General features: G+C 35.2%; 14 protein-coding genes and 1 long non-coding RNA gene across 28 annotated transcripts; 8 read left to right on the top strand and 7 right to left on the bottom strand.

The window, feature by feature from the left end:
- Positions 1 to 8,827: 8,827 nt before the first annotated feature.
- On the top strand, positions 8,828 to 16,098 carry LOC116112084 (cystathionine gamma-synthase 1, chloroplastic). Of its 2 annotated transcripts, XM_031398274.1 has the most exons (12): positions 8,828 to 9,400; positions 9,781 to 9,884; positions 9,997 to 10,070; positions 10,165 to 10,333; positions 10,592 to 10,651; positions 10,802 to 11,005; positions 11,109 to 11,195; positions 11,488 to 11,595; positions 11,804 to 11,899; positions 12,056 to 12,174; positions 12,472 to 12,596; positions 15,965 to 16,098. In XM_031398274.1, the coding sequence occupies exons 1-11, from the start codon at positions 8,911 to 8,913 to the stop codon at positions 12,593 to 12,595; spliced, it is 1,635 nt and encodes a 544-aa protein (XP_031254134.1). In that variant the 5' UTR covers positions 8,828 to 8,910; the 3' UTR covers position 12,596; positions 15,965 to 16,098. The 2 variants fall into 2 exon arrangements, with proteins under 2 accessions (XP_031254134.1, XP_031254133.1); XM_031398273.1 differs by lacking the exon at positions 15,965 to 16,098 and having other exon boundaries at positions 12,472 to 12,788.
- On the top strand, positions 13,437 to 18,697 carry LOC116112085 (SPX domain-containing protein 4). Of its 3 annotated transcripts, XR_004125178.1 has the most exons (5): positions 13,437 to 14,095; positions 15,965 to 16,124; positions 16,527 to 17,017; positions 18,288 to 18,469; positions 18,596 to 18,697. XR_004125178.1 is itself a non-coding variant. In XM_031398276.1 (4 exons), the coding sequence occupies exons 1-3, from the start codon at positions 13,775 to 13,777 to the stop codon at positions 17,003 to 17,005; spliced, it is 960 nt and encodes a 319-aa protein (XP_031254136.1). In that variant the 5' UTR covers positions 13,437 to 13,774; the 3' UTR covers positions 17,006 to 17,017; positions 18,288 to 18,488. The 3 variants fall into 3 exon arrangements, 2 of the variants coding, with proteins under 2 accessions (XP_031254136.1, XP_031254135.1); XM_031398276.1 differs by lacking the exon at positions 18,596 to 18,697 and having other exon boundaries at positions 18,288 to 18,488; XM_031398275.1 differs by lacking the exons at positions 18,288 to 18,469; positions 18,596 to 18,697 and having other exon boundaries at positions 13,438 to 14,095; positions 16,527 to 17,376.
- LOC116112087 (phosphate transporter PHO1 homolog 9-like) lies at positions 17,937 to 21,511 on the bottom strand. The gene is made up of 12 exons (XM_031398282.1): positions 20,939 to 21,511; positions 20,483 to 20,795; positions 20,342 to 20,390; positions 20,184 to 20,255; positions 19,970 to 20,099; positions 19,763 to 19,883; positions 19,424 to 19,682; positions 19,181 to 19,330; positions 18,944 to 19,093; positions 18,583 to 18,861; positions 18,295 to 18,434; positions 17,937 to 18,175 (listed from the first exon to the last, which is right to left on the bottom strand). The coding sequence occupies exons 1-12, from the start codon at positions 21,498 to 21,500 to the stop codon at positions 18,079 to 18,081; spliced, it is 2,322 nt and encodes a 773-aa protein (XP_031254142.1). The 5' UTR covers positions 21,501 to 21,511; the 3' UTR covers positions 17,937 to 18,078.
- LOC116112086 (transmembrane emp24 domain-containing protein p24delta9-like) lies at positions 19,582 to 26,765 on the top strand. Of its 5 annotated transcripts, none has more exons than XM_031398280.1 (7): positions 20,130 to 20,201; positions 20,592 to 20,822; positions 20,951 to 21,403; positions 23,728 to 23,881; positions 24,725 to 24,934; positions 25,649 to 25,725; positions 26,409 to 26,765. In XM_031398280.1, the coding sequence occupies exons 3-7, from the start codon at positions 21,369 to 21,371 to the stop codon at positions 26,551 to 26,553; spliced, it is 621 nt and encodes a 206-aa protein (XP_031254140.1). In that variant the 5' UTR covers positions 20,130 to 20,201; positions 20,592 to 20,822; positions 20,951 to 21,368; the 3' UTR covers positions 26,554 to 26,765. The 5 variants fall into 5 exon arrangements, with proteins under 5 accessions (XP_031254138.1, XP_031254137.1, XP_031254140.1 ...); XM_031398279.1 differs by lacking the exon at positions 20,130 to 20,201 and adding an exon at positions 20,233 to 20,419; XM_031398278.1 differs by lacking the exons at positions 20,592 to 20,822; positions 20,951 to 21,403 and adding an exon at positions 19,582 to 19,986 and having other exon boundaries at positions 20,096 to 20,201.
- Positions 26,766 to 27,545: 780 nt separating this feature from the next.
- LOC116112081 (uncharacterized protein At5g39570) lies at positions 27,546 to 29,767 on the bottom strand. Its single transcript, XM_031398270.1, has 2 exons — positions 28,629 to 29,767; positions 27,546 to 27,952 (listed from the first exon to the last, which is right to left on the bottom strand). The coding sequence occupies exons 1-2, from the start codon at positions 29,706 to 29,708 to the stop codon at positions 27,869 to 27,871; spliced, it is 1,164 nt and encodes a 387-aa protein (XP_031254130.1). The 5' UTR covers positions 29,709 to 29,767; the 3' UTR covers positions 27,546 to 27,868.
- A 1,340-nt stretch (positions 29,768 to 31,107) lies between these two features.
- LOC116112083 (pectinesterase 31) lies at positions 31,108 to 34,156 on the top strand. The gene is made up of 6 exons (XM_031398272.1): positions 31,108 to 31,713; positions 31,830 to 31,934; positions 32,313 to 32,390; positions 32,908 to 33,095; positions 33,357 to 33,530; positions 33,747 to 34,156. Exons 1-6 carry the CDS (start codon positions 31,471 to 31,473, stop codon positions 33,907 to 33,909), a joined length of 951 nt encoding a protein of 316 aa, XP_031254132.1. The 5' UTR covers positions 31,108 to 31,470; the 3' UTR covers positions 33,910 to 34,156.
- Positions 34,157 to 35,982: 1,826 nt separating this feature from the next.
- LOC116112082 (uncharacterized protein At5g39570-like) lies at positions 35,983 to 38,057 on the bottom strand. Its single transcript, XM_031398271.1, has 2 exons — positions 36,919 to 38,057; positions 35,983 to 36,242 (listed from the first exon to the last, which is right to left on the bottom strand). The coding sequence occupies exons 1-2, from the start codon at positions 37,996 to 37,998 to the stop codon at positions 36,159 to 36,161; spliced, it is 1,164 nt and encodes a 387-aa protein (XP_031254131.1). The 5' UTR covers positions 37,999 to 38,057; the 3' UTR covers positions 35,983 to 36,158.
- Positions 38,058 to 39,612: 1,555 nt separating this feature from the next.
- Positions 39,613 to 42,603, top strand: LOC116112159 (pectinesterase 31-like). The gene is made up of 6 exons (XM_031398336.1): positions 39,613 to 40,125; positions 40,242 to 40,346; positions 40,725 to 40,802; positions 41,320 to 41,507; positions 41,769 to 41,942; positions 42,200 to 42,603. Exons 1-6 carry the CDS (start codon positions 39,883 to 39,885, stop codon positions 42,360 to 42,362), a joined length of 951 nt encoding a protein of 316 aa, XP_031254196.1. The 5' UTR covers positions 39,613 to 39,882; the 3' UTR covers positions 42,363 to 42,603.
- Positions 42,604 to 43,727: 1,124 nt separating this feature from the next.
- On the top strand, positions 43,728 to 45,662 carry LOC116112207. Of its 2 annotated transcripts, none has more exons than XM_031398383.1 (5): positions 43,728 to 43,978; positions 44,069 to 44,155; positions 44,945 to 45,094; positions 45,180 to 45,377; positions 45,481 to 45,662. In XM_031398383.1, exons 1-5 carry the CDS (start codon positions 43,757 to 43,759, stop codon positions 45,625 to 45,627), a joined length of 804 nt encoding a protein of 267 aa, XP_031254243.1. In that variant the 5' UTR covers positions 43,728 to 43,756; the 3' UTR covers positions 45,628 to 45,662. The 2 variants fall into 2 exon arrangements, with proteins under 2 accessions (XP_031254243.1, XP_031254244.1); XM_031398384.1 differs by having other exon boundaries at positions 45,539 to 45,647.
- Positions 45,663 to 45,733: 71 nt separating this feature from the next.
- Positions 45,734 to 47,678, bottom strand: LOC116112206 (pentatricopeptide repeat-containing protein At5g15340, mitochondrial). The gene has a single exon (XM_031398382.1). It carries the CDS (start codon positions 47,609 to 47,611, stop codon positions 45,962 to 45,964), a length of 1,650 nt encoding a protein of 549 aa, XP_031254242.1. The 5' UTR covers positions 47,612 to 47,678; the 3' UTR covers positions 45,734 to 45,961.
- A 969-nt stretch (positions 47,679 to 48,647) lies between these two features.
- LOC116112075 (vesicle transport v-SNARE 13-like) lies at positions 48,648 to 51,289 on the bottom strand. 3 transcript variants are annotated; one of them, XM_031398265.1, is made up of 6 exons: positions 51,085 to 51,289; positions 50,872 to 50,987; positions 50,715 to 50,773; positions 50,136 to 50,324; positions 49,446 to 49,616; positions 48,648 to 49,056 (listed from the first exon to the last, which is right to left on the bottom strand). In XM_031398265.1, exons 2-6 carry the CDS (start codon positions 50,963 to 50,965, stop codon positions 48,907 to 48,909), a joined length of 663 nt encoding a protein of 220 aa, XP_031254125.1. In that variant the 5' UTR covers positions 50,966 to 50,987; positions 51,085 to 51,289; the 3' UTR covers positions 48,648 to 48,906. The 3 variants fall into 3 exon arrangements, with proteins under 3 accessions (XP_031254125.1, XP_031254123.1, XP_031254124.1); XM_031398263.1 differs by having other exon boundaries at positions 50,872 to 50,994; positions 51,085 to 51,288; XM_031398264.1 differs by having other exon boundaries at positions 50,872 to 50,968; positions 51,085 to 51,287.
- An 852-nt stretch (positions 51,290 to 52,141) lies between these two features.
- Positions 52,142 to 58,422, bottom strand: LOC116112061 (ARF guanine-nucleotide exchange factor GNOM-like). 3 transcript variants are annotated; one of them, XM_031398241.1, is made up of 3 exons: positions 58,260 to 58,422; positions 56,966 to 57,779; positions 52,142 to 56,316 (listed from the first exon to the last, which is right to left on the bottom strand). In XM_031398241.1, the coding sequence occupies exons 2-3, from the start codon at positions 57,698 to 57,700 to the stop codon at positions 52,678 to 52,680; spliced, it is 4,374 nt and encodes a 1,457-aa protein (XP_031254101.1). In that variant the 5' UTR covers positions 57,701 to 57,779; positions 58,260 to 58,422; the 3' UTR covers positions 52,142 to 52,677. The 3 variants fall into 3 exon arrangements, with proteins under 3 accessions (XP_031254101.1, XP_031254104.1, XP_031254103.1); XM_031398244.1 differs by having other exon boundaries at positions 56,966 to 57,757; XM_031398243.1 differs by having other exon boundaries at positions 56,966 to 57,749.
- Positions 58,423 to 59,674: 1,252 nt separating this feature from the next.
- Positions 59,675 to 66,711, top strand: LOC116112188 (CSC1-like protein HYP1). The gene is made up of 10 exons (XM_031398362.1): positions 59,675 to 60,049; positions 60,471 to 60,623; positions 61,390 to 61,453; positions 61,548 to 61,757; positions 61,890 to 62,078; positions 62,805 to 63,103; positions 63,491 to 63,767; positions 64,030 to 64,305; positions 64,870 to 65,103; positions 66,274 to 66,711. Exons 1-10 carry the CDS (start codon positions 59,766 to 59,768, stop codon positions 66,427 to 66,429), a joined length of 2,142 nt encoding a protein of 713 aa, XP_031254222.1. The 5' UTR covers positions 59,675 to 59,765; the 3' UTR covers positions 66,430 to 66,711.
- Positions 66,712 to 69,570: 2,859 nt separating this feature from the next.
- Positions 69,571 to 70,950, top strand: LOC116112211 (ethylene-responsive transcription factor ERN1-like). The gene has a single exon (XM_031398386.1). It carries the CDS (start codon positions 69,676 to 69,678, stop codon positions 70,837 to 70,839), a length of 1,164 nt encoding a protein of 387 aa, XP_031254246.1. The 5' UTR covers positions 69,571 to 69,675; the 3' UTR covers positions 70,840 to 70,950.
- Positions 70,951 to 76,445: 5,495 nt separating this feature from the next.
- Positions 76,446 to 79,372, bottom strand: LOC116112016. Of its 2 annotated transcripts, XR_004125159.1 has the most exons (3): positions 79,248 to 79,372; positions 78,996 to 79,170; positions 76,446 to 76,979 (listed from the first exon to the last, which is right to left on the bottom strand). It is a non-coding gene; the product is annotated as an uncharacterized LOC116112016 (long non-coding RNA). The 2 variants fall into 2 exon arrangements; XR_004125158.1 differs by having other exon boundaries at positions 78,996 to 79,372.
- Positions 79,373 to 104,445: the final 25,073 nt, after the last annotated feature.

Here is a 104,445-nt window from a genome sequence, read left to right as displayed (position 1 = left end):
TTCCTTTCTTTTAAACTCATGATGATTGTTTCTTTCATGTTTATTATGAACTAAATTTATTCTCTAGGACTAAGATGTAACTCAATCTCTAGATTATATATTGATTTATGCTTGTTAATTTTTATTAAAAGTTCTTCCTAAATTTTACTATTATTCCTAATGTTTTTTATTCTTAAGGGCCCTTGAATTAAATGAACTAAAGAACTAGTTTGAGATCGAGAGATGATACTTAGTTGGTCTACGGTAGTGAAACCATAGGTTGAGCGAACGCTAGAGATAGGTTACCGTGACTTGTAAGGTTTTGATAAATTCCATAGAGCATAATGATCTTCAATTGCTTAAATCTGATTAGAGATAATTCGGGTTAGTAATTAGAAGTTAATTCGATAATTGTTTGAGAGAAATTTATTGGAAATTTGGGGAGTTTGACCTATAGGAAGAGCTTAATAAAATTAGCATAAGTAATCGATACATATGAATAAGAGTTGGTGTGTAGTCTATGCCTTAGGTCTAGTCATCTTGTCTTAACCCAAATATTTATTTTAATTGTTCTCTGTTCAGTTCTTTTTTTAAATTCAATTGTTAATTTAGTTTAGATTTTCCTTGATACAATTTGGATTGATGAAATAATAATAAGATAGTTTAATTGGTAATTGATAATAGTAATTCTCTTGGGTTCGATATCCGTATTTTTATACTTTATTACTTGCACAATTTCGTACACTTGCGAAAATGTACAACAACAATAAAGAGTAAATGACCTTCTTCCACCTAAATAATGTTCTAATGACACTTTCTTACCCAAAAAAGTTTCAAAATACAACTTTAGTACTCAAACATTATGTTCTGTTAAAAATTTTCGTTAAATACAGTGATATTTTTCTTGTGAAGATGAAAATATTCTTCTCTCTTTTTGGGTCAATGTAGCTTTTCCCTTTCTCTTTTCCTTTCCCATTTTTTTTTTGGTTATGTTTTCTTCGCCGACATAACCCATTATGCCTAGCTGCCCCTCTCACCAGCTCTTTATCACCCAAAACCCATTTTGCTTACCTCTCCACCGAGCCGCCGCCTCAAAGACCTCCTCTCTCTTTAGCAATCACGCAACCTCGCAACTACACACAGCTGCAACACCCCACGACTGTGAGCAACCGCATCCAACTCCCCCGCCATCTGCCACCACCTCCATCTACCCCATCAACCCTCACCGATTGCCCACCGTTATCTTACACCCCCACCTCCCCCTGTTTGGAGAAGTTTTTGTTCGGCGGTTGAAAGTGGATTGTTTTGTTGATTTTGTGGAGTTTGACATATCCAACCCCTTCACAGTTTCTTTGCCAAGTCGCCCATTACGCGAGCCCCCACCTGCCCTAAGCATAATGCTTGGTCGTCAAAAAATAATGCTTGGTCGCTAGAATCAAGGGTATGAAGTTTGGTGGGTGATGCATAATGTTAATTGACTATCCTACCCTTATTTATAAGAAACTTTTGACCATCCTACCGTTCTTCATAACGAAATTTACCAACTGATCTATGTCGTGGGTAGTAAAGTTATATTTTGAAACTTTTTTTTATGGAAAAACGTCATTAGGCCCTTATTTCGGTGGGTTTACTCAATCAATGAATTGGTTTTTAATAATTTGATTAAAGGCTTCTTAGTGTACTGAATAATGCCTACATTTAGGTTAAGTAAATAAATGAAGTGATTATTTACATTAGTATCAAAGCTTAAAATAAATGCACAATCCTTAAACTAAACCTACAGAGCAAGTCTTGGTTAGTTTAGGGCTTCTTTCAAATTCTTGTAATGGATTGGGCACATGGCACTGGCCCATGGGCCGAATCCCGAAAGAAAGCCCACTACAGGTTATTTTCCCACAGCCCTCTGACTTTCTTTTTTTTACAATCTCAACCCCACTTAAGGAAGACAAATTCAAGTGAAATTCAGACTCAGTTGTATCCATCAGCTGATGCCGTCTGCCCCCACATTTGGTCAAACTAATTATAACACACTTGGACCACAATGAGCAACCAATTCCATTCAATTTCTTCGTCATATCAAATCAAATTAAAGTTCATTCAATTATTTTGTATCTCACTAACCATACAACTCTAACCTCCAACAATAGGGGTGTTCAAAAGACAGTTTCTCGGAAAATTTCTAAATCAAAACCAAACCAGTTTAGGAGAAAATCGATTTCCAGTTTTCGATTAACCGTTTTGAAAAAACGAGCTTTCTACTTAAATTTGATTAAACTTTTTTTTTAAATTTTTCTTGCATTAAATTGCAAACATTAACAATATATATCAAACTAAAAATTAATCATTCATCCGTATCCCTCCATATTCATCTATATCCCTCCATCTCGACTAACAATACAATAAAAATTAATACAAATAAATTTAATTAATACCCATTAAGATTATATATATATTAGTAAACGGTTTGCATTTTCATAATATATATATATATTAGTAAACCTGTTTGCATTTTCATCCACACTGAAACCAAACCTAAAATCTGGTTTTTTGAATTTTTGAACAACAACAAAACCGGTTTTCCGATTTGATTACCGGTTGGGTCGGTTTTTGCAATTTTTTTGAACACCTCTACCCAACAAAAATCAAATAACATCCTCTTTTTCAATATAAACAAGATCCATACTTTTTAAAAACACCAAAAATGTAAGTTTAAGAGTTCTGATTTTGCCAAAAAAAAAAAAGCTGGAGATGAATCAATGTGAGGGCAATACAGGCAGCATAAACATGTAAGTTTAAGCTGCAAAGCGCATTCCTATATTCATTTCTGCACATTAAGATTAGGCAACCGATCGATGGTTCAATGTTCACGGAGCCTCAGTACAGTGCAAATTTTTTCCGAGCTTGCTCGATCTGAAAAAGAGAAAGAAAAAGAAACCCATAAAGTGAAGGTGTTTCTGCAAGTGGGTTTGTGGCTAAAACCCTAAAAATCAAAGGCTATGGTGATTGGTGACCCAAAAGAGAGACGAAGAGTCAAGTTTTAAAAGGAATGTAAAATGAAGTGTAGGGTTTTGTTGATTTGATTTTATAGTATAAGTGGAGGCTATTTTAGGGCATTTTATTTAAGATTCGTGTAGACTGAAATTTGGTGTATAATTTATGTTGGGATTGTTAGATCAACCGTTGAATTTGAAGATTTAGATTGGACGGTCCTGATGGAATCTCTTAGAAGCATGATTAACGGTGGATGTGTTTAGTTGAATTTAGAATTTTATTACTTAAACATAACAAAGACTAGTAATATTAAATATAAAAATTGTAATATAGAATGAGAATCTATACAATATTAATAATGTATTATATGGTAAATAATTATGTTAAACAAATATTTTATTTTATTTTATTATATAATAATAATAAGAATAAGAATATTTTTTTAGTCAAGATGGTCTAATATAAATTTATTAAAACTATGGATTACACTATTAAATCTGGGTTAGAAAAAAATCATTTTAATCAAATATAAAGTTTTGCACATGGGTCTTTCAATATTCTCAATGTGATTTATCAATGTTTTGACACTTGTTCACAAGATAATCTTAATTAATAATAAAATAAGAGCAAACAACATCTTCCCACCCAAGGTTTAGCAAAACGAAAAGTTTCCACGCCTGATTTCATATATTCCAGATTACCACCCTTAAATTAATAACATTAATAACGGTTGGGTTTTGACACAGACATAGAGAGTGTTATTACTACAATGCCCTCTCATCATTATCTTCTTCATCTTCCCCTCATCCTTTCGTCTTCATGCCCTTCCATTCCAATTCCGGACACCAATCCACCTACTTTTGAAACATGAGAACCACCCCTAGTAACGGGCATAGGCCCAGATCAATATCTATTTTGATTTGAAACTCATAGAAAGAAAAAGAATATGGTGGGAAGAGAAGGAAAAGTGTTATTACAAGCTTTGAGAGTCCCGAAGTTGAGCTGTTTGAGTGGACGTGAATGGTTCTTCACTTTATTAAAGTTTTCTTTGTTAGGAGTCATCTCTTAATAATTTGTTGATGCTTGATTTTGACACTAACTAAACGCACGTGTAAAATACTGAGCTGGCCCAGAAGACACAAGTGAATGGGGGATTGAGAATGTAAATGGTGGAAAGACAATGTTTAAAGTGGTTCGGATGCTTATACAAGCAAATCTTACGTCCACTGATATTGTATTTATATTTGAAGGATCAGGTCGCGACTTAGTAAGCTGACTTTAGAGTGTTAAGAATACAAATGAGAGAGAGAGAGAGAGAGAGAGAGAGAGAGAGAGAATAAGTTATTACAGAGAGAAGATAGCTAATTAAGAGTAAAAATGAGTCAATCTCCAAACGAGAGAGAAGCTCTCTATTTATAGTGGGATACATTGAGGTAATGATTACTAAATCCATAAAAAGGGAGTCAGGTACCGTGTAAATCCTTTTTTGCGTCCCGTTATTCACCTATTCACGTGATTTCCCCGTTTCATGCAGGGATTGGACTCATGGACGACCTCCAGCCTCTCGCTAGTCTGGCGCGCACCCACTGCACTAGCAGGAGCATGCTGCTCATGCCAGCATGCGACGTGGCTGTGCCTGAATGACCGTAGGATCTGCCTATACTCTTGACATTTTGTGCTGACTGGGCCCTGCGTCAGCCCTACTTTTTCAAGCATAACATAATTGTTCACCAAGACGTAGCTGATCTGATTTAAGAAGATGATACTGATTGTGCTGAGGAGTTGGGATGTTGAGGTGGATTGATTGTACAAATTTCTCGGCCAATTTCCTTGTCGTTGGCCACCAATCCACTTGCCTTTAAAACACGCCTACTAACTGTTCGATTTTTTGCCCCTACCAACAAATCTCGGCACCTGATGAATGAAACTCCAACCCCTTGCATGATCGATCACGACTATTGTGCGACCTCACCACCCACACATTGCTGCAACTACCCAGCCCCCCATCTCCCCACCTCCATTCACCCCAATCTAGCCGTCATCACTCACCATCGGCACCCCACCATCCACTTGTGTGTGACTACCGTCTGTGATTTTTCTAGGTTTTGTCTTTTGATTTTGTCGATTGATTGTTTGGTTGTGTGAGGAAGTTTGATTGGTGGTTGAAGATAATGAATTTTGTCGATTTGGGTGACAAATCTGACAGAGATCCATAGAAAAGGACTGGCACCGGCAAAGGCGGTGAGTTGGGAGAGGGTGCATGAAATCTGGGATTTAGAATTACTATTTTACCCTTTAACCGTTACTTTAAACAAATTTCTATTAATTAAAGGGTGAAAATGGGAATATATGAAACCAGGGGTGGGCACTGTGATATCGCTAAACCTTGGGTGGGTAAATGTCGTTCAGAACGCTTTGCACATGGGTCTTTGAATATTCTCAATGTGATTTATCAATGTTTTGATACTTGTTCACAAGATAATCTTAATTAATAATAAAATAATATCATACTCTAATAACCAGGAGTAGGTAAATTTGATTCAATTTATAATTTGTGAAAAACACCACACAACAACTTGATATTCGATTTATTTATAAATTAATTAATTGTGTTGCCAAGTGAAGTCAATTTGATTACTACATGAGTTGAAAGTCATCTTTTATAGGAAAACTACTTTAACAATAATTTCAATACTCTATTTTTGGATTTAATTTTTATAAATAGATAGGGTTTCTGTGAAATAAAAAAAAAAAAAGTCCAAGAGTATTGGGCTGGGACGCCTCCGAACCTCCCCCAAGCGTTTGATGCTCAGGCTATTCACGAGGATCTTGATCAGTGGATGAAGCGAAAGGATGAAGAGTTCGCCAAATTCATGGTGGCTCGCAAGAAGACTTTTGATCGACTTGACTTTCATTTGATGAAAATAAAATAAAATATCAAAAATTCAAATGATTGAACCTAAAGGATCTCTTTTAGAATAAATGTACATATTTTTTATACAAACTGACATAATATAATATGATTGAATTATGAAAAACTAAGGATAAATTATATAAATTAATATAAACAATATATCCAAAATGTGCGACTCTCACATCAACTTGTAGGAAATAATTAGTATGATTAGTTAATGATATACACATTCTAAGCCATTAGAAATGGATTCCAAATCTACAAATAGATAATGGTTTTCAATGTAACACCAGGAAATGACAACTTGTCTATATGATGTCGTTTTGATGGGCTACAAATGTTTCCATATTGTGCTTCTTTCCTTATTTGAACAATAGGGTCCAATTAGGTTTTATTATTTATTGTAGTGGGTTTAGATTTTTGTTTGTTCTTGAATTTGCCTTTGATAATTTACAAAAGGATCTCTTGTCTTGTGGACCTAGAGCTCTAGGATTGGTCACCACATAAAATTATGCTACTTTTGTTTCCTATCAACTTGCCTTAAAAAAATATCATTCTGTGTCCATCATTAGTTTTGTTTCCTATAAACTATAAATATATCATATTCTAGAGCCAATAGTTTTGATGTTATTTGACATAAAATCTAAATCAATAATGTCAGGTCTACAACTCAATCTTACAACATCCGATATGATAATTTGATATTGGTTAACTCGCAAATAGGTAGGTAGAACCCATTTTGCGAGTTGATCAATGATGAGTTGTCACGTTGAGGGTTATGAGTGTGGGTTGTGGATTTAGAATTATTCAATTCAAATTTCTGTCTAGTTGAATTATCCACAACTGCAAAAATGTATTAGAGACCATTAACAATTATATCTATGCCTAATAATTTATATGGGTTTTGTTACGTACAGTACAACTATGTATCTATACATCAACACAAAGTTTATTAACTTGTAATGTCAATCTTGTAAATAAGAAATATGCAACTTGTAAAATGTAACCACCACTAAATAATCTGATAGTAAAACAGTAAAAAGAAGTTTAATAAGTTCTTGAGTTCAAGTCTCTAGGCATTAATAGGAACAACCATTGGTACTCTAGCTCAACTAACAGTTCTAGGGCCCTCTGACCCTTACCCTCGGTGATAAAAAAAAAAAAAAAAAAAAAAATTGTAAAATGTATTTGAACAATGATGTACAACAGGCAAGGCCATATATATATATACAATTAGATGCTGATCGATAATTGGAATTTGGAAGTACAAGTTGTATAAGAATGGTTAAAAGCATCTTATGATTACGAAGGAATAAATGTGTACTTGACCAATTTGCAAATCTAAATTAAGGTTGGTACCAATTGTATCATAGTAAAGTAGAAAGAGAGAGCATCCTTAAATTCCCAATGGAATATCATTCTCTCTCTCTTCCCTTTGTATTGATTGAATTAATTCTTACAATCCTAGATAGTAAATTCGTATATTATTCGTAAATTATTTCCGTATCTAAATTTTTGTTAAATTTTTACAAACATATTTTTCATTGTTTGCCGTATCATATCCATACCTTTTTTTTGTCATACCCGTATATTTAAAATGCTATATATATTTTAACCAAATGGCCCATAAAAAGTGCTAAAACTATAATTGATATTGTCATATTTTTCAAAACATATTATTGACAATGTGTCGTATTAAACCGGTATATACCTGTACCATATTTTTTTCGTATCCGAATTTTTACAAAAGTATTTTTCATCATTTACCGTTTCATACCCGTAAAATTCCTGTACCCTTTTTTTGTTATACCCAAACTTACTAACTAGGCTTAGAACATCTCTAAATGGCTTTTTATATGACTCAAACTCTTTATTATACAGAATTTGACCATAAAAACAAGAGTTCAATAAACTCTTTATTCTTTAAATATAAATTAAAGAGTAAGTTTGACATTTTACATCTAGAGAGTCAAATTTCACTCTCGCGCTCAACTTTATTTAATAAATTACAAGTTTTTATGTATTTTATTATTAATTTTTTCTCCAATTTATTAAGTCTAATTTAAAGAGTCTATTGGATTTGAATACAAATTTTGTTCTTTATATTTATAAATTAATAAAAATGCTATTTATTTATGTGAAATATGTTCTTTAAAATAAAGAGCACCATTTGAGATGCTCTTATTATTCATGCATCAAACTAATTATTTTTCTTTTTTTATAAATACCAATAAGATTTATAATTTTTGAAATATTTTTTAGGCTTTTTATATATTTTATATGATAATTTGTATTGTATTGGTTTTTAAAAAAAATAAAAACACAGTTTACCAATATATTACTCAATATTTCTATTCTTTATGTTATCATCAAATTATCAGCCTAAAACACTTACTTTGATTGGAGGGTTAAAGATGTTTATTTCCTTTCTTGAATTTTTAGGTTCAAATCTCGTGATCAGATAAATCATAATAGTTTATGGGTTTAAATCTCGAGACCACCTATCACAATAATATCATAGCTATTTTAATCACAATAATATTATGGTTTATCTAATCATTTAGGTTTATATGTTATTCAATAGAATTTAAGGATTAGTTGAGGTATGCATCAACTGGTCGGATACCCCACTTACCAACCAAAAAAAAAAAAAAAAAACACAACACTAATCTTAATCCAATCGCGCACTTTATTAGACTAATTAACCCCATTTTAATTAATTAAACTTAATCCCACGTTAATTAAACTAACTTCGATATCCTCCGTCGCACTACAATCTAATAAACTAAATCTACCCTCTTCTTTTCCGCCACGTCACCCACCAACTCACCGCGGAAATTTTAACCTAACCCCCAGTTAAAATTTAACTCCGCTCGCAGTTATTATTAAAAAAGCGCAAAACGACAACAAACCGCGGCTTTAAAACCAGGTGCACATCGTCGACTCGACTCGTATCACTCGCTTCTAATTCATTTTCGTTTTTTAAAACCCTTTCAGAAGACGACAGCTAACCACCCGCTGTAGAGATGGCCGTGTCGTCGTTCTCGTGTCCGAGAGTCTTCTCCTTCTCGTTTTCCTCTTCGTCATCGTTTGAATGCCGGTCCGATCCTGACTTCTCCGGTTCGGCGAGGTTCGAGAAGCCGAGGATCTCGGCCCGAGCCGTTGGTACGGCGTCGTTCAGCGGCGTGTCGTCTATGATCTTAAGGTTTCCTCCGAACTTCGTGCGCCAGCTCAGCAATAAGGCGAGGAGGAACTGTAGCAATATTGGTGTGGCGCAAATTGTGGCGGCTTCGTGGTCAAACAACGCGGCTTCAGGTTCTTCCACCTCGGCGGCGGCGGCCTCCGGATCGGCTGCCGCTGCTGCTATCCCCGTCCCTGCCGCGCCGGTTGAGACGACAACCGGCGGTGAAGTGGCGATGGTTGACGGTGTGAATAATGTACAGATGGAGGCTCTCGCCGATTTGAAAAACGAGGCCTCGTTTTTGAACTTCGATGGGAGCATCGCAATTCATGCTGGTGTGTTTTTATTTTAATTAATTTTATGTTTGCTGCTTTTTTTGAAAACATTTTCCTGTGCAAAAAACAATTTTTTTTATATTGTATTAATATCTTGATACAATAGAACAAATATTATAAAAAAAATATTTGTCTTTAGCAAACTATCCGTTTTAAAATGAGTTTTTATTATTATTCTTATTATGATTAAGGAGAAAAGTCTTCTACAAGATGAGATTACCATACTTATTACAACGAAGTGTGACAGGGTTTTAATGGATATGCATTTGGTCCCGCTTAAGATTGATTTTAGGTTGATTCGGGAATTAAATGAGTAGTTGGTATGGGGAGTTAAAAGAAATATTATTGAGTTTTTGTTTTTTGTTGTTATTAATTTCCAGGTGAAAGGTTAGGTCGCGGTATTGTGACTGATGCAATTACTACCCCGGTGGTGAATACATCTGCCTACTTCTTTAAGAAAACTGCTGAGCTTATTGATTTCAAGGTACATTTCTGCATTTCTTGATAAAATGTCCTAAATTTTTGTTGTTGCTCAAGTACTAAGCATGTTTCTTTATGAATGGTAATTCATTAATATTTCTATGTCATTGGGGCAGGAAAAACGCCGTGCAAGTTTTGAATATGGGAGGTATGGAAACCCAACAACCGTTGTTGCAGAGGAGAAGATTAGGTATGCCAAGTTATGTTTTCTTTTTCGAAAATAAATGTTTTAAGTTGTAAATTTTGAATGTTTTAACGTTATGGTGGTGTGTTTGGGGATCCAGTGCCCTGGAAGGGGCTGAATCAACTGTGATTATGGCATCTGGGATGTGCGCTAGTGTAGTTATGTTAATGGCATTGGTTCCAGAAGGTGGTCATCTTGTTACAACCACTGACTGCTACAGGAAGACTCGGATTTTCATTGAGACTGTTCTTCCCAAGATGGGGATCAAGGTATGGGATTCTTTTTATGCCATTATTGAATTCAGTCATGTTCTGTCTTAGAGGATTCAAAATCTTTTCCATTTCATTGATACTCTCTTGTTTCATTATGATGGTTATTCTAAATTAACAAATGTGTTATTTCTCTTAGTCTTTGTATTTAAGCAGTTATGGTGCACTTATTTATGTGACATATAGTGGAATGTAGTTCAGAGATTCAGGGTAATTTCAGAGATTCAACTTATGTTTTTTATTTCATCTGATATGCAGGCTACGGTAATCGATCCAGCAGATATGGCTGGGCTGGAATCAGCACTTAGTAACGACGATGTAAGTAGTGTGGAAACTGGTTTGAAAATGACTAGCAACAATCAGCTTTCTTTTTTTTTTTTTTTTGCTTTTTACTTTTCAATGCCTCCTTTCTGTTTTACTTTGAAAATGATTAGTGATCTAAGTTCAGTGTCTTTTTAATTCATGCAGGTTTCGCTTTTCTTCACCGAGTCTCCTACCAATCCATTCCTAAGATGTGTTGATGTCAAATTGGTTACAGAGCTTTGCCACAGGAAAGGAGCACTGGTGTGCATAGATGGCACATTTGCAACACCCCTCAATCAGAAGGCCCTGTCTCTTGGTGCTGATCTTGTCCTGCACTCTGCTACAAAATACCTTGGTGGCCACAATGATGTGAGTCAATTTGTATCTATCAACCATCTGGTGGAAAGAGTTCTTTGAACTAATCTGTCAATTTCATAAACCTGAATGCTGAAAATTAAATTCTCTCTTCCAGGTCCTTGCTGGTTGCATTAGTGGTTCAGAGAAGGTGGTTACTCAAATTCGTAATTTGCATCATGTTTTGGGTGGTGCACTCAACCCGGTGAGTGATCTTAATTAGTCGGACATGTAGGTCATAAGCATAGTCCAGAATTGGTTAAACTTATTCTTCATTCTAAGATTAATCATAATTTTTATTGAAACTTTTACGATGGTATGTGCCTTGAGCTAGGACACTTTGGTCCAAAACTAGATTTTTGATGGTGCTTTAAACATGCGTTTTTAAGAGCCAATAGTCGTTTGAGGATTTGTTCTTTACATTGAAACTTTCGTGCAGCTTGAGGTTGCAGAATACTAATTTGTACTGTACTTACATTGTCATTTTCCATTGACAGAATGCTGCGTATCTGATTATTCGAGGCATGAAGACACTACATCTTCGTGTACAGCAACAGAATTCAACTGCAATGAGGATGGCCGAGATTTTAGAGGCACATCCTAAGGTACGGCCTATCATCAAATTTCTACCATTTTATTTTGGAGGAAAATTTTGATGTGAGTGGGTACATCTTACTGCTGTAGCATTTTCTTGTTGTGAATGATAATATTGTAATTAAAACATTGAAATTATAGGAAATATGTTTGATAAATTGCATGTATATTTCCTTTATAACAATTGTATTTCAAGGGTTGATGTGGCATCATTTACAGGTGAAGCAAGTCTACTATCCAGGTTTAACAAGTCATCCTGAACATCACATTGCCAAAAAGCAAATGACTGGATTTGGTGGCGTTGTCAGTTTTGAGGTGAGTATTTCTGATGTTGTCACCGCACACACACCTGAAAAGAAAAAGGTTTCTGACACACCCGTGAGGTGGTCATGTCCCTTGGTTTATGTTTTGGTCATTTATGCACCTTCATTTAGCTTCTGTTTTGAAGTTTATTATTTGTAATTCATGTAGGTTGATGGAGACCTGAACACTACCATCAAATTCATCGATTCTCTGAAAATCCCATATATCGCTCCATCCTTTGGTGGCTGTGAGAGTATTGTGGATCAGCCGGCTATAATGTCTTATTGGTACGTCACTTCATCATATTGTTGGGTTTTAATTTTCTGTGGTTTGCTTTGCCAAAAAACATTGAACTCTTTAAGTTATTCGAAGATGGTACACCTCTGATGTCACTTCTGGTGGTCTACTCGGTGAAGCATTATTTCTCAATTATTTTCTTTTTAAATTTAAAATTATCCCCTAATTCAGTTGTGATTTTCCGGGTGGACCATTATGTACAAACAAAGAGTGTCTTGTCTGGAAGTGTCAAAAAGTTAGATAATACTAAATAATCAATCTCATTTCTCTTTGCATTTGGAAAATAGGGATCTTAGCCAACCAGAGAGACTTAAGTACGGGATTGCGGATAACTTGGTTCGATTTAGCTTCGGCGTTGAAGACTTTGAAGATTTGAAGGCTGATGTTCTGCAGGCCCTGGATTCCATTTAAGGCGTGTCACCTTTTCCCTTCTTGTTTTTTTTTTCCCCCGCTAACTTAATTTGCTTTTGCTTTCTTGATGTCAATTGCTCTTTCCGAGCACCAAACTTCTTATTGTTTTGATTAGTAATCGTTTATCGGGATGTTCTGCTTTAAGTTATGAGATCAGTTATTGAAATGAAGTAATCTAGTATGATTCTTCTTGTGTTGAAATTTGTCATTCTTCTAATGTTTGGCTCGTCTTCAATAACGGTATTTTACTTCAATCGACCATAACTTTTCAATGTAAATATGTTGAAAATTTTGACATTTTCAAAGCGAATATCAGCTGTGGCACTATTAAGCAGTAGAAATTAGCACTAAAATTAAGTATTGTGACGTGGTTTTTTATGTCAAATAACCTAAACGTTACAAAAAGAAGATGCCAATTCCATCCAACCCCATCCAAACCCAAAGGACAAAATCACCCTGAAATTGAGGAAATTAAATTAGACCTCATAGGTCTAAAATATACACATGATCTCCCATGTTTTTTATTTTTTGAAAGAAGGGTGTTCGGGTCACTTTGTATAACCTCGACTAGTCCTCTCCTTATAGGCCTTGTAGGTGATTACCATAGTATCTCACAACCATGCTCACTCGTTTAAATCTTGGGATTTAGAGGGATTTGAATATGAAAGTGTGTGTTTTAGCCGCACATTCTAATGTTCGTCCTATCACTTGAGTTTTGGTGATTCTCATATTGTTAATCATTGGAATAATCAAAATTATCACTTGAAGAGTTTCTAAAAAATTACAAATGATAAAGCCCGAAATTCCCTAATCCGTTCTATATTATTCACATATAAAAAAAAAAAAAAAACCATAAGCTTAAAAATTAAAAAATAAATCTCCAACAAGGAAGTAAGTATACAAGTTTTAAACTTATGGGGTCCACATGAAATTTTGAAAATAAAGGAAGCTATTAAAGATTTTCTTTTCTAGTTTTTGCCGTTTTGGGGAAAAGAAGAGCCTATCCAAATTTCAAAAATACCCCCCACCACCACCACTTGTAATAAAATATTCTTCAATATTCATGTTCCAACTTCCAATAAACTTCCAAAAGATTCCACATTCTCCATTATTGTTATTTTCCCTTTCCTTTCTCATCATCCCCTTATTCATTCTAATCATCTTCAACCCATCGTACGAATGAAATTTGGGAAGGAGTTCAGGACCCACTTGGAGGAGACTCTCCCGGAGTGGAGGGACAAGTTCCTTTGTTACAAGCCCCTCAAAAAACTTCTCAAAGACTTCCCTTCTTCTTCCGACTTTGCACAGGCACCACCACCGCCGGCCACCTCCACCACCACTTCAGTTGATCATCATCGTCATCATCATGATCATCACGATGATGTTCCTCCCTCCTTGCTTCATCTCCAACATGGGTTTGTTAGAATTCTCACTGAAGAGCTTGAAAAGTTCAATGATTTTTACGTTGATAAAGAGGAAGACTTCGTTATTCGCTTTCAGGTCCCTTTTCTTTCTTTGTTCATTCATATATGGTTTTTTGATTTCCTTTAGTAAAAAATGTCAACTTGGTAATTGTTCAATGAAATAGTGGTAGCAAATTATATTATAATCCGCCATTGTTTTGCTACAGTATTGTGCCCAGTATCATTAACGGGTCGATAATTTGTTACAAACAATACTTTTGGATTACTTTTATAATGTTTTAGTCACCATAAACAGTTTTGCCGCTAAAAATTCGCTATTCATAACAAAAGTTATTGACTTGATAATGTTACTGTACTGTTACCGTATTATGATTCAAATTTGTTAGGGTGTTGGGTTTGCTGTACTCCAAATATTGTGTTACTGATTACAAATAAAAAAAGTTGTGATATTTTTCAATTTTATGTTATTTGTTGTTAAAATGATGTTGTATAGGTACAAATTTATTGCTTTTTTGATGGTAGAGTTATTGAATCTGGTTGATCCGATAACATTTGGCACCATGGCATTCACTTGGCTGTGGTAACTTGTTTTGTTATTGGAGAGATTCTAATGGTTTTATAGGATAAAGGACATACTTTTATCAGAATTGAGAAGTTTTTTAGTGGAATGATTGTATTGTATCATGCATGTATAGTTGTGATTTATGGATTCCATGTGGACCACGTGAAATGTTTTAATCAGAGAATAAGATGGTAGGAAAGGTGAAAAAGGTACTGGGGTCTCGGTCCTTTGCTTTCTTTTAATTGAAATGTGGATGTTGTAAAGAGAATCTATCTCTTGATCAGGTTAACTAAATAGCGGATTCATGTTACATGTGACACTTTCTCATTTGTTCTATGAATAAAGATAAGAGATAAAATTCAAACCCAACAGAAAACAAGTGGGAATGTTGACGATTAGGAGATGAAAAGTGACTTGTTTTGTCTTCTTTTTGTTACTAAATTGGTTTGACATGGTAATGCAGTGGGATGCATGAACTCGAGAGTCAAAATTAAGCTGTTGGTTGTTGTTGAAAGCCTATGCAAACTTATAAGATTATTACAACTAAAGCGAGATTTTTTAAACAATGATATTTGGATTAATCAGTGAATCAGAAACAATGTAAAATGCGTGTGGCTGTAGTGACATTTTGAGGAATACATGGCAATGGGAGAAAATCTGGTTTTAGATATGAATGCGTCTAGACAAATCTGGAGTGGTTGTTATTTAAGTTGGATGTGCTACAATGGCAATTGAATGGTCTGTAAGTAATGACTGCAGTTGGCTATAGAGATAACTGTTCATGCAGGGTTTACTTTTGTTAAATTAGAACTTCTTAAACAGGATTTTAATGTTTATGATCAGGTTGCAAAAGCATCATGGCGTTCTTGTTCTTCTCGTCAATAGGATATTATCGAATCACCTCCATTGTGGGTTTTCTTGTTTCTTAGTTATCCTCGGATCAAGTCATCCTTATCTTGGTTTAATATCTGTTGGTCTGAGGTGAATCTATAGGTCTCAAAACCTGGTAGCTGTATTGCTATTTATTGTCTGCCAGGTCTCTTCCTACCTTGATAACAGTTGGCAGATTGAATGTTTTGAATAAATTGAGCAAGGATTCCCATTTTGGGAACTATCTTCTTGGCTGTATCCGCCTTAGTAAATACCTCAAGTGGGATTGAACATTTTATCTTGTTTTGTATGCTAATATAGATTGATCTCTTGAATCTGAATTGTCAAGCTAGGTTCCATAGATATTCTCGACTTCTCCAACATTTCTTTCATTCTTTTTTTTTGTCAATGAAGAGTCCTATGGATTTTGCATCTTCATTTTCTGAATGGCCAGACTCCACATACTTATGCTACCGTTGCTGCTTTATCATTTATTTCTTTGGTTAACAACAGGAGCTGAAGGAGAGAATTGAGCGAGTTAAGGAGAAAAGCAGTGGAGTTTTTTCTTCAGAAAGTGAATTTAGTGAAGAGATCATGGACATTCGCAAGGAGTTTGTCACTATTCATGGGGAGATGGTGCTCCTAAAAAATTATAGCTCCCTAAATTTTGCCGGTACATCGCTACCTCATTTATAATTTTATATATGCCTTGAGTTGTTACAAGATTTATTGATTTTCTGATTACGATGAGAAAAACTTTAAGTTTTTAAGTTTTGTAGAGTTATTCAATCAGTGGGTTTCTTCCCCTGCGTTTAACATAAATTGGCAAAGTGCTGACGGTTGCCGGTTTTCTGAAACTATTTTATATCAGTAATATTACATTTATAAACCCTTCTCACTAAGTTTCTCTCACAAACGCGACGTCTCAGTCCACAATTGGTCAGCTTGCAATGGATCCCGCCGACCAAATGCGAACTGGTCAATTGTGAGTTGTCACGTCAGCGTTTATGAGAGAAAGTTGTGAGAAGTGTTTGTCAACCTATTTTTATTCATTTTATATTATCTGGTTTAACAGGGCTAGTCAAAATTTTGAAGAAGTATGATAAAAGAACTGGGGGATTGTTACGTCTACCTTTTACACAACTCGCACTTCATCAGCCTTTCTTTACTACAGAATCTCTCACAAGGCTAGTCCACGAGTGTGAGGAGAATCTTGAGCTACTATTCCCATTGGAAGAGGAAGTCATCGAATCTACCCCCACTGCACCAGATGGATCCAAACCGCCACTGAATAACAGCGCAAATGTCTCAGCTGACACTTCAACTCTTGGGGACGAAACCTTGGATGTATATAGAAGTACTCTTGCTGCAATGAAAGCCATACGAGGCCTCCAAAAAGCCAGCTCGACCTCTAATCCATTGTCTTTCTCATCTCTGTTTAGGAGCCAAGAAGATGAAAATGGCGGTGCTGTAACAGCTGAAAATTCTGCTTCAAACTCTCCTACCATGAAAGATGGGGAGGATGATCAAGACGATGATACCCACTCTACGTGACAGAATTGCTCGGTTTGTTGTGCATCTTCACTTTTTTTTTTTTTTTTTTTAATATCTTGTAACAGGTTGAAACTGAATAATTATAGGCACTCAATTGTACTTAAGCTTGAAGTCAAACAAACGATGTTTAACTCATTTAGCGATTAATTTCGAAGTTTCTAGTTGGCAGATTAACTTATTGCCTTTGGATGATTTGCAGACTACAAATCATTTTGGATGAAGAAAAATTTTCATTCTTTTGTTAATGAAAAACTGTTACTGTATACATTAATTTTGAAGTCTGTTACCTTGGGTGATTCACTGAGTTCTTGCAAACTGGAAACTTCTCTTCTTTTTCCCAAAACCAATAAACTATAGATCATTCATTGCTAGGTCATTTTGCGGAGATAAAAAAGACTTAATTGTTTAAGTGGGGATGTTCATGATGATTTGGGTTGGGTCCATATATTTTCTGATTTCATTTTCCATTATAGCTCTTTCAAGTCCTTTCATTGGGTAATATGACGCTGCCAAACCATTTTCACTAACTTTCTCTTACAAACGCAACGTGATAGTTTACAATTGGTCAGCTCGCAATAAGTCTCGTCTGCCCAACAATGGGTCTTTCCTAACCAATTGCGAGCTATCACGTCGCATTTGTGAGAGAATGTTAGTGAGAAGGGTTTATCAGCCAATCTTTATTGGTTTTCATTTTCTTTCAACAAATGTATCTTGATGAGTGGAAGAAGCCATTGATGAGAATCTAGTCACACATCACTCTTCCACATTCTAATCATAGAGTCACCCAATGCACTTTCTGCCTAGAACTTCAACCTCTAAAATTATTCAAAGTAACAATTATTGACAGTAATATCATTGTTTGATTTTTGAAACTTGTTTTAAAGCATTTGCATCATGAGAATAGAGATTGAGGTTCCAATAAAAACTCCTTTCATTTGCTTTGTTGCAAGTCTATACAAGTAAGTCAATTCTCACTGACTTAAAAAGAATAAAATATAAAAGAATTCCACATATGTGCAGTTTAGTTTTTGCTTGATCTTCATCTCTCTTCTGAATCATGCCTGTTTCGTAGTTCATAGATCCTTGTCTTCATCCTCATAGTTAAAAGGCAAAGGTACTGACTTGAACGCACGATACTTCCCCACATTGTTTAAGTGCTCATTCTCCAACCTGATCAATCAAAAATCATTTCTTCATGAGAATTCAGTAGGCATTTACAATTGCAGGATCCTAAGTTTTTATAACAAATTCAAAAATGATCGGATGCTAAAATGATGTATAGGATATACCTGAAGAAGTTCCACATGCCACGCCGGAAAATCTCCAGGACTGCAACTATGGCAGTCAAGGCTTTTCTATGTATGTATGGAGCATCTGTAAACCCAAACACTGACTGCACCCAAGCAAGTCTCAGTATAACGTTCACTACCTGCAATTCACCCAAACAGAATGTCAAATTTCAAGGTAAAGATATTAAAACAGTTCATCTCTATTTTGAAAATGCAGACCTCGTCAGATAATGCCAATAAATGGTTTTATTAATGTAATTGATAGAAGGATGTTGCTCATTTTGTTACCATGGCTATGAAGTAAACACTTTTGTTAGGTACAAGAAGCTTATCTCTCAACCAAGGGTTTTTCGAATCTCTTCGCAGAAGACCCCAATCCTTAACAAGATCCCAGTACGTCGAAAGACATGTAGCAAAAACTGAAGTGACTGCCGCTGCAATCATCATATTCCCAGTCTTTATCTGAGCAAAAGTTGTTCTTGTAGCAACCGCAACGATAGTTGAGAAGTATTTTAGTCCATTTACTGCATGATCTGAATCTTTCTCTTCAATCAAACGTCTAGCACACTAAAACATCAAAAACTGTTGTAAGAATCAAGGTCTTGTGTTGCAAGTTACAAAGTCAGAATTTTGATGAACCATCAAATACCTGAAGAAAACGAATCCAATATGGAATGGTCGCAACGATTAAGTAAAATGTTCTGTAAATCTCATTTCCTTTGCAGGAATTTGATCTCCTTTTGTAGTCCCCCCATCCATAGTAACATATATAGAATTGCAGACTTCTAATAGCTTGCACCTGAAATGAGTTATAACAGTACCAATTAATTACCAAACCAAACTAAGTTTAATCAAATTGATTTGGTAGTTGAACTTTATGTCTAACCTGGCTAGTGAACTGATCTGCAAGGAAGAAATCTGGGAGGGTAACCTTGTAAAGGGGTGCACAAATACAGTGAAATATACATCGAATAAGGAAGAATCGGCTTGAACGGTATATGATATTGAAAGGGCAGAATGTAATAAATCCCACAACCTGCAATGAACATCAGCAAAATAGTGGTAAAGCATTATTGGACAAATTAAGTAAAGAAACAGATGTTTTAAAGAGATTATTGATAGAACTTACGAGAAGTAGGCCTAAGGGGACTAGTTCAGTAATAGCTCTGAAGCTTCTTGTTCTCGGATCCATCTCCATATCCAAATTTGATACAACCCCGGCAAATGTAATTACAGCAAGACCAGAACTAAGGAGGAGGACTTCCCTGAAACCCAGTTCTGTTCCTTGCTTGAAGCCAAATATGAATGCATAGTTAACGCGATAACGATTCCAATAGTATATGTCTACAGCATACATGAACAAATGCAAGAAGATATATCCAAAGAAGCTGCGAAAAAAGTTTAAGAAAAGTTATGTGATTGAAGCTGAAGTGCTGAAGCTATCCTAAAAAAATAAATATATGCTCACCTGTAAAGTGGAAATATGTTTTCCATGTATTGATGGCGGCCCGGACTATTGACAACATTTCTGGCGTGGATAGACACAATAATGCCAACTGAAAGTGCAAGGGAGAAGCCAAAGAACACACCTGCAGACTTACAGATGCTATTAGAATTCATTTGGATTCAAAAAGCAACCAAAGTGGCATCAAGTTTTTATCAGGACAAGTTTTACCTAAGAAAAATGTGATGGTATGCCTTTCCCTCTTAAATTTTGGTCTTAAAATGTCCATTCCTTTTCTGTGATTTCCATTTGCAAAGTGCTTAACAAAAGTAGCTTCTACTCTTTCCATGAGCTTAGAAACCTGCAGAGCACAGGATGTCACGGAGCAGAGCATTAGCGGCGAAAGGGAAATGACAATCCAGAGTCTGTGTTGGCTAAAACTAACCTCATCAGAGCTGCCAAGGTACGAATTATCGATCATCTCTAAGTAAGTCTTTGATGCATTTCTTGCTGCAATCTGCAGTAGTATAAATCAGTCAAACTCAACCAAAGAAAGCAAAAATGGCAAGCCTAAATTGTTAATGTGGAAACAAAGAGATGAACCTTGTCATACTTCTTCAAGATCTTGGAGAATGCCAATTGATTCAAAAAGCTGATACATACATATCAAACAAGGAAAAGGTCAGTTATATCAGAAACAAAAACTGAAAAATTCACGCTGTCATGAATCCTACAAAACAATACCTGAAGCTTTTCATAAGTCTAAGCTTGTTGTAGAACTCAATAAAAGCCTGTGTCATTAGGGTTTCTGCTTTCTTTAGCTCACGTTTACTGAATCTCTTGTCATTTGTAGTCTTTAGGACACCTTTTAGCGTCGAAACTGGAGATTCAGGCTCAACATTGATCCTTACATGATCCAACACTCTTAATGAAGGTGGTCTAAACCCCTCCATATCAGCCTTTGCTTGCTGGTGTCTTCCACTTTCACCTTCGGCCGGTTGTTCTTCACTGCTCATCTCAACTTCTTGTATAGTCTCCATACGGTTGAACTTTTCACCTAGCAAACAGGAGTTCAAATTTTCAGGTAATGCACAATGTAGACACCCTTTCAAAAGATAATTAATTCCCAAATTCAATAGAATTGTGAATCATATACCAATTCATACAATAGAATTAATCAATCTAGGAATTTTTTCTCACCTTGTTTTGTAGCATCAACTGGATGAATTGAAGAGAGATTAGCCCCTCCTAAAACTGGATTCTCAACCCTAATCCTCAAAGCAATGAATGCATTCATTTGTTTGCTCAACTCATCCGCCTCAACCATCACTTCATTCACTTTCTTCTTGTAGAAGTTAACTACTTTATTGAACTCATCATCAAGCTTCCTGAAGAACACAAGCTCATACTCTCCTCCTTCATCAGATGGCATGAGAAACATAGTCTGATACTTCCCATCTTCTGATCCCTCGTCGTCCACTGAACTCACTAGTATCACTTCATCATCGACATGGCCACCACCGCCGTCGCCCTTCCTTGGCGAACCAAGCCTGCACTTGCTTGTTAGCCCGCTAAACGCACGATACAATGACACCCTTCTCCTAAATGACCCTCTTGCTGAAGTCAATGGATGGTGTATTTCTTGTTGTCGATCCTTGAGATGAAGTACTTGTTTCAAGACTTGTTTCAGACCATTGTAATCCATATATGCATCCTGCCATTCCTGCACCAATTGGATAGAAAATTCTTTTCCAAACTTCATCTTTTCTCAAACCAAAAACAAATCGTTTTCACCTTAACATTTACACAATATTTGATCAAGCTTCTTACAGATTTTATGAATTTTTTCCCACTTTTCTTCAATGAAATTTTTTTTCTTAAGATCTTCCTGGTTTTCAGGACTTGCAACAAAAAAAAAAAAAAAAAAAAAAAAGAAGGGAAAAGAAAAGACCCTTCTGAAAACGCAAATTCTTAAAGGTGTTAATCTGTGTTATGTGGTGGAATATTGATGATTTTAAAAGCCAAGAAGAAGTCTCAACAGACCAAATATTTAGGAGACAAAATCTTCTTTCTTAATCAGGATGACCATTTCTATTTTTTTTATGAATTAAAGTGACTAAAAATGTGGTTATCTATTTGTGTATGGCCTTCAATCACGGCTGCCAACAAAGATCAAGTGAAACTAAAGGTACTTTCTGTCTCATGACAAAGATTTCTTACTTCAAACTCTATAACGCATTTTCGTTTTTCTTGTTACAGAGAAATTGACTCTGTAATAACATTTCTTAACATGGTTTCACAGCTTTTCATGACATATGCATACATGTTTAATCAAACAACCACAGATCTAAAGGGGAGTAATATTTAGATAAAATGACTCATTTGACATATTATATAAGCTATATATTTCTACTTTCAACATTCTGCTTCATATATAACACCCATTTACTTTCTATTTTAGGCGGTTGAATCATTGAATCCGAGGCTATCATTTCAGAGTTTGTAGGTGATATTTGACTAGAGTAACCATTTTGGCCAAAACCAAGTTTTGCTTTATAATTTACAATGACAAGGTTGATGTTTAAGCAAACAGATTATAAGTTTATGGTAGCTATTACAAATCCGTCGTTGTAGTTATAAGTTTATTATCAAAAGTTACAAAACGCGTATTCCTTTTTTTTTATGATCAAGGATATTCAGACTAGCTTATACGCACTTCAACTAATTTCCTGAAACCCTAGAACTATCGACTAGATACGAGCTCCAGTGACCGCTCCTATTAGCAATCATGGGGACTTAAACGCATATTCATTAGTCCATCATTCCTAGTGTCATGGGCTGGGAGTTTCACACCCAAAAGGCTAATCTATTAGGTGGAGGGACTCCCCCCCCATTTATAAGCCTAAGACCTCCCCAATACGCTTCCAATGTAGAATTTGTTACATTCTTCCCCACCCAATCCTGTGATGCCCTCGTCACAGGTGAGGCCTCCTGTCTACCTGTCCATCTCACTCTCATGTGGATTCACAATCACACATGGACGCCCTTGCGTGGGTGATTGGTGGGACATTGAAAGACGGATCAAGTCTACTCTGATACCACTTGTCACGGGCTCAGAGTTTTACACCCAAAAGGCTAACCTATTAGGTGGAGGGACTCCCTGCATTTATAAGCCCAAGACCTCCCAATACGCTTCCGATGTGAGATTTGTTACACTAGTCACAATTTACAAGTCCAAATATTTTTTTTTTTGCTTTTAAATTACAAGTTTATCATTGATTGTTAAAAATTCTTTATTGTTTTTATAATCTTAGGGCTTGTAACATAAAAAGGATGAACTTTTTATATAACAATGTTAATGTCATAATTATAATGACATCAACGTAATATTTATTATTAAATGTTTTAAGATTATAATTTCCCAAAGATATCAGCTGCTTTAGACTTTGAACCCTCACAATTTTATTTTGAAAAGGTACTTCTAAGTGGGGAGGGTGTCATTGTACCATATAAGCGACAAAACTCCCCTCTCCTCAGACTTTGGGAAGTAGATAGACTTATAACAATGAATAATATTGTTCTTCAAATACAGAAAAACATGACATTTTTTGGGGAGATGGTAGCCAAAGGCCTCTATTCTAATCCTATACTATACCTTATACTAAAATCGGGCCGGACTTTAACATTTTAAAACAGATTCAAATCGGGACCATTTACATCAGCCCGGCCCATTATTCACCACTACATTTTCAGACAACATTAAACAATGCAAAAACCAGAGACACAGATCTCCACTTCCACAGTCCAGTTGAAACAATTTCAAAAGTTCTAAACTTTTAAACATCTCCGAGTTGTTTGTTCCAAAAAAAAAAAAAAAAAAAAAAAAAACGCAACACCACTTCGCAAATCAACAATTTTATCCAAAAGCACAAAATGTATGTATCCAATTTTTTCATAAAAGTAATTTTTTGTATTGGGATGTTGTCAAGATTTGGAGAATCCATGAGGTTTGATCTGAATTCTGGACAAACAAAGTGCATTTCAGAGGATATAAAGAGCAATGCAATGACTGTGGGAAAATACAGCGTTGTGAATCCTAATGAAGGCTACCCTGTGCCTGATACTCATAAGCTCACTGTTAAGGTGTGTAAATTTTGTTCTTTTGTGGTGTAAAATGCATGCGTGGATGGTTAAAGCTCCAATTTTTATGCTTATTTGTTTTTTTGATCCTTTGATATGTTCAAAGTTGTGTTTTTGTTTCTTTTTCTGGGGTTTGGAATTTGTTTTGGATATTATTGTGAAAAAAGATTTGAATTTTGCTGTTTTTGATGCCTAGTTATGTGGAAAGTTGTGTTTTTGCTTTGTTGGTGGTAGAATTTGTCTTGGAGATTAATGTGCCAAAAGATTTTATGTTTGAAATGGAGCCCAAGTTTGAAGCTGAAATGAGTGTGGAAAATTTGAATCTTGAAACTCTTTTGTGTTTTTGTGAATTTATCTATTTTGGTTTCTTGATCTTTGGGTAATTGGGCTTGGTTTGGTGTATTTACTTTTAGGTAAATTTTGCTATCTCCTTTGAGGCTTGGTTTGATTACAGTAGAGCTCATGGTTTGGAAAATATGAACTTTAGATAAGGTATTTGATAAATGTTAGAGGAGGTTTATTACAATTTTCAAAACTGCAGAAAGGTATTTGAGTTTGTTCTTTCCAAACCAGGGATTTTACTAGTAATTAGCCAGGAGAGGTAGGTGCAATTTCCTTTGTATCTTTGTAGTAGCAAGTTTAATCTATGAAACAGCAAATATTTGGTGATAAATTGTAGGAGAAAAATGGAGGTTAAAGTCATAATGTGCGTGTGAAAATGTCTCTGAAACCCCCCCCTTTTTTTTTTTTTTTTTGTCTTTTCTGGTTGCTAATTTTTTGATCATGTATGAAAATTTTGGTTTAGATTGATTTAGTTGATGAATATGGGAATTGATATTGATATAGGTTACTTCCCCTTACGGGAACTTTTATCACCATACGGATCATGCGGAATCAGGTAATTATGCGTTTACTGCAGCTGAAGCTGGTGACTATAATGCTTGCTTTTGGGTACCTATCCACAACCCTCCAGTCAATGTGACTGTTGAATTTGATTGGAAAACTGGTTTTGCTGCTAAGGATTGGTCTAAGGTTGCTAAGAAAGGCCAGGTCGAAGTAAGTTGATTTTATTAGCATTTTACTTGTTTCTTGTATTTATATTCTTTGTCTTTGTTTCTTTGGTTTCTTTAAAAAATGATGTTGTATGCTAAAATTTTAATCAATGGATAATCGTTGTTTGGCAAGGTCAAAGCCATATTAACAAAACAAATTCATTTTGTACTGAGCCTGTACAACATTATCATTGCTGACGTGCGGATCAGCGGAGATTGTTTATATGTGCATATAAGGCTGGGATTTATAGCCAACTTTTCTACTTCTCTCCATCTTGTACATTTGTTTTCTTCTTGTAACTATTATTTTCATCATCTCATAGTTCAACTCTTATCATAGTGGAATTCAGCTTAAAGGAAGAGAAACCTCTTGTAACATAATATTCAATCGTGTTATTTAGTTGGGGTGGGTGAAGGAATTTAACTGTGATATTGTCGACTGCTGTTTATTATGGGCATTTTAGTTTTTATGTTTTGAATGCTATGTTTTTTCTTTCATAGTAGTTAACGGAAGTAGTACTGATATAACTCTATGGTGACTTCTAGTAAGTCTGTGCTTTATTTTATTGCTACCTATACTTTGATTTGGTAATTGTTGCTGCCGTGTCGAAGATCTAATCTAATTTTTAGAGAAAAGAGATTACATCATACGGGAACCATCACAAGGAAACCGGACTATATCGTCTTTACTGATATACATTTTCAACTGTTGTGCTAGATGATGGAACTGGAGTTAAAGAAGTTGGCTGATGCTGTGTCTTCCATTCACGATGAGATGTTTTATCTTCGTGAGAGGTATAACTTCATTATGTAAGAAATTTTAATGATCTTCAGATGTTTATTATAGTCCAAATTAATATTCGAATATCTCATGTGAAGCTAAAAGTGATTTTTTTTTTGGGAATTTTTTGACATAAACATATATCTTCTAAACAGAAAACTGCTTTTGGACAATCTTTTTGGCTTTTGTCATTCTGCTTTAACACTTTTAACGCTTTTATGGACTGGACTTCAGAACCATATTTGTGTCTTTCAGTGTAACTACAAATGGCTTCATAATCTTAAAAATGAAAACCGTTGTTACCTCCCGAGTCAGTGATGTTAGGTACTCCAGTGATGATGTCTGTTATCAATCTATATAACCCCGTATTTTTCTGAATTCAAATTTGTTAGCTTGTTTGTTCTTAATTTTAAAACAGATGGATCTAGCATCTCTTCTTCTCTGCTTTTGTTTTATTTTTTCTTTACTTAGTTGCACTCTATTCAAGGTCATCACTGGGGCCATTTGTTTCTTTCTTTAGTCTTCTGCTAGAACCAAATTTGGACTCTAATTAATCACCCCTTAATACTTTTGTTTTTCCAAAGGAATGATGAATTATCATTGTGTTAAATCTTCTGTAGTTTTGTTCTGGATTATATTAACCATCATTTCTTTATTGTATTTCATATTTTTTTTCTTTTTTTATCATGGTGTTTAGGGAAGATGAAATGCAAAAGCTCAATATAGAAACAAATTCCAGAATGGCCAGTCTTGGTGTCCTTTCACTCGTAGTTTGCCTATCGGTTGCTGCATTGCAGTTATGGCATCTGAAGACATTCTTTGAAAGGAAGAAGCTCCTCTAGATTTTCCATGGAAGTTTCTTGCCACGTTATTGTTTTTCTTCTTTGTTTTTGAGCAGCTTTAGTAATATTCATTCCATTTTTCTCTTTATGTTACAAACCAGTTTATCAATTGGGCTTTAATTTATAGTGCCTAGAAGTTGATGACAGAAAATTGCTCTACTTACTGCATATTCAATTGATTCCTTGCACTTGTGCCGATTGTTCCTGAAAAATTTGTTCACAAGTTGAGTGGACAATACGCATTATTTGATTCTATTACTGACAGATTTTAGGAACCGTAGGAATTTCCAGACCTGCCCAAAGTTGTGTGCGTTTACTTGATATTACTATCGATAAATGTATCGACTCTGTCGTGTGTATGGGCAACTTATTGTTTCTGAGTCTTGGGAATTGGTTCCCCGTTGGGATGTCTTCAGATTGTAATTTTTGTTTTCTTGGTGATTAGAGTGTTCGGATTAATTTATATACACTATAATTAATCTTCGAGATTCATTTAATACTCTCCAAACTTAATGAACCAAATAAATCATAAATGTAACAAATGATCAGACTCGAATACAAAATCTTTGAATAATCTAAGTTCTTGTTATCTATTCACAATTCACAAACCAAGTGGTTAATTCAGATTGTAATTCAGATAGATGAGTAAATGACATTAATCTCCTAAAATCTTATTAAATAACAAATTTTAATTAGTAAATATTGATCAACTCTATTATAAGTTTTAAAGGCCTCACTAACAGTATAAATTGGAAAAAAAATTATCACTTTTCAATGAGAGAATGCTATGTTCATTGTTACAAAATCCCAAAACCCCACTCATCTCAGGCTCACAGCTGTTTGTCTTCAAAATTGGCATCTACCCAGAAAAGACCAATATAATATATTTGGAATCCTGCAGATTTGACAGTAGGGCCACGATCCATATCTTCTGAATAGATAACATTCAAATTTCCAGACAAAAAACGTCTTAAGTCTAAAAACAGAGCATATAAAGACAGCAACACAAAAGTTTGAGATTTTATTAAGCTTCACAAACACTATCTTCTGAATAGAAAACATTCAAATTTCCAGACAAAAAACGTCTTAAGTCTAAAAACAGAGCATATAAAGACACCAACACAAAAGTTTAAGATTTTATTAAGCATCACAAACACCGGCAGAGCACATGAGCACACACAAACACAAGCACATAGTTTATATGGAAATGCATCTGTAGGGTCTAGAAGAACCACACGAGGAAGACATGCCTCGACCCTTTATTTAGTAGCAAACTATGGCATGAATCCCATTCACAACACAACTAGCATTTTTATCATTCATCGTCATGGTGCCTGTGGTGGTGGTGCTTGAAGCGATGCTTCTTCTTCTCGTCATCATCATCGTCACTGTCATCAGCCTACAAATTTCAGAGTGTTCAGAATTCAGGAATAAAATTCCATCTTCAACCAATGCAACATGGATACCAAAAATTTCCTATTCTTCTTCCAATTTTCAGAATGCATAACACTATAACTACATTTGCACACACAACCGTGTTTATGAGCCATTCAGTCACCTAATTCTAAGTGGAGTAGCATAATCCGGATACTATGCAAATAAACCAGCCCCTTGTGATACACACAAGACACGAAATCAACTCAAGTCTTTCTGTATCAAAGTTACGAGACCTTCAAGTAGCTGAACATTTCATCACCGAAAGAAAGTGTTTGTACTGCAATTCTAATACTTAACTCACTTATTTAATTCATCACAAATGTAACATCCATCACTTGAATACTTACTTGATTCCTCAAAGCACTTCTAAATTAAAAAACCGATTCCCAATATAGCAGTGAGATACATACAACAGGAGGAATTGTTTCCACTATGCAAAAGGCCACCCATTTCACTTCATTCCAATCTAATTCTAACATCAACAACTGCTATTATCTCCATCAACATATAACACAAATTCCTCTCAGCATCATAAATTAATTAACTTGCATTAACCTAGTATGTGTTCATTAGCATAATGTGAACTTCAAAAAAAAATTGAATAAAAATACACCCATAATAAAGAATCAAGGGCTTACTTTCATCTTGCGGAAGCCACCACCATGCTCATCATCATCATCATCCTTACGACGCCCCTCGTAGCCATAACTGGGCTTCCTGTACCCTTCATCTTCCTCTGATCTCTCATAACTCGGCTTCCTCTCATATCCGGGATCAAAAGTTGACTGTCCACCATATGCGGACTCACTCTTTGCGCCATTACCGGACCCGTATTCTTGTTTTCTCTCATACCCAGATTCATACTCCGATTGCCCACCATACCCGGACTCGAATTCAGGTTTCCGGCCATACCCAGATTCAAATTCAGGTTTCCGGCCATACCCAGATTCGAACTCGGGTTTACGGCCATACTCAGGCTCGAATTCCGGTTTCCGGCCATACTCAGGCTCGAATTCCGGTTTCCCGCCGTATCCAGATTCGTACTCCGGCTTCCTTCCGTACTCTGACTCATACTCGGGTTTCCGACCATACCCAGATTCGTATTCCGGTTTCCGACCGTACTCTGATGACTCGTACTCGGGTTTACGGCCATATCCAGATTCATATTCTGGTTTCCGGCCGTATCCATATTCAGACTCGGGCCTTCCTCCATATCCGGATTCATGCTGTACACGGCCAGGCCCAGATCCATATTGAGTTTCAGGTGGTGGATACTGAGTTTCAGGTGGTGGATATTGAATTTCAGGTGGTGGATAATCAGTCTTGCCATACCCAGATCCATACTCGGATGCGGGCTTCTCAAATTCCGGTCTCTGGCCATACCCAGATCCAACTTCGGGTCTCGGTGGCTGAGGTCTTCCTCCATACCCTTCCTCACCTCCAAAAGCGGATCCGGGTCGAGGCTTGGCACTGCCATAGGAGCTGTACTCAGTGGCCAGAGCCTCGTCAGCGTAGGCTGAAGGCTCGGCGTGAGAAGAGAACTGGGGACGAGCGTAGTCGAAGTTCCCATCGGACTCCGACGATGATGGGTGGCAAGTCTCATCGGACGGCGGCAATGGTCGCCCGTACGTCACCTGCATGTCATAACCTCCACCATAAGGGGTGGGATCGTACTCGTCGAAGTCGTGGACATCGTCTTCATCGCGATAGTAAGGCATCGTTTCAGATTCCTTTCGGTAAAGTTCACTGGTTATAATCTAGATGACGATGGAGGTGGGTTTTATACTGAGACATCTGGGCTCGAAACGACGACGTTTCGATTAACATAATTGTTTGTTGGGAGATTTTTAATGGTGGGCCTAATATTTGGTTCTACATCAACCGTCAGATTGGATTGATTTAATATTTAAATGGGTCGATGAGCTACACGTGTTGCCGACATTTCATTGATATTTGATAGTGAAATAGTATGGCCGCTGATCTAAATTATTGGATCTTTCCATGGTCAAAAAAGGGTTTAAGTACTTCAACCATTCCTCACTTGATACCTCATACCTCTACTCTCTAGTCCAAGTTTCATGATCTCTTATCCCTTTGAATCCAATAAGATGATCTTATGATATTCAAACCCAATTCCCCTATCTTAATTTTAAGTTCTTACTTAAAGATAATCGATATGCATAAAGATACTAATAATATCAGCAATTTATTAAAGGTATTAAAAAAGTTAAAGGATAATGTTATTGTCGACATACAAATACAACTACCAACATACAAATAGACAAAAATTTTACAAAATAATTTTAAGTTTTTACTTAAATATAATCGACATGCATAAAGATACTATTATAAGCAATTTATTAAAGATATTAAAAAAGTTAAAAGGATAATGTTGCAGTTACAACTGCCGACATACAAATGGACAAAATTTTTAGAAAATTCATATAAAATAACTAATGTGTTTTATGTTTTTTACCTGGTTGTGTGATTCAGTTGTAAATATAGCATTATTTAAAGTTAAAAGACGATAATGGATGGATGAAATTAGATTTTCTAATAAACCACCATTGGATGGCATGATGGTAAAAGAATAAAGGAGAATCTAATATGGTCTCTCAAGTTCGAGTCTCCTTGATGATAAAAGAGTAATAAAAAGAAGTCCTAAGTTCGAGGGTAAAAGAGCAAGAAGATGATCTAATATAGTCTATTGAGTTCGAGTCTCCACAGTTGTTAATAAGGGTGGTCATTGGAGCTCATACCCAATCGGTTGTTCCAGTGTCTCCAAGGATTAGTTAAAGTGCACGTAAGCTGGCCTAGACACTTTCAGTAAAAAAAAAAAAAATTGTGAAGGGCCCCAAAAATTAGTTAAAGTGTGTACAAGCTAATCCAAACACAGAAAAAAAAAAAAAAAAATTGTGAGCATCAACTAATAAAGTTTCTCAAGTAGTAGGATTTCATAGACTCGAATAGTCTCTCAAATTTGAGTCCTCTTAATGGTGAAAAAAGCAAAAGTGTATGTAAACTAGCCTGAACACACACACACGCGCACACACACATTATAACATGAGTAACATAATCAAAGGAAAAATTTGTCTTAATAAGCCATTGAATTGCTTAGATTTTACCCACAAGATGTTTTTGCTAGCAATAAATCCTTCGCAAACGATCCATAAGAGCAAAAACATAAACCATTTCTCCTCGGATCCCTTGTCTTCCCTCCATTTCCCTGATTGATTGAGTTTGAGCCACATGGAAACCAAAAGAGAGGACACCACTACAATAACCTCTTCTCCATCCTCTTAAAACAATACAGGCAAGCATCATAACAAACAACAAAAACCCACTTCAAGATTCTCCCTTTGGACAACTCAAACTACTTTAACAACGCCAGCAATAATCTTACATTACATCAGTTGACATAAACTCACGAAAAAACAAAACCTTTTTATCTTGATCTGCGTTTCTTCTCCGCAATCAATAATGGCGTCTTGTGTGGTGACGGTGGCGCAAGACGGCTCCGGGGACTACAAGACGGTGCAGGAGGCTATTGATATGGTGCCACTCGGCAACAATTGTCGCACCATCATTCGTGTATCACCGGGAATTTATAATCAACCTGTCTACGTCCCCAAAACCAAGAACTTCATTACACTCGCGGCTCTTTCCCCAGAATCTACGATCCTCACTTGGAACAACACTGCCACCAAGATAGAACACCACCAGGTTTAATGGGTGCACGGATTTTTGGTGCCACGCTTATCTGGGTTTCTGATACGTTGACAAAAATTGGATTTTTTTGGGGTATAATGTATAATGTTTGTTTTGTTATGGTTTTGCAGGCTGCGAGGGTGATTGGTACTGGGACGTTTGGGTGTGGGAGTGTGATAGTTGAGGGAGAAGATTTTATTGCTGAGAATATCACTTTTGAGAACTCTTCACCTGAGGTAGTTTCTGTTCTTTTACCTGTTTGTTAATAGGCACTGTTCAATTGAATGCTTGTTCATTGATTTGTGGTGGAAATGGGACATTTTGGGACTTGATATGTTGCTCTTTTTTATGTTTAATGGGTATGGATGAAATGTGGGGACTTGTTGTTTGGAGTTTTAGATGTGTTCAAAATGTTGTGTAATTGTTTGTATTTATGTTTTGGTCTTGTTTATATGTGCATTTTGGGCACTTGAGATTGTGTCATGAAATTTTGGGGGCTGTTTCGGGTTTTATAGAGTTGATTAAAAATGCTTAGTAAATTTTTTTGTAAGTGCTTTGATGTTATTGTGATGATTCGAGTCTTGCTTTATCATTCTCTATCTTACATTTTATAGGGTTCTGGCCAAGCTGTGGCAATCAGAGTAACAGCAGATCGATGTGCTTTCTACAATTGCAGGTTTCTTGGGTGGCAGGTATGTTATAAACGTCGAGTTCATTTTGTCTAATTGATACGTAACAATGTTATTGATTCTTTGAACGTATCATCTAGATGATAGGATAACTTGAAATAATTAACTTGTTGGTGGATGATTTATATTGTGAGACCTTTGTACAAGGAAACAAATTTAACTTGTGTTTTCATTCATATTATTTGACAAACTTATCGTGTTTAATGTAAAAATTATTTGTTCCTTAAGCAAAACGGGTGGGGATTTTAGTTATTGATTGAATCAATGATGTCTTTGGGCATAAGATGACCTAGGAAATAATAATCTTTAGAAGATATTGTATTTTGATGAATAAAAGTTATTGGATGAGATAGTTGTAATTATAGGTGATTTCTTGCAGGTTCAGTCAAATTAATTTAGTATTTTGAACCAACAATAGACAGTGGTTGCCAGTAAGTCCGTTTCGTTTGTGGAATTATTCGGACGGATATTATGTTTTGTACTTCTAGCTAAAAGATAGCTGCTGCCGATTTTCATGCAGGATACTCTGTACTTACATTATGGAAAACAGTATCTGAAAGATTGCTATATTGAAGGAAGCGTGGATTTCATTTTTGGGAATAGTACTGCTCTCTTAGAGCATTGTCATATCCATTGCAAGTCAGCAGGTTTTATAACTGCACAAAGCAGAAAATCCTCTCAGGAGACAACTGGTTATGTGTTTTTGAGGTGTGTGGCCAACTCTTTTCTCTTTTCGTTTTTAAGAAAAAATCCCACCACGGGCTTTATACAGTCTAAAACTGTAAGTTATTTAGGGCCCTAAAAATGTTCTATCCTGACGGAATTCATCATCATTACTGATATTTAAATCAACCGATAAATTTTTTCTCATGCAACAGGATCATGCCTGACCAAGATGTCTTAAGTTATTTTGTACATGTGTACCATGGTTCCCTATTTCCTGCATGAACATTTATTGCATTAATGCAGATGTGTGATTACTGGCAATGGAGGTTCAGCGTATACATATCTTGGACGCCCATGGGGACCTTTTGGAAGGGTGGTCTTCGCACATACTTACATAGATGCATGTGTCAAACATGTAGGTTGGCATAACTGGGGCAAAGCTGAGAACGAGAGAAGTGCTTGCTTTTATGAGTACAGGTATTTCAAGTTTAAGAACAATCTTTCTTTCCATTTTCTCTCTAGATTTTGGGATTTTTTTCGCATATGAGCTACGAGTACTGGAGTATGCAATATATTTTACATGACATGGAGGTTTTGAGCATATGATCACTAGGATACTGTTAAACAATTTTCTTTCTTTTTTTCCTGGTAGTCATTGTTAATTGAGTTTTGACAGTTCAGTCGAAACTGCAGGTGTTTCGGGCCTGGTAGCTGCTCTGCAAATCGTGTGACATGGGCTAGAGAACTGATAGATGAAGAAGCAGATCAGTTTCTGATGCATAACTTCATCGATCCAAATCCGCAAAGGCCTTGGCTAGCCCAGAAAATGTGCCTGAGGGTACCATATTCTGCGTAGAGTTTATAATTGAACGCGGCAAGCAAAAGAAGATTCCCAGAAAAATAATCAGACAATTGATGTCAATGAAATCTTAATTGTGTGCAATGAACAAAGTCTCGGCCTGGCTATTTCAACTATTGTTTGTCAAATTTATGAGAGACTTTATGAGTGTTTGTTTATATTAGATATTTGTAAGTGATTGGCCATGCTTCTTGATGCCGGATGCTGCTTTATTTATTTATATATTTAAATTTCTCCTATAGAATTTAATTGGACTTCAATGTTATTCAATATATTATAGGTATATGAGTCCATGGTTTTAGCAAAGTATTTTTACTTGGTGTTGAGAATACATGAAATGTCCTTCATTTCATGACAATGAAAAAAACTATATATCAAATAATAAAACAAACTTAATACTGAAATGTGATGAACGTCTAATAAACTATAACCCTTTTAACAAACTATTATCAGCAATTTATTAAAGGTATTAAAAAAGTTAAAGGATAATGTTTGTCGACATACAAATACACTACCACATACAAAATAGACAAAAATTTAAAATAATTTTAAGTTTTTACTTAATTAACGACTCATAAAGATACTATTATAAGCAATTTATTAAAGATATTAAAAAGTTAAAAGGATAATGTTGCAGTTACAACTGCCGACATACAAATGACAAAATTTTTAAAAATTCATATAAAATAACTAATGTTTTTATGTTTTTTACCTGGTTGTGTGATTCGTTGTAATATCATCATTATTTAAGTTAAAAGACGATAATGGATGGATGAAATTAGATTTTCTAATAAACCACCATTGTGGCATGATGGTAAAAGAAAAAGGAGAATTAATATGTCTCTCAAGTTCGAGTCTCCTTGATGATAAAAGAGTATAAAAGAGTCCTAAGTTCGAGGGTAAGAGCAAGAAGATGATCTAATATAGTCTATTGAGTTCGAGTCTCCACAGTTGTTAATAAGGGTGGTCATTGGAGTCATACCCAATCGGATTGTTCCAGTGTCTCAAGGATTAGTTAAAGTGCACGTAAGCTGACCTAGACACTTTCACAAAAAAAAAAAAAATTGTGAAGGGCCCCAAATTAGTTAAGTGTGTACAGCTAACCAAACACAGAAAAAAAAAAAAAAAAATTGTGAGCATCAACTAATAAAGTTTCTCAAGTAGTGATTTCATAGACTCAATAGTCTCTCAAATTTGAGTCCTCTTAATGGTGAAAAAAGCAAAAGTGTATGTAAACTGAGCCTGAACACCACACACGCGCACACACATTATAACATGAGTAACATAATCAAAGGAAAAATTTTTCTTAATAAGCCATTGAATTGCTTAGATTTTACCCACAAGATGTTTTTGCTAGCAATAAATCCTTCCAAACGATCCATAAGAGCAAAAACATAAACCATTTCTCCTCATCCCTTGTCTTCCCCCATTTCCCTGATTGATTGAGTTTGAGCCACATGGAAACCAAAAGAGAGGACACCACTACAATAACCTCTTCTCCATCCTCTTAAAACAATACAGGCAAGCTCATAACAAACAACAAAAACCCACTTCAAGATTCTCCCTTTGGACAACTCAACTCTTTAACAACGCCAGCAATAATCTTACATTACATCAGTTGACATAAACTCACGAAAAAAAACCTTTTTATCTTTCTGCGTTTCTTCTCCGCAATCAATAATGGCGTCTTGTGTGGTGACGGTGGCGCAAGACGGCTCCGGGGACTACAAGACGGTGCAGGAGGCTATTGATATGGTGCCACTCGGCAACAATTGTCGCCATCATTCGTGTTCACCGGGATTTATAATCAACCTGTCTACGTCCCCAAAACCAAGAACTTCATTACACTCGCGGCTCTTTCCCGAATCTACATCCTCATTGGAACAACACGCCACCAAGATAGAACACCACCAGGTTTAATGGGTGCACGGATTTTGGTGCCACGTTTTGGGTTTCTGAACGTTGAACAAAATTGGATTTTTTTGGGTATAATGTATAATGTTTTGTTTGTTATGGTTTTGCAGGCTCGAGGGTGATTGGTACTGGGACGTTTGGGTGTGGGAGTATTTTATTAAGCATCACAAACACCGGCAGAGCACATGAGCACACACAAACACAAGCACATAGTTTATATGGAAATGCATCTGTAGGGTCTAGAAGAACCACACGAGGAAGACATGCCTCGACCCTTTATTTAGTAGCAAACTATGGCATGAATCCCATTCACAACACAACTAGCATTTTTATCATTCATCGTCATGGTGCCTGTGGTGGTGGTGCTTGAAGCGATGCTTCTTCTTCTCGTCATCATCATCGTCACTGTCATCAGCCTACAAATTTCAGAGTGTTCAGAATTCAGGAATAAAATTCCATCTTCAACCAATGCAACATGGATACCAAAAATTTCCTATTCTTCTTCCAATTTTCAGAATGCATAACACTATAACTACATTTGCACACACAACCGTGTTTATGAGCCATTCAGTCACCTAATTCTAAGTGGAGTAGCATAATCCGGATACTATGCAAATAAACCAGCCCCTTGTGATACACACAAGACACGAAATCAACTCAAGTCTTTCTGTATCAAAGTTACGAGACCTTCAAGTAGCTGAACATTTCATCACCGAAAGAAAGTGTTTGTACTGCAATTCTAATACTTAACTCACTTATTTAATTCATCACAAATGTAACATCCATCACTTGAATACTTACTTGATTCCTCAAAGCACTTCTAAATTAAAAAACCGATTCCCAATATAGCAGTGAGATACATACAACAGGAGGAATTGTTTCCACTATGCAAAAGGCCACCCATTTCACTTCATTCCAATCTAATTCTAACATCAACAACTGCTATTATCTCCATCAACATATAACACAAATTCCTCTCAGCATCATAAATTAATTAACTTGCATTAACCTAGTATGTGTTCATTAGCATAATGTGAACTTCAAAAAAAAATTGAATAAAAATACACCCATAATAAAGAATCAAGGGCTTACTTTCATCTTGCGGAAGCCACCACCATGCTCATCATCATCATCATCCTTACGACGCCCCTCGTAGCCATAACTGGGCTTCCTGTACCCTTCATCTTCCTCTGATCTCTCATAACTCGGCTTCCTCTCATATCCGGGATCAAAAGTTGACTGTCCACCATATGCGGACTCACTCTTTGCGCCATTACCGGACCCGTATTCTTGTTTTCTCTCATACCCAGATTCATACTCCGATTGCCCACCATACCCGGACTCGAATTCAGGTTTCCGGCCATACCCAGATTCAAATTCAGGTTTCCGGCCATACCCAGATTCGAACTCGGGTTTACGGCCATACTCAGGCTCGAATTCCGGTTTCCGGCCATACTCAGGCTCGAATTCCGGTTTCCCGCCGTATCCAGATTCGTACTCCGGCTTCCTTCCGTACTCTGACTCATACTCGGGTTTCCGACCATACCCAGATTCGTATTCCGGTTTCCGACCGTACTCTGATGACTCGTACTCGGGTTTACGGCCATATCCAGATTCATATTCTGGTTTCCGGCCGTATCCATATTCAGACTCGGGCCTTCCTCCATATCCGGATTCATGCTGTACACGGCCAGGCCCAGATCCATATTGAGTTTCAGGTGGTGGATACTGAGTTTCAGGTGGTGGATATTGAATTTCAGGTGGTGGATAATCAGTCTTGCCATACCCAGATCCATACTCGGATGCGGGCTTCTCAAATTCCGGTCTCTGGCCATACCCAGATCCAACTTCGGGTCTCGGTGGCTGAGGTCTTCCTCCATACCCTTCCTCACCTCCAAAAGCGGATCCGGGTCGAGGCTTGGCACTGCCATAGGAGCTGTACTCAGTGGCCAGAGCCTCGTCAGCGTAGGCTGAAGGCTCGGCGTGAGAAGAGAACTGGGGACGAGCGTAGTCGAAGTTCCCATCGGACTCCGACGATGATGGGTGGCAAGTCTCATCGGACGGCGGCAATGGTCGCCCGTACGTCACCTGCATGTCATAACCTCCACCATAAGGGGTGGGATCGTACTCGTCGAAGTCGTGGACATCGTCTTCATCGCGATAGTAAGGCATCGTTTCAGATTCCTTTCGGTAAAGTTCACTGGTTATAATCTAGATGACGATGGAGGTGGGTTTTATACTGAGACATCTGGGCTCGAAACGACGACGTTTCGATTAACATAATTGTTTGTTGGGAGATTTTTAATGGTGGGCCTAATATTTGGTTCTACATCAACCGTCAGATTGGATTGATTTAATATTTAAATGGGTCGATGAGCTACACGTGTTGCCGACATTTCATTGATATTTGATAGTGAAATAGTATGGCCGCTGATCTAAATTATTGGATCTTTCCATGGTCAAAAAAGGGTTTAAGTACTTCAACCATTCCTCACTTGATACCTCATACCTCTACTCTCTAGTCCAAGTTTCATGATCTCTTATCCCTTTGAATCCAATAAGATGATCTTATGGATATTCAAACCCAATTCCCCTATCTTAATTTTAAGATCTTACTTAAAGATAATCGATATGCATAAAGATACTAATAATATCAGCAATTTATTAAAGGTATTAAAAAAGTTAAAGGATAATGTTACAGTTACAACTGCCGACATAGAAGTAGACAAAAATTTTATAAAATAATTTTAAGTTTTTACTTAAAGATAATCGAAATACATAAAGATACTATTATAAGCAATTTATTAAAGGTATTAAAAAAGATAAAGGATAATGTTACAGTTACAATTATCGACATCCAAATGAACAAAAGTTTTATAAAATTCATGTAAAATAACTAATATGTTTTATGTACAACTGACGACATACAAATGAACAAAAGTTTTACAAAATTCATATAAAATAACTAATGTGTTTTATGTTTTTTACCTGATTGTGTGATTAAGTTGTAAACATAGCATTATTTAAAGTTAAAAGACGATAATGGATGGATGAAATTAGATTTTCTAATAAACCATCATTGGGTGGCATGATGGTAAAAGAGCAAAGGAGAATTTAATATAGTCTCTCAAGTTCGAGTCTCCTTGATAATAAAAGAGTAATAAAAAGATCTAATATGAAGTCCTAAGTTCGAGTCCTCTCGAGAGTAAAAGAGCAAGAAGATGATCTAATATAGTCTATTGAGTTCGAGTCTCCACAGTTGCTAATAAGGGTGGTCATTGGAGTTCATACCCAACTGATTGTTCCAGTGTCTCTAAGGATTAGTTAAAGTGCACGTAAGCTGACCTAGACACTTTTGGTCACAAAAAAAAAAAAAAAAATTTGTGAAGGGCCCCAAAAATTAGTTAAGGTATGTACAAGCTAACCCAAACACAGAAAAAAAAAAAAAAATTGTGAGCATCAACTAATAAAGTTTCTCAAGTAGTAGGATCTCATAGATTCATATAGTCTCTCAAATTAGAGCCCTCTTGATGGTGAAAAAAAGCAAGAGTGTATGTAAACTAGCCCGGTGAAAAAAGCAAGAGTGTAAGTAAACTAGCCCGGAGACCAAGTTCACACAAACAGACATATCACATTAACATGAGTAACATAATCAAAGGAAAAATTTGTCTTAATAAGCCATTGAATTGCTTAGATTTTACCCACAAGATGTTTTTGCTAGCAATAAATCCTTCACAAACGATCCATAAGAGCAAAAACATAAACCATTTCTCCTCAAATCCCTTGTCTTCCCTCCATTTCCCTGATTGATTGAGTTTGAGCCACATGGAAACCAAAAGAGAGGACACCACTACAATAACCTCTTCTCCATCCTCTTAAAACAATACAGGCAAGCATCATAACAAACAACAAAAACCCACTTCAAGATTCTCCCTTTGGACAACTCAAACTACTTTAACAACGCCAGCAATAATCTTACATTACATCAGTTGACATAAACTCACGAAAAAACAAAACCTTTTTATCTTGATCTGCGTTTCTTCTCCGCAATCAATAATGGCGTCTTGTGTGGTGACGGTGGCGCAAGACGGCTCCGGGGACTACAAGACGGTGCAGGAGGCTATTGATATGGTGCCACTCGGCAACAATTGTCGCACCATCATTCGTGTATCACCGGGAATTTATAATCAACCTGTCTACGTCCCCAAAACCAAGAACTTCATTACACTCGCGGCTCTTTCCCCAGAATCTACGATCCTCACTTGGAACAACACTGCCACCAAGATAGAACACCACCAGGTTTAATGGGTGCACGGATTTTTGGTGCCACGCTTATCTGGGTTTCTGATACGTTGACAAAAATTGGATTTTTTTGGGGTATAATGTATAATGTTTGTTTTGTTATGGTTTTGCAGGCTGCGAGGGTGATTGGTACTGGGACGTTTGGGTGTGGGAGTGTGATAGTTGAGGGAGAAGATTTTATTGCTGAGAATATCACTTTTGAGAACTCTTCACCTGAGGTAGTTTCTGTTCTTTTACCTGTTTGTTAATAGGCACTGTTCAATTGAATGCTTGTTCATTGATTTGTGGTGGAAATGGGACATTTTGGGACTTGATATGTTGATCCTTTTTATCTTTAATGGGTATGGATGAAATGTGGGGACTTGTTGTTTGGAGTTTTTGATGTGTTCAAAATATTTTGTAATTGTTTGTATTTATGTTCTGGTCTTGTTTATATGTGCATTTTGGGCACTTGAGATTGTGTCATGAAATTTTGGGGGCTGTTTCGGGTTTTATAGAGTTGATTAAAAATGCTTAGTAAATTTTTTTGTAAGTGCTTTGATGTTATTGTGATGATTCGAGTCTTGCTTTATCATTCTCTATCTTACATTTTATAGGGTTCTGGCCAAGCTGTGGCAATCAGAGTAACAGCAGATCGATGTGCTTTCTACAATTGCAGGTTTCTTGGGTGGCAGGTATGTTATAAACGTCGAGTTCATTTTGTCTAATTGATACGTAACAATGTTATTGATTCTTTGAACGTATCATCTAGATGATAGGATAACTTGAAATAATTAACTTGTTGGTGGATGATTTATATTGTGAGACCTTTGTACAAGGAAACAAATTTAACTTGTGTTTTCATTCATATTATTTGACAAACTTATCGTGTTTAATGTAAAAATTATTTGTTCCTTAAGCAAAACGGGTGGGGATTTTAGTTATTGATTGAATCAATGATGTCTTTGGGCATAAGATGACCTAGGAAATAATAATCTTTAGAAGATATTGTATTTTGATGAATAAAAGTTATTGGATGAGATAGTTGTAATTATAGGTGATTTCTTGCAGGTTCAGTCAAATTAATTTAGTATTTTGAACCAACAATAGACAGTGGTTGCCAGTAAGTCCGTTTCGTTTGTGGAATTATTCGGACGGATATTATGTTTTGTACTTCTAGCTAAAAGATAGCTGCTGCCGATTTTCATGCAGGATACTCTGTACTTACATTATGGAAAACAGTATCTGAAAGATTGCTATATTGAAGGAAGCGTGGATTTCATTTTTGGGAATAGTACTGCTCTCTTAGAGCATTGTCATATCCATTGCAAGTCCGCAGGTTTTATAACTGCACAAAGCAGGAAATCTTCTCAGGAGACAACTGGTTATGTGTTTTTGAGGTGTGTGGCCAACTCTTTTCTCTTTTCGTTTTAAAGAAAAAATCCCACCACGGGCTTTATACAGTCTAAAACTGTAAGTTATTTAGGGCCCTAAAAATGTTCTATCCTGACGGAATTCATCATCATTACTGATATTTAAATCAACCGATAAATTTTTTCTCATGCAACAGGATCATGCCTGACCAAGATGTCTTAAGTTATTTTGTACATGTGTACCATGGTTCCCTATTTCCTGCATGAACATTTATTGCATTAATGCAGATGTGTGATTACTGGCAATGGAGGTTCAGCGTATACATATCTTGGACGCCCATGGGGACCTTTTGGAAGGGTGGTCTTTGCACATACTTACATAGATGCATGTGTCAAACATGTAGGTTGGCACAACTGGGGCAAAGCTGAGAACGAGAGAAGTGCTTGCTTTTATGAGTACAGGTATTTCAAGTTTAAGAACAATCTTTCTTTCCATTTTCTCTCTAGATTTTGGGATTTTTTGGAAAGTTAAATTAGTATCTGGATGACCCTTTTTTTTTTTTTTTTTTTTCACATATGAGCTACGGAGTATGTAATCTATTTTGCATGACATGGAGGTTTTGAGCATATGATCACTAGGATACTGTTAAACAATTTTCTTTCTTTTTTTCCTGGTAGTCATTGTTAAATGAGTTTTGACAGTTCAGTCGAAACTGCAGGTGTTTCGGGCCTGGTAGCTGCTCTGCAAATCGTGTGACATGGGCTAGAGAACTGATAGATGAAGAAGCAGATCAGTTTCTGATGCATAACTTCATCGATCCAAATCCGCAAAGGCCTTGGCTAGCCCAGAAAATGTGCCTGAGGGTACCATATTCTGCGTAGAGTTTATAATTGAACGCGGCAAGCAAAAGAAGATTCCCAGAAAAATAATCAGACAATTGATGTCAATGAAATCTTAATTGTGTGCAATGAACAAAGTCTCGGCCTGGCTATTTCAACTATTGTTTGTCAAATTTATGAGAGACTTTATGAGTGTTTGTTTATATTAGATATTTGTAAGTGATTGGCCATGCTTCTTGATGCCAGATGCTGCTTTATTTATTTATATATTTAAATTTCTCCTATAGAATTTAATTGGACTTCAATGTTATTCAATATATTATAGGTATATGAGTCCATGGTTTTAGCAAAGTATTTTTACTTGGTGTTGAGAATACATGAAATGTCCTTCATTTCATGACAATGAAAAAAACTATATATCAAATAATAAAACAAACTTAATACTGAAATGTGATGAACGTCTAATAAACTATAACCCTTTTAACAAACTATATATATATATAAAATTCATCTTCAATTAATGGATCAAAATAGAAGTACATCTTGTTCATTAACATCTCGGAAATATGCTAAGCTATAGTTAGGGTAGTCAAACCAACTCTCATGCGATCTCTTGATGGTTCATTTATCTGACCATAGACTAAAGCCATTTTTGATTTCATGAGATTTTGTTTATTAATTATGTCATATTCTTTTGTTTCCATGTAATGATCATTTCCTTCATGAATAGGTTCATCGACTCCGCCAAATATGTTTATTCAACATATCTTTTGTACAATTTTCATTTAAAACATCCAATCATTTATCGAAAACAACTAATTGTTAAGTCAAAAATACCAGTAGTGTATTCTACGTATTTTTTAATCCCTGGAACTATTACATATAGTTCATAAAAATGTTATTGGTGAAATTATGAGGTGTAGTCCGACTGGTAACTGAATCGCCAATAAAACGAATTTTATTTGTAATGTCAAGGATTGGAACCGTACTGAAAGTACTTTGTGGTCAAAGATACTTACCTGATTTACCTAAGCTCTGATCGAGAGTAGTCTCATACCTTTAGGTATGCGGAGACTCGAGGCTTTCTAAAAAAAAAAAAAAAAAAAAAAATTAAATTGTTATCGGAGAATGATAGCGTTGATTTCCCAAAATTGAAAGAAAAACCGTTTTTGGCCAAACCAAGCGTCTTTGTCCTTTCGAACAGCGAGTAGACACAACAGTACAACACAACCACTAAATGAAGAATAAGAAGTAGGCCCACGGCACTATCAGAAGTCCCTGTAAGAGTGCCACATAGACAACAACAGCCTAATCAAGATATGCTTATCTAATGTACCTTTCTTCTTCCGAACACAAAATTCACTTTCCTCTCCCTCATTCTCAAATTTTCTGTTCAAAACACAAAACAACAAAGAAACAGGCCACAAACTCAACAAATGAGTGAACTTGCAGCTTCTGCTCTTGCGCCATGCAAACTAAAGCTGAAGCAAGAATGGCTATATCAACATCAATATCAATACCATAGCCATGCATTAACGTTAACCAAAAGATCAAATTCACAGGCTTCTTTTTTAGTGGTCAAGGGCCAAATGACAATGAAGCCTGCCGCTTACTCTTCAAGAATGTCTACTGACATTCCATTCTACGAGTCTCCTGGGGTATACGTATACCCTTTTGTTTATTTGTTAATTTTTCGAGGTGGGATTTTTGTGTTGATTGATTTGAGACTGTTTGTTTGCTTTTTGCAGGCCTCCTTTGATCAGTACTTGGATGATAAACCTAGAGTTTTTAAAGCGATTTTTCCAGACAAACGAAGAAGCCACCAACTTAATGAGGTTTGGTTTCTTTTAAATTTTGTTTTTATTTGATTTATAGTGGTTCATAGCAGTTACTAATTAGGCATAAATTTTGTGTCATATGATTATAGCATGGTTGATTTGTGGGTTTACCGGAGAATTTTAGTTATAAGGAATTTGAAATGTTTGATAATTGGTGTAATTAATAAGTCTTATTATACTTGATCATCTTTGTGGAAGTTCAATCTTGGATTATAGAGACCTCTTATGCTAGTAAGGATACTGATTTGCGCAACAAGCGAAAGGGTTCTGAGGACAAGGAATGGAGTATAATGACTGGAGTATTTCTATGCCAGTGTAATTGAATAATCTTATGATCACATCTAATTATGTAGCTCTCGTTGAAAGAGTGCAGCCATAACAAAATTGGTTATTTGTGTTGTGTGTATTGAGTTGGTTATTGATGAGAAATTCCCATTAAGAAGTCCCCCGAACTAACAGTAATTGGGTTACTGGAAAGGAGTTTAAATCAGCACAGAAAGTTATTTGTGTGAGAGCTATAAAGGCAATGCTCTTGCCCAGAATTTTAGAAGTGTTGTGGGCATGAAAACTAGAAACTTGTTTAGTTTATGTAGTTCATTAGGAGAAAGGGCAGAAGTGCTCAAGCTTAGCCATTCAACCCTTGTATTTTGCATTTAGGCAGTTTTAGTTTTTTGAGAATTGGAATCATGGCATTTCCCCAAATGACCACTGAAAAATTTCAATAAATTATGGTTATCCTTTTCAATTCTTTTGCCTCTGGTATCTTCTAATGTGAAATTTATGCAGGAGGAGTGGAGAATTCAGATGTTGCCCATACAGTTCCTCTTCCTGACTGTCTGGCCGGTAATAGATATGAGGTTGAGATGCAAAACTGGAGGGAAAGACTACCCTCCAGGAGTTCCAAGTGATATCAAAAAGGTTCTTGAGCTCGGCATTGTAAGTCATGGTCACACATCAATGAACTTTTTTCGTAATTTTGTATCATTCTCTTTGGATTTATTCCAAAGCCATTCTTTTTCAGACAAGATGGGAGCTAAGAGGACTTGATACTGTTCTCGAGCCGTCTCAATTTTCTCTTGGCGTAAAAGGAGCATTATACTCTGACAGTCGAGGACCAAGAAGCCGGCTTAAAGGTCAACTAGAGATGAATATAAGCTTCATACTTCCTCCTGCCCTTGCATTGATCCCCGAAGATGTTCGTAGAAACATTGCAGAGTCGGTAAGACCCCGAAACCCTCTTCTCATTTCAACATTTTCCACAAGCCTTTTATATGTTCCTGAGTGCTGACCAAACCTCTCTAAATAAAATATTTTCTGAAAAGGTGTTAACAACACTGGTGGAGAACATGAAGCATAAAGTTAATGGTAGCTTACTTGCAGATTATAGTAAATTCAAGAGGGAGAGACCTACATCTAGAAAGTCTGAGTTAATTAACGAGTATGAGGCTTCGAAGAGCAAACTAAACTAAGACATACTTAGGACACGCAGCAGAATTCTGAAGTAATTCACGGCTTGTTAAGGTTTGTTAATGTAACATTCTTTGAGTGAAGGGCATACAAAACCAGAAGTTATATTTACCAAAAATCGCAGCAAGAGCAAGAACCTTGCTTGAAACAATGAAAACGATTACGATCTCTAATAACAATTTCCTTGTTGTAAATCTTTGAAACAATTTTAATGGCAGAGTGACAGTCTTGACATATCCTTAGATTCTTGAAAATGTGAAGAGGAGCACCAGGTTTTGTGCTCATAAGCCCAAAACACACTGCAAGTTTCTCACTGTGCACAAACAAAGCCTGCTCCTACTCCTCCATGTCTTCACCGCATAAAACCTGTGAGGCTGTGTTTGGAGTGTAACCCGCCAATCTCAGACTCCAAATCATCTCATCCAACTTACTGTAAATCTCTCGCGTTTGTGGGTGTGATTTATCCCCTGCAGAAAACTGATGTGCTTTGCCGGCAACATGAATGGAACTCATTCCGGGTACCTTCTTTATACCCTTGTTCTTGAGAACCTGCCGCAGGGAATTAGCCTTGCCGTGCTTTCCAGCTGAAGCATACATGTTTGAGAGAAGGATATGATATTCTGTGTTGTGGGGATCCATCTGAATTAGCTCTTGCAGAACGCGTTCACCAAGCTGCAGCTTTCCGTGGACACTGCAGGAGCCCAGAAGGGATCCCAGAACAACTTCATTTGGTGGCATCGGCATTCTTTTGATCAGATTCTCAGCTTCTTCTAATCGACCAACTCGACCTAGAAGATCCACCATACAAGCGTAGTGTTCAACTTTGGGTGTTAAACCATACACAGATTCAATGCTGTGAAAATATTGCCAACCTTGATCAACAAGCCCTGAGTGGCTGCAGCCACTCAACACAGCCATAAATGTCAATTCATTTGGTTTAACTTCTTCAATCATCTTCGAGAACATCTCCAGCACAGTTTTACCCCATCCATGCATCGCTAAACCATTAAGCATCGCGTTCCATGCCACCACATTCTTCAATGGCATGTACTCGAAAACTTTGAATGCTGTATCTATCCTTCCACATTTCGCATACATGTCGACCAAAGCTGTGCCAACCTTAACATCAATCTCCTTCCCCATTGCCTTCAAGGCATAAACATGAACCCACCTACCCATCACCATATCTCCAGATTGAGCACAAGCCGATAAGATTGAACAAAGTGTAACAGAATTTAGCCCATGTCCTAAGCTTAAAACCATTTCACCTAAAAGCGAAAAACCTTCATGGTGATATCCACTCTCCACATAACCCACAATCATAATTGTCCAGGCAACTTCATTCCTCTCCGGCAATTCATCAAACACTAACCTCCCTTTCTCTACACCTTCCCATTTCACTACACCATCCAAAACCACAGTCCATGACACCACACTCTTCACCTCCATCTCGGTAAAAATCGATCTCACCTCATTTACCAACCCGCACTTTCCATAAATATCCATCAGCGTATTGCAGGTCCTAACGTTAAACCCTAAACCCATCTTCACCACACAAGCATGTCCCTGAACACCCACATGCAAATCCCTCAACCCAGCACACAAACTCAACAAACAAGTCATGGTCAGCCCATCTATTCCCACATTTTCCTTCCGCATTTTAGCAAATAAACTTATGGCATCTTGGGGCATACCATGGCGGGCAAGACAACCAATAAGGGCAGTCCAGTCTGCAGTGTCTTTGTGTGACGGGGGAATTTGATCGAACAGTTTACGTGCGTGTAAAGTTGCACCACATGCTGCATATAAATGAAGAAGAGGGTTGAGGAGGAAGGCGTTTGGAATGGAGGATAGACCAGTGGTGAGGATTACAGCGTGCAAAATTTTTCCGGAGGCAAGGGAAGGCTGACGAGCACATGCCCGGAGAAGAGAACGGAAAGATCGGACAGATAGACGAGGGAGGGAGTGGTAAATCGGCCATCTCATGAGAGGTTAGTGTGTCATAGGTGAATACCGGATTCCAAGATAATCTTTAACGGTAAGCGTGGTTAAGGAAATATTGTATCATTTGGAAAATATTATATTGAGAAATATGTTTTGGTTGGTTGAAATAAATCGATGAATATATTATAATATAATATTATTTGTTCTTCTTTTAAAACAATAATATAATATTATTTTTTAAATTATTCTTTTTAACCGATATTTAAAATTTTGTTAAAACACATCATCCATATGAAACTTTAATTTATAATAAAATTATTCTCATCCATCCCAAGCCACTGTCAGCAGTCAATCACCACTATTGATAACTATCGTAATGGCGTACGACTAGCTGGATCTGACTGGTAAAAAACGATTAGATTTGACAACAAAAATGCCAGATTTTTGGCTACGAAACGACAGCCATTTCACGATCAGATCTATGACGTTTCATAGCCACATCTTTGGCTGTGAAACGGCCAAATCTGATCATTTTTTGTCATGGATCACAAATCCATGGCCAGAAACATCTTTACCAACACACAACCGGCAAAATTTTGTCAGTCTTACGTCAATATGACGACTTTCGCCGGTGACCAGTAGTGATCTTGGATGATTAGGAGTATTTTGTTAACTTTTAAACTTTTTTGTAACTAAGTGTTTTAACTATATTCTCAAATGTAAAGGGACAGAACTAATTGTTATTTGATGAACATATGAGAACAAATATATTCAAAATGATAAAAGATTAAAGATAAAATAAGATCAAAATTAAAATTATCTTAATAATCTTATATTAACACTCTTTGAAAAAATAATCTGATTAACTCTAATTTTATTAACAGTAAATACTATTTATAATAAAAGATTACGTAATATTTTATTATTTGACATCTAAACGAAGAGAATCTTAAAAATTAAACAAAGATTATAAAATTAATCTCATATCAAACGTAACCTAATTCCAGTTCATTGCAAAAAACGTACTTAATTTCGGGCCAAAACAAGCGGCACGGTAACAACCCAAACCAATAAAAAATGCTGGTATAAAACAAGCTGAAAATTTCTTTCCATCAACCATTTTTTTACGTCACTGTTTTAGATACAGAAGACACGGCATATCAAAGATACCTCCTAAGATTCACTCCGTAGGATAAAAGGAAGCAAAAAGGTCAGAAATTAATAAAGTGACTTCACTTAAGCACTCAATGGCAAATTCACACATAATTAAAAAAAAAAAAAAAAAAAAAAAATCATTGTCGGTAAAACAGCCACCATCCATGGAGAAAGTATCTAGGCTATTTAAGTTTGAAGTACAATATCAAGATGATTGCGATCGCAAGGACTGCAACGATGATGCCAATAATCCATTTGTTCTTGTTCATTCTCCTGGTCATGGCCGTCAAAACTTTCTTACTTTTGCCTACGTTATCATCCACTCCATGAAGCTGCAACAGATGAGCAACAAACAGTGAGTACAATGGTTTGTAACTGAATATATGTCATTACAGCTTGAACTGGAAAAAAACAGATTTTCGTAACTGAATAAATGTCGAAATGAGAGCTCCATCGTATTTCTTGGTTTAGAACAAATCAAAGCAGGTAACTTAAAGGAAAAGAAGTAGTAATTGGAACCCGTGAGGTGGACTCTGATGCTTCATTACTTCTGGTTGAGGAAGACCATAATCAATAACATATGGCAATGTTGATACTTAAAAGAAAAAAGTTTACAAAGTAATCACATGCTATAAAGAAATTGAAACGAGACTAAATATCAAAAGGCAAACAGCTGATGTCACAAATGATAAGGGCACAATGAATTTAATAAAAAAGCTACCGTGTTGTTGGCATGTAAAAGCGCTTGTCTCTGTGAACTCAAATCATGGAGAATTGAAACACCAAGCTCCTCGGTTTCCAGCATGGTTTTTCTACTTTCCTGAACTCTATCACTAGACTGATATAATCTCCCTGTTGCTGACATTAATCTTGATCTTTGATCAGCCGATGCCTATTATATGAGCATCATCATAGTGGGAAAAATTGATCAACAATTTTTATGAATAAGGATGAGCAAAGACTAATAGTAGAATAAACGAATAAGATCAAATGAAAAGGTATGAAGTTTTTGGTAAACAGCTCCATATTCCTTATTAACACTAAACAATTAGGACGCCTAGATGAAGATATTTTATACTAGTATATAGGTCAGCAAATAAAATCCTACATAATTTTATAACTAATATAGAAGAAAGTTTAAGAAAAATACAATCACATGTACTACATCTTTTTTATTCTTCAATCACTCAGCATATAAAATGAAAAAAAAAACTAACACAGAACCGCATAGCAGCCCTTAAAATGCACCCAAACAAATCATAAGTTCGGGCAAATGAAGTCAAACTAGCAACTCAGCTAATTATTTTTTACCTCTAAACTATGTCCATAAATCTCTTATCAGATTGATACCTTAAAACGGCATTGAAAACTATTAACTACTTTAAAAACAAACTAGGCAGGCTACACATACCGTCATCGTATCTGCCATTCCCGATTCCAACAACTCATCACGAGCAGCAGCATTCAAATTCCCAGATGCAAGTCTCTTATGTTCGGTTTTCAGATTGTTTAAATCTGACTTATACTCCCTCAACTTAGCAAGAAGCACAGCCTTAACATTAGGCGGTAAACTTCTCGCTTCAAGGTCCATTTTCCGAATCTGCCAAAGTATAACCCTTCAACCATCACATTCAACACCACCAACACAATCCAAACTACACTTTAATAAAATGTATCACGACCATTGAAAATTAATTCCCATTTATATTTTTTAAATACTTCTAAAAAGAAAAATTTATAAACTAAGAAAGCAAGAGACGCAAGAAGTTTTATAAAACCTGTTTGGTTGAAATGATTTCAAAAAAAAAAAAAATTCACATACAGTCCTAATCCTAAAAATTAGTGCAAAATTAGATAAATTTTAAAAATATTATATAATTCAAGTTTTTAGATTTTAGAAAATCAAAATACAACTCAACTTCAAACAAACGCTACATTAATCGGTTACCCAAAAAAAAAAAAAACACACTACATTAATCAATTACTATACCAACGATTCGGCTTCATCAACTCCACTTTTTATTTCAGACACTTTTTGCTTCTTCTGCTCTGCAAATAATACATAAAATCATCAAAATCAGAAAATCAAAGCTTCATAATAATTCTAATCATCATAAACTTGCACTAATTTTTCGTTTGTACATTACCTCCATAAAGAGCGGCAGCTGCAGTGCACTTCTTCAAAAGATTCGCCGAAATCTCGCAGTACTGCCGCTCGTATCCTTCGAATACCTCACTCATCGTCTGTTAATCGAAAAAAAATCTGTTCACTGATTCGATCAACAAATTAAACAAAATTACAATCTCAATTTCGATACGCAGTCACAAAACAAATCGTGATTCTCTACAGATTCCCGAACCTGAATGTTTCGGAGAAACCGAAGTTCGTTAAGATCGCAGAGTAACTAAGTTGAATTTCTTTCCTTTTCTACCTTTCTTGCGATTGCGAAGGTTCTCGAAACGGAGGTTAATTGGCTAATGAAAGATCGAAACGACGGTGAATGCTCGCGTGGGTGATAATGGGAGGTGAATGATAATGTTACATGCTAGTTCGTGACGGGTTCGTGAAAAGTTGGCATGTCGTAGTTTTTTTTTAAACGTGGCGGAAAATTATTGGTTTTTGTATGGAGGCTACAGGTAAGATTATATTTGCTCGAGTCTCTATAGAAGCGGTGAATATACGGATCAGGTTATGTGTTTTGACTTATTAATATTAAAATTTATTTTTTAAAAATAATAAAAATAATTTTAAATAATTTTTTTAGGCTTAATTCCTCCTAGTTGACAAATTTATCATATCCAGAGGTTAAAGGTTTTGTGTTCGAGTATGTACATTGACCACCTATCATATTCGTGATGTGATTTATATGAATTATTGAGTTTATAAGATATTTAATAGACCTAAAGATTAGTTCAATAAATTCGAAGATTAATTGAGGTGCGCACAAACTGACACAGACACCGCAATTATAATAAGATTTACATAGTCTATTGATTTTGTAGGTTGTAATGTGACTTACCTGATCCATTGGATTTATATGATGTTCAATAGACTCGGAGATTAGTTGAAGTGTGTATAAACTGACTTGAACACCTTGGTTATAATAAGACTTACTTAGTCCATTAGGTTTGTGAGGTATTCAATGAACCCGAAAATTAGTTGAGATACGCATAAACTGACTCGAACACTCTAGTTATGACAAGACTTATCTACTCCATTGGAATTATAAAATGTTCAATAGATCTGAAGATTAGTTAATATATGCACAAACTGAGCGAGACACCTTGGTTATAATAAATAATATATCAAAGTCAAAAAAACAGGAATTAAAACAAAGCCAGGGATTTATATATTCCTAATTAGTTTAATAACGGTAAGACCACTAATGAAAAATGTGAAAGCAAATAAATATACATTTTAATGAGGAAAACAATACTATATAAAAGGCATCAAATATGTCTAAAGAATAACACAATTGTTTTCTACCAATAATCATCTCGCCTAGTGATATTTTTCTCTCCATAAAGTGTCCTAAAAACACTGTATTATCATAGAGTATATGACACCAAGTATACAAAGATATGGTGAAATTTATGTTTTTGGTATAAAGATTAGTAACAAAAGTACAAAATTTAAGGAGGGGTCTACTTCGATCCCTTGAAGAACAAATCTCTCTAATGGGGATCACTCCTTTCAAAGAGTGGAAAAATGCAGCAGCGACTCCAGGAAAACTGAGATGCTCAAACTATTAAACTTGGTCTTTGTGTTTTTGCTTTGGCAATCCTTCTTAATGGCTTGAATCTATTCAACAAATCTTTGGTTGGTGAAGGGTGGATATTTGCAGATGTAAACATCGACAGACAGTCGACTGGAGTTTAACTGGTACAGATGAATATCATCGAGGCAATCTACATTTCCCAAGCAAAATGATAGAAAATTCTCTGCACAAATTTTATCTGCTTTCTGTACTCTCACCTGATTGAACAACTTCGGATCCATCAGGTGCAGGACCTTCCCCGGCTTTTATGTGTTTTGCTTTCAATTGCTCCACTTCATGATCAGGGAAAACTTCCGATAGCAAGGATGGGGCTATTTTCTTCACATGCAACCATGTCAGCTGCCAAAAGCTGTCCCCACCAATATCATCAGTGGGCAAAAGAATGCCAGCAGTCTTCATCACCAGCAGATTGTTCTTCAGAAGCTCGGGAACTAATTCATGAATATTCTCAGATCGCTTTCCCCGGAGTCTTAGTTTCATATATCCCTCCATATGATTAAGAACCCCAAGCCATAATTTGCAGAAAGATGGTTGCTGTGAGAGATCCTGCAGTGACTGTAAGAATGCTTTCGACATTAGTTTCATGGCTAGAACTAGTGTTCCATCAATGTTTCTGTAATCCTTTGGAGAGTTAGCTTGAGCAATTTCTAATAAATCATCGAGCAATGTGAATATGGCCATATCAAAGCACTGGAACCACAAGGCATTTGGAAGGTGAATCCCATCTACTGCTGCCAGAGATCTCTGCAACACCAGAACAGCATGGTTCCTCACCTCTTCTCTCTGGTCCAAAGACACTTTCTTCAGTCCCTGAACCAGCCTCAGCCACATCTCCCCAATGTCTTGGCTCAACTTCAAAGCAGCCTCCTCTCCCACTGTGTTCTTTGTCTCAGTAGACCATCTTACAAGACAAACAACAGAGCCTCCCATCAAATCTAGGGCAGAAACAGACCTGTCAACCTCACCAACCCGAGACTCAGCAAATTGTCTTGCTGCATCCACACACAGAATATAATTCGATGGCAACAAGTGCACCCCGTCAGACATGATAAAAGCTAGTGCTTCAAATCCTGCTTCTGATGCTTCAGGATGTCGGGCTGTGATAGATAGAAGGGAAATGATTGTGCGCCACCCTGCATGAGATCTGATGTGAGTTGCATTTGCTTTTACAAGGCGCATAACTTCCTGTGTAATGTGCTCACAATAGGCATCAGCAACCCTGGCATCAAGTTTCAGTATTAGATGGAGTGACTTAAGGAGTTCGTCAGTCAGGTTTTCCTTATAGGGAAGAAGTCGCTGGCATATCCTTAGGAGCCCAAACACAGCTTTCTCTACCAGCTTGCATGGCATTACAGTTGACTGAACAATACTGGCTATGTGCTCATAAACACCCTGCCAGATAAGCATAATTCTATCCCGATTATTCAGTGTAATTGCAATCAGCAATTCCAGGCAAAACACACCCGTGTCTTCATCTTCCATGGAGATACTTCCCTTATGGAGTCGGCCGGCAGCCAAAATAAGAGCCTTTACAAGCTCCATTAAAGACTCAGCTTGGAGAAACTTACTCTCCGTAAATATGCTATCAATGTGGCAATTCTGTATTATCTCATGAGTTCGCTGCTTAGCTGCAATTTCTTCCTCACTTGGCTGCAACGTTGGCTCCTCAATATCAAATGATAAGAGTTGACTGAAGCGACCAATCAAACCAGATGACTTCCGCGAAGTGGCCAGAGGTGTTACATGCGATGTTGATAAAGAACCAGTGGCAGGTTTACCCTGCTCCACATCGGAGGATGGCTCCATATCATCAGCTGCATCTCTAGCTAGACGAGCAGGTAGAAGACCAAGCTTGTGCAAGCTTAAGACACAATCCAAAATATTTTTCCAGCCACAGTGGATGTAATCACCATACCTGTTTGCTATTGTAAAAACTGTTGTCATTGCCATCCTGGCTTTGGTGTCATCTCCAAAGGCAAGAACAGCTTCTTCAACAGATAACGGATTCAGGAGGGCTGTGAATCTACAGAGGCACAGAACTAAATCATCCAAGACACCACCAAAATGACAGCATGTTGAAATTTTGGCAATGGCCAAGAATCCATCAATGCATCTCTGCAATATATCTTCCTGCTCCACTTGTTCAAAAACCACTGACATTGCAGCAATTGTGGGACCTGACAAGATCGCAAACATATCATGGTCGAGGAACGCAGTTGAATCACACATGATGAAAGGAGTGGTTTCTTTGGATTTATGCATTACATTTATCCAACGGCTAGATGTCATTGCTGGAAAACCAACACCTTGGTCTGGGATCATCAGGATTTCATTCTCACATATTGAAAGATAAAGCTCCGAAAGGTATTCTCGAGGAAGATCTTTCCCTCCATTGATCTGCCGATTGTTTCTGATGAAATCATCTTCAGACATCTTTTTCTTAACCTGTACATTGTGTTGATCTGTGTTGAGCAATATAATTGAATATGACAACAAGAGAGCAGCATCTTTATTGGTCAAAATATCTGGTGATTGCTCATAATATCTTTCAGAAAACGCCTCAAGCACCCTTTGTATCTTCTGTGATTCACCAGGCAATCTGAAAGTTCCTAGGAAAAGACGCAATGCAGTATCTAGAGTCATGCCTTGGAAATTAAAAGTCCCAGCAAATTCTTGAAGCACCTGAACACAAAATTCATCGTGGTTCCCGAGAAAATCCCCAATAAGATTCTTATCTAACCCAGTTGTGTACCTAAAGAAAAATGCTACACTCTGTGGGTCAAGTTTATCAGGTAGCAGATGCATTCCTTGGAGATATTCTAGACCTTTCTTAGAATCCCGGTTAAAGTGATCCGCTCCAACCATCAACCTTCTCTTGATATACTTCATCTTACGTACAAATGGAACCCAATAATAAGGGTCACCATAATCCTCACATTTCAAGCTCCAGAATGCATTATATTCCTCAGGATCTATTGATGCCCCTTCTGGAGCAGGCAATTCATTGCTCATCCTCTCTGCCATACCCTGAATCATGGATATCAAACCATCCAGAGCAAGAACATGCATTGCGGATAATGGTCCATTGACTGGAAATGCACTTTTTGATAATAGGTTTACAAGGTCCTCAAACAAATTGCCAGAGGTTATGTCACAATCAAAATTGGCATACATCTCAGTCATGAATGTCTGCTGCCTACAAAGATCAACCAAAGCCTCCATAGCAACCTCCTGCTGTTGGTAAGAAGATCCATGCTTACTCTGAGCAATCCTCAAAAGCACACACGAAAAGAAAGCTTCAAGCTGTGCTTTGAGCTCAGTACGCAAATGATGATAAAGATTGAGAACAATGCTACAAACTGTAGAAAGAATTAGTGGGCTCATGGACAAACCAAACTGCATCAGATTACGAAACAATTCATCCTGAATTAATGCCAATAATGTAGGGTGTTTACTGAATGACGACCCACCCAATTCTATAGCTGAATTAATCAAACCCAAAGCAAACAGTGGAACATCTTCATCATATGCTATTGGATTTGGTCTAGGACCAACTCCCATGTTTTCAATGACATTCAACAGAGAACAAAGGAAGTGAAAAATCTCCACCATGCATGGAACTCCAAATGGCTCCATCATTATCTTCTCACCATTTTGAGCAGCCTCCATCCCACTACTAATCTCAACCTTATTTGCATCCATCTCATTTGCATTTGACATATATTCAGTTGATGATTGACCATCATTCTCTACGCTGACATTGCCATTCTCTAACGGTTTATTTCCAAAAGTGAGATCCTTCTCCAGCCCCACCTGCACAAAAAGAAGAAACTTTAGAAATGGTCCAGGACAAGATAAATATTCCAGTTTAGAAATACAAATAAAGGAGGCAGAGCACTTCTCAATGAACTGCAACTCATCTCTAAATTTTGACTGCTCAATTAAGGCTCCAGCCAGAGCATCCAGTAACCTATTACCACTAAATGGTGAAAAAATCCAATACATGACATGAATACTCACTCTGACCACAAATCATATTTATCCACTCAATGAAAGACATAAAGCTTGTAATTTTACAACTACGATAGATTAGCAAACCTATTTTGCCTTGGCCAGCTTAAAAGCCCAACCTCTACCCTCAAGCTCACAATCTAGCCTTTGATATATTACATCAATTACATGTTGTTGTTAGCTTTAACAGCTTGATTTAAAATCACATAAACTCCAGCTATCAAATCATCAGAGATGACCTACTGAAACAACATTCAAGTTGACAAAATCAACAGGCCAATATACAAAATATGGAACATAGGGCACCGCCACTTACTCTTGCAGTGGGGAGGGAGGTTTAGTATGCAACATATTACAAATCATCATAATATCTTGCCATAGTCTTTGTGTAATTTAAACTTTCAAGAAATGGTCCATTAAAGAGAAAAACCTATGCCAAGGTTAATATTACCTTTTCACCAGCACCTGACCAGCTTCTATCAACCAATGACTGTTCTGGGCTGTCAACATCATGAAGGTGAGAGAAAATACACCGAACCAATTCATGCATCGTATGCCGTGCTATCCGTTGCAACAATTCACCTTTGGAGCTTGCTTGATGAACTACACGAAAACATGTATTAACTATATTGCACACATGCTGATTGCTCAACTTCACTGCTGCCTTGCTTTTCATGCATGCCAGAAGAACCTGAAGTATCTTCATCAACACCACCTCTTCAGATGCTGGATCAGTTACTTCAAACCGGCAGCTTGTTACAGCATCAACTATTAAATGCATAGCATCTCCCACGTTCACAGTATCAAGATCAAGCACATCAAGTGTCAAGATTTTATAAACAGACGATAAAGCAACACCCGTGATTGGTGCACCAGTCTCATCAGATTGAATTACATCCAGAAACGGCTGAAGGTATACAGCTGGATCAATAGTATGCCACTGATTTTGCCATAAAAATATTTGTTTCCGTAATTCCTTCAAAGAATGAATAAGAGTGTGCTCTAGCTGATCATCATCTGTCACATAGCGGACTCCCCACCGTACATTTCTCCTCATCACAGCCAAAACCGCACCTATTTCAGAATTTATCATACAAGCTAAAGCTCCCCTGGAAGGTTTAACAGGGCAGGACTTGAAATCTTTACAAATAGCACTGCTTCCAGACTCCATATTCACGTGCCCCATATTTATCCCGGCTACTTCTACAATTCAAACCTACTCTTGAACCATGCCACTGTCAACCAAGCAATTAATAAACTCAAACCTGACCAAATCACACCAATTACTATAAATTAACAAAAGTCAACAAAAACCCAACTCAAAAACAAAATCATAAATTGACACATTGCTTTGGCAAATTACCGCGCCAGTCACAACCCCAAAATGGTAAAATTTACTGATCATGCATCATACATTACTAAAACAAAGTTGCATCCAATCCATATTTAGTCTCTACTTTTAGATATTAAACCTCCTGGTAACTAAAACTCCTTAATAATACCAAAAAACAACAACAATATCATTAAATAAAGAGCATCTTACTTCACAACATAAAAATGAAAATTCAGATCACAGAGACCAGATCTAACTAAAATTCCACACATAACTAGACGACTCAAAACTGAACTATCTTGAATCAAACGATACACAAACAAAGATCAGCTGAGAATCCAATAACATCAGAGGATCAAATCGGATTCAACTTTACACAGAAACCGTGAAATTGAGCTCAAAAAAACAATACCTGATATTGTTTTCACAGGATTCCCCCCTCTGAAACTCTTCTGTGAACAGGAAACGACGACGCTTTCGAGAGATCCCGTTAGTGAAATTGTGGGATTGGTTTACATTTGAGTATAGATGTAGAGATGTGAAAGGGGTCTCTCTCAAGTGTTATTGAGATTCGATTACATACAATAACACAGATCTTTCGAGTTTTGGGATGCGCGTTTTCGCGGTTTTAAGAAACGTTTCTAATAAAACTACTATTATTATTATTTTTGGTCGTTCTAATCTATTAATTTGTCCCCTTAAAGTTTGATTAATAAACAAAAACCTCTCTAATTAAATTTTAACTATTAATATTAATATAGAAAAATATTTTGATAAATATTTACTAACTCATATTAGTTAATTCTATCGAGTATTATATTATTGTTATTTCAATTTTTTTAAAAAAAAAAAAAATTGATATTATCACTTGTTTTGAATAGAAAGTGATCTCTTAAAAAGGGTATAGATAGATTGAGTGAGAACTAATCTAAATTGGCATTAAATGTTGATATTATATAAATACTTTTACATCTAATAAAAATGAGTTTATAAAAAATTAATAGTAAAATTATCTTAAATATTAATCTTTTAATAAATGTATTACAGTTTGAGTTTTTTTTTTTTTAAAAAGGTATCCAAGTTTATTAATGCACATCTCAACTAACTTTGGGAGACTAACATAGCAATCTACTATTACGATCTCCGACTTAAATCAGGAATATTCAGATAGAAAATCGAACATTCCTACTTAAATTAAGGATACTTAAATAAATAATCGAATATGAGACTGTGCGTTTATCTACATTATCTCCAATTCGTGTCAACCATGGGTCACAATTTGAATCATGAATATCTAATTAAGGTACATCTTTAAGAAAAATTATGTAATTATGAAATTATTAATAGTTTTTTTCCTTCTAATTGACCTTAAATTATCTAGAATATATTTTTTTTATATAAATTATATCTTTAAAATAATCTATAGTCCATTCACCCATTTCAAATATAATATAACCATATATTAAATATTATTAAAAAAAATCCTTTACTTCTGTAAGTTCTCCAAAGGGAATATATATATAAACACTTCAAATATATCTCAGCACAGTTATTCATTTAATCATTTCATTTTAATGCTACAAAATAAATATTAAAATACAATCTTTTTCCATTTTACTTCATATACATGATCATTAATCTTAAATTATTATTATTATTTATTTAGTTATTATTATTATTATTATTTAGTATGTATTAATCAAAATCTACTTCCATAATTCCATGCCATACCATAGCGTCATTGATAATAATTGTCGGATATTCATTAAAGCTAAAGGGCAAAAATGTCAATTAAACTGTAAATAGTTAAATACAGTAACTTCTCTTTCGCAAAGGTGGCTGAAGCTCAACGCTCAAGCTTCGTCTTCTACTTTCCGCCTACGGTTCCTTCGGATTCTAACAGTAAAACTCTTTCTAAATGATTCTTTCCGCTCTTCTAACCTCAGTCGGAATCAATCTCGGCCTCTGTTTCTTGTTCTTCACTCTCTACTCAATTTTACGAAATCAACCTTCTAACCTCGCTGTCTACGCTCCACGTTTGGTTAGCAGACAGAAATCGCGACGGCGAAACGATGAATTCAACTTAGAAAGACTGTTTCCGTCTCCCGGTTGGGTGAGACAAGCTTGCGCGCCCTCCGAGGATAAGCTCTTGTCAACTTTAGGCTTCGATGGTGTCGTCTTCATGCGCATTTTCATTTTCTGGTAATTATTCATAACTTGATTACAAGAAGACTCCGTTTATGTTATTTCCTTGAAGTTCTGTTGAGTGGAAATATTCTTGGAAAATTTTTAAAATCGTTTCACTGATTTTTGTGTAGAAAAGTTTCAGTTGATTAATAACTTGAATGACAGATGCCAAACGGCCCCGTTTTTTAAATGTTATTGGAAAATTTAGTGATCGCTTCACAGAATTTTGTGTAGAAAAGTTGAGATCAGCATTTTCATTTTTGTTTTTCAATTGGTTTTGAGAACTATCTTTTAAACTGAAATGTTAATATGTTGCTGTATATACAGTTTTCAATTTTGTATATAAAGCGCATTAATAACACATTGTGTTGTTTTGTGATTATTAGTTTCGATGGAGTGATTTTTTGTGTCTTTTTTTATTTTTTCGTGGATGCAGTTTGAAGGTATTTACATTTGCTGGGATTATTGGTGTCTTCATCCTTCTCCCGGTTAATTATTTGGGGAATCAGCTGAGTTATGATTTTTCTGATTTGCCAAACAAGTCTTTGGACTCCTTCAGTATTTCGAATGTAGACAATGGTTCAAACAGGTGAAATGAAATTTCATTTTCCAATGGTGCTAATCTATGATAGTGATAAATCCAGAATTAGCATTATGTATGGTTGCTGGAAATAAGTTGCTGCTGAATATATGCCCCAAGTTTTACTAATCCTTGCATATCTTGTAACTTGTTAAGTGTCCTGTGTATTTGATGCACCTTGTTTACAGGAAATTTCCCATCGTGGAGTTTTCCTCCTCTTGGTGCTGCTTTTCAAAGTGCAATATGTCCTTGTTGTTGTATTATTGGTTTTTTTCTGTCCTTGAAAGCATTTATGTAGTAATAATACAAGTCATGTATATTGTCATTAATTTCCTATCCTTGATTTCCATTTAAGAACTTTTTCCTAAGAAAATGTGTCTTTTTGTTTGCAGAGGAAGTCCATAGTAAGCTTACTGTGCATTGACAGTCCAACTTGATGTATAATTTACTGGTTTTGTGAAGTTGGAGTTTTGTAATTACTTTTATTTTTCACAAAAAGAAAGTTGTTTTCGTAAATTAAAAATTTGTTTCACTTTGATTGGTTTGTGAAAGGTATATATTTTCTCAAAGTTATGCTTGTAATTTCTTAAATGATTCTTTTTTTTCTTATTATTGTAATAACATCTCTCTGATATTTTCTTGTCACACTAGTCCTGAAGTTTTTCATACGGATCATTACTAGATTCTCCAAGTATATATAATTTTATGTTATACAAACTGGCATTCGGCTTATCTGTGGTGAGAAGCTCTTATCATACTCTTGGCCTTTCTCAAGGTTATGGATTCACTTTTGTGCTGTGTATGTTTTCACTGCAGCTGTCTGCTATCTTCTTTACTATGTAAGTTTGTTCAGCTGATGCAATCACACTTTGATGATTCCTAGAAACAAAAGCTTTCTTGGCTGTTATAACATGATGAGTTTATGATTTGCAGGAGTATAGTCATATTTCGTCAAAAAGAGTTTCTTATTTCTATTCATCAAAACCTAAGCCTCATCAATTTACAATATTAGTCCGTGGTATACCTATTTCCTCTGGGGGCAGCGTCAATGAAACTGTTGAGAGTTTTTTCAAAGAGTATCATCCTTCTACTTACTTTTCACATTCTGTTGTTCGGCGGACAAACAAAATTCAAAAACTCATTGTAAGCATTTGATGCCCACTTTGATTTATTTTGAGCATTCTTCTCTCCCTCACAATGATGAAATTTATTTTAAAACCTTAGTTGTTTACTTGTGGAATGGATGTTGTATCTTACATGGGTTATCTTCTGTAGAGTGATGCGGACAAGCTGTATAGAAGACTTGCCTTCTTAAAATTGGAAAAGGATTCCCAGCAAAGGTTTAGACGTGATGGTTTTTTGGGACTCTTTGGACGCAAAGTTGATCTTTTGGACCACTATGAAAAGAAGTTGGAAGATTTGCAGGATAACGTGAGAATGGAGCGATCTTCTTTGGCAGGAAAGGTGTGTGCTATTTGTGTGTCTATAGGTACTTTTCTACTAGGATTCAAGCTCAACAAAAATGGTCATATTAACAAAAGAGTGTTTCCTCTGTTAATCTGCTTGAAAAATTTTTGGTCACCAATATAAATATAGATACAAATAGAAATATATTTGGAAGTATAAGTATCCATCAGTCCTTCAAGTGATGCTCTATTTCAAATCGGAGGTTACCTATGCAGTGCTAATATTGCCAAAACAGATTTCTGGGAGACTTGGTGTAAAACCTTTCTGAATTTGATGCTTGACATAGCTGAGTTTTAGGATGAGAATGGGGGACAATAAGGGTTCTGCTTTGTTGCCCCAGAAGTAGAACTGTGACTGTATCCAACAAGTCTCATCTTCCTTTGGTTGATCCAAGTCTCCTGATCTTTGATCTAGGTTTCTATTGCTACAGAGCCTTTAAATCATGCATTGTTTTGTACTACATTAAGGACATATAATTGTCAGTATATGCTTCATCTCAACATTGAGTAGTATGGATTGATTTTTTATGGAATAAAACAAGATTAGAAGGCATTACCTATGATTTCTAAGATTCTCACTGCATTAAAGGCTGCTAGCTCTAGGAAAGAGTTAATACACAAGTAAAACTTCAGTAACCAGCAGATTATTTGATTATTAAATTGTTTCTTGTATGAAGTTGATCTGATGCAACTGTTTCTTCTATCATGCTTTCCAAATATTTAGGATATACCAGCTGCTTTTGTGTCTTTTAAGTCACGGTTGGGTGCTGCAGTAGCTCTAAATATTAAACAGGGGGTCAATCCCACGGACTGGATCACTGAGCAAGCTCCTGATCCTCAGGATGTTTACTGGCCTTTCTTTTCAGCATCATTCATGAAAAGATGGATCTGCAAGCTGTTGGTGTATGTTGCATCTTTTGCTCTTATAGTCTTATTCCTTGTTCCAGTTGTAATTGTGCAAGGTCTTACTCACCTGGATCAGTTGGAGACTTGGTTTCCGTTTTTAAGAGGCATCCTGAGTCTGTAAGTGAATATTTCCTTACATGTTTGCTAATTGCATTGCATACCCCCCAGAGTCAAAGCAAACCAGAAGTTCCTTTGAGGTCCTTTAGTCTTCTGTGAGAAAGATATATTCATGCAATTCAACTGAAATTTTTAATAGGTCTGAAGCATCTTGTGCGAAGAAAAACCATATATTTTTTCCCTATAGTTGGAATTCATCAGGGTTTGAAGATGTGGAAGGACCTTTTAAATGACTGAAAGTAACTCTTTTTGTTTTAGGAAATTTCAAAGTTCATTGACATTTTCAATAGGTCCTATATACTTAATAATCCTGAATAAATTTGTTATGCAGAGATTACATTTTTTGTAGAATAAGAAAACTAAACTTTACCATCTTTTAAATTGCAGGACATTCATTAGTCAAGTAATTACAGGATATCTTCCCAGTCTTATCCTTCAGTTGTTCCTATCTTTTGTGCCGCCCGTCATGATACTATTTTCCTCTATTGAAGGATACATATCTCTCAGCCAGGTAGCAAAAAGTGCATGTAACAAGATGTGGTGGTTTACTGTATGGAACATTTTCTTTGTGAATGTGCTATCAGGAACAGCTCTCTATCAGGTCAATCTCTTTCTTGAGCCCAAGAAAATTCCACAGGTGCTTGCTGAAGGTGTTCCTGCACAGGTGAATATATGCCTCTACTATTAATTGCAACCTCCATAGTACAAGGAAAGAACTTTATGAACTTTTTCCATGGTTGAGTTTCAAGCTAGATTGGGCAATGTGTTTTAGCATGCTAACTGCCTGCTAGTATTCCAAAACTATGGATTTCTAGCCATCAAATTTTTTATTTTTTTTTTTAGTATTAAGGTGTTATAATTAAATTTTCAATTTTTTCTTAATATTATAATTGAGAGAATAATGCAGATTCTTTATTTTTGTATAGGCGTCATTCTTCATTGCATATGTTGTGACATCTGGATGGACCAGCCTATCATCAGAACTCTTTCGACTGACTGCTCTCATTTACAGTTTCATAAGTAGAATATTTTCTCATAATTCTGGTAATGAATTTGAGGTTCCATCAATTGCTTGGCACAGTGAGATCCCAAGGATTGTCTTCTTTGAACTTCTTGGTATCACATACTTCTTCCTTGATCCACTAATTCTTCCGTTCCTCTTGGTTTTTTATTGTCTGGGATACATCATCTACCGAAACCAGGTATTGGAGTGCTTTTCTTAAATTCTTCAAATTATTAGATGTTAACAAAATACTTAATAATGCTCCTTTGTCAAAAGATTTTATTTGCACCTTCTAGATGTGGCTATTGGCTTGGTGTAGTAATACTTCTTCCTGGTGTTGATTTTACATTTTTATGAGCAGTCTAAGCAGAATGAAGATTACTTGTCTCCTTGTATATAAGAACGGTGAATTTGTGCCACTACAACTTTATGTGGATTGTTATCCTTGATTTAAGTTATTGTCTACCAATCCAATGCAAATGGAAAAACATATGATTTGAAGTCTAAAATTTATGTGAATTGAGGTGTTGCTTCATCAGTACTTGAAATTCATCAGCTGACATTCAGATATTTCGTCGTTACTTTGTGATTAATTTAAACTGTTACTAGAAACTTATAGGCTGACAATTTGATATTTTCATTTTACTAGTGTTTGATCCAACTTAGTTTCTTGCATGAATTAATATGAATTTCCTTGTCCTATGTACTTTTTGTTTATTGAACTTATATTAGTATTTTTAGTACATATTTTTTCGTGTTGCAGTTATTGAATGTATATGCACCCAAGTTTGAAACTGGTGGAAAGTTTTGGCCTATAGTGCATAATTCAACAATTTTTTCCTTGATACTGATGCACATTATTGCAATCGGCATATTTGGGCTTAAGAAGCTTCCTCTGGCATCCAGTTTGACTATTCCTCTTCCAGTTCTCACACTTCTTTTTAATGAGTACTGCAGGAAACGGTTTTTACCGATGTTCACAGCTTTTCCTATGGAGGTACATTGGCATATTAACATTATCGATCTATTGTCAGACTAAACATTTCCTTCATGAATCTCTGCATTTTGTTATTGTATAGCATGGGTTTTTTAATTTGTTGTCTATGTTTCCTGTTTAATAATCAACGATGTAATCTTATAAAACTTGGAGTTGAAAGTCAAGAAATTATGATAAAAGATCAAGCAATCATCAGAAATGAGGATTCACAGTCTTCTCTTTGTTTTAGTATTTTCCATTAAGCTTGGCTTGCGATTTTTCCAACAGGGATTTTTACTTTGTTATTAACTGTATAGAAAAATAGAGTGACATTCAACCCTGGCACAAGACTCCAATGAGATCTACTTGAGAGATTGACTAGATTTAGAATTTGGTTGATGTTCAAAAGAGAAATACAAAGTTCTAACACGGTTTAAGCATTCATTCGAGCCAGTCTTCAGCTTGAGAACAGTTTCTACTAGACTTGACTCTTGAGGCCTAACCTTTGGGTTTGGGTATTAGTAGCTGGCATACTGTTTTAATCATACAGTACACAAGCTTAGGCTTTATGTGGTTGTATACATGTATTCTCTGGCTGTCTCAACTTCATGATAAGTGTGGTCCATTATATTGTTCTATTATAATCTAAAAGAGTTAGGGCCTTTAAAGATTTTTTTTTTCCTTCCCGAAAATAGTGTTCTTAGAGGGGGTTACCATGACGAAGAAATAATGCAAGAGAGATTTGAATATACTGCAGCCTAACTAACAATGTTTTCTGATCTCAAAATTCATAGAAGATTTTCCTAAAACCATTTTATGAAATTTAATTCTTGTATTATTCTACTCTTATTTGTTTTTTAATAACTTTAAACTGTTAACTTATGCCCTATAACAGTTACCTCCTTTTCAGTTCCATAGACATGATTAACAATTTTGAATCTGTGCCCTTTTGTCCAAGTGATGCCTTTTCCCTTGTTTCCATTTCTACAGACCAAATCCTAGTACTTAAGAAAATGCTGAACTTTGATGGGTCTGCATCACATGACACTCTCATATTATCTGCTCATGGAGCACTATTCATCAAAATTACATTTTATGTTGTTTTTGGAATTGAAATTTGTTTGCTTCTCACAAGTTGTTGCATTCTTTTTTTATCCATCTGGGGAAGTACTGAATATTGAAATTGTGCAGTGTTTGGTAAAGAAAGATCGAGAAGACCAGAATGACCCTACAATATCTGAGTTCTACAACAAATTAGAAAACGCCTACCGGGATCCAGCTCTGATGCCAGTTCAATATTCCTCAAGCACAGATGGACGCAATTCTCCCCTTCTTCATTCTGTTTAAGTAAGTCAATATTTTGCTTACATTTAAGCATCTCGCCGCTAGAAAGTATCCTTGTCTTATTCAGTCATACATATTGTTCTGAATCTCGTCTGCACTCCATGTGTTTGTTTGTATTATGTTCTTGAAGATTATGCCATTTGTGCATCAGAACCTTGTTTTCAGCTCGCTGTTGAATTCTAGGATGTAATTAATTTGACAACTCACTATCTTTACTATTTCTTAAGTTTGTATAATATACATAAGTTATTGGTTTCACATTATATGGAATTAGATTAGACACCAGACAACGTTTTAGTAGAATTGTCACGTCTAACGTCATTATATAATAAGTAGATGTGTTTTGGGTTATAGACGTTTAGGTGAATTCCAAAATCAAAGCTAGATTCAAAGTAGACGATTATTTATTCGAATTATTAGTTTGTTAGTTCTTTTAAGTTTGATTTTTCTGTTCATCTCAAAAGCTCATGATTATTGATTCTTATATTTAATGTGATATTTTTCTAATTGATTGACCAATGGCATATGCTAATTTAACTTGTTGATTACTCAATCTTGTAATTTTTAAATTAGTTTTAGACGTAGACATTTACTTTGTCATGTAACCTCCACGTGGAGGAACAAGAGTGGGCATTGACTCCTTCAAAGAGCCTAGTCTCCACCTTATTGACTCATAATTTAATTAATTAATTAATTAATTAATCACAAATGATATATAAAACAAGGGCTTAACAATTGGCAACACAAGCTACAGTCTTCTCCATTTTATGAAATGGTTAGCTTACCTATAATACAATATTAGGTCATACATTATAGTATTTTTGATTAATTAGTCTGTTTGACTAGATTTTACAATTCTTTTTCATGAATAATAATACCCATTTAAAAAAAAAAATATTTAAAATTAATAACTAGACTTTAGTTTTAGTGGGTCATTTTTTATTTATTTTGAAAAATTTTAATAAAATTTGAGTTACAATATTGTGATTAATTAAGTTATCAACAAATAATATTATGGGTCACTAACTAAACACTAATCACTCTTTAAGTGTTGTCTCAACTCTCAATTACATTAAGTGGAGACAAATTTTATTGTATTATCATCCCAGTGGATGATCGAGCTTGGCTTTTCTTTTGTTTAAAATCTCCAATAACCAATCAATCTTTTTGTTTTTATGATTAAATTCTCTTTAATTGTCTCATGTGAGGGACAGATTGCCTTTTAATTTAGTGATTAGCACTCTTTTGAAAGTGTGATTAGTGTTTAGTTAAGTTCAATGACATAAATTAATTAAAAAAAAAACAAACAAACACAAAAAGGTAAAAATTGTCGTCATTCGAAATAGTTTTTATTTAGTTTTTTTTTTTCCCTTAAATTATGATCGTACAATCCCCGCTTAAAAGGGATCTAATTGCAGTACTACTTTATAATAAAAAAATTATTTTCTTGTTTTTGCTTTTCTTGTGATTTTGTTTCCAAACGGGAGCTTTCTTTGAAGTTTCATTGAGTTATTGCTTTGATCCCAGATATTTTTATAATTATTAATTCTTTTTTTTTAAATTAAAATATTTATTTTGGATAAAAAGAGTACTTCCTGAAAAAAAAAAAAAACAATTATCAAGTAAAAAGCCCTTAAAATAATATGGAAAAAGCACTTCAAAACATCCCCTTTTTTTTATAATTTCCAGAAAATAAAATTAATTGCTTTAACTAAAATATTTTGCAAGAGATTTGCAACCAAAACCCCATAAAACAAAATCAAGATATTTTGAGAGAAGAGAAGATGACTGGATAATTCAATGGAGCAACCAAAGTGATGAAATATATTCTTTTTTTAATTTTAAGCTTTGGAAAAATCGACACTCTTGGCTTGTTTGGCTACTTACCCAAAGTAATTCTCCTGACCTTATTCTAGCTTAAGAAAGTGACTCAATTGTAAGTTTCCTTTGACATTGTAAAGAAATTAGATTTTGCCCTTGTAGTTCTTTTAGTTATTCCATCAAACCAAATGGTTATGGTAACTTATATACCATTTGTCTCAATCTAGACGGCATCTTCTTTAGATATTTATCAAAAGAAAAATAATTCTCAGAGTAAAAATCTCGAATAAGAAAAAATTATCAGAATTTTCATAAACAGGATGACGTTTATGATAATTTAAGTCAAAACAAATTATTTTTGCCGTTGTTTATATGGTATTATAATGATAAAGTGAGTAACACATTCGATACCCATATCATTTTTTCCTGAAAAATCATTCTACAATGTTCGGGAACAACTGTATCAACAGTACTAATGCATCGAATTCCATCAAAACTCTAAAGTATGCTTAGTTGTTAAACAAGATATAATGTTTATATAGTATCATACTATGAAATTAATATTAAATAAAGATAAAGTGGTTGCATATGTTTCTTTTTAATAACCGTTCATTTTCATCTAATGATTCAATGTACTCAATATGAGTAAACATACTGTTTGCCTTATGAAATTAATCAATATACTATATATGAGTAAATGAAATTAACCAATCCGTGGGTAGTCCAGATGGTTAGGGCGGATTAAGGATAGTGTGGATAGGCGTACGATCTCAAGTTAATTCATAGTGGTGGGTTATTGCGCTAGTCTGTCCGATTAAATGTAATTAATTTGATGGCACCCCATTTTCTCAATAAGCCTTTAGAAAACTACAGTTTTTAAATGCAAAAAACAGAAACATTCCCTCTCTAAATGCTGTAAATCTGCCTGGTTCAGCTCACAGTTTTGGGTAGTTAAATAATGCATGATTATTTTTTTGGATATTCATATAAATAGTCTCTTTCAAGATAGTGATGACTTCTATGCTTGTTTCCTTGATGCTCGAAGACACAGGCATATATATTAGTTTCATAATGTTATCATAAAATATTGTCTAAAGTGGAGGAAGAAAGAGAATAAAAAATGACATATTCAATCATATAATAAATAAAATACCTTGATAGAAAAATACCCTCTGGCTAGGTCAAGCCAACACTCATCAAATCCAGTTCCATATGGTTTGATATAGAGCTCAAATTAATAAACTAACAAGAGGGTATGAACAAGCATTAAGACCCTTTCAAATGTCTCATTTCTTTGAAAGAATCTCCACTCTCTCCATGTATAAAAACCCCCCCACACTCAACACAAACAACTTAAACAAATTAGACCCATCAAAAACCAAAATCTTAGAACAATCTTTTACCAAGTATTAAAAACAACAACACTAAATGGCAAGGAAGAGAAAGGCTTGTGATGAAGGAGCGGTGGTGGAAGAGAAAATTAATAGTAATATGGAAGGAAACATGAGTTGGGATGAGATGGTGAAGGAGGCTGCAGTGGCCGCCGCATTGGGAGGAGCAAGGCGTGCTCGAAAGCGATTTGTGGGCGTCCGGCAGCGGCCGTCGGGCCGATGGGTTGCTGAAATCAAGGACACCATACAGAAGATAAGAGTGTGGTTGGGGACTTTTGACACAGCTGAGGAAGCTGCAAGGGCCTATGATGAAGCTGCCTGCCTGCTAAGGGGAGCCAATACAAGGACAAACTTCTGGCCTTGTTCACCATCAACTTATGCAACTCCGGCTCTTCCCTCAAAGATCACAAACCTTCTTCTTCAAAGACTCAAAGCGAAGAACAATTCAGCCTCTTCTGCGTCGATTTCTTCGCCTGTGAATCCGCAAGAAAATCAGCTTCATCAAGTAGAGGAGTATAGTAATAATAAACAAGAACAAGCAGTTGCAGCTGAGCATTTCAACGGTTCACAGTTCACTGATTTTCTTAACGATCCTGAAGATTATTACACCAATGATAATATCATTACCACTAATGGAAGTACTCTTGATTCGATGACAAACAGTTTCGAGTCTTGTTTGACTGAAAAAGAAGAAGACTATGCAGGCCAATGTTCCAGTGCTGACGGCGAATTATATCAAGAACAAGAAGAATATAATGAAGTTGAGCCTATCGACTTTCATTTCCTCGACGACGTTGACTCTTCGAGTTTCTATTCTCCATTTGAGATGGCAGAAGACATAGAGGAGCCAATGGAAGCCGGAGAGAATTATGCAGATGAGCCATCAATGCTGAGAGCTGCAATGAAGAGAATGAAATATGAGAGGAAATTCTCAGCTTCTTTGTATGCCTTCAATGGCATCACAGAGTGCTTGAAATTGAAGCTGGGATCAGTGAATGTGAATGGGAAAGGCAAATCAGAACAAGTAACAAAACTTCAAAATGCTTGTAACAAGAACAAGTTAATGGAAGAGGATGAAATTCAAGAGAAGAAAGAGGAAGAAGAAGAGAACAAGGAGGAAGTTATCAGTTCAAGCAATATTGAAGGAGAACTGTCACTTTGGAGCTCACTTGATCTCCCACCAATCTGCTTTGTCAACTAATCGACAACATACACCAACGTAGATGAGCGTCGCTCGCAATAGGAATATATCATGAAAAGATGATTTTGATGATATGGTCTAATTGATTCATTACTGAACTTACTTTATATGAAATATACATTATTACATAAGATTCATTCGATTTCATGGACTGGGGAATGCTGATTTTTGGTCTTGTTTCAAAGAACAAATGCAATGTAATGTCAGGTTTTTTGCAGCGATATGAAATGAGTTTTATTTGGTAGAGACTGTTTTAAATGGTGAAGGTCTGGCCATTGTATTTTCATTTTGCTTTTTCAAGAGTTTGCACAGTTTATTTACCCATCAATGAGTTTTTTATTTTTTTTGTACTTTTATTTATAAGAATTTATTACATTGCCACTCCAAGGTTGTTTTCCCTCTCGGATTTGGGAAACTAAAATGTACTACTATTCTGAAACCTGGACCGGTCCGACGGCAGCCTCTTCAGTCCAGTTTGAGTTCCAGAGGTTTTTTTTGCTATATTTCAGACCTATAGGGACTAACTTGTAATTCTCTAAGTGTGTTTTTTCAACATTTCAAAATTTTAGGGACTAATTAAATTTTTGGGGCATTTTTGCAATAAATTTTAGGGACTAGTTAAAAATGGGTATTTTTGCCATATATTAAAATTTGAGGGACTAACTAATTTAAAATATGTAAAAATATTTTTGTTGTTGACGTAATCGGTCAAACTAACCGATCAACCTCGGAATTGGGCCTTTGATTGGGTCAAAGCCCGATCAGGCTTTTAGAACCTTGGTTACCACCCCGAATAACATTTATGTTAGTTAAATGTATTAATTCAAGAGGTAGAAAAGATATTTTGAATAAATCATTAATATTTATTGCTAATCGATTATAAGTTTTGGGAAGAGTACGGTGACCGTTTTGTTATTGTTAATTTGTTATTATTCTAGAATGTGAAATTGTTATAATTTTAATAGTGTAATTGCAATAAAGTAAACTAAGAGGGACTAAAAAGGGGCAAAATAAAGAGAGTTGAGATGAGAAGCTTTTATTTATGGATAATATTACACTTACAATCCAATCTCACAACTCTGACGTAACAGCTCGCAATTGGTCAGCTCGAAAATTGGTCTAGCCTGCTCGCTATGAGTCCCACCTGCCCATTTGCGAACTGATGAATTGCAAGCTGTCACATCGGAATTGTGAGAGAAAGTTTGTAAGATTAAATTGTGAACCAATCTTTATTCTTTATTTATAGCATTTCCCCGTCATCCCACGTCAACCTCTTATAAAGACCAATTATCCACAAATCACAAGGGAATGACAAAGGTGGGAAAAAAAAAACCCAAAAACCAAACTGAACCAAAAAACCGGACCAAAAATTTGGTTTTTTTTTTCAACCGGTTTGGTTTCGATTTTCCAAAATGAAAAAATTGAATAACTAGTTCGGTTTCGATTAAACAATATCTCATAACCGATTAACTGAATCTGGATATATAAACCAGTTATTTAAAATAATATTTTAAAATCCCCGGATGGCCAAATAGATCAAGGTTTTAAAACCGACACAGGGAATGACCTGTTCAGGCGACCAGGTCACAGGTTAACTGGTTTAACTAGCAGTTTACCAATGGTTTGACAAGTTTAAAATCTAGTAAACACACCCCTAATTAATACCATCAGACCTTATAGGTTTGAAATCTAGCAAAGACAACCCTTGGCCAAATCAAATCAGCGATCTATTGGGTGAGTGGCGACTACACTCTAGGGAGAGTAGATCGGGTGATGGGGAGGACAAATCGGCATTGGCAAGTTAAGGCATCGTCGAAAAATGGCAAATCGGTGGTGGAAGTCAAACGGTCGCGATGGCTTTTTTGGGCGAGATGACTGTGGATCTTCGTAAACGACGGCAAGGGAGCTTGGGAGAAGGTAGATTGGTGGCTAAGGAGGCTTATCGATGTCGGAGAAGGCACGATCGATGCAGGGAAATGGAAGAAAAATTGTTGGACAATGAAACATTGTGTGGCGGCGGGAGATGAAGTGTCACGACTCCGAAGAAAGTCAGAAGGTGGTTTCCGACAACAAGGGAAGGTGGAGGTCATCGGAAAAGGGGAGGTCATCGCCAATTTGTATTTGGCCAGAGGATGTGTTTGTTGGATTTCAAACCTTTAGGTACTAATGTATATTAATCAAGGGTATGTTTGATAGATTTTAAACTTGAAACGACCGAAAGGGTAACCCAACCCGAAGAAGGCCCCGAGTCCTGGTCCAACCAGCTCAACCTGCCGGGCAGGCCAGGTTTTAAAACCATGAAATAGACTAAAAACACTAAACCTAAGTTTTCCCTAAGCCTTTTTCATTTTTGCTTGCTGCGCCGCTGTCGACCAACCTCCAAGATCTTTGCATTTACACATGTTTATCTTCTTCTTCGAAACATTCTCTACTCGTGTCACTTTCCTTCGATTATTAAGGTCTCATTTTCCTCCAAATCACGTTCTCTTCTAAACCCACTTCCCTTCAAGTCTCATAAACGCAGAATCTTCACAAAATTATACTAAATCTTGAGTCTTCTACATATAAATCTGTTGACAAACAAGTAACATTGTGTCCCATTTTCTCTCTTCAGTTCCACTTTAAAGTCTTTCTTGCTTTTGTTTACTCTTAAGTCTTTAACTTTCTTCCGGTTCATACTCTCAAATTTAGCAGCTTTTTAATCTTCAAAGCATGGGTCTGCAATATCAGTTTCTGGAGGATACTTTTCTCTTATCTCAAGTGATTTGACGGCCCACATTATTGATCCCTCGTGGTGCTTCAGGACCTCCATAGGAGTTTTTTTTCATTAGTTTTGAAGAGTTTTTAATTAGAATAATTTTAAAGTGTTTTAAAACATTACTTATTAGATTTTTTATGTACTGATTTTAATTAACTAACTCGAAAACCCTCAAAATTAGTATAGTATATTTTTAAGAGATTTATAAAACACCCAAAATTAGAGTATTTTGATTAGTTTTAAAATTTTATTCCACAAATACCTTATCCACTACAAAACTATCATAATTATATCAAAAAATAATAATAATAATAATCATATTATGCTATTCTCCAACCATATTAAATATAAAATAATTTTAAGCAATCATAATAAAATAAAAAATTATTAAAATCTTATTTCTAAATGCTTTCTTGAAGAAGTATAACTACAATTTTTCAATCATTCCAGATGTTACAAAACATGAAGCAGATGAATAAGAAGACTTTATCACATTTAAAATTATAAAATACTAATAAATAGAAAACAAATAAAACTAGTTCAAGCATTAATTCTGTTAACTGGTTTTTCAAATCGGTTATTCAGTTCGGTTTAAAACTGGTTCAAGCATTAATTCGGTCAACTGGTTTTTCGAATCGGTTATTCAGTTCGGTTTAAAACTGGTTCAAGCATTAATTCGGTCCAATTTCGGTTTGAATTTTTGCTTGAACCGATTTTCAGCTCGATTTAAAAAATGACTAAAACCGGTTCGGTTAACCCGTTTTTCCCACCCCTTGACAATGGTTGTAGGTTATTGAAATATCACCTGCAAAAGAAAATGACTGAAAGTTAAGACAATTTGTCAATATGTCTCGACTCCACAGAAAATGAAAGCAGACAGGTGGCATAAGAAGAGGCTCGCGAGTGCGTGCGCAGGCGATGATTGCTTGCACTCCTCATTCAGATTAAGCACAACAGTCAATCTCATAAATTAATGAACGACTCAATTGATTTGAGGAAACTTTTCCCACCCCCGCTAAATTTTGTGGTCTTCTCTCTGCTGTTATCCAGACCCAATGTGAAGTCTTGGGATGGTTCTATGCAGCTTGCCAGCTTCTTCTATTCCAATTTTCAAAGATGCCATACTTTTTTATCCTTTCCATTCTGCTATTACTACATCTACTCCCACCATTTTTGTCTCCATCATCAACCAAAATCAACAAGACTCAGAACTACCTCAAATTAACCTCTACCAAAACAAGCGCAGCTTGGATTTATGGCACAACACGAATATTTTGCATGAAACTAGCATAATTATACAAATTAATGTAATATTAATGTTGGAAAAGCAAAAGCCAGAATATATATGAAGCGGTCTTACAATAGGATCACATCAATTTGTATGCACAACAATTTTTTCGACAAATGCAATGCAATATGTAAGATGGGATCCTTGTATTGGCATTACAGTCAAAAGCATAATCTCTTTTAAAGCTTAAAACAGGACCGTGCTTCTACATTATAGTCCAGGGTAGAATCTCTTTTAGATTTAAACACAATGCTTAAGCTGTGCATCCAAACGATATAACTTCAATAATAATACATATCTGCACTCTACAACAATTTTGCATTGTGATTTACTGATTTACTGTAAGATAAGCAAATTACACAGCCAAAAAGGATCCTCATATCATATCAACTGCATGACCACATTATGATAATTCCATTCAATAGCACATCATAATATAAAGAAAGTATTGCATACAACTCGATCATATCATATCTAATCTACATTCCCAAATCCCAATCCCAATCCCAATCCCATCCCAAATAATTATATAGTCATATTGACTATCCAATCAGAGGTTATTATTATTTCTGTCTAACCCTTACAACAAGGTTACTACAGAGTAACCAAATTAGAAGAGTTGGCATTCAGAACCAGAAAATTGCCATCAATATAAATAACTCGAGTAGCTGAAACTAGAAATTAAGATGAAATGAGTTGCTTCAAGGAAATTGATATACCATCAAAAGAAAAATTATATTATCTATGTACTGCCTGTACAGCTGCATTTACAACTTGCACCAACAATGAGCCAAACAGCATTTTAAGCACAAAGTAAACATATGTTAATACTGAAAAATTCCATCCACTTCATTCACACCAGACCTTATATCTTCTCAAGAGTAATTAGGGCTGTAGAACCAAGATGCAGAGTTACTATTGGCTGATTTGTTCAGCAACTTCACAACACAAATACACAAACAATTTCCAGGAAAAGAGAGAGGAGTGGAGCTGAAGACCTGAAGAAAACAATCTGAAAAGTTGTCTAAAAACTGAACACAGAGGAACAATTTAAGAAATTAAAGGAAGAAGAATTGTTGAGAAGTTCTAGCTTTATTTGCTGGTCTTTTTACTCTTTTTTACAGCCCTTTTGTAGAAGTTTATTGGTAATTGTAATTTTCCTAATACATTACAAATGAACCAGCTACATACAAATGTAATATGATGGTAAAATGGGATCCCCGTTTTGGCATTACTGTCAAGCATAGAATCTCTTTTAGATTACACAAGGCTTAAAACAGGAACCATGCTTCGGCATTATTGTCACGGGTAGGATCTCTTATAGATTTACACACAATGCTTATGTCGTGCATCCGAACAATACAACTTAAATAATAATACATGTCTGCACTCTATAATTATTTTGCATTGTGATTTACAATCAGATAGGCAGATTTTACGCTGAAATGACCCTCGATATTATTTCAAATGCATGATCATATCAATACAATTCCATTCAATAGCAGATCATATCAAGATAAAAACACCATACGATTCAATCATATCTAATCTAATCCCATCTGAAAAAAATATCTAGTCTTATTGACATTCCAATCAAAGAGGTCTAACCCTTACAGCAAGGTTACTATATTAGAGTTTACTTTCAGGACCAGAAAATGGTCATCAATATATTATAAATAGCTGAAGGAGCTGAACCTTAAGGTTAAAATAAAATGAGCTGCATCAAGAAATTGATATACCATCAAAAGACATTATCATCTATGTACTGCACATACAACTGCAATACGACTTGCACTTACTCCCGCAATGAACCAAAAAAGCATTTAAGCACAGAGTATACATTTGTATATACTGAAAATTCCATCCACTTCATTCACACAGACCTTATATCCTCTCAGAGTAATAAGGGCTGTACAACCAAGATGTGGAGTTACCTTGGGGCATAGACAATCACCTTGATTTGGGATGAGAAGCAGTTTGTTTTTCGGCGAAGACAGTGGCATTGGGTTGGGGGGGAATGACTTGATTACATAATATAAGTTTCTTAGACAGCTGTTGCTTCTTTCTCTCACAGGACTGAGCTCCAGTAGGATCCTGCATAAAACAAGAAGTAAACTCCATTAGAAATTCAGACAAAGCAAAAACAAGTTGCAAAGATATCTTTAAATTGAGCTTTACCATACCAAATTGAGATTTTTTATTTTTGGTTTGTATATATCAATGAGTCAAACATATTAAAAGGATTCCGAGAGATTCTAGCTCATCCTTTCTCTACATGAAACTTCAACACATTGATCATAAATCTGTCTATGCTCTGGACCGCTAAGAACCATATAAGTTTGAGTCAACTCCTAGAACTGATTCATAATACAAACACCTAATAAGGGTTAAAAAGGGAGAGCGATGCAAGACAGAGAACAGAAATTCATCCCATGTCTATGCCCACCCACATATTATAATTTGATATGTGCAATAAGTTTCACTCACTAACAGATTATTTATTAAAGAAAACATTTTCAGTAAAAAGCCCTTTTTGTGGGGGAAAAAAAAAATTCAAATCAGCATTCAGGAGAAGGGTATAAGATCCAGGAAGATACAAGAGTTACTAGTTGCAGATATTCTCTTCTTTGTCTATCCACTAGACACTGAGAGTAGAAGTTTGTAAAAAGTTCTGTATGTTGAACAACATCAACAAGTTGATTACTTGAATCTCTACTGATGGAAAGAGCATTCAAGCCTGAAACCACTCACCAGAATGCTTATATATCCTTTCATTTCCAGTTGACAAGGCAGCACTGATCACATTTAAATTGCTGATAGAAAAGAGTGTGAACTGAATTTTTGCCAATGCTTGACCAAGTATTTTGTATTTAGGGATTGACATTTAACACAACAGAATTACCAAAATTGTTAGATCGACCTGAGCATTTTCTATGGAATCTGACAATGTTACTATAGTCCAAGATGAGAGAAACAAAAAAGTTCTTAGTTAGTAAAAATATATCCTGGAAAAAGAGCAGATAAAAATTTTTAGGATGGAAACAATATCATCTATGAAGCTGAACTTTGGTATTAACAAATTGATCAATCTTAAGCATTCTGAAAATTAAGATCCAAGCATCATGAGAAAACATATGCATTCAAAACTATAGCACAACGGAAACTCGATTAATTAGGTGCATTTAAAGTCAAGTGTTCAAGCATTCAAAGTTCAATCTCAGACCTTCCTGGAAATTGAAAAAAAACCTCAACAGCATATATTCATTCCAAACCATGGCATAATTGAAACACCGTGCCATAAAGGCACTCTGGACTGCTCAACATCAACTAGACAAACAAGGGTTGTTTTTGCTGGGCATCTTTTCAATTTAACTCACAATTTCCGCAACTACGTTGACCCAAATCTTGAACAAAAACAAACTAGAAGAAGAAGGAAGAAAAGAGAAATAACACTCCCAAGTTTGGAATCACGGCCAAATGAAACCAGTCAGAGCAGCCAGATCGACCTGAGCATTTTCTAGGGAATCTGACAATGTTATCATAGTCCAAGATGAGAGTTCCAAATGGGCATAATATTGTAGAAACAAAAAAGTTCTTAATTCTAGTAAAAATATATGCTGGAAAAAGAGCAGAAAAAAAATTTTAGTATGGAAAGAATACCATCTGTGAATCTGACCTTTGGTATTAACAAATTGATCAATCTCGAGCATTCAGAAAATTAAGATCCAACCGTCATGAGAAAACATATCCATTCAAAACTATAGCACAATGGAAACTCGATTAATTAGGTGCATCTAAAGTCAAGTGTTTAAGCATTTAAAGTTGAATCTCAGAGCTTTCTGGAAAATGAAAAACAACCTCAACAGCATATATTCATTCCAAACCATGGCATAATTGAAGCACCATGCCATATAGGCACTCTGGACTGGTCAACATCAACTAGTTTAAGCATTCAAAGTAGGTGACTGTAGCAACTTATACATTAAAAAAAAAAAAAAAAATGCATTAATACAGACATGATACTACCAAATCCAGAAGTTTTTACATGGTAGAATGAGTGACGCATAGCCTATAGCATAATATTCAACAACAAGATACGATTGCAAGAACCTGTCTTATCAGGATCTTCATATTTGTTGGATGACCCATTATAGCAGTTCCTTTATAAGCCTTCCTCAGTTCGTCTTGATTTGCATTTTCAAGACACCAAGAATCCCACAATACTAGGTGTTGTGACTATTCCTTGGTCCGTGATAGAACAACGTTGAGGCCAGCAAAATGAACTCTGCTAATCCACAAAGACCAATACAAAGTCAGGAACTGGTGAACAAACACATATGCCCAACGGGAATTGTATATTACCAGGCATATTGATCCTCGGAAAACTCCTAGAGAAATTTGATGTTGAATTTCCGGGTTTTGGTGGCACAACAAAAGCCTTTGGTTTTGTCATTTCTGATTTCGTAAAAACAAATTATAAGGTAAAATCACAGATTATTTTTGCGCAAAAGAGCACATTAAAAATGCAATAATCAAGCCCCAAAAAGAATTATTGAATAAAAAAGCTTCAAAAATTAATGACTCGAGTAGTTTGGTACAGTTTTAGCTTCTTTGTCTTCCAATCTCCCAAAATATAAATAACGAACGAGAAGCTAAATTAATAGCTTCAAATCAATACAAAACCGTACATTTTAGTCTCAAAACTCGAATCAGATTAACATAATCCCTCAAATAAAAAGATGCAACTTCTATGGATCAAAGAGATACTTATAATTAGAAAGCCTATAGACAGAGAAGAGAGTAACTAGAGAGGGAAGCTTAAGAGGGAGAGTTTGAATCGTCCATAAAATCTCTCCTCACAAAGCACAGTGAAATTTCATCCCTCTTTGAGAATATTATAAACAAACAAGTAACAAGACCCAAATCTTGAACACAAAAACAAACTAGAAGGAAAAGGGAGAAAACAGAACTAACACTCCCAAGTTTGGAATCACGGCCAAATGGAACCAGTCAGAGCAGCCAGATCGACGACTAAAATAAAACCAGAAAGAGTAAACTGGCATCACCATCACAGAGAGAGAGAGAGAGAGAGAGAGAGAGAGAGAGAAAGTTGAAACAGATTGTGGGCATTTGATCCTTTCCTTGCTTCGTGGTTTGGGACAAAGAGCGCGACCTTTCCTCTTTCTTATTATATTATTAAAATAGTGTTTTTCCTTTTTTTCACTGCCCCATGACATGTTCCAATTTTTTATTATCAAGAAAATAACCAATTTGCTCATGCATAAAGAGAATAACGAAAAGAAAACGAGAAAAAAATGATTACTTCAAAGCTTATCCATTGCCATTGATAATTTTTCTTGATCACACGTATGCAAGGGGTTAAGAGAAGATTACAGCAGTATGATTATTTTAAAGTTACAGTCGAGAACGTGGATAGTCCTTAGCCGTAGGATCGACCAAAGTCCTCGATCATACGGCTAAGGATGGAAACGGTCTGTTTCTATCATACCAAAATGACGATCTTGGTATGATAGAAACCCGTAATTCTTTAATACACACGTGATAGTCCGTGATACTACAAGATACACAAGTTTTTACTTTCTAAATGGTAGAAACCATAAAACAACCTCAACAGCATATATAGCCGTTTCAATAATATATCAAAATCCTAACGGCAAAGAAAGCTTCTGGTACCCATAAACTTGGATCTGTCTTTACATAGGCACTAACTACTATCTTCGAATCACAATTTGCTCCAGATCATGCTCGGTCAGGTTGCCTCCTCCTTCAAGTCCTTCAAAATCTTCAACTGTAGCAAGAGCGGGTTCCGGGTTTTCTTCAAAATCTTCAACCGTAGCAAGAGTTGGTTCTAGATTTTCTTGATTTTGGTTGGCCCAAATGATGAAGAGGGTAGGAAGTGATGATAGAGTGTGAAAAAGATAGTTGAAGAAGCGTTTAATTAGACTCCATAACAGTGCATATGAAGGAGAGATGATAATGAGAAACAAATAGACTACTAAGAAATGTGAGGGTGGTAAAACGAATGCCACTAGGATTGACAGAGTTAGGAGAAGAGAAAATTTTCCAGGACGCAAGAAGATGGGACGACTCATAGTAAGAGGGAGTACGATGGGTATCAAGAAGAAAACTAACAGTAAAAGAAGAGTAAAAATGAATAACATGATAAATTGAAACGGATATCCAAAGATGTTTCTAGGTTGGAGTTTTGTTAACAGAAAGAAGAAGAAAAAATTAAGAAGAGGAGGGAAAAAAAGCCTCAAATCAACGGAGAAGTTCATGCTTTCAGACCCTATAACAGCAAAGACAATAAGATGAGCAGCTACGACAGGAGCTAAACGTATATTTATAGTAGAAGAGACCTCAGGGTCGGTCAGAGTAGGCAAATAGCAAAAATGGATGATCTTGTTATAATTTTAGTGGTGTAATTGTAAACTGGTTTGTTTACACGTGGTATTTTCTTAGCCCTAGGATCAAAGACTTTGCTCCTGTTAATGCAAGAACTATTCTTTGCAACGTGTAAATGGGCAAATTCTAGTTTAGAGACTAGAGAATATAGAGCACGATAATTGTTTACACGTGGCATGTTCTTTCCTCCGTTTGGTTTTGGTTTTGATTTTGGTTTTATCATTTATGTGACCTTTTACTTCTTATTCAAGTTTTTAATTTTCTATACCCACTTGCACTTCCCCCAGCTCCTTCTACGCTCTTTCCTCTTTTCACTCTTTGATTAAAACATCATTATCGTCTCTCTGATTTTCCTATCCTATCCCATGCCACGTGTCCGCATAAAATAGTTGTTGCACCGGTTTACAAATCAACTATCAAATTCTGTGAATTTTATTTATCTTTTCTTATTACATTTTAAAACTGAACATTGCGACCTTCATATATCATATTGTTTCCATTCATTTTGCCACCTCACCCTTACGTTTCTTAATGGCCTATTTGTTTCCAAGGTAATGAATGAAATCATGAATGGCAAAATAATCGTTTTGTAATGCCTCAAAGAATAGTTGTTGCATGTGGGACCCGGGGCCGGGGGTCGGTGGTGTAAAGAAAATAACAGTATAACATTTACGTACCCACTTGCACAGTTGCAGTTGCACTTCCCTATCTCCTTAAATTATGTAAATGTTCAAAGTAGAATAAGCTATCTTTGATATTCGGCAATGAACATCTGCTTATGTTCAGATGCTCATTATTCATTAAAATATTTTATGCAATAAAATACTTGTTGCATAATAACTATTTTATCCATAACATATTAAAATATTTTATGCAATAAAATATTGCATAAAGACTATCCCAAACCATGACATACTTGAAACACCGTGCCATACAGGCACTCTGGACTGCTCACAATCAACTAGTTTAAGCATTCAAAATACACCCAAATCTTGAATTAAAAAAGCAAACTAGAAGAAAAATGGAGAAAAGACAACGAACACTCCCAAGTTTTGGAATCACGACCAAATGAAATCTATCAGAGCAGCCAGATCGAAAAGGCAACAACATTACAACTAAAATAAAACCAGAAGGAGTATATGAGTATCACCATTAGAGAGAGAGAGAGAGCAAGCAAGCTGAAACCGATCGTGAGCATTTGTTTTTTCACCTGCTTTCTAGTTTGGGAAACAGAGTATGCATGGAACTGTGCAACCTTTCGACTTACTTCACGACAAAAGTATATATTATTAAAATAGTGCATTTTTACTTTTTTTTTTTTTTTTCATGCCCAATTTATGTTCCAATTTTTTTTATTTTCCAAAATTTCTTTTAACTTGGATAGATGTAATCCGAAGGTGAATATAGATTTTTCTTTTTTTCTTTTTTACCAAGATATATATATATATATATATATATATTAAAATCCAACGGCAAAGATGTCTGATAAACATAAACTTGATCCAAGATGGATGATAAACAGGACAGGCAGCAACAATTCCTTTATTGGATACTTTAATAAATTAAAAGAAAAAAAAAAAAACATCACAACAAAATCAAATTAATTGACAATCAACCAACTGACTCCAAATGCCTTATTATACCACATGTACTTATTGCAAGGTCATATAGCAACATGACAAATTAAACATCACCCTGTCTCTACATAGACACTAACTTGCTCCATCTCTATATCATTTCATGATAAGTTAAGTCCGAAACTAACTTGCTCCATCTTTACATCATCTCTTGCTAAGTTAAGTCCGACACTAACTTGATCCATCTCCATATCATCTCCTGCTAAGTTGTCTCCTCCTTCAAGCCCTTCAATCTCTTCAATTGTAGCAAGAGCCGGTTCTAGATTTTATTGGTTTTGGTTAATCCAAGTGATGAAGATGGTAGGAAGTGATGGTAGAGTGTGAAGAAGGTAGTTGAAGAAACGTTTGATTAGACTCCGTAGTGCATACCATAGAGATATGATAATGATAAACAAATAGGCTACTAAGAACGTAAGGGTGGCAAAATAAATGAGAATAAAATTGATAGAGCCAAAAGAAGAGAGAACTTTTTAGGATGCAAGAAGATGGGACGACTCGTATTAAGAGGGAGTGTGATGAGTGTGAAGAGGAAAGCTAGTAGTAAAAGAAGAACAAGAATCAATAACAGGATAAATAGAAATGGATATCAAAGAATGTTTTCAGTTTAGGGTTTCATCAGAAAAAAATGAAAATATTTAGCAAGGGAGGGAAAAAAAAAGACTCAAATCAATGGAGAAATTCATGCTTTCGATCAGGACTTCCATAATAGAAAATACCAATGCGAGCACTTTAGGACCAAAGCTAAGTTTATAATAGAAGAGAAGGAAGAAGATGAAGAAGCAAGTGCTTTTGGAGGTTCAAGAGGTGAGGCAGATGCAAGTGAAGTGCATGAGGACTCTATACGGGGCTTTCGGGATAGGAAAATTGAAGAAACATTATTATAATAATGCAAAGTAAAATCAGCTGAAGAAACATGGATTATTATAACATTTTAAGTAAACGTACAACATCCTTTTACCACCCAAAAAGTTTCAAAATACCACTTTTTCACCCAAAGTTCATATTCCGTTGCTATTTAAAACTGATTTTAGCTAATTTTGATGGCAAAAATTCTATTCGTCACCATCATTTGAACCTCCAGTCTATTATCTATAAAACACCTCTTACTCTGGTACCTGATTTCTTTCTGATTGGTGAACATCTCAAAGTTAGGGTTTCTTGTTTTTAAATGATTTCCAGTTGATTCCGACGGCGAATATTCAATCGATCACCACAATTCAATCCACCAGCCTCTACTCGAAAAAACTCCTCTTACCATGGCTTCTAGCAACTCACTGAATGTCGACTGAGTAAGTGAAGTGTATTTTAGGTATTAAGGGAATACAAACTTTGGGTGAAAATATGGTATTTTAAAACCTTTTGGGTGAAAAGTAACCATCAGGGAAAACTTTGAGTGCCTTTTGCAGAACTAATATTTAAATAGACAAGACTGTGTCAGTAAAAGGAAGGCCAGTAAGGTTAGGACATTTAGAATACAGAAATCCAGCAAATGCAATAGATGTTTTTAGTTCACGAAACATAACGTCAGACAAATAGCAACAGAGAGAAACTCAACATCAGCTAGGGCCCACTAGTGGGGTGTTAACCATGTGTTTGATGTCTTTTACCTTCAATTCAACTTTAAATAACATTTCTTGTTCTATTTAGTCAATTTAATATAAAAGTTTCATAATGTTTGCTCCTTTTAATTTGTCAATTGTTTTTCACCTTTTTAAGAATATATATAATACATATAAAATGATCAAAATAGGTATTTTTTTGGAAACTAGGTATTTTTTTTACTATTTAAATGTATTAAATATTAGAGTTTTTTAAATAAGAAATTTTAAATTTAGAATAAAAGAAATATAACATTATGTATGCTTTCTTTGGCGGTGCATCGGCAACATCGCCAACAAGACAAGTCGGAAAAACGCATGTCACTGCCAATCCTTCCAACTAATTTTTCATATTTTTTAATTTTTAATTTTTTTATTATATTATTAATTTTAAGTAAAAATTATTTCTAAAAAAAACAAGTTTTAAATTCTAAAAGTTGTATAAACCAACTCTGGAAAACCTTTAATATGATACTAGCTTAAGAAATAAGCGATAGGAAAATTTATTAGAAAAATAAGCCATTTGTTTAGAATTAAAATGAGAGAATTTGCAAGAGAAAACAGAATACAAATAATCCATCCTCCCAACATTCATTCTATATATAACATTATGGGCAACGATTGATGATGAAAGAAACATAATTCTTTCATCAAATTTATTTAAGTTACCCGTTAGGGTTCATAACATAAGACTAAGATTCAACTGCATTAATACCTGTTACTGACTAGCAATACTAGTGAGTCAGTGACTAAGCCAGAGCAGAGCCCAGTTTCACTGCTAATGGCTAGCTTCAAACAACAATCACCCGTATAAGACTGCGAGAGAAAGTTAACAAAGATCTCAACGGAAAACTAGTTATGTACATCTTATGTTTTTATTCACATGCATTGATAGATTCACGGATAATTCCTTTGTCAATAACCTAACCTTCTTGATTTTACAGAACTCAAAGTTGTGTAAGAAAGGCTGCGCAAAGATCCAGGAAGAGCAACCTCAACAGCATATATTCATTCCAAACCATGGCATAATTGAAACACTGCCATACAGGCACTCTGGACTGCTCAACATCAGCTAGTTTAAGCATTCAAAGTAGGTGACTATAGCTACTTATACATAAAAAACAATGCATTAATACACACGTGAATACATGATACTACCAAGAACCTATAGAATAAGTGACGCATAGCCTATAGCATAATCTTCAACAAAAAGAATTTTGGGATTATTGGTGTCTTGAAAATGCAGATCAAGATGAACTGAAGAAGGCTTATAAAAGAACTGCTATAACGAGTCATCCAAGAAATGAGAAGATCCTGATAAGACAGGTTCTTGCAATCGTATCTTTTTATTGAATATTATGCTAAGGCTATGCGTCACTTTTTCGACCATGGAAAAACTTCTGGATTTGGTAGTATCATGTGTTTATTATTATTAATGCATTGTTTTTTTGTGTATAAGTCGCTACAGTCACCTACTTTGAATGCTTAAACCAGTTGATGTTGAGCAGTCTAGAGTTCTTGTATGGCATGGTGCTTCAATTATGCCATGGTTCGGAGTGAATATATGCTATTGAGGTTGTTTTTCATTTTCCAGGAAGCTCTGAGATTGAACTTTGAATTCTTAAACGCTTGACTTTAAATGCATCTAATTAATCGAGTTTCCATTGTGCTATAGTTTTGAATGGATATGTTTTCTCACGATGGTTGGATCTTAATTTTCAAAATGCTTGAGATTGATCAATTTATTAATAACAAAGGTCAGATTCATAGATGATATTCTTTCCATCCTAAAAATTTTTATCTACTCTTTTTCCAGGATATATTTTTAGAACTTTTTTGTTTCTACAATATTATGCCCATTTAGAACTCTCATCTTGGACTATAATAACATTATCAGATTCTATAGAAAATGCCCAGGTCATCTAACAATTTTGGTTACTCCTTTGTGTTAAATGTCATTCCTTGATACAAAATACATGGCCAAGCATTGGCAAAAGTTCAGTTCACAACTAATCACAACCTTGGAAATTATTATGAAAGATCCTTTGGAACAATAAAAATATTATAATCTAAAAGGGAGAAATTGAAAGAAGAAAAATTAGTTTTGCGGTTTTTTTGCCTCCTGAAAATAATACTTTATTACTCATTCATACACGTGTATGAGTGAAATTTGTACACATGTATGAAATGAAATGGGTTTACCTTAAACCAATTTCATTTCTTCTTTATTCAGCTAGCGGGTCCTACCAGACAAATGAAATGGGTTTAAGATATTATAATAATATTGATCGATGGAATTTTTTTTCTAACAAGAAGCGAGCCCTTAAACGCTTTTGCTTTTTATATAGTGTTTTCACGAATCCATATGTATAATCCTCCTGCACGGGTTATATATCCACGTAATTTCTTGGTAAGAGGTAAATGTCTCTTAAAAATATGGATCAAAATGTTACTTTTTAGACTCGGAGGATTTAATTTGGCCACCAAAATTTAAGGACTAAAATAATTTAGCTCACTTTTTAGAATTTCATTTTAGTCATTAATATTTGGTGAAAATAATTAAATCCTCCAGTCTAAAAAGTAACATTTTGATTAATTTAACCTAATCGATTTGGGTAAAATGGACCCCAACAAATGTCGTTACTACAGAGTAACCACAATAGGAGAGTTTGCATTCAGAACCAGAAAATTGCCATCAATATAAATAACTCAAGTATCTGAAACTTGAAATTAAGATGAAATGAGTTGCTTCAAGGAAATTGATATACCATCAGAAGAAAAATTATATTATCTATGTACTGCCTATACAGCTGCAAACACAACTTACGTCCACAATGAACAAAACAGCCTTTTAAGCACAAAGTAAACATATGCATATACTGAAAATTCCATTCACAGTTAAGTTTTTTGGGGAAGACAATGGCATTGGGTTGGAGGGGAATAATTTGGTTACACAATGTAAGTTTCTTAACCAGTCCCAGTAGTGTTGCTTCTTTTTTTCTCGGGACTGAGCTCCAATAGGGTCCTGCATAAAACAAGAAGTAAACTCCTTTATAAATTCATACATACAAAACTCAAATTCATACAGATCCAAGCTCTCCCTTTATTTTTCTAAATGCAACTTCACCACATTGTTCATAAATTAATAACCGCTAAGACCATCTCCAACCCATTACACCAAATTGGTGTGATTTTTTGGTGTAAAACAATATTGCATCTCCAACCCATTGTCCCAAATATTACACACAAAAAAAAAAAAAAAATTCTTTAGAATATTCTTTTTTTTCTTTTATTGAAATAATTAACAATTAATCTATTTCACTCATTATTTTTGTATATATTAATTAACTATTATGAATGATATTTTTATTAAATAATAATTACTTTGAAAATTATACTAATTTAATAAAATTAAGAATTTATTTAATCAAATAAACATTACATTTAATAAATAAAAACATTACATCTAATATACAATGATACCAAAAAAAAAAAAAAAAAAAAAAAAAGACAACAACAACACAAAAGTAAAATTCCACATTGATAGTAATTTAATTTTCTGAATTAGTATATTCTCCCCATAAATGATAGCTAGCATTGCTGAGGAAAAGCAACTTCATCCATCCGCTAGTACCGCATGGATGCAATTTGTACCATGGCCTGTTCAAGCATGGATGCTCCTACAATCAACAGAATATTTACATTAATATTCCCAGGAGATAAAAATCATATTCAACATTTCATAAAATCTTTTACAAGTGACAAATAAAACTCCACCCAATCCAGTAGGCATATAAAAGATGGGCAAAGAAGAGAGCAAACATGAGGTAAACAGAAATGTGCAAGATGGTCCATGACCATTTCAAGAAAGGAAATGAAAATGCCACGTAAATTTTGTGAAGAATAGGGTGATTACAGCATATATCTTAGGTCTCACTTTTGACTTTTAAAAACAGCAATGCCTCCACCAAATAAGCTTCCGTGATGCATGTAATAGCGACAGTAAATGTACGAAGTTTCTGCAAACCAGAAATCTGATTTCAAAAGTGATAGATTCTACTGGGAAAAAAAAATCTATCAACCAAACATAGTTATGGACAGACGGCAAAATCCCATCAATACAAGATATCTTGATAGTCTGGACGGCTGATCCTCTCCACAATAATTCGGTTGTCCTGCTTCATTAACTTGACATGCAGTTAACAAAAGAAGGACATTCCTCTTTTATATGTTTTTGTGATCCCAGAAATGCCAACCAATTTATATTTTGGTATTTGGATATAGGCCTATCCATACTTCGGGTAAAATAATCTTTTGACATTTATTTACCATCATATAAACAAAGGGCACCTCTAAAATGACTCAATATTATACCATATAAGATCACTCAATTTAGTACATAGTAAAAAACAACACCACGTTGAACTAAATCTTCGTGAAAATAATTTCAATATAATTTTCATCCCAAAATCTTGTGACAACATTCCAATAGAAACTTATTGGTAATTGTAATTTTTCCTAATACATTAAAAATGAACCAGCTACATACAAATGTAATATGATGGTAAAATGAGATCCCCGTTTTGGTGTTATTTTTAAGCATAAAATCTCTTTTAGATTACACAAGGCTTAAAATGGGAACTATGCTTCAGCATTATTTTCACGGGTAGAATCTCTTATAGATTTACACACAATGCTCATGTCGTGCATCCAAATGATACAACTTAAATAATAATATATATCTGCGCTCTATAACTACTTTGCATTGTGATTTACAGTCAGAAGGCAAATTTTACACCTAAAATGACCCTCGGTATTATTTCAAATGCATGATCATATCAATATAATTCCATTCAATAGCACATCATATCAAGATAAAAACACCATATGACTCAATCATATCTAATCTAATCCCATCCCAAAAAATTATCTAATCTTATTGACATTCCAATAAAAGGTGTCTATCCCTTACAGCAAGGTTAGTACAGTAGATTTTACTTTCAGATCCGGAAAATGGCCATCAATATAAATAGCTGAAGCAGCTGAAACTTAAGAAAATAAAATGAGTTGCTTCAAGGAAATTGATATACCATCAAAAGAAACATTATCATCTACGTACTGCATATACAGCTGCAATAAGACTTGCACTTGCTCCCGCAATGAACAAAAAATGCATTTAAGCACAGAGTATACATTTGTATATACTGAAACTTCCATCCACTTCATTCACACAGACCTTATATCTTCTCAGAGCAATAAGGGCTGTCCAACCAAGATGTGGAGTTACCTTGTGTAGACGTAAAAATCTACCTGTACGGAAAGAAGGGTCTGATCCCGTGAGGTTGAGGCCACTAGCGATCTGCTGTACCTGCACACGTAGAGAAACACACGCGTGAAGCGAACGGGAAACACCAGGGTGGTGTTTGCCGTAGGCACTCCGACGCTTAAGTCAGAAAGGCTGAAAGGCTTAATATAGTGAGGGCTAGGGAATGAGAAATTACCGGAAGTCTAGTCGGGGACCGTGACTACGGCGAATAAGTGAAACTCTCAAGTAAAGAGTCTCGGGTATGAAGGGGTAATGTTGATCTCCTTTGTGAGAGGGCTGGCCTCTGCTTATATAGTGATTGTTTGGTCTCCCAATCCTGGTAGAAGTAGGAGTCCTAGCGTGACTCTGATGTCAACCCTAGAAGAATCAGGGCCGTAACCAGCTGTCTTATCAACATCCGGATATGAAGTTAACTTTGATTAGGAGAACTCCGAACAGGAAAGTGACCAGGAATGGGAGGCGAGTTCGTGGGTTCTATACTGGGCCACAGACTTGCGAAATGGGCTGGGATTAGGAGACTCGTGCCCACGTGGTTCGGGCCGGCTACACGTTGTACCAAATGGGCTTAACGCGGTAGGGTCATCAAGATTGGGCTTCGCTGCTGCTTCGATGTCACGCCTATTTTCCTATTTGGGCCAAGGACGATTTTTGGCCCTAACACCTTGGGGGATAGACAATCACCTTGATTTGGGATGAGAAGCAGTTTGTTTTTCGGGGAAGACAGTGGAATTGGGTTGGAGGGGAATGACTTGATTACATAATATAAGTTTCTTAGACAGGTGTTGCTTCTTTCTCTCTCAGGAATGACCTCCAGTAGGATCCTGCATAAAACAAGTAAACTCAAGGAGAAGCGTATGTTGAACAACATCAACAGGTTGATTACTTGAATCTCTACTGATGGAGAGAACACTCAAACCTGAAACCACTCACCAGAATGCTTAAATATCCATTCATTTCCACTTTACAACGCAGCACTGATCACATTTAAATTGCTCATAGGAAAGAGTGTGAACTGAATTTTTGCCAATGCTTGACCAAGTATTTTGTATTTAGGGATTGACATTTAACACAAAGGAATTACCAAAATTGTTAGATCGACCTGAACATTTTCTATGGAATCTGACAATGTTACTATGGTCCAAGATAAGAGAAACAAAAATGTTCTTAGTTAGTAAAAATATATCCTGGAAAAAGAGCAGATAAACATTTTTAGGATGGAAACAATATCATCTATGAATCTGACCTTTGGCATTAACAAATTGATCAATCTTAAGCATTCTGAAAATTAAGATCCAAGCATCATGAGAAAACATATGCATTCAAAACTATAGCACAATGGAAACTCGATTAATTAGGTGCATTTAAAGTCAAGTGTTCAAGCATTCAAAGTTCAATCTCAGAGCTTCCTGGAAATTGAAAAACAACCTCAACAGCATATATTCATTCCAAACCATGGCATAATTGAAACACCGTGCCATACAGGCACTATGGACTGCTCAACATCAACTAGACAAACAAGGGTTGTTTTTGCTGGGAATCTTTTCAATTTAACTCACAATTTCCGCAACTACGTTGATCCAAATCTTGAACAAAAACAAACTAGAAGAAGAAGGAAGAAAAGAGAACTAACACTCCCAAGTTTGGAATCACGGCCAAATGAAACCAGTCAGAGCAGCCAGATCGACGACGAAAATAAAACCAGAAAGAGTAAACGGGTATCAGCAGCAGAGAGAGAGCAATCTGAACAGATCGTGAGTTTTTTTTTTTTTTTAACTTGCTTTCTGGTCTGGGAAAGAGAGTATGGAACTGTGCGACCTTTTCGACTCGTTGAATTCACTGCCAAACAGACGCAATAAAATAAAACTGAAAAGTAAATAGGATATTAAAGGGTGCATTTGAATCAATATTTCTACCCATATTTTTAATCTTATTTCCCAAATATTATTTGGTATATTATTTGAGAAATATTAGTATATTTTTTAATTATTTTTACACCTCTTAAGTTTATTAATTTTATTAAATACCTCCAGAAAAAAAGTTTAAAAATTAGCAAAAACACCTCCACCCACCATACTTGCCAAATTTCGGTAACTACCGTCGATGGTAGCTAGAATCTATCACAACAACTTACACCACGATCGAAACTGGCCTGTTATTCACCGATTTGGCTATCAGCGACGGCTAAAGAAATGGTCGTCATTGATGGTCAACAATGGCCATATCTTTGGCCATTGCTGACGGCCAAAGATGGACCTTTGCGGCCTTCGACGACCACATTTGGCTGTAGATCTGGCCTTTTTTGGCCAGATCCGTGGTGGATCTGGCTGAAAAATGCTATATCGACGCGTTACGACACAAATCTGACCGGTCTGTGTTGTAACGCAATTTTTCGGCCAGATTTCGGCGGTGGTGGCAGGAATCTGGCACTGCGGGTGGTGGGGGGGTTTTTGTTATTTTATATATTGGGGTGTTTAATTAAATTAGCAAACCTAGGGGTTTTTTTGTAAATTTTTAAATTTTACCTCGTAATACTCCCATATTTAACTACCCAATATTATTCCCAAAATCCTATCTAAAATAATAAACCAAACGGACCCAAAGATTTTGTTTTAAGTTTTAGATTTATGCGCTCATTAAGCATCTCCAATGATGTTTTTTATTTTAAAGAACATCTTGCATTTAAATAAAGAGTATCTTCATTGATTTAAATATAAAAAATAAAATTTTTATTCAAATTCAATAGACTTTTTAAATTCTAGGAGAGAGAATATGGTTTTACAAAAAAAAAAAAAAAAACTTAATAGGAGAGATAAATTATAAATAAAATACATAAAAACTTACAATTTATTATTTAAAATTAGGATAGAGAGTGAAATTTGACTCTTAGCATCTCCAAATGATTTATCCATAAAAACAAAAGTCCAACCGACTCTTTATTCTTTAAATATAAATTAAAAAGTAAGTTTGACTCTCCACATTTAGAGAGTCAAATTTCACTCTCTATCCTAATTTTAAATAATAAATTGCATGTTTATATGCATTTTGTTTATGATTTATCTCTCCTATTAAGTTTGTTTCTTGAAAAAAAAACATATTCTCTCTCCTAAAATTTAAAGAGTCTATTGGATTTAAATAAAAATTTTATTCTTTATATTTAAAAATCAATGAAGATACTCTTTATTTATATAAAAGATGCTCTTTAAAATAAAGAGCTCCATTAGAGATACTCTAAATGTGGAGAGTTAAACTCATTCTTTAATTTATATTTAAAGAATAAAGAGTCTGTTGGACTCTTGTTTCTATGGATAAACTTTTTATAATAAAAAGTTTGGGTCATATAAAGAGTCATTTGGAGATGCTCTTAGAGTATCTCTAATGGTGCTCTTTATTTTGAAGAGCATTTTTAATATAAATAAAGAGCATCTTCATTAATTTTAAAATATAAAAAACATACTTTTCATTCAAATCCAATCGACTCTTTAAATTTAATGAAGATTCTCTTTATTTTTAAGAAATAGACTTAATGGGAGAGAAAATTAATAAATAATATACATAGGAACTTGTAGTTTATTAATTAAAATTAGGATAGGGAGTGAAATTTGACTCTCTAAATGTGGAGAGCCAAACTCACTCTCTAATTTATATTTTAAATATAGAAAGTCTGTTGGACTATTATTTTTATGAATAAACTCTTTATAATAAAGAGTTTGTGTTATATAAAGAGTCCTTTGGAGATGCTCTTACAATCTTAACGACGACAGCTCACTCTATATTTTTTCATAAACCCTTGGTTTCTCACTAATACATCATATAATAAAAAAACTCTATCCCGTTTGGCCCTACTCAAATTTAACCTGACCTAGACCCAAATATTAGTAAAACAATAACAAGTCCAATTACTAATTGAACTTACTATGAAGGAGAGTTGTCCCCTCACCCCCGTCCGGTCACCGACAAGCGGGATCGTCGCCGACTCACCGAGAAGTAGGACCCTGAATGCGTCTACGTAGGGGACTTCAAGCCCATGCAAAGAATGAACCATATCCAACACAACTTACTTCAGGAAAAAAGTATATTTTATTTATTTTCTTATTATATTATTATGTTCCGATTTTTTTATTTTTAGATTTTCTTTTAATTTGAATAGGTGTAATCCAACGGTGAATATATATTATTTCTTTTCTTTTTTACCAAGATATAATATATAAAAATCATGCCAACAAAGATAGCTTCCGATAACCAACTAACCATAAACTTGATCCAATTGAGTTGGATGATAGACAGAACAAACAAAAACAATTCCTTTATTGGATACGTTAATGAAGCAAAAGAAATAGAAAATACATCACAACAAAATCAAACTAACTGACAAATAACTGTCACAATTAGCTCAAAATAGTTGGCAGTTCCAATCTTTGTACTACATGTACTAATTGCAAAGTCATGAATTAGATTCTAAATATAGCAACATGACAAATCAACCATCACCCTATCTCTGTAAAGACACTAACTACCTATCTTTGAATCTCAATTTGCTCCAGATCAAGCTCGGTTGAGTTACCTCCTACTTCAAGCCCTTCAATCTCTTCAACTGTATCAATAGCTAGTTCTAGGTTTTCTTGGTTTTGGCTGACCCAATTGATGAAAATGGTATGAAGTGATGATAGAGTGCGAAGAAGATAGTTGAAGAAGCATTCAATTAGACTCCATAGTAGTGCATAGAATGGAGATATGATAATGAGAAACATATAAGCTACTAAAAAATGTGAGGGTGGTAAAACGAATGACGCTAGGATTGAAAGAGTTAGGAGAAGAGAAAATTTTCTAGGACGTAAGAAGATGGGATGACTCGTAGTAAGAGAGAGTGTGATGGGTGTGACGAGGAAAGCTAGTAGTAAAAGAAGAGCAAGAATGAATAACAAGATAAATAAAAATAGATATTGAAGAATGTTTTCAGCTTCTGGTTCCATTAATAGAAAGAAAACAAAAATATTTAGCAAAGGAGGGAAAAAAACCTTAAATCGACGGAGAATTGCATGGTTGTCTGGTTGTCCATGTTTGAGTAAATAAGCAAAAGGGCTTTAAATAGGCACGGGTACAAGCTTGAAAATTATTATGAGGGACTGTTATTTTCTCTTAATATGTGGTACACTTTTATGAGGGACTATTGCATTATTAAAATAGTTTCTTAGTAAAAGCAAAAGATAGTTAATCGAACTAATTCCATTCATGGAATTTTTTGCTTTTCCATTGACTGATTTGATTAATTACCTTTTGCTTTTCTACTAACAACACATCAATCACTTGATGTACAAAACTTTTGCTCAAGGAATTTTGTTTTGTCCTTTCGAACAAAAAGGGGGATCTTTTGCTTTTCAAATCTCTAATACGGATATGTTTCTTAAATTTAAAATATGACCGCACAAACTCCATATTCATATTCACCGTTGATTACACCTACTCTTATTCTTATTATAAAAAAAAAATGCATGTTTATTTTCCTATTCTCAAAATCATATCCTATAATATTTAACTATTTTAAATCCTTATAAGTTTGTTAATTTAACTAAACACCCCCAATAAAAAGGTTTTATAAATTAACAAAAACACTCTCACCCACTTACATTTTGTCAGATTCCAAAAACCACCGTTAGAAAGGTGACCGAAATATGGAGTAATGATACACTATCGGTTGGATCTGGTCAGTAGTGCGCTGATTTGGCCAAATCCAGCCCTAGATCTAGTCTTTTTCAACCAAATCCGTGATAGATCTGGTCGAAAAAAGACATAGGCCAGTCATGAGCAATGAAACAAGATTCCGACCAGATTCCGGTGGTCGTGGCCGGATCTAGCAACTGTGGGGTGAGTGGGAGTATTTTTGTCAATTTATAAACTTTTTATTATTGGGGGTGCTTAGCTAAGTTAACAAACCTAAAGGTTTTTTTGTTAATTTTTAAATCCTACCTCGTAATAATAACCCACCTCAACTTAACAATATTTCAAAAATATTACTCAATTTTTTTTGTCAATTTGGGTGCGTTTGTTTTAGTATTTTGGATAATATTTTTGAAAAAATATGAGTTGGGTGGTTATTACGAGGTATGATTTAAAAATTAACAAAAACACCCCATAGGTTTGTTAATTTACTAAACACCCTTGTAATAAAACATTAAATTAAAAAAACACCCCCACCCACCCATTAAATACAAGCAACCGGAGGGTGGTCAGAGTCGCCGTATCGGCACACGACTGGTTGGATCTGGTTGGTCGTACGCCGCTATGACCTTTTCCAGCCAGATCCACCATGGATCTGGCTGGAAAAGGCCAGATCTACGACTAGATCTGGCCATTGATGGCTAGATTTCGTCGCGTTTTGCCGTCAACGATGACCAAAGATATGGTCGTCGTTGACGACTAGTTACGGCCAAAGATCTAGCCATCACTGCCCAGATCTTTGGTTGTAGATCTAGCATTTTCCAGCCAGATCCACGGCCAAAAACACCGCCACCCACCCATTAAATACCAATAGCCAGAGGGTGGCCAAAGTCATCGTATCGGCGCACGAATGGTTGGATCTGGTTGGTCATAAGCTGTTATGGCCTTTTCCAGCCAGATCCACCATGGATCTGGCTGGAAAAGGCCAAATTTGATCGCGTTTGACCGTCAACGATGACCAAAGATATGGTCATTGTTGACGACTAGTTACGGCCAAAGATCTAGCCATCACTGACCAGATCTTTGGTTGTAAATCTAGTATTTTTCAGTCAGATCCACAGTGGATCTAGTCGAAAAAGGCTAGATCGGTGTATTACCAACCAGATACAGTCCGTAGTGTACCATTATACCAAATTTTGGTGACCTTCCGATGGTGGTAGTTGGAATCTGACAAATGTAGGTGAGTGGAGGTGTTTTTGTTAATTTTTAAACTTTTTTGGGGAGTGTTTAGTTGAATTAACAAACTTAGAGAGTTTAAAAACTATTAAATAAAATATAATAGTATTTTCAAATAAAGAAATAAATGTGTATTTTAAAAATAATAGGAATATGATTAGGCAAAAATAGAGAAACAAACACATCCTATTCACCGTTGGATTACACCCATTCAAATTAGTTTGCGCGGTCCTATTTTTAATTTAAATTTTTTTTATTACATCCGGTGACATTGTCGATGTCAACATTCAACAACACAAGTAGGAAAAAGCACCACTGTCAACAAACATGTCAGTTGTCACCCGCAACTCTACCAATCAGTTGTTCATACTTTTTTAATTTTAAACTTTTTTATTACATTATTAATTTTATAGTAAAAATTATTTCTAAAAAAAAGCAAATTCTAAAATTCTGAAAGTTGTACTAACCTGCTTTGGAAAACCTTTAATATAATAAATTGTCCAATAATCTATTTGGCACATAATTAGTTTTAAAATATATTCACCGAACGCTTTTAGGTTGCTAGCTTAAGAAAAATGAGATAAGAACTCCAGTCTAAGCTTAACTAATTTGGGATTGTTGTAGTTTCTCATTTAATCACTGTTGATTCAACCTTTATAAATAATCTACATGGTGTTTGTTTTATTAAATTTTAAATTTACTTTGGATTTTAGGAGAATAAAGAGGGCTGAAATGAGTGTTATTCGGTAGACTTTTTCATATGGTGAAGGTTTGTCTTTCATTACATCCTATGACCATTGTACTTTCATTCAGCTTTTTCAGGAATTTGGCAGAGTATATTTACCGATCAATCAGTTTTTTTTTTTCTTTTGTTTTTTTAAAGAATTTACTATATTGCTACTCGAATGTTTGGTACAAAACCGTGTTCCTTCTCAGTTTTGGGAAACTAATGTTACCACCCCGGATAACATTTATGTTAGTTAAATGTATTAATTCAAGAGGTAGAAAATATTTTGAATAAATCGTTTGCATTTGTTGCTGATTGATTATAAGTTTTGGGAAGAGTACAATGACCGTTTTGGTATTGTTATTATTCTAAAACGTAAAATTAGTCCATCGTTTGACTAAAACTAATAAATGGTTATCTCTACTCATTGTACTATTACATTTATCCGATAGAGCTGTATTTGAGGTTTTGACATTAATGTCCCAAAGTTAGAGGGAGAAAAACAAACCTCTCATTTATTATAATAAAAGTTCATTTTCAAAGATTTTCTCATTGTTAAATTGCAATTTAAGAATTGAGAAGTTCTATGTGACTTCAATACTTCATCAATAAACTCTTTCAAAGCTTTTTTAAAATTTAGAAATTGTTATAATTTTAGTAGTGTAATTACAATAAAATAAACTAGGAGGGACTAAAGAAAAAGGCAGAATAAAGAAAGCTGAGATGAGCAACTTTTATTTATAGCATTTCCTTATCATCCCACCCCTTCAAAAACACCAATTATCTACAAAATCATAAGGGAGGCAATGGTTGTAAATTATTGAAATATCATGTGAAAAAAAAAAGAAAAAAAAAGAAGAACGAAAGTTAAGACAATTTGTCTGACTCCAGAGACAATAAAAGCAAAAAGGTAGCATAAGGGGAGGCCAGCGCCATAGCGAGTGCGCAGGCGATGTTTGCTTAAAGCTTGCACTCCTCATTCAGATTAAGCACAACAGTCAATCTCATAACTTAATTGACGACTCAATTGATTTGAGAATTCTTTTCCCACTACCTGCTAAATTTTATGGTCTTCTTTCTGCTGTTATCCAAATCCAATTGTGAAAAGTCCGGGGATGGTTCTATGCAGCTTCTCCTATTCCAATTTCAAAGATGCCATACTTTTTTATCCTTTCCATTTCCAATTTCAAAGATGCCGTACTTTTTTATCCTTTCCATTCTGCTATTACTACTTCTACTACCACCATTTTTATCTCCATCTTCAACCAAAATCAACAATACTCAGAAGTAGTATTATTATTCATAGAAACTAGCATAATTATACAAATTAATGTAATATAAATATTGGAAAAGAACCAAGAGGCTAGGGCTTCGTTTGTTTGCATTTTGGGAATACTACTTTTAGTATTCCCAAAAAAGTTAAACAGTAAAATACCAAAAAACTCTGGTTTTTGGGAATACTACTTTCAATATTATTCAACTTTTTTTAAACCTTCTAAATTTGTTAATTTAATTAAATACCCCTAAATATTTTTTTTAAAATTGCAAAAACATCCCAGCAATCCACATTTACCAGATTCCGACCACCACCGCCAGAATTTGGTAGAATGGCGCACTACTGACTGAATCTGGTTGGTAGTGCACCGATCTAGCCTTTTGGTGGATCTGGCCGGAAAAGACCAAATCTAAGGCCAAAGATCTGGCCATTGACGACCAGATCTTTGGCCGTAACCAGTCGGTAACGACGGCTAACAAACGGTCGTCGTTGACTATCAACGACAACCGTCAACGATGACTGTTTGTTGGCCGTCGTTGACGAGCAAACATATCCCTTCAATTCAATTTGAAGGGATATGTTTAGTTAAATTAACAATTTAGGAGTTTTAAATAGTTAAATAAAATATAATAGTATTTTTAGAGGAGGAAAATAAACTGATATTTTAAAAAAAGTATTAATAAGATAGGGAATAATATTAAACCAAACATATCCCTTCAATTCAATTTTACGATATTATTTCAAAAATATTACTTAAAATAACTAAATATATTAATCACAAATATTTCAAAAATACCTACTTTTGCCACTGTTGCGGTTTTTCCCTTGGAAATAATACTTTATTGTCCATTCATACGTGTATGAGTAAAATTCGTACACGTGTGAAATGAAATGGGTTTATCTTAAACCCATTTCATGTCTTCTTAATGTCAGTTAGGCAGGCCCTACGACAGAAATGAAATGGGTTTAAGATATCCTCTTTTGTTTCTTTACTCTCTAATATTATAATAATAACATCTTAATCAATGGAATTTTTTTTCTAACAAGAAGCGGGCCCTTGAACCCTTTTGCCTTTTAATCTCTACTATTAATATATTATTATTATTATTATTATTATATTTTCACGAATCCATCCATCCAATGGTAGATGTACAATCCTCCTGCACGGGTTATATATCCACGTAATTTCATGGTAAGAGGTAATGTCGACATTATTAGAATCAATATTTGTTGCGCTTGGATGTCACTTCGGCCCTTCCTGTCGTTCCAATACTAGATCTCTGAAGCATGATAATGTCGACACCATGTCAACATTTGACAATATTTTATACCCACGTAATTTTCCTAATCCCGTGTGGTCCCCTTCTCCGTTTATCCATCCAATGGGGGGATATATAACCCAATATTCCAGTACAAGACCTTTTCACTGTTAAATAACTCCCATATTCTACCTTGGATGAAAATGTTAAATGTTAGACATGATTTGGTGACGAGAAAAAAACCTACGTGACCTGCCGTTACATAATTCGTCGATCTTGGTCATCTTTTTCTTTTCAAATTAAATTTATAATACATTAAAATTAGTCCATATATGAGGTACGTTTTAGCCTATTTGAAATGTTAAAATGAACCAATTAAAATCTGTTATTTATTCTAACTAACAGTAACCATATTAACCTATATGAAGAAAATAATATTGAAACTTAGATGAATACTAACGAATATACACTATATAGTAAAGAGATATGGTTTTAGTTTGGAATTATTGTAACATTTTTTTTAATCACCTTTGACTCAACTTTAAATAGTCAATTTTTTATATTAAAGTTTTGTAACGTTTCCTCTGTTTAATTTGTGAATTGTTTTTCACCTTTTTTAGAAGATATATAATACATATAAAATGATAAAAAATAAGTAATTTTTGGAAACTAGGTTTTTTTATTATTATTATTATTTGGATGTATTAAATATATAGAGTTTTTTAAATAAAAAATTTTGAATGAAAAAATATGAATACTTGTTAGTGAAGTTATCAGCCAATTGCGTCTAGCGGTGCATCTGGCGACATCACCAACAACACAAGTTGAAAAAACACCGTTGTATAGATCGTCAACCAGCAATCTCTATGGTGCCAACAGTGTCATCGAACATGTCATCGATAACTTACCAACTAATTTTTTCATATATATATTGATTTTTTTTAAAATTTTAAAATTCTTTATTACATTATGAATTTAAGTGAAAGTTATTTCTAAAAATAGCAAATTTTAAATTGTAAAAATTGTACAAACCTACTTTGGAAAACCTTTAATATAATAAATTGTCCAATAATATATTTGACACATAATTAGTTTTGAAATAAGTTTACCGAATGCTACATGACTGCCTTTTTTAAAGTGACATGCTAGGTGGCATTAACATGAAGAGTCGAAAATTACAATGTAACATGAATACGTGGATTTTTGAAATACTACCAACAAATACAATTTAAGCATTCAAGAAGTATTGTTCCAGATAGATACATTCCTTCCTACGTAATTTAATTACAAATTACACCAATACCATAATTATAAAGCTGGCTACGTTACCTCCGACACTAACTTACTCCATCTCCACCATTGTTGATTGTCGTTGCTGCTAAGAGAGAGATTGAGAAATGAGAAGGATTAATTAATTCTGAAGCTGTGTTTTATATCATAAATGTATTATAGCTAGAGTTAAAAACTCTAGGAAAAATTTGCATGCATTTGTTGTGGAGAATCTATAGAATCAATTTGGTGATAGTGGCTGGGTGGCGGCAATGACTAGGTGGTGGTGGCAGTGGCAGTGGCAGTGGCAGTGACAGTGACAGTGGCTGGGTGATTGGAGACGAGATGATGCGAAGGTTGAAGATTAAGTGTTATTAAAATAAATTTGAAATAAGATGGTTATTTTTCTTATTCTACTAATTTGGGGGTTAAAAAGTCTAATGGAGTTTACTTCTTGTTTTATGCAGGATCCTACTGGAGCTTCAGTCCTGAGAGAGAAAGAAGCAACAGCTGTCTAAGAAACTTGTATTATGTAATCAAGTCATTCCCCTCCAACCCCATGCATGCCACTGTCTTCTCCAAAAAATAAACTGCTTCTCAACCCAAATCAAGGTGATTGTCTATCCCCCAAGGTAACTCCACATCTTGATTGTACAGCCCTTATTACTCTGAGAAGATATAAGGTCTGTGTGAAGGAAGTGGATGGAATTTTCAGTATATACAAATGTATACTCTGTGCTTAAATGCTTTTTTTGTTCATTGCGGGAGCAAGTGCAAGTCGTATTGCAGCTGTACATGCAGTACGTAGATGATAATGTTTCTTTTGATGGTATATCAATTTCCTTGAAGCAACTCATTTTATTTTAAACTTAAGTTTCAGCTGCTTCAGCTATTTACATTGATGGCCATTTTCCGGTTGTGAAAGGAAACTCTACTGTAGTAACCTTGCTGTAAGGGAAAGACACCTTCAGTACGTACACCTTTAATCTACGTTCTGTATTATGTAAACAAGCTACGAGACCCAAATCTTGAACGCAAAAACAAACTAGAATAAAAAGTGAGAAAAGAGAACTAATACTCCGAGTTTGGAATTTTTGATGCTCGTTTTCGGCACCAACCAATTGTCACGCGGGTATACTAATTTGGGATTGTTGTAGTTTTCTATTAATCACTTTGATTCAAATTTTATAAATAATCTACATGGTGTTGTTTATTAAATTTTAAATTTACTTGGATTTTAGGAGAATAAAGAGAACTGAAATGAGTGCTATTTCTTATTTGGTACACTGTTTCAAATGGTGAAGGTTTGTCTTTCATTGCATCCGATGGCCAAGTACTTTTATTTAGCTTTTTTCAGGAATTTTAGCACAGTTTATTTACCCATCAATCAGTTTTTTTTTTTTTTTTTTTTTTTTTTTTTTTTTTTTTAATTTATTACCACTGGAGCTTTGTGCAGAACCGTGTCCCTCTCATTTTTTGGGAACTAATGTTACCACCCAAGTAACATCATGTTAGTTAATGTATTAATCAAGGGGTAGAAATATATTTTGAAAAATCTGTGCATTTGTTGCTGATTGATTATAGTTTTAGGAAGAGTACGGTGACCGTTTTGGTATTGTTATTACTTTGGAATGTAAATTTGGTCATCGTTTGACTAAACTATTAAATGGTTATCTCTACTCCTTGTACTATCCTGTATCTGGGGTTTTGACATTAATGTCCTAAAGTTAGAAGAGAAAAACAAACCTTTCTCATTTTTAGACTAAAAGTTCATTTAAATATTTCTTATTGTTAAATTGCATTTAAGAATTAGACGTTCTATGTGACTTAATACTTCTCATAACTCTTTTAAAGCTTTTTTAAAATTTAGAAATTGTATAATTAGTAGTGTAATTACAATAAAATAAACTAAGAGGATTAAAAAAATCATAAGGAATGCATGGTGTTAATTATTGAATATCATGTGAAAAAAAAAAAAAAAAAAAAAAAAAGAAGAACGACAGTTAAGACAATTTGTCTGACTCCAGAGACAATAAAAGCAAAAAGGTAGCATAAGGGAGCCCAGCGCCATAGCGAGTGCGCAGGCGATGTTTGCTTAAAGCTTGCACTCCTCATTCAGATTAAGCACAACAGTCAATCTCATAACTTAATTGACGACTCAATTGATTTGAATTCTTTTCCCACTACCTGCTAAATTTTATGGTCTTCTTTCTGCTGTTATCCAATCCAATTTGTGAAAAGTCCGGGGATGGTTCTATGCAGCTTCTCCTATTCCAATTTCAAAGATGCCATATTTTTTTATCCTTTCCATTTCCAATTTCAAAGATGCCGTACTTTTTATCCTTTCCATTCTGCTATTACTACTTCTACTACCACCATTTTTATCTCCATCTTCACCAAATCAACAATACTCAGAAGTAGTATTATTATTCATAGAAACTAGCATAATTATACAAATTAATGTAATAAAATATTGGAAAAGAACCAAGAGGCTAGGGCTTCGTTTGTTTGCATTTTGGGAATACTACTTTTAGTTTCCCAAAAAAGTTAAACAGTAAAATACCAAAAACTCTGGTTTTTGGGAATACTACTTTCAATATTATTCAACTTTTTTTAAACCTTCTAAATTTGTTATTTAATTAAATACCCCTAAATATTTTTTTTAAAATTGCAAAAACATCCCAGCAATCCACATTTACCAGATTCGACCACCACCACCGCCAGAATTTGGTAGAATGGCGCACTACTGACTGAATCTGGTTGGTAGTGCACCGATCTAGCCTTTTGGTGGATCTGGCCGGAAAAGACCAAATCTAAGGCCAAAGATCTGGCCATTGACGACCAGATCTTTGGCCGTAACCAGTCGGTAACGACGGCTAACAAACGGTTCGTCTGTACTATCAACGACAACCGTCAACGTGACTGTTTGTTGCCGTCGTTGACGAGCAAACATATCCCTTCAATTCAATTTGAAGGATATGTTTAGTTAAATTAACAATTTAGGAGTTTTAAATAGTTAAATAAAATATAATAGTATTTTTAAGGAGGAAAAAAACTGATATTTTAAAAAAAGTATTATAAGATAGGGAATAATATTAACCAAACATATCCCTTCAATTCAATTTACGATTTATTTCAAAATATTACTTAA

The sequence above is a fragment of the Pistacia vera genome, unplaced genomic scaffold (genome assembly GCF_008641045.1).
Source record: "Pistacia vera cultivar Batoury unplaced genomic scaffold, PisVer_v2 Contig656, whole genome shotgun sequence".
In the NCBI taxonomy this organism is placed as follows: Eukaryota; Viridiplantae; Streptophyta; class Magnoliopsida; order Sapindales; family Anacardiaceae; genus Pistacia; species Pistacia vera.
Note: the sequence above shows the minus strand (reverse complement) of the source record. Positions and strands in the feature narration are given on the sequence as shown.

Bases quoted from the DNA above. Each gene is read 5' to 3' on its own strand.
- LOC116112211 (XM_031398386.1), top strand. From the start codon at position 69,676: ATGGCAAGGAAGAGAAAGGCTTGTGATGAAGGAGCGGTGGTGGAAGAG.
- LOC116112206 (XM_031398382.1), bottom strand. From the start codon at position 47,611: ATGAGATGGCCGATTTACCACTCCCTCCCTCGTCTATCTGTCCGATCT.
- LOC116112084 (XM_031398274.1), top strand. From the start codon at position 8,911: ATGGCCGTGTCGTCGTTCTCGTGTCCGAGAGTCTTCTCCTTCTCGTTT. The intron at 10,071-10,164 runs GTATGCCAAGTT...TTGGGGATCCAG, and splicing joins GTTGCAGAGGAGAAGATTAG to TGCCCTGGAAGGGGCTGAAT. The intron at 11,596-11,803 runs GTACGGCCTATC...CATCATTTACAG, and splicing joins TTTTAGAGGCACATCCTAAG to GTGAAGCAAGTCTACTATCC.
- LOC116112085 (XM_031398276.1), top strand. From the start codon at position 13,775: ATGAAATTTGGGAAGGAGTTCAGGACCCACTTGGAGGAGACTCTCCCG. The intron at 14,096-15,964 runs GTCCCTTTTCTT...GGTTAACAACAG, and splicing joins ACTTCGTTATTCGCTTTCAG to GAGCTGAAGGAGAGAATTGA. The intron at 16,125-16,526 runs GTACATCGCTAC...CTGGTTTAACAG, and splicing joins TAGCTCCCTAAATTTTGCCG to GGCTAGTCAAAATTTTGAAG.
- LOC116112188 (XM_031398362.1), top strand. From the start codon at position 59,766: ATGATTCTTTCCGCTCTTCTAACCTCAGTCGGAATCAATCTCGGCCTC. The intron at 60,050-60,470 runs GTAATTATTCAT...TCGTGGATGCAG, and splicing joins ATGCGCATTTTCATTTTCTG to TTTGAAGGTATTTACATTTG. The intron at 65,104-66,273 runs GTACATTGGCAT...GAAATTGTGCAG, and splicing joins TCACAGCTTTTCCTATGGAG to TGTTTGGTAAAGAAAGATCG.
- LOC116112087 (XM_031398282.1), bottom strand. From the start codon at position 21,500: ATGAAGTTTGGAAAAGAATTTTCTATCCAATTGGTGCAGGAATGGCAG. The intron at 20,100-20,183 runs GTTAGTTTTAGC...TGTGCTCTGCAG, and splicing joins ACCTTGGCAGCTCTGATGAG to GTTTCTAAGCTCATGGAAAG. The intron at 19,331-19,423 runs GTAAGTTCTATC...TGTTCATTGCAG, and splicing joins TCCCCTTAGGCCTACTTCTC to GTTGTGGGATTTATTACATT.
- LOC116112086 (XM_031398277.1), top strand. From the start codon at position 20,086: ATGAGCTTAGAAACCTGCAGAGCACAGGATGTCACGGAGCAGAGCATT. The intron at 20,202-23,727 runs GTACGAATTATC...GATGTTGTCAAG, and splicing joins ACCTCATCAGAGCTGCCAAG to ATTTGGAGAATCCATGAGGT. The intron at 25,726-26,408 runs GTATAACTTCAT...CATGGTGTTTAG, and splicing joins ATGTTTTATCTTCGTGAGAG to GGAAGATGAAATGCAAAAGC.
- LOC116112061 (XM_031398241.1), bottom strand. From the start codon at position 57,700: ATGGGGCACGTGAATATGGAGTCTGGAAGCAGTGCTATTTGTAAAGAT. The intron at 56,317-56,965 runs GTAATATTAACC...CTTTTTGTGCAG, and splicing joins GGTCAGGTGCTGGTGAAAAG to GTGGGGCTGGAGAAGGATCT.
- LOC116112082 (XM_031398271.1), bottom strand. From the start codon at position 37,998: ATGCCTTACTATCGCGATGAAGACGATGTCCACGACTTCGACGAGTAC. The intron at 36,243-36,918 runs GTAAGCCCTTGA...TGAAATTTGTAG, and splicing joins GTGGCTTCCGCAAGATGAAA to GCTGATGACAGTGACGATGA.
- LOC116112083 (XM_031398272.1), top strand. From the start codon at position 31,471: ATGGCGTCTTGTGTGGTGACGGTGGCGCAAGACGGCTCCGGGGACTAC. The intron at 33,096-33,356 runs GTGTGTGGCCAA...GCATTAATGCAG, and splicing joins ACTGGTTATGTGTTTTTGAG to ATGTGTGATTACTGGCAATG. The intron at 33,531-33,746 runs GTATTTCAAGTT...TCGAAACTGCAG, and splicing joins GCTTGCTTTTATGAGTACAG to GTGTTTCGGGCCTGGTAGCT.
- LOC116112081 (XM_031398270.1), bottom strand. From the start codon at position 29,708: ATGCCTTACTATCGCGATGAAGACGATGTCCACGACTTCGACGAGTAC. The intron at 27,953-28,628 runs GTAAGCCCTTGA...TGAAATTTGTAG, and splicing joins GTGGCTTCCGCAAGATGAAA to GCTGATGACAGTGACGATGA.
- LOC116112075 (XM_031398265.1), bottom strand. From the start codon at position 50,965: ATGAGTGAGGTATTCGAAGGATACGAGCGGCAGTACTGCGAGATTTCG. The intron at 50,325-50,714 runs GTATAGTAATTG...ATACTTTGGCAG, and splicing joins TTGATGAAGCCGAATCGTTG to ATTCGGAAAATGGACCTTGA. The intron at 49,057-49,445 runs GTAGCTTTTTTA...CATCTGTTGCAG, and splicing joins TTTTACATGCCAACAACACG to CTTCATGGAGTGGATGATAA.
- LOC116112207 (XM_031398383.1), top strand. From the start codon at position 43,757: ATGAGTGAACTTGCAGCTTCTGCTCTTGCGCCATGCAAACTAAAGCTG. The intron at 43,979-44,068 runs GTATACGTATAC...TGCTTTTTGCAG, and splicing joins CATTCTACGAGTCTCCTGGG to GCCTCCTTTGATCAGTACTT. The intron at 44,156-44,944 runs GTTTGGTTTCTT...AAATTTATGCAG, and splicing joins GAAGCCACCAACTTAATGAG to GAGGAGTGGAGAATTCAGAT.
- LOC116112159 (XM_031398336.1), top strand. From the start codon at position 39,883: ATGGCGTCTTGTGTGGTGACGGTGGCGCAAGACGGCTCCGGGGACTAC. The intron at 40,347-40,724 runs GTAGTTTCTGTT...TACATTTTATAG, and splicing joins TTGAGAACTCTTCACCTGAG to GGTTCTGGCCAAGCTGTGGC. The intron at 40,803-41,319 runs GTATGTTATAAA...ATTTTCATGCAG, and splicing joins GCAGGTTTCTTGGGTGGCAG to GATACTCTGTACTTACATTA.